The following is a 144,179-nucleotide window of genomic DNA, read 5'->3' on the forward strand; positions in this document are numbered from 1 at the left end:
GATCTTCCTTTCTCCATTTTTCCCATTCTTTCTCTCCCTCCCCTTCTCTCCTTGTCCAGAGACTGTGCCAGCCAGGAGGGTGTCAAAATGACATCCTGAACTCAGAAGGAAATGTGAACTTTAGGGATAAGACTGGTCGGTACAGAAGTCATGGGAGGGAAAGACAATGGAACATTTTGATCACCTATGGCGTGTTTCCACCAATAGACTGTTGTCATATGGGTGTACTACCATTCAGTTTGGGTCATGCATAGGCCTGTGAATCAGGCTTTAGGTTGCTACAGGAAACTAAAATGCCTGGGCTCAAAGCACAGCACTTACTTGGTCTTAGTACCATTGTATAGCTGTAAGAAAAGAGCTTACCCTTTTCAGCCCCAGTCATATCACCTAATACAGAGAAAACGGGTTTTCATAGTGTTGATCTGAGACTTTCAATAGGTGTTATATGAAGCAATAAGGCCACGTCCAATAATAGTGTTCAGCGCATGCCTATTATTGCTCCTTTTCTGCCCAAATGAAACTTTGACTTAATTTCTTTTCTAAGTGTGTGAATGAAACTTACTAAGCAGAATCATATTTTAAGAATTATTACTAGATCTAGTTGTTCTTTTCTGTTTTTTTTCTTTCTCTCCTTTTTAATAATTTTGTCATCCAGCTGTATGAAAGATGACTAATATTGGAGTGGATTTCTCTGATAAAAGAGTGGTTTGGGGAATTTCCGTTCATGCAGTAGGGGGAAGGGAAACTCTTGTACTATACCAATCTATGTTCTGTTCCTTGTTTAAGAATTAAATTAATATATGATAGACTAACAGGAAAAAACAATATTTAGTCCCATTTCACAAAATTATGAAAGTCAAGGAGGTGGCCAGATGATTGAAACATATAACTTAAGCTGTGGAAAGCAAGTTCGAGGCTTCAGCAAAGGGGGTTGAGTGTGGGGAGAAAACAGCTCTAGAAAAGACAAAGAGTAGACATGTATGATCAAATAGGGTTTGCCTTATTGTCTTGGGGAAACAAAAGTCCTCTCTGGCACTTGCTCTCTCTAATATGATAGAAATTTTACTAATCAAAAAATTCATTTATAGGTGTAATTTCTGTTGCAGCTTGGATATTTTTGTAAAACTACTTTTAAAAATACTCCATTTAGCAGGGTGTTGGTGGTGCACGCCTTTGATCCCAGCACTCGGGAGGCAGAGGCAGGCAGATCTCTGAGTTCGAGGCCAGCCTGGTCTACAGAGTGAGTTCCAGGACAGCCTCCAAAACAATACAGAGAAACCCTGTCTTAAAAACCAAACAAACAAAATATTCCATGTAATGAGCATGATCGTTGCCCGTGCATGTGCACCAAGGGCCTGCAGAAGCCAGCAGAGGGCATCAGGTCCTCCTGGAACTGCAGTGCCAGATGGTTTTGAGATACTGGGAATCAAACGAGCAACAAGGGCTCACCACTAAGCCATCTCTCAGCCCCTAAGGCTCCAGTCTTACTTATCTTAGTTGTATCTCAAAGGCTCCTGTGTTAAAGGCTATGTCACCAGCCGATGGTGGTGGTGGTGATGGAAACATTAGGACTTGGGCCTAATGGGAGGTCATTTCTGGATGTGTCCCTCTCTCTCTTCATTCCTTACAGAAAAGTCACCAAGTAAGCAGTAACCACAAGATAGGCAGCCTTTTTCTTTCCTTTTCATTTCTTTTTTAAGATTTTTTAAAATTTAAATTAGAAACAAGCTTGTTTTACATGTCAATCCCAGTTTCCTCTCCTTCCCCTTCTCCCTTGCCCCTCACCAATTCCCTATCCCATCCCTTTCTGCTCCCCAGGAAGGGTGAGGCCTTCCATGGGGGATCTTCAAAGTCTGTCTCATCACTAGGAGCAGGAGATAGGCAGCCTTTTTTAGCCTCTTTCTTCCAGTACAAATATTACCATGATGCATTGTGGCATCACAAGCCACGGGCTATGTCATAGAACTTCTAAAACTGTGAGTTAGCGTATACATTGTCTCCATTTACATTGATCTTCGGGTATATTTTCTTCTTTTTGTTGTTGACAAGCCAGGGTACTCATACTTTCTTTGAGGCAGTTCATTAAGGAGCTGCTATTTCTGCTGGATTTTGATTTGCTATGGTTTAAAATGTCCCAGATGCCACCAACATTCACTGAAGACACCTGCAAACTTGTGTTGTGGCCATAGGTGAGCATTATCACCCACAGCTTCAGGACCCTCAGTTAACACTCATTCTGGGAGGGTGAAACCAAGGCCTCCAGACACTCAGTAGCCTATGTCTTTCCACGCCTTCTGTCATGACCCCTGTGTCTTTCCACAAGGTCCACTGGAACTTCAGGCCAACACTGCCTTGGCTGAGAAGGTGGTAGGGCCCTCCCATCCACATTTTCAAATAAAATTGTTTAACTGAAATATACATACATGTACATGTCAAAGCAGTACCTGTTGCTGTATCATATTCTAATCCTTTCAGGTTACTGGAATAAGAATTATCCAGTATGTATGTGGCCCCTCCCTTTCAAAACCCTTTCTCCTTGGTGGATACTCTGACTCCACCAGTTTTATGTATTTACCACCTTATTCTCATCCCCAGGTGGTTCAAACATAAATATAAATCTAATCTCTTAGAACCGTCTGGATTATAGCAAAAGAAGCTTTAAGTACTATATTTAATCTTTAGTATGGAAATGCAGGTGTGTCACGGGTCTTCTGTGGAGAGCTCCATTTGGAAGTCTCTTGCTTATGTGAGGATGGTCGTAAAGGGCATTGTCAACTTTGAGATCTCGAAATTTCTCTCGGAGGGAAAAGTGCCTAAGTTAAGCGTCAACAGCATTTCATAAAGTGTCATCTCCAAGTCAGACAACAACAGAGAGAGCCAGAGACGTGAATGTTAAAAAAAACAGAAGCATTTCAAGGAAATTGAAAAAGAAAAACAAAAAAACTTTCTCCAGTTTCATTGCTTGAAAGGGACTGACTTTTTAGTTTCAGAAATGCTTTGCAGTATCAGTAAATGTGGAACAACTGGCCCCTTCACTGTAATGCCAAACTTGAAATGCTAAATAAGCTTCTTCAGGCACAGAAAGGACACTTGTGTTTTCTCAGAAAGTATGATTTTAAAAGGAAAGCAGATAGGGTCAGCTCTTAGAAAACATAGGAAGACAAAGAATTGTTCTGAAGAGAAGAGAAACAGGAAAGTATACAGCTGTGACAGCACAAGACAAGACGGGAAAGAGTTTTAAAACCATTTGCTGCATTAAGTGTGTTGAGATGCAACACTTCCTGCAATCTCTTCTGTGGCATCAGGGCTCTCCTCCAGTAAAGCCCAAGATTGTCAAAAAGAGGACCAAAAATTTCATCCAGTGCTCTTCAGGGTGACTATGCCAAAATTAAGCTCAACTGGTTGGAACCCAGAGGTCTCCACACCGGGGTATGGAGAAGATTCAAGGGCCGAATCCTGGTGCCCAGCATCAGTAACAGGAGCGACAAGAAAAAGAGCCCAGCATCCTCTTGAACTTCCTGGTTGGTTCACAAGGTCAAGGAACAGGAAGCACTGATATGCAACAAATCTCACTGTGTTGAGATCTGTCACAACATTTCTTCCAAGAACTGAAAACTCATCCTTGAAAGAGCAGTACAGGTGAACATTAGAGTCGTCAAGCCCAATGCCAGGTTACAAAACAAAGAAAATGAATACATGACTCCTGTGCGTTCTTTATTTGTGTTTAAAAAAACATCAAAGGGAGAAGGTGAGGGAGAGGGTGAGTGAGAGAATGAGGGTAGGTGGGATGGAGGGAGGAAGAGGGTAAGACAGACAGGTGGAGATAAAAAGAAGAGAGAAGAATTAGGAATTTACTGCCATTTGTCTCACAAGCATTTGTGTTAGACCACAGCTACCTATCTCTTTATCCAGGGAGTGGGGTGGAAGTTGGGGGAAGGATAAGAAAAGGATCCCCCTTCACCATAAGTTAATGTGGGGCTGCAGAGATGGCTCAGAGGTTAAGAGCACTGACTGCTCTTCCAGGGGTCCTGAGTCCAATTCCAAGCAACCACATGGTGGCTCACAACCATCTACAATTCAATCTGGTGCCCTCTTCCAGCATGTAGGCAGAACACTGTATATGTAATAAATAAATAGATTGTTGCTTAAAAAACAATAAGCAAATGTATGATTGTAACATACTTATTGAGAATGGCATTGAGTTGTGTCTCATCATCTCAGTAACTCTGTGAACTGGTGGTTTTTCCATCCCATTTTACAGAAGGGCTACAGAGGTTCAGAGTCAGTGAGATCATTAATTAGAAAAGAACTATGCTAAAATACTAATCTATCTTAGTCCTACACTATCATTTTCCATTACATACTGTAAAACCCCTGTGTTTTCTTTACTTTTATGATTTGAAATGTCCTTATTGTCTGTCTGTCTGTCTGTCTGTCTATTTGTCTATCTGTCATCTATCTTTCAGAAGCTGAACAGATTAACATGTTATTGGATGCATTTTCAGAAAGGTATTTGCTATTTTCTCAATAAATATGTTAGAAATATATATTAAATACCTCTTTTAAAATAAAGCGTTGCAAAAGAGCCAGCATATTCACAATCTCAAAATTCAAAAATCAAATGGTCATGATTTTAGATAGCTAAAAAGTTCCCAAAATACATTAAATTATCATGACTCCTTATCTTTAAGTGGCTAGTGCACAATGTTTTCATCCTGTTCCTTCTCTGTTTGCACATTCTACAACAAGGACATGTTGCTCTTGTTAATTGTAACCCCTTCTTACAAGAAATGTAATCCCTGGTTCACATTTTTTTTTTACACAGCAGCGATAAACATCAGATTAAAACAGCATTCCCATTTGAACTGTTGAGACAACTTAGCAAATGAGTTTTCCCCGTGTGTCTTTGATTTATAATTGCCTCAGTGTATTGCTCCTGAGTTCTTCAGCTTGAGTTGCTCTGAGCCCCAGAGGATCACCATCCCTACAGCACAACAAAACAGAACAAAACAAACAAAACACGCAGAGGATCAGAGATCGCTGGATCTTATTTGAGTTACCGGAGAAGAATGAGAAACAAAAAAAGTTGGCAGGCAATGGATTTCTATTGGGTGTAATCAGGGCTTGTGTGAGATCTCTCCAGGAACCCTGGGTTTATCTATGGACGCTCTGGTTGCCTAGTAACCAGAGCCCTCTTCCGTGAGCTCCTCCTCCTTCCTCTAGACCACGCCCACTTCCTCTTTCCGCCCTCTGACAGGGGGCGGGGAGCAAGGAAGTCTTCAGCCGCTTAGAAGGCCGGAACGTAAGTCGTCAGCCTCTGATTGGAGCAGCGCGTTGTAGGCGGTTCCGAGGGCCGGCCTTCCGAGCTGCGGGAACGTCAGCACGTCGACGCGGGGGTTTTCTCCGGAGTCCCGCTAACGCCGCTCCGGTGTTCCTGAGCCTGCGTTCGGGAGGTCCTGGGGCGGCGGGCCGGCGCGGTTAGGGGCGGGACCCGGGGTCGGTCCGGTCGCAGCCCTCCCGGCCTGTCCTCCCGGCAGGTCTGCCCTAGGGGAGCCTGAGGACGTGGGGCCCCCCGAAGCGGGCCGCGGAGCCCGGGGCCCTTCCCCGCCCGCGGCTCGGATGGGAGGTGGCGGGAGAGACCTGGGATGTTCAGTCTGATGGCCAACTGCTGCAACTTGTTCAAGCGGTGGCGAGAGCCTGTCAGGTAGGCTGGGGCGCTGCCCGGAGGGATGGGGACGACCGCGCCCCTGGGCCGGCCCTGGCGTCGCCTCTTCCCTAGGCTTGGGAGGAGTCGGCCAGGTCTGGGGGAATGCCACCCTTTCCCATGGACCATTACAGAAACGGCAGCCTGGACAGGTGCCCCCTGTCTTGTCTGTTTGACTAAAGATGCGCTCTCCAGCCTCTACGTATATTTTAAAACTATTTTACACTTCTTAGAAAGATGCGTGTCTGTGTGGAGACAGAAGGAGGGAGAGAATTGCCTACTGTGGCTGTCTTCAAAACCTTTTGTAATGGAAAAGTTTTTAAAGAGAGTTATGAAGTACATTTTCCCCTAATAAACACATCCCGTTTTTCCTCTTTCCCATCTCATCTCTTTGGCACACATCTGAAAACAAGCACACACTATTTTGTTTGGCTATTTGGTCCTACTACTTACTAATTACGTGATTCAACCACATTTGGCCCATCTTCCTTATTTATTAAATGAGATGATGACATCTGTGCCTAAGAAGTGTTGGATTCAATTAGAGTGGGAGAAGGGTAGTGTTTTCTTTGCTGTAATTTAGCTTCTGTTTTCATGTATACTCTATGATAACCTAATTGAAAGGTCTCTTGCTTCATGATTCATTTTGCAGTAGTACATGTGTTAACGTTCAGTGGGTGTTCCTTGCTGGTTCATCCAATGTGTCAAGAAAGTGGCTTGTACCAGGCACCCTGTTAGGATGGAGTCGGTTAAGCTAATGGTTCTGAAACCTAGAAGCCCGAACTACACAGTGTGTTTCTCTGTATAACTATTGACTTTTTACAGTTCTGCTTTGGAATTAGACCACAAGAAAAATTTAGCAAAGTGTTGTTCTTTTTTTAATTCCTAAATCCACAGATATATATTTGTCATAAAGATGAGTAGCAGATCATTAAAGAATGCACTTGAAAAGCAACACTTTGCATATTTCTAGGACAACACGTGTCTGTATTTGGAAAAGAAATTTGTTTTAAACAAAACAAAACTTTTGTCATTCTTTCCCCCTCATTGACTCTGGGTTTGAATGTTTTGACTGTAAGTTATAGGATCACCTCTCAGAACCGAAGGTGTGCTCTGTGCGATTGACTTTAATCCTACTCCGGTTGATTTCAGAGCTCCTGCCCAGACTAGAAAGTGGGCACATATGCCCCTTCATGCTTGCCTCTGCTTACTTTTAAAGAGTGAACTTTTTAGGAGAGTATTAGAGTGTGAATATAATCAGCGTTTTGCTTTTATGATCTACACTAACTGATAAAATGCTTCCACTATACTTAGGTTTTCTGTTCATTTTTAAAGATTTAGATATGCTGCCTGATGTTGAGATTCTCTGTTTTCTACAAATATATTTGCAACTGTGAGGGGAGGATGTAATGATTATTAATGTTCAGAAAATGCTCGGAGGTTATGTTGGCTTGTCTAGTAGATTCAGAACTCTTCACATGGAAGATCCTTCATCAGGCTCTCTGATTCGTTTGTCTAATGGTAACCCATTGAGTATATTAGATTTGTTTGCTATGTGCCAGGCAGGAGGCATTAAGGCACCAGTCTGGGTTAGTAATGAGGACCAGGAATGCAGCCAGTTTTCAAACCATACTTGCCATACAAGTCAGAACATGAACTAGGCTTTCAAGCCGTGGAAATCAATCTTGAATTGACTATAGTGCTAGCCCCACAGACAAGTGATCTGCCCCAATAGAAGCCATATAGGACAATGCTAGATTTTTTTAAAATTTCCATTTTTAGATATAGTACAATGCTGAAAACTAAAAAAAATTAGTATAATACTGTGAACTAAAATGTGTATTGTATTAGAAGCTCACCTGCTTGTAATGAGTTTTTTTGTTTTGTTTTGTTTTTTTTGTTTTTCGAGACAGGGTTTCTCTGTGGCTTTGGAGGCTGTCCTGGAACTACCTCTTGTAGACCATTGTAATGATTTCTAATTTGGGGTGTGTATGTGCACATGCGAGTGTGTGTGACTAGAGTCCCACACTATATATGCTGTGATTCTCCTTTTCAGTCTGTAAGAGTTGCTGTCTCTGAGGCCACTTTGCACAGTACTGCTTAGGGATTTTAAGGTTGAGGGTATAGTTGTTGGCAGAATACTCCTCAATTTTCTTTTTTAGGGGACAGGTGAGACAGGGTTTCCCTGTGGCTTTGGAGACTGTCCTGGAACTAGCTCTTGTAGACTAGGCTGGTCTTGAACTCAGAGATTCGCCTGCCTCTTCCTCCCTAGTGCTGGGATTAAAGACGTGCGCCACCAAACACAGCCTCATTTTTCTTTTTAATCCCTTGTAATTTGAGTACGGTGGTGCATATGGAGGAAGAATGGTACAGAGACAGTATGTCATTCATCATAGGCATGTGCTCTACAGTAGACATCACAGTAATCATATCAAGGAGTGTGTAGCGCCAGTGTGTTTTATTGAGGGGAGGTTAACCTTGACCACTTGGGTAACATGTTGTGTTGTCCTTCAGGTTTCTTAGTATAGTGCTTGAGTTTAGTAGATTGGAAGCAGAATCTTAGAAATCTTAGCATTTTCCCAAGTCCAAGTAGTTGGTTCTTTCTATCTCATAGCCTTTTAAGAAAGAAAACCTGTGCAAGTATTTGAAGCATGGCTGCTGAAATTACTTTTCTCATTGCTGCCACCAAAACCTGCGGGAGCAAAGTATGACAAAAAGGATTTATGTGGATCTAAGTTTTAAGAAAACACTGTCCATTGCATCAGGAAGGCAATCAAAGTTGATGGTGGGCATCTGCACCCGGAACTCAGTAGTCTGTAAATGGTGAAGTTCAGCTGCTTTTCTCTTTTACCTTTTTAGTCTGCAGGGCTCCATTCATACTCAGGGTGGGGCTTCTCTCTTCTGTTAAATCTCCTTGGACACCCTCACAGACACTCCCAATGGTGTGTCTCCTAGGTGATTCCAAATCCAGTCCAGCAGACAATGAAGAATTACCATCACAATAGCATCGAACTTTCACTCAGCAAACTACCTGCCTCCAACCCTGAGTGATATACATTGTGTAGGAATTTATCCTCTTCCGTTGAAAGCTTGTGTTTATCAGGATATAGCTTTGCCTTTTCTTCCTATTTTCCTGAAAGAAATTTGCCTTTCCAAGGTTAATTCTTAGGTCTGTCTTGGGCCTGTGCTCTGTATTCCATTTCCTTGATTTAGTTGTTCTACATTCAAACAATTCTTACTTAGAATCAGTATATTTTATATATACTACAGAAGGGGCTTGTGGGATATAAGAATAAACTTGTGTTGTTTTTACTATGAAAACCAGAAGTCATTTCACCAGTATTTCATGTTAGCCGATTTATATTGTTTTTCTCTTACCAAAATCAGAAGTGAAGAGTAAGCCTGAATGCTGAATTATGTTTTGTTCTCCTACATCACTAGGTCCTGGTGGGCTCCCTGTTTAATAGAATAATTCTCACATTTTTGTAAGCGGCTTTCAGAGACCCCTAGTGATGCCTAAAACTGAGCAATAACAAGCCCTGTATAAGCTAGATCTATACTTATACTATACTATATTATACTATACTATGCTCACACACACCCCAACGGTAAGCTTTGACTTGTAGATTTGGCACAGTAAGACTTTTAACAGTTATAACTAATAATAAAATTGATTATAGCAATGTACCGTAATAATATGACCAGTATGGATGCCCCCAGTTGGGAGCTTCTGTTAAGTAACATGCGGGTAACTTGAACAAAACCAGTCAGGTAGCTGAAAAGGTTGCCAGATAAGTAATGGATAGATAGCATATACAACATGGCTATGCTGAATAAATGCATGATGTAATTCACATGAGTCGCACCCAGGTATGGCAGAGGAGGTGATACTTTCACTGTACTAGTGGGACCCACAGTAGAGAAGTTAGGGCTCCATTGCAGAACTTTGTGTAACTTCAGAGCACAGTTAGTCATATTCTGCAGTTTGATTGAATGCCCACAGTGATCTACATGTTAAAGGCTTCTTCCCTAACATAGGATTGGGAGGTAGTCAAATTCTAGAGATGGAGCCTAGTGGAAGGAGATTAGGTCACTAGGGATGTGACTTCAAAGGAAGTTGTTGGACCCAAGCCCCTCTCCTTTTTCTGCTCTCATAGCTTATATTTAAGAGATTGACTCTGCATGTGCTCCCACATAATGTGTTGCCTTTCAATAATAAGGACTTAGAGGTTGCTTTTACTTCAAGGTACTGACTATTTGGGGCTGCAAGTACCCTGGGTAAGTAGAAGTGGGAGAAAAGTATGGTGTCTCAGTGTTTTAGTTAGGGTTTCCATTGCTGTGATAAAACACCATAACCAAAGAGCAAAGTTGGGGAGAAAGGGTTTATTGAGCTTACACTTCAGGATTGTTGTTCATCACTGAAGGAAGTCAGGACAGAACTCAAAACAGGGCAGGATGCTGGAAGCAGGAGGGAATGCAGAGGCCATGGAGGGGAGTTGCTTACTGGTTTGTTTCCCCTGGCCCACTCAGCCCACCTTCTTATAGAATGCAGGACCACCTGCTCAGGGATGGCACCACCTACCCTGCATGAGCTAAGCCCTCCCTCAATGGTCAGTAAATGAGAAAATGCCTTACAGCTGGATCTCATTGAGATGTTTCCACAACTGAGGCTCCTTCCTCTCTGATGGACTCTAGCTTGTTTCAGGTTGACACACAAAATCAGCCAGTACACTCTGCCTTCATTTTGTGTTTGTCAGAGTTCATACTTTACGACTGTAGGCTGCTGCTCCTCAGGGCAGGAAAGAGACGGGCGGGTTCAAAAGAAGAGATGCATGCGATTTTATTGGTATCTAAAGACATTTACATACCTTATGCTTTCGTAGATCCCAGTGTCAAGAAATGCCCACTTAAAATCAGAAAAGTAAGACTAATTCAACTGAAAGCATCATGAAAACTAAGTTATATAAAATAACAACTGTTATTTTAAATTAGAAAGTAGGAGTATTTGTGTTAGCCACTCAAGATTTTCAGATATTATCCTTTAGTATCATACATAAATTTTAATCCCAAAGATACAGCAGCCTCATCCTTACATGTCCTGTATCCTAGTCATCTCCCATCACTTCTTGCACAGGTCCTGGCCATTTGAAAATAATTTCTCTCCCACATTGATTTATCATCTCCCTCTATGAAAGCTGTACTTGACAGCTTACTACTAACTAACCCATTCAGCAGAAGAGCTGTAGGTTGCATGCAAATACATTTTAATGCTCTGCACAGCGGTGGGGTGTCTGTAAAGCTGATTGTGACGTGGTTTATCATTTATGCTGTGATTGTTTCTCATAGAGGGAGTAGATCTCTACAACCATGTTTTGAATGTAAATAAATCTAGACCGTTTATAGAAGTTGCTGAGTTCTTAATTTCCTAATTAAGCTTTACATACAGATTAGCAAGGATTATCTAGTGTGCTCTATGCTAAACCGGAATGTCTGACATTCTATTTATCTGTCTACTTCTTCATGCTTAATAAAAATAGTAGGATATTAGAGTTTAAAAAAGTAGTGTTTATGTTCAAATTTAGAACTTGCTTCATGAAGTTTGAAATATTTTCAGTAATGTAGTTTTTGTGTACCCAACTTTGCCCTTCAGTTTCTTGAGTAAAATGTTTTATCCTTGATATGCATCTTTTAAACATTAGAAATAGCTTGTATCTAATTATTTCTATTTAAAATTATCCTTCTAAGTTGACAGTTATTCTTTGAGTTTCAGTTTCACACATATACAACATATCTTAATCACACCCAAAGCGGTTCCCACACGTGTCCCTTCCTTCTTCATCTCTTCCTCCTCTTCTCCTTCTCTGTTTCCTCTTCTTCCTGCTTTTCTTCTCCCGCCAAGTCCAGTCAGTGCTGCCTGCATGAGTGTGGACAACCTACCAGTGGCCATACCCTCAAAGCAAAATGAGTCTTCCTCACTCAGCAGCTGCCAATAGCTCCTCAACTAGGAATGGAAGCTCATGAGACCTGCCACTGACCACCACCCCCACACACCCCATCTATGATGGAATTATTCTCTGGCAGCTTCGGTGAGTTCATGAGAGCAGTGGCCTGTCATGCCCAGAAGACAACATTTCACAGTGATTTTCCTCATCCTGCCACTGTTAGATTCTTTCTGTCCCCTCTTCCAATGCTCCCTTAGCTTTGTGGGGGTTCAAATATCTATACTTAGATCTAATTTAGGGCTGAAATGCAACTATCACTTAATTTCAACACTGATCAGTTATGAGACTGCATTAACTATTGCTCCCTAACATAAGGTTCACTGACTGAAGTTAAAAAAAAAGTTTTTTTCTTTTGTTTTTAAATTTTCTGTGTGTCTTTTTTTCTTTTCAACTTTATTAGTTTTAATTTTGAGTATGAGTGTGAATCTTTGTGAGGGCCTGCTTGTGTATATGTGCATGTGAGTCCTAGTGTCTGAGGCCAGAGACATCAGATACCCCTTGAGTTCAAGTTAAAAGTGGTTGTGAGCCATTTGATTTGGGAATCAAACCTGGGTCCTCTAGAAGAATAGTATGTGCTCTTAAGTGATGAGCTATCTCTCCAGCCCCTCTAGTATTATTCCTTGCGGCTTGCGCCACTTCAAGCAGCTCTTCACAGTCTCCTCAGTTAGAACTTGTCCTCATCAACTGTGAAGTGCCAGATCATCATTAATTCACAGCTCTTACTTTCTGATTTCCCTCTTACTGAGGAAACAGCAAATGAAGCTAATGCAAATGATTTACGTTGAGAAAGTACTATACTGAATTTAATTCACATAAATCCTTTTTTCAATATGAGGAGCTAAGACAAATTGTCTATTTCATGTCTAATTGACAGAAAATTTCTGAAAAATAGGTGTACATGCTTGTTGATTAAAGGTAATAATGAACAGACATATTTAAAACTAACATAATTCTTAGGAATTAGGAAATGAAAGGAAGTGACTGAGATATCAAAGTTCTGATTATATATTGTTCAGCTATTTGCCTCAAGGTGAAGACTTCTGTAGTTCAGATTCTAATACTTGATGCCACTCAGTGTCACTCAGTGTAGTGGCTAATATACTACTCAGTGTAGTGGCTAATATACTACATACACACACACACACACACACACACACACACGCACGCACGCACGCACTCACGCACTCACGCAGGCATGCATGCACGCACTCACCTGAGTTCCAAGTTGGAAGTGTTCTCATCTTCCTTGTCTCCTTGCCTGTAAATTGTACATTTCCTGGACTGCTTCATGTGTTGTGATGGATTAAACTGTTACTTAGATGACACAAATACCTGGTCAAGTCTCTCCTTCAGTTTCAGACTTCAGCCATGAGAGCAAGCATCCTGTCAACATGTGCCCAGGGAACTACTTAACTGTCTTTTAGAATAGGGCCCAGCTGCGGGCTCCCTGGCTGTCATCAGAGTGGCTTGAGGTTGAGCATCTCCTGTGTGCCACACAGTCTTGCACACACTGTTTACATAGTCTAATCTAATTTCATTTTGTCCACTCACGTGGGCATTGCCAGCATTGTATTTATTGGTGAAATTGATCAGTAATGTGACTAGTGTCATACAGTTTAGAGATCACAGAATGAGGACTTGAATGCAGGAGTCTGTAACAGGTTGATGCCTATTTATCTGAGTGCCTTGAGCCTTATTGTTGCCTATTGGTAGTAGATCTATGTATCTAGATCTGATAGTACCACAGAGCCCCTAAGTGTTCACACACACACACACACACACACACACACACACACACACACACACACACATACACACACACCTACCTCATTTGGAAAATGTAACATTGAGACTGGCACAAAATAATCCTCTCTGGTTTTCTATTTTTACTTAAGAGTATGCTTATAATTTTTAAGATTGTTCCATGTACTAGAAAAGATGCTTCTGTGACTAAATATTTGAGGTAATTTAGCATGGTGAATAAATAAGGTATGAATAAAAAAAATCACAGTATGAATTAACTGTAATGTTTGGTAATTTATCATTTCAGAACAAACTGGGTTTAAAAATTAGCACCTATGTAAACTTCCAAGTCTAAGCAACCTTTTAAAATAATAAAGATGCACAACTTCTTGGCACATTAAAAAGTGCACTTACTGTAGCTTTATAGTAAATTGTCACCAGGGACAGTTTGGCTGTGGTGCTATATGACAGTAGTGAAATGAAAGATTGTCTTTTAGCCTCATGATCACTGGTCAAATGCACAGCCCTTCAAACAGGAAAAGATAGCACACAGTACTTTTAGGTCTACAGAGTTGACAAAAACTGGCACAGGCAACACCATCAATCATCCTGTCATTTGTTCAGACAAGAGCTCAATAAAAACATTAGGCACTAAGGGTACAAAACTGCCTAGATTTGATTTCTACCCAAAAGTGTTCCTCCAATGACAATGACTAAAACATAAATATTAACATACTGTGGCACTATGACAGCTTAAATGTCCATCTACTTTTTTTTATAATCCTCTGAATGCTAATATTAATTATGCTCTTGATACATTCCAAGTAATATAGCTTAAATCACAGACTTTATCTCCCTGCCATTTCACTCACTTGGCTCTTTATAACTTAAAAGATGAAATTTGAATCAGGAAATCAAATGCTTAATAAAAAAGAGAGGGCCGGCCAGACTGAGCAAAAGGACCTTGTACAGCTCCTTGACAAGAGCTCAGTGGTAGTACTTGCCCAGCATATGAAAGGCCCTGTGTTCAATTCCCAGCATCACCTCCCCCAAACGAGTACTGTTCATAGGTGTGATGGTTAGTTTAATTGTCTACTTGACAGAATCTAGACTTGCTTGTGAGATGGACATCTGGACCTCCATATGGGGGGTTATCTTGGTTGCATTGATTGAAAACAGTTATATTAGTGAAGCTAGTATTCACTTTTTCATAGCTGTTGCCAAACACCTTACAAAAATGACTTAAGAGGGACATTTATATGGGCTTATGATTTCAGAGAATGTACATATAGTTTCATGGTCCCAAGCATTTGAACATAAAATGACTGTGAGAGTTTGTGATGAAGGACAGATCCTCACATTCCCATGTAGCAGGAAGAAAAGAAAAAAATCAGGTGTATGGTGATGGTTGAGCAGTTAAGCGTACTTGTTGCTCTTAAGAGACTAGGGTTCAGGTCCCCCAGGCAAGTGTCAGCTCGTAACTGTCTGTCAATCCACTTCCAGGGGACCTGGCAACCTCTTCTGGCCTTTAAGAGTACCAGGCATGCACACGGTACGAACACTCATGGAAAATAATTTAATGAATTTGCAAAATCTTAAACATGCACATACACTCAAACATGCACACCATCTCTCAGGAGGTGGCCAGCGAGCGATAGTATACCTTCAAAGACCTGCCCCCCAGAAGCTTGCTTCCTTCAGTTAGGCCCCCAAGTTTCCAGAGTGTCCCTAAATAATTCCACGAGCTAGAAGCTGTGTTCACACCCTGAGCTGTGGGAGAGGGGTGTGGTTATAACGAATTCCATAGTGTTCTTAGAAACTGCTGGCTGGATGGTCTTCATTTGTAAGACAGTCTTAGACTTCTAGGGCAGGTTCTGTTTCTGGCTCTCTTCATGATCCTACTGCTGTTTCCCATTTATGGTAATAATCTCACATTACTGAAATTATCTTCCAGTCTTCCGGCTTCTTTGCTTGGCTCTCTAGTTTATGAGAGCTGAGATTCCTAGGTGTTTATTTACTTCTTTACAATAAATCCATGCTATTTAGAATACAATAGAAACAATCACAAAATGTGGACTTGTTTTCTTATTTTACATGTGTGTTTGGGCTGCAGGTATGTGTATGCTTTCTTAGGAAATAAACTCTTACTATTCACAGTTGACAATGCTTGTATAATTTTATATGCTCAGAAAGAACTTGTGTTAATATGACCTCATTACTTGCTGTGGATCTCCTTGACATTCCTAATGGCCTCCTCAGTGCTGGTTGGGGACAGAGTCTGAGCTTCCTTCTTAATCTTTGCTGAGTCAGGTGTAACTTTGATTTCCATTTATTTGCCATGATAGTCTGAGAAACTTTAAAAAGACTGAAGTTCTCGGGTAGCAAGGGAAACTAACATGCGGAATAAATTCTTTTTACTCATGTAAAAGCCAGAGTCCTTGCTGAAGCACACAGGCCTGATGGAATCTGAGTTCTGATGAGTGAGCTCTTGTCCTTTCCTTCTGTCCTTTTCTCAGTGTAATTTTACACTGTAGTCTTCCCAGTGGTTCCTTACTGACTGCTCTTACACCGCCAGCCAGCTGTGGTCTCCTGCCAGGATGAGTAACTAAGCTTTGCAAGGCCTTCCTTTTGTCTTTCCATCTGAATGAGACCTGCCTTGAACACGCTATGTGAAACTGCTGTTTCCAATCTCGGTTCCCGTTATCTTTGTGTATTTAATTCTTTTTTTTCCCCAAAATACTTAACAGTGTTCTATCATACTACATCATTTATACCTATTCAGTTCTTTTTCTTATTTTCTTTCTTGCCATAAAATGTAAACATAAAAAGGAAGACTTTAATTCAGTGTGTTTGTGTTTTGTTATGGTGATAACTGATAAGTAGGTTTATATTAAATACCTCAACACTGATAACTAATGTATAGAATCATGTCCCTGATCATTTGATAATTGACTCATTTGACTTTGGGAGACTGGATTTTTCTTCCTTAGCCCTGACCTTTGACCTGTTTCTGGAATGTCTGACACATTTACCTCTGTCCTTTATTTTATTTTATGGTTTCTGAATACATTTAGAATTTGAGAGAGGGAGCCGGGCGTTGGTGGCACACGCCTTTAATCCCAGCACTCTGGAGGCAGAGGCAGGTGGATCTCTGTGAATTTGAGGCCAGCCTGGTCTACAGAGCCAGTTCCAGGACAGCCTCCAATAGAAAGAAACAGTCTCAAACCAAAAAAAAAAAAAAAAAAAAAAAAAAAGAATTTGAGAGAGGGGGAAGAAATAAAAGAGAGCCATGCCTAGAGTTTAAAGAACACCCTTGACTGCCATCTTAATTCTGTTTTGAAACATTCTTTAGGATCATTGCCAGTGAGAAATGAATATTACTAATACAAGTGATGCCTGGGTTTCTCTTGGTCTCCTTGGAGTGCCTGAGCCGGTGGCTGTATGAAATGAATGTGAGCTGGGTTGATGGATTCAAAGGCTTATAGCTCCAAGTCCTAAGAATTAGGGGTTAGGACTCCAGAAGCTAGATACTAACAGGCCTGCTTGCTGAGACTGAGGGTATTGCTCTGAGCAGGTACCTTAGCAGCAATTGCACTTAGGGCAATCCTTAGTTCTGACCAGCAGGTGTCAGTAGTAGCTATCAATGCCTGCTACTTAGAGCTCCCAAACTGTGTACCAGGACTCACACCCCTTCCTACCTGGTGACTCTACTGGGACTCCCAGTGTTGAAAACTTTGGTCTGTACAATAATTGGTGTTATAGCTTTTGAGTATTGGTAACTTCAACTCTTAGTAGTCCTTGGCAGATGCTTGAAAGTCTTCTAGAAATGAGGGCCCACAGCCCCCATCTTTGTCTCCATGTCCTCTTTGTCTCCACCTCCCTCTGCCTGTACTACTGCTGTTGCTGCCACTGCTGCAGAGGTGGAGCTTCTGACCTCCCTGCTGGTTACTTTGTATATTATAAGTAGCTTGCTGGACTTTTGATAGAAGAAGACACCATTTGACAGAAGTTTCTGATTGGGCTCTCCAAACAGAAAGCCACATAGTCTGATTATATATGGAGGAGCAAGATGCCACATGAGTGCAGGGTACAATTGAAGGGCTGTATTTATGCCAATCACAGCACAAGCTATCACAGACCGTGTAGAAGGAACTGTCACACGTGCCACCTGGCACCAACCACTGGCTTCTTGCAGAGCTACTGAGGAGCTGCCACCTCCACCCCATGTTTTTGGGAAGAATAGCTTCAGGGTCATCTAAAGTACACTGAGGCATTCTAGCCTGGAATGTCTTCTAAGGCCACTGCAGGTAGTTTGAAGCATGTATATATGTTATATATTCTTATATGCATACATAAAGAGATAAAACTCAAAACTAACATTGCCAGCAGCATTTGTGTTTCGTGGCATTTAACAATGCTTAGTAGTCTCGGTTTCTTTGCCCTCCAGAGTTCTGTCTTCTCATCTGTCTCACTTAGGTTCTGTTGTCTTTGCATGGCAGCCAGGCTATGCTGTAGTTCTCTCTGTGTCCCCCAAACAGTTCCATTCCTAGATCCACAATGATGATCGGCTTTTCCACCCTTTACATTGTGCAGAGATCACCCTGGCCAGGGATGAGCGTTACTAGGGTACTGAATCGCAGGTTAGTAGGACCAGTATATACCTTCCCTCGGTTTATGAAGGTATAGAGGTTACTTTTAGGTACTGGTTGTGACTTGCTAACTGATTCATTGTGTGACCTTTGACAAATTATTTAAATTCATGTATTTCTTCATCTGTAAACCTCAGCTGGACTTTTCTTATTAGTTTTACTCAATGGAGTAAAAATATTTTATGCTTTATAACAATAGAAAGCTTCTTTCTAAATGTGTTACTCGTTCAGCTAGCAATCATATTATTATGTGGTAGTTGATATTTTTATTTGGTATGTTGCTGCATATCTAAATGCAGAGATGAGCCTAACACCTAGCAAGAATTCTGTATGTGCTCTGTAAGATAGATAAATCTCTTGTAATTTCCTGGTTCAACTAACTAGATGGTTGAGTTCTAAATAAAACAATGGTCATCAGCTCAGGGTTAGGTGTTATCTGTTTAGCTCCCTTTTCATCTTATCGGTTAGGTTTTTATTCTATAATGTTTGCTTTGAATACAATAGGATGATAATATCACGGTATATTCTTAAATTCTGCTTTTCAGCCACTGTTTTATCCATTAGCATAGTACCAAGCATCTAGAAGATTGTCTGGTATATGATAGATGTTGCTTGAATGGATAAATTTGCTTGTGTCCTCTCCCACATGCTGAGTAATGTTAAATTTTTATTATTTTAAGAAAAGTGACCCTTGTGATGGTGGGCCTTGATAACGCTGGTAAAACAGCCACAGCAAAGGGAATCCAAGGAGGTAAGTAGAAAATATTTGGTTTTTGAACTATTAATTTTTTTAGAGATTTATTTATTTTGTTTTTATACATAGGAATGTGCTATCTGTATGTATAGTGGCATCAGACTATATGACTGGGAGCCACCATGTGGTTGCTGGGAACTGAACTCAGGATCTCTGGAAGAACAGCCAGTGTTCTTAACTGCTGAGCCATTTCTCCAGCCCCTGTTAATTTTTCAGTGTCATTTGTTTATGTTGTTTCATTACCTGTTAATTGGACAGAGATAGTGTGCTACTTTGTGTTAATATACTTATGCTATGACTAGGCGTTGGCTTCCTGATGTCCCTCTACTGCCATGTTTCAGATTTGAATATGTGTAGTCTCTTTGACATCTTGACATCATTGATCAGCTGGGGAGACAGGGAGTAACCCAAGCTAGCCTAGAACTAGCAATACTCTGCCTTAGCCTCTCAGTTGCTAGGATTACACAATTACTCACCTTTGTCATGTAGTCTCCTGTTTTGTAAACTTTGTTCCCAATTGTGACCATCCTGAAGAATATTAATAGACTCAATTAAATTCTCTTTAGTCTGTTTATCTCCTCCAGGCTGTTAATCCTGAGAGCAGTTTTACTCATTTTGGTGTCCCAGTGGTTTAAACCATGCTTCTTGAGAATAGTAGACAGCCTTCTTCCTCTTCCTCTTCCTCTTCCTTTTTCTCCTCCTCCTCCTCCTCCTCCTCCTCCTCCTCCTCCTCCTCCTCCTCCTCCGCCGCCGCCTCCTCCTCCTCCTGTTTGTTCATGTCAGGGTTTCTCTGTGTAACATTCCTCACAAGTCCCACCCTGCTAAGCCTTCTTAAACCATCCTTTCTATGGCATCTCCCTGTCTACTTATTTCCAGTCCTGCTCTTACTCCTGGCTCATCCCCTTTGCTAGGTTTTTGTTTGTTTGTTTTGAGATATATGTACCTTCTCTTTAACTATATTGCTGTTGCTCAAATCCACACGCCAGTGTCTTTCATCTGTCATGTCACAATAGCTTCTTCTAAAAGTATCTTCCCTGTCGTGAACATTGCTTTTTTTCACTGCACTGCTCATCTCCCTGACCATCAGAATGATTGCGTTAATTGGGCATAGGTCTAACAGGGATCAGAAGTCACAGGGTTTCATTAAGATTGAAGTTTATTTTCTTCTGGTCTTGCAAAAGTAGTCCAGTACTAGGATGTCCTCCCGATGTTAGGGATTACCCCTTTTTCCTATTCACTGTGTCATCCCTACTGTTCCCTTTCTCCTATATAGCCTAAGTTAGCTCTCTGCAGCATGCATTTGAGCTGCAAGGAGGGGGTAAGAGAGAAGAGGAGGGCGTGCTTCTCTGCTGTAGGATCATGAACCAGAAACAGATGTGTCACTGTGGTTCATGTGCCACTGACAAGAAGCAGTGATCTTCTGGACCCCTCTACTGCATCTGTATATTGAGTTAAACTTCCTAGCAAGAGCCAGTGCTGTCTGTTTCTCCCCAAATCTCTTCTTGGGTATCTTACAGTAGCTAGAATTAGTTTGCAATCAGTCATAGTGGGAGTAGTTACACTATGAAAATAGGCATATGCTGCATGTTAGCCTTCTCCCTCTATTTCCAAATAAGTATTTAATAGACCAGCACTTATTAATCTAGACTCTCCTCTCAGTCGCCACCTCTGAGGTTGGGAATTAATGTCTTTTGTAAACATTCATGTTCCCACACTTAAACAAACATTTCTAGCTCCCCGTGTAGAGGAAAATGTAACAGTACACGGGATAAGGATATTGTTGGCTATTTATCGTGAGAAATGACTTACAAGAGAAACCAAAAACCCAGGTTAGTCTCTGTAGCCTTTCGAGACCCAACCGGAACCTGGAAAGAGAGCGAGTCCCCTCCTCTCAGCTCTTTATCCCACACACTTTCTGCATGCCTGTGACCTGTGACCACGCACGGATAGACGTGGTCAGTGCTACAGTACCTAAGAACTCTCCGTACATCCCTGTATAAGCTCCTGTGTGATCCTGTTTCTGAAAGTCAGGCTACTTTTATCAGGTCTAGCCTTACCCTTTTGTCTTTTTAGTGATGAAGGTTAGCAGCAGAAACATGACTTGTGATGGCTCTGCTAAGTGTCTCAGGCAGCGCAGAAGCTGTTCTTGGATGCTTCCTGAGGGGAATGTGGTCCCTTGCAAGCCTGTTTCTCAGCTATAATTAATCTTAGAACACTCCTTCCTTGCAGATTTGTCACACTGAATGTTTTGTTAAATGTAGGAACCAGTCACTATAAACAAGTGTCATTTAGTAGAAATTTCTGAATGATGGGAATAGTTTATGCTGAGTCCATCCAGAGAGCACTAACTACATTTTGATTCTGATAACTGGAGAGATAGCTGGTACAACTGAGGAATTGACTTTTAATCCATTTACTATCACATAAAAAATTCAAAGCCTTTGGTGGTGTCTTTTTACTCTAAACAGAGTCCCGAGGAGAAAGATTTATAGTATATTCTAATGATAAGGGGAGAATGGAAGAGGCTGACATAACACTAAAGCTTTTTCTTACCGGCTGAATCTGCAAGGTCTATTAATGTTTAATAAGCTTTCTCCTCTATCTTTTGTTTTAATTTTTTTAGCTGTCTGAGAAATGGCCTGTCATTCATTTTCAGCCAATAGAGTGCTATTCCAATCACTGAACTGTATAACAGATATCTCAGGGACCCTCAGCAGCTTCCTTATTTCAGGACCCTCCTTGTTCAGTGTGGCTTCCACCTGGCTTCCACCCGTATTCACTGAAGGATTTGCCAGTGCATGCTTGTCCTACAGACACTGGGGAAACTGAAGCAGGAGAAGCACAAGTTGGAGCCCAGCCTAGGCTGCAGATGCGACCTTGTCTCAAAAGCAAACCCAAACCAAATAAATCTGTTGAGAATTTGATCCAGTGAATTTTTACTCCCTTGCTACTTGCTTGATTTCTCACCCTTGCTCTCAGACTTAGCCTAACCCCGCGTGCGGCTTCTATGTCTCTCAGGAATCTTTTTAAACCTCTCATGATCCTTGCTCTCCTTAGCAGGTATGGTAACGTGCCCTCTATACTTGGTGTCTTCAGATACAAAATTCCTCTTCTCAAAAGCCCACCAATTATAAATTTATTGGAACATATATGAAAAATTTTCCTATAGAAGTTCTGAATTTGATTTATCTGCTTGATAAAGAATTTCCTTATTCTTTGCAGCTTCTTCCATTTTGATTCTTTAGATTTCTTTATTTTTCTAATATTCCTGACTTTCCTTATACTTCCACAGAATTTGTAAAAGAGCCCTTGAAAATGGCATAGTGTTCAAAGGTTAAAACTGAGTGAAAAAGAAATTAACCTTAGCACAGAACTCATTCATTCATTATATAATTATTAAATGCCTATTTCATGTTAATTGCTAAGATTATGTTAAAACAAACAGCCAGGTGGAGATGCCCTAAATCTCAGCACTCAGCAGGCAGGAAGATCTCTGAATTCAAGGCCTTCCTGGTCTATAGAACAAGTTCTAGGACAGCCAGTTTACACAAAGAAACCCTGTCTTGAAAAACAACAACAATACAAATGAACAAACCAAAAACAAATTCCTTTATGTGTATAGTGAAAATACTAGTTGGATATGTACATTACTAACCCCTCTTTCATATAAGTGTTTTGAGTTAGTGTCTATTGCATCAGCTAATGACTTTTCCATTTTGTAGTGACATATGCATGATGAGTTTTATGTAGTTAATGTTGTAGAGATACATTAATGTTATTAAAGTATAAAAATTCCTCTTTTTTTATATCATTTGAAACAGAGCATCCTGAAGACGTAGCTCCCACTGTTGGATTCTCTAAAATTGACCTTAGACAAGGAAAGTTTGAAGTCACCATCTTTGACTTGGGAGGTGGAAAAAGAATTCGGGGAATTTGGAAGAATTATTATGCTGAGTCCTATGGGGTAATATTTGTTGTGGATTCCAGTGATGAAGAGAGAATGGAAGAAACAAAAGAGACAATGTCAGAAGTGCTAAGACATCCTAGGATATCAGGAAAACCTATACTGGTGTAAGTAATGGAGCATCCATCGGCCAAGAGATGTTTGTCTCTTACAGAATATTAAGTAACCAAGGTGATCATCTAGTAGTATAATGAACATGTACAATTACCTGACAGTTATAATGTTATACTGCCTTTGGTAGGGACTGAAGAATTTACCTTGTGTTATGAGTGAACTTACTAATTGGATTCCTTGAGGACTCAAATATGACCAGTTTTTAGGAAATCTTTCCTCACTTCCTGCCCCCGCCCCTTTAGGCATGCTAGGCAAAGGCTCTGTGCATTTGCAGCCACTGAGCTGCAGTATCAGCCCTTTTTCAAAACAAGACTTGGCTATGTAGGTTTGGTTGAACTTGAACTCTTGGTTCTCCTGCCTCAGCATTGTGAGTCGTGCAGTCATACCTAGCTTCGTCTCAATAATTTATGTTTTGTCATTGCCATTTTTTTATTCGCTTATTTTTGGGTTTGGTTTTCTTTAAGACATGTTCTCACATAGCTCGGGCTGGTCTTGACGATGATATGTAGCCAAGGATGACCATAGATTTCAGTGATGCACATGCCTTTAATCCCAGCACTCAGAAGGCAGACGCAAATGGATCTCAGTGAGTTCAAGGCCAGCCTGGTTTACAGAGTGAGTTCCAGGACAGCCAAAGCTGTTACAGGGAGAAACCCTGTCCCGGGGGAGAAAAGAAAAGAAGCACAAACAAAACAAATTTCAGATCTATCATCTTTACCTCCCAAGCGCTGGAATTGCGGGTGTGAACCACGTTGGTCAGCAGACCCACAGTCTTGTGCAAGCTAGGCCAGCACTCTTCCAACTGCCTGAGCTAGCAACCCCACTACTGTTCTGTTTTCAGTAGTGCCTTTTTGAAAGTTACTTAAATGGTTCCTTCTCTAATGGCACTTTAATTTCTCACTCTGAGATTTCATATTTTGCTATTGCTCATGTGATCGAGCCTTATTGTCTCAGTCATATGCTTGTAGCATTTTGTCCTCAGGCTGGAACATTTGTAGAAGACATTGAGGACGGGTGTATTCATGGCATTTGTGCACAGTAAACGCCAGATGGCGCTGTAATGTGAGACAAAGCAAAAACGAAAGTCCATTAGTTCAGATTGCTCCTCCCCTCTCAGCCGGAAGTGCTCTTGCCTTTTTGTCGCTTTGCCCTCATTCTTGTAATTCATTATTAAGGTATAAAAACCTGCCATGGTTAGGTTAAGAAAATGTAAGAGGAGATTCTTCTCTGTGCTTCTCAATTGCAGATGAAGATTTTTAAAAAAGACTACGAGAAGCTTGGATTATAAAAGTTGAAACTTTATTGGATCATTTACTGATAGAGCTTATGCTTTTAAACTTTTAAGTGTTTTATTAAAGAAGTTACTACATCTGTAGAATTGAGTCTCCCTTTTATTGTATCCGAAGTAAAATATTGATAGAAGTATATATGAAAGGTGACCTTTGTGAAGCCTACAGGCTAAAGCCATCTTTGAAAATAATTACGCAGGGACTCACTAGTGTCTGGAGTAAAATTAAATTATTAATCACCTTAATCATCAAAGGAGCAGTTCATGTCCTTTTAACCAAATAGTCATTTATTTTTCTTCTTTTTTTGAGCATATATGAATCTATGTGTATATTCAAAAATACTGAGTAACTGCTACAATTTGAATTAATGCATAAGGCACTGTTTGATTTCCTATGAAGTAAACTGAACTGAAAGTTTTATTCCCTAACTTTCATCAGCCCCAGTTGGTAGTAGTGTCCTAAGAAGACAGGCGCCATCTGTAGACTTCTCTCTTGGGTAGTCTTGGCCATTGTCTTTAGAGGGTTAATATCTCACCTTTCTGGAGTCCAGTTGAGTTGTCTAATACTTGCATCCAGAATATCTCTGAAGCCACCAGCTACAATTTCTTCTCAGGATAATAACTTTACTTGTGTTAGTCAGTTTAGCTATTGGAATAGTGACATGTCTTACTATACTGTGCTGGAGACCTGGGGTTGTAGAACTAGGATTTCTTAAGCACAAGTGTGATTGCCTTGACTGGCTTCGTCACTAAGTCCACTGCTCACTGAAGTACTAGGCCCCTTGTCATAAGCGTGCTCCTGACGCTGCCATCTTCATCTACCTACTGCAGTGACGAATGCTGTGGACTCGCACTCCAGCCTCCACCCATGTGCAGCGCTCTTCGTTTGCTACCACACTCTTTAGAATGAACAAAGAGCAAATGATTGACAGTGTTGCTAGGTTGACATCAACATGTCGCCATGGACCTCCTGCTTCTATATTTTCATCTCAGACCTCTAGGATTTTGAGGATGAGACCTTTGGAATCAGTCAGGCTTCAGGAGGTGCCCTTTCCTCTCCTCCGCTCCTCTTCCCTTCCTTTGTTTCCTTTTCTCTTCTTTCCTTTGTTTCCCTGAGACAAGGTCTCATACTGTAGCCTATGCTAACTTGGAACTCCCAGCAACCTGCCAGCCCAAGAATGGGATTGCAGGTATGCAACCACCACACAGTCCAGAAAGTTACTGATTCCTTCTGAGCCTCCAAGGCTCTACGTGTGAATGGGGATTTGGATGCCTGTGCCAACATGTGAATCAGATAATGAAAGTATGGCATTCAGAGTGTTCCTACTGTTCTGCAAATGAGTTTGAATATTATTGCTGATGATACAGTGCTTCAAAGTCTTACATGAATTCAAATCATTTAATCCAATTTAGTGGTGTTAACCTGCACCCAAAAGTCTTTAATCATTTTTAATTAACTTTTGCCTTCTATTTCCAGAGCCATCAGATTCCTAATGTTCCATCTACTCTTTCAAGAATTATTTTTCTCTTCTAGATAGTTATATTAAGCAAAACAATTGCTGCTTTTACTTTTTATTAAGTGTGGAAATAAAATATACGAATATTTAACAACTGATTAAATATGCTGTATTTGTTGTTTAGGTTAGGATAATACTAAGCAACTGAAGACATAGACATAAGATATTATTTCTCATGTTATGGCATAAACATAGGTGCAAATCAACAGAGAAGTCACATAGAAGAATAAAATCAAGTAATTTGTAAGAAAATTGAAACAAGTAGGTGTCACTAGGTTAAGTGAAATTATGCCGAGACAGAAAGGCAAATGTAACATTTTTTTCTCTTTTATGTAGAATTTAGAATCTAAGGGTGCTGGTGGGGAGGCAACTTGAGAATAGAAAGCAACTACCAGAGAAGGGTAGGAGAGACACAAGCAGGTAGATAACGCATGCGTGGAAATGGCACTGTTGAACCCATTATGTATAATTCATATTAATGTGATGAAAAGAAAATGTAGCAATGAAATAGAATATTTACTGCTTTGCAATAAATCTGTGCTTAATTCTTACTCTATAAGCATGATAGAATACTAAAAAAATACTTTTTACAAATCCATCTGGGCATAATTGAACTAATGCATATTAAATAGTACTTAATAGTCTTAGTTTTCATGATTAATTATTTAAGAACAGCTATAACCAAGTATCCATAAATCTCTAAATAAAAATTTAAAAGGAACAGTGGAGGTAATAGCTGCAGTTATCTGGTCAGCTGTTGAGTTTATCATCAGTCTTAAAGGAATCTTTCTATAGAGTTCCTCGAAGAATTTTAAGCTGGACACATGAAACATCTTTTCCACAGTGATGCTTGGTACCTGACACAGTGGAAAAATTCAATGTATATTTCTAAACTAAAATTACTTCATAGTACTTAAAGCATGATCTAACATGACAATTTAATCCTTTCAAGTTCCCCAGCTCCCTCAACACACATTTCATGCATGGCACAAGTGAGGGAAGCCCCCCCCCCCAGCAGACAGGGATGCTCACATACTCTGCCAGCATCCAAGCTGCTGAATTGCTAGGTTAAAGACACAAGTGTACTGGCTGAGACCAAAAGTTATCCCAGTATATTTTGGATGGGCCCCATCTTGCCATTTTTCAAGATGTTTCAATCCTTCCCTCTGGCCTGATTGCTTCTTTTATCCCCTTCTCCCTTAACTCTGTTCTTCCCAACTGATAACTTTATCTTAGGGTTCCTTGAGGAAGTAGAAATTGTGACACCTAAATTCTCTCACCTTTTCCCACCACTCTGACCAAGACTTTAAACAGATAGAGCCCTCTGGTGAGGAGTCAGTCCTGAAGAGATGTGAAGCCAGGGCACCTTAGGACACCTAATGCAGGAAACACAGAACACAGTGACGAAGGTAGTGACCTAGAGGAGGAGCTCACTTCTGATTTGCAGAAAAGAGGAAAACTCTGTTGGAGCAGACATGCAGCCTTCCATACTCTAAGGAGGAGAGGCGACAGGGCATGGAGTCGAAATGGGATTTGGTAGTAGGAAAAAGCGCTCTAACAGACTGTGGATATTGTTGGACTCACACAAGAAATCAATTGTGAATTCACATGCTAACACAGAAGCAAGTGAAACGGATTTCTAAGATGGTGTTTATTAGCTGGGCAGTAGTGGTGCACATCTTTAATCCCAGCACGGGGAAGACAGAGGCAGGCGGATCTCTGTGAGTTCAAGTCCACCCTGGTCCACAAAGCTACACAGAACAACCCTGTCTCAAAAAAAACAAAAGATGGTGTTAATTTCAGCAGATATTTACAGTAAGGATGATGAGATGCCACAGGTCATCAGGATGGCTTTGCTAGGGTGAGTACTCAGGAAAGCACTTTCTCAAAGGCAATTGTTTTTTCTAGAAGAACAATAGTGGCAAATATTTCCTGGACAGAAATATTACCTGTTAGTAGCAATAGAAGCAAAAAAAGAAATATCATGAAGGTAACCATGTTGCTTTCATATGTAGGAAATTGTAAGATTTTACCAATAAGAAAACAAAAATATGCCAGGCGGTGGTGGCGCATGCCTTTAATCCCAGCACTCGGGATGCAGAGGCAGGTGTAGCCCTGTGAGTTCGAGACCAAGCCTGGTCTACAAGAGCTAGTTACAGGACAGGCTCCAAAACAATACAGAGAAACCCTGTCTCGAAAAACCAAAATAAATAAATAAATAAATAAAAGAAAAGAAAACAAAAATATATTCTCCAGTAGGAAGACTAAATATCTTTATGGTGCCTATGCCCCACCCACCAATGGCAACATTCAAGTGAACATAGAGGGCTGGAGACGTAGCTCAGTGGTTAAGAGCACTGGCTGCTCTTCCAGAGGTCCTGAGTTCAAATTCCAGCAACCACATGGTGGCTCCCAGCCATCTGTAATGAGATTTGGTGCCCTCTTCTGACCTGTAGGCATACATGTAGGCAGAATAATGTATACATAATAAAAAATCTTTTTGAAAAAGTGAGCTTATAATTGGTGATAATAAGGACAGGTTTATTTCAGGCATAACAAATGGAGAGAATAGAATCTCCAGAATGACCCAGAATAGAATCTCCAGAATGACCCGCTCCATTACAGAAAGAACAGTGCAGACGGAGCACAGTGCAAAGACAGCCGAGAAGTGAAAGGCAGGGCTTCAAGAAAAAGCAGAATGGGCTCAGTGGTGCATTCCTGTGTCTTCCGAGCACGCTGGAGGCTGTCAGAAGGACCATCACACAGTCCTCTCTGGCCTCTTCATTAATTTATACTTCACCATAAGGTAATGTCACATGTTCAAACACACAGTTGCCTTTTGACTTTATCAAGTCCTCCGATCTGTATGTAATTCAGTTTCTTGTCCGTTTCCACGTTCATAAAAACAGACTTACCTCACCTTAGGTCTTATGCTTGACTGTCATCACGTTTATGATTGTGTTTTCCCAGAGTCCAGCTAGCACCAGGTTTACTCACCTATCTGAGGACAAAGACTTAATAGGCCTTTTAGCTTCATTTTGATGCACTGTGGCATCTTTTGAGACCTTGCTTTATACAACTCTCAGTTACCCAACTATTCTCAAATAAGCCAGAATAATAAAGTATCTGTATCACTTAGTTGAATATTCATCATAAGAATTCAGAAATGCACAGGAGGACTCGATATCTTTCCAGAAACGTAAGTTCTTTCACTGTCATTTTTAATAGTTAACCTGCACATTTAAGTGCCTGTCTTGTGTCACCGGCTTCAGCATTTCTGTTAACTTTAGTGGACAAGTGTTAAAGGGAAAAGTGGCCAGTTAGCAGTGTTAAAATGTATGTAACTGGACTTGTGGAATGCAGACAACCCAAACAAGACTCTGAAATGTGGAAACCTTAGCCCTGAACCCCGAGAAGTTTCTTTATTTGGAACCACAGCATGGGCAGCAGCAACAGCACAGAACGCTGCAGGGGTTTCTTCTTTTGTATTTTACAGCAAGTCCAAATTTCTCTTTGGTATTGATGACATAATCTTTTGTGCTGGTCACCATTGCCTCAATGTTGTTGAGGCTTTCTCCTTGCTCCTCTACCAGAAGAGATATCTGAATGAAGAGGTCCCGCAGGTCCTTCACTTGATTCTCCAGATTCACAAGCTCTTTGTGTCTCTGTTCAATCTCCGAGAGCTGTGCTTTAGTGATGCTGGTCTCGGTGAGTAAGCTTTCATTAAAAACTTCCCATTTCCCATGATGAAGCATGGCATTCACTTCCTCTTCAGACACTTCCTTTCCAGCCACTTCAAGCTGGCGGACAATAAATGTCTTGCACTTCTCTTGCTTTGAGGCTATTGTGTCGTTGTAGAGAAACATGGTTTGCTGAAAGTGGCGGAACATCGCGGCATACTGAGACTTCAGTATCCTTGTGACCACTGATGACGGACCATTGTCAATCTCTGACTTATTTACTTCTTTGACCAAATCACCCAGTGCTCTGTTAATGTGTTCTGCTTGGATTTTTATCTCCTTCGCAATGGTCGAGTCTCGCTTAAGTAGGCTAAACCTTCTCATGGAAGCCATCAAGCTCTTCTGTTGCTGTCCAAACTTTTGAACATCATCAGCAAAGCTGTTAATAGTCTCCTGCAGTTTTTGGATCTCATGTAGATGTCTCTCAGCTACAGGCTCTCTCTCATAAATAACAGCTTGCTGGACAAGCACGCCTTGGTCATCTGCTTCTGCAAACACCTGACTGTCCAGAGAGAGTTCGATTTCCTTGGTTCTCTGTTTTAATTCTTGAAGTCGGTCTTTCATCTTTCCTTCTCTCCTAAGAAACAAAAATAATGAAGTTAAACAAAGAAGTTGCTGTTTTTCCCCATTATCTATGTATTTCTTAGCAAAAATTCTAGTTTTCTAACAGGAAGTATTAAAAAATGAGGAATATGAACACGGCATGATGGCTCTCGCCTGAAATCCCTGTAGGGAGACTAAGGCAAGCGTACGGCAAATTCAAGGCTATCCTAGGCTACATATGGAATTTGAGGCCAACCTGAATTATATAGTAATAGCTAAAAAAGAAAAAGAGAATCAAAACTTAATTTCCTCCTAGAGATGATCAAAATAGAGAAAGTAAGACAAGGTAATTTAGGAATTACTTTGGATGGTTGCTCCTGCCGTACATCTCGTTTATTTGAGTATAGTCGCTGAGAAGGCAATTGGGAGGATATAGTTGCCCACAAGTAAGTTCATCTATGCCATTATACTGTCCACAACACAATTTTCCATTACAAAAGTTGCTTTGACTGTACTTTAACTTTTAGGATTGGACTTAGCCTCCTAAAAATGATTCCTTTCCCATTGAATTTAGTCTATGTCCTGTTTAAAATAGACATTTTTCTGGTACTGGAGAGTTGAGAACACCTAGTATTTTTGCAAAGGTTCAGGGCTCCTTTCCCAGCACACAAAAATGACAGTGTAACAACCATATGTAATTACAGTTTCAGGAGATCTGATGCCCTTTTCTCATTTCTGTGGGGACCACATATGTATGTGATAAACATACATACATCAGGCAAACTTTCATCTGCATAAAAATATGCACATATATAATCATTGTACTGAATATGTACAGAATAAATCCTCTGGATTTTAAGTGACATATAATGAGCTTTTTGAATTAGCATATTTTATATAGCCTTGTTTTCTTCTCTATTGCATATATGAAAATTACTCAATTGATTATGCTGACTTCTCATTCTTGTCAGTTATTTCCAAGGATCTCAACTCCTAGGGGAAAATGTATAGGAACTCATATGATAATCTTTAGACTTGAGAACATGTTTATATATGACCTTCCCTGAGAATGCTGATATTTACATTTTCAACTAGTGCTCTTAATTGTCCATAGCATCAAATCAAATTGAAATAAGTTAAATATGATTATATATAATGATAAGGCAGTGACACACACACACATACATACATACATACAGTGAAATAAATAAAAGCTATTATTGTTGCCGGGTGGTGGTGGCACACACCTTTAATCCCAGCATTCGGGAGACAGAGGCAGGCAGATCTCTGTGAGTTTGAGGCTAGCCTGGTCTACAGAGCGAGTTCCAGGACAGCCTCCAAAACAATACAGAGAAACACTGTCTTGAAAAACCAAAAAAAAAAAAAGCTATTATTGTTAATAAACCACTATTTTCTTAATCCTTGAGTATAGAAAGGCACTTAATGCCTTCATAGTTTTGAAAAGACTGAGTAGGAATATAAATAGCTCATTTATCTCTAGATATTTTCTTAATATTGAACAGAGAGAACTCTGATAGGGTGTAATAATGTGAGACTCAATATTTGATATATTTATACAGATTTTTTAAATTAATGATTTGAACATATAGTTATAAGATATATTCATGGTGCATAGTGTGGAATTATCTTTAGTGTCCTGAAGTTGTATTGAAATTCAGAGATTAAAGATTAAAGTAACATCAATCATATCCTAAATGTAAAAGTAAAAAAAAAAAGAGAGAGACTTAATGGGAAAGGATGTGAAATATCAAGTATTTAGCTATAAAATAGAAAACTTTGTTTCATAGCAGTTATCTATGACAAAGTGTTGGACTTCAATACATGCTTTTGTTCAGCTACCAGAATAATAAGTACCAGTATAATAGGCTAAGAAAGATACTTGTGCCACTTAAATTATGCTATTCATGGCATTTTGAAGGTATGATGCTTTGTGATGGAAACTCATAAATTAGAAATCCACAAAGGAATTTGAAGTAGAGAATCTTTGAAATAAATTTAAATAGTTGTAAGAGATCTCTTTTACAATTGTTTTCTAAAATGTGAAAATCTGTCTATGCAGCATGGTTAGACATAGCATCATTCTAAAGGTCATTGGGTGGGAATTATATGGAAGGAGTGTTAATGTAGTATCACTTTGTAAGCATGCAGAACTGTCGTGAGATGAACTAGTTTATGAAGTTAGAATTGAAGAGATATATACGGTCATCATATTCTCAACAGATAATCAGGCAAGGCTGTTGTGGAATATTACTTTAACTATGTAAAGGTGTGTTGCATTTGTTTAACTAGGCAGAGATATATTGCTGTTTTACCTTGCCTGCTTAGGGTACCTGATTGGTCTAATAAAAAGCTGAACAGCCAGTAGCTTGGCAGGAGAGAGACAGGTAGGGCCAGAAGGCAGAAAGAATAAGTAGGAGGAAGAATTTAGGCCAGAGAGAAGAGAAAAGAGAAAGAGGAAGAAAGGGAAACTCACAGGCTCAGGCAGCCAAAAAGGTTAAAAGCCCCGAGGCAAAACATAGATGAAAAGAAACAGGTTAATTTAAGTTATAAGAGCTTGTCAGACAAGCATTCATAACCAAAAAGTCCATGTCATGATTGGGGTGCTGGTCGGTGGCCCAAAAGAAAGCCTGCTACACAAGGCCTCTTTAAGGAGATATTTGTGTTGTGACTCCGAATATTGAGAAGCCAGACAGGGAAGAGACATGAGAGTGTAGGCTCTATACAGGAGCTAGAATGCCAAAGCAATGAGTGAGACTGATGTACTTTAAAAAATTATTTCTAATTATGTGTATTGTGTGTTTCTGAATGGATACTTGCATGTGAGTAGATATCTGTCAAGACCACAGGTGTTGGATGCTCTGCAACTGGAGTTAAAAGTGGCTGCGAGGCTCCTGCTATAGGTTATAGAACTGGAACTCATGCTGTCTGACGCTGTTGTGATTTAAGAAAAAATGAATGCTTGTGTAGGTAGAAATTAGTAGAAGGAAAACTAACCGAGGAAAGAAATCAGAAAGGTAGATAAGAAGCAGATTATAGACTTGTATGCAGGGTAAGGAATGTGAGTTTACTATAGAAGAGTCCGTGTGGCATTGGCGTGAATTTTGTTTTCAAAAGTTTTTTTTAAACTTATTTTAAATAAAATTGTTTCCTAGTGTAGCAAAAGTGGCTCATGAGTTGAATAATAAAAACAGAATACATGAAAATCATTGGGGAATGTTTTTGAAAGTAGAAGCAATATGACCTAATTTTAACCCATCAGCCACATCTGGCAAAATTAGCTTTTGAGACACTGTCCAAAAAAAGTGTTTGACCTTTTATCCCTTGTTCTTTCATTCCCAACCTCCCCAAGGCCCTGTTTTCTCATCTCCTCTAACTCTGAATATTGAGGTGCTTATAAAGTGAAGGATACCCACCATTATTGTTAGTAATGACACTAAATACGTTGATTCCAAGTTAGATCTCCAGTCTAGATTGCTCTTGAAATACCTTCTTGTTAGGTGTGTATGTCTGGAGTGAGTCAGTCATATCTCAGTGCTTAGATTGTTCTGGCTCACTCACAGCAACTCAACTCTGCTCTTTCAGGACTCCAATTCAAAAGCACCAGTCATCCTTGATTATTTTTTTCAGTATTTTATGTCTTAGTTCATTTCCAAACAACTAATAAAGCTCATCAGCCTTTCTTCCTTAGTATATTTGAAGCTGGCCATCTCTTCCAGTCTGAACCAAGACATTATTCACGTGGATTACTGTCATAGTCTCCTGAGTGCCAGCTTCCTCTTTCACAACCTCATCTTTTCTCATGAGAGATTTCAGTTAAAATGGGCTTCTGTGCCCCAAACTCCCCTTTGGTATCTCTTCGAGAAAAAGCCAGCACCTAGAAGGGAAAGACTACCTAGGCACACAGCAAGTTCTAAATACAAGTAATTGGAATGGTTGGGCATATAGGAAAGACTCCACATCCCAAGGAGTAAAGCCTTTTAACGTCAAAAGTTTTTACATGTTGGCTGTTTGCTCACACTTTCATTATACTTCTATTACTGAAGTCTTGTGTTTCAAGCTTCTGCTGTCTATAGGACATTTGAAGTGTTCTTTTTACTTCACCTATTTTAAATATTTTAACTCCAGTAGTTCATAGATCCTCTCCCCCAAACACACACTCACACACACACACACACACACACACACACACACACACACACACACACACAGATGTAATGTAACATTAAAACCAAATTCAAACCTGGGCCGTGGTGGCCCACACCTTTAATCCCAGCACTCAGGATACAGAGGCAGGCCAGCAGGGTATACAAAGCAAGTTCCAGGACAGCCAGCTACACAGAAACCCTGTCTGGAAAAACAAAACAAAACAACAAAACAAGCAAACAAGAAAAACACAACCAAATTCAAAATAAGGGATTTCTAAGCTGGAAAAGGATTCTTCTTGCCTGTCATCTTCATTCTGTTTTCACCTTTCCTTGCACGGAGTAATTTCTCTACCTTCTGATAAAGACTACTGGGTTAGAAACTACCACAGTAGTGAGTTTCACAACTCAGAGTGAATAACAATATTAAACACTGACATTAAATATAGAAAACTTGCAAAATGAAAATTAGTCACAGAGGAATATAAGACTAGATATTATACTAGGAATGTAATTATGGATCTGTATATTCTGTATATCTTCTTGAAATATTTTGCCTCTTTTCCATAGGTCTAGGATGTAAAACAGAATGAATGTACTGAGTAATATCTACTATTATTATTTATGTCCCCTATTAAAATGTAAACAGTAATTTTGATCAGGAAAGATTTCAATACTAAAGCAAACAATTATATGTAAAAGATTTTATAGCTCATTTTTATAGTTTTTCCTCATTTTGTTATATAATTAGTGGTGTAGTGTTGTATATATGTGTGTGCGTGCGTGCGTGCGTGCGTGCGTGCGTGCGTGCGTGCGTGTGTGTGTGTGTGTGTGTGTGTGTGTGTGTGTGTGTGTGTGTGTGTGTGGCATTGCCAATGTATGGAGGTCAGAAGACAACTTCTGGAGCCGGGAGTTAATTCCCTCCTTCCACCATGTGGATTACAAGGAACTGAACTCAGGTCATCAGGTTTGGCAGCAAGAACTTTAACTTGTGGAGCTATCTTACCATCACTAGTCATTGGATTTTTGAGACAGGTTAGGCTAGACTTGAACTCAAAATCCTTTTGTTTCTTCCTTCTAAGTGCTGAGGTTACAGATATACATCACTCACCTAGCAATTTCCCCTGTTTTAATTATACTAAACAAGTTATGTCATATATTACTTGTAATTGTAGCATGTAATTAACTATAGTTAATTATAATCAATTAATTCAAATTAATTAATTCAATCCTTAATTCAAATTTTAAGAGTCTAAATCCTTAATTCTAAATTTTAAGAATTACAGTAATTCCTTGTAAAAGTTAAATCCTACCTAATTCTATTATATGGCAGTGTAATTCTCAAGCCTTGAGTTAATGTTCGGAATGGTTATTTTTGTCTATATATGTTCACAAGAGTTCTAGTCTCCATCTTGGTTTTTTGGAGACCCCAGTTCCACCTTTCTGGCATGGCCATTTCCATATCTAGTCCAGCCCTGAGCCTTTCACAGGCATTACAACACCTTCTCTAACATGTTTAGGATGGGATGATCCTTTTGTCTTAAAAAAAAAAAAAGCAGCAAATTATTGGTGCCATAGACAAGCTTTTTCCTGATGTGTTAGTTGTTTTAGTAAGTGCAGAGGGGTGTGCAAATGTATTCATATGTACATTCCTGCATATGTCATGTATACACATAAAACCCAAGTAAATATTAGAACATTTCTTTCTTTAGATCACTGTTAGTGATGTGAACATGATGCTTATATGGTTAGTATCATTAGATATCATATAAATATATATGTTGTGCATCAATTTTTGGTTGTGTATCATTTCTTTGGAATAGCTAACATATTTCTGTTAAAGTTTCTTTGTATTATCAGGTTATCTTTCTTGGTAATAAATTCTTTCCTTTCAGGTGACCACTACTGGCTACTCTCTTGAAGGTAGACAAATGTATTATTGTGTCCATTGAGATACATTATGTGGGAATGTCCTCGATGCCTTTCTATGGATTCAATCTAAGGTTGTTTGATTGTTCCTACTAAAGCCATGGAATTTGTCCACTGTTGTCCAGGCAATGGGAGTACAGACCTGGAGGTTGAAAACATCTGCCAGTGCTAGAAAGCTTGCCCAGTAATTCATGGTACCCTGGGTTGTACTTACAGAATCACAGAAAAGACACATAAACATATGTGTTTGTATGTGTGTATAAATAGGTAGGCAGACAGACATACAGACAGACAGCTCAGCTTTCTGTGATTTTGTTAAATCCTGCTCTAATCCTGGACTAGTTAAAATAGGTATTTCTGTGTCTGTACAGACTGTTCTCTTTTCCCTAGTTCATCTAGGAAATTCAGGTTTATTTGCTATAGTATCTAAAGCCCAAGTCCCAGCCTCTAAGATAGACTCTTTTCTTGTAGTAGTCCAAGGTGGTTGTGTTTAATTTCTGTTCATAACTGTGCTTATGTTCCCTCTTCATTTCTAGAACCTGCCAAATTTTGCTATTTTAAAAGCTTTTGGTATGGTTTTAATTGATACCTTTAAAGTTAAGTTTATATCAGACATTCCTCCATATTCCAGACAGAAGGGAACCATTTAGAAAATAGCTGTCTACTGTGATGAAGACATAGGTGATGACCTTTGCAGTGTTACCGTATTTACACGTTTTCTTCAATTCTTGTTTGTCCATTTAGAAACTCAGGTGCACTTATATGCTGTGTGTATGCATTTTTTAGCAGTTGGTGTTCATTACTATTTATGTACAGCTTTTGCCAGTTTAATTTTATGTCCATAGATTAGAATTAATCATATTAGAATTTAAATTTTGGATACAGTTCATGTAAACATAAATATGAAACTCATAAGAAATCATTTAATTGGTTAGGCTAGATGAAATTCATGAGATCATTTTTTTATGCAGTTCTCTTAGAGTGGTAGTATTCTGTCTATAGATGATAGGATCATCAGTACATTTAATTTGCTACTGTAAATTTTTGAATTTGCTGTGTGGTTTGAGTTTCACCCATAATGTTGACTATGTCTGTGAGTGTAAGTGTGGTATTTGAGAAAAGAATAAAATATGATAGTAGCTGATACATGTGGTAAAAACTTATAGTAGTTTCCTGTGGAAAAGAGAAAAAGTAAGTAGGAATAACGCAAAGGGAACTTGTCCACCCTGTTACAGAGAATGCAGATTCCTAGAGACAAACATGAATATGTATTACCCACAGCCTTTAGAAATATACCATGGGGCAGCGGTGGGGAACACCCTTAATCCTAGCACTGGGGGGGAGGGCAGAAGCAGGAGGATCTCTGTGAGTTCGAGGCCAGCCCAGTCTACAGAGTGGGTTCCAGGACAGCTAGGGCTACACAATGAAACCCTGTCTTGAAAACCAAAATAAATCAATAAATTAAAAAATAATAACATTTAAAATATACACCATGGGAAACATGTCTAATATGCTTATGGACGTTCTAAAGTAAACCTTCTGTAGTTACTATGTTGATTAATAGGTACTTCAAGAAATGCATTTTGTTCTTATGTATAAGGGGAATCTTACTCTATATATTTTGTAAGCTTGAATTGGCTGACATTTTCAGTAATGTATCCTTTCAGTATCCTTTCTTTGGATTTGAGGTCCAAGTGTTATTTTCTTTTTGAACTAACTAGTAAGATCATAACTTTATTAACAGTTAGTTGTTTTTTTTTTACTTTTGCTTATCTGATTCAGATATGAGATAGTCTTCATATTAAATTTCAAAGTGCATAGCCTTGAAGAGAGATTGCCTTGCATATATAATGTGGCCAACTTCATATCTCCTTTAAAAACACAAAAGTCATTATGTTGATTTGAAATGAGTATTTATTAAATTCAGATATCGGAACAATTATAACTTAGGAAGTACATTTCATTTAAATGGTGCCAATTTAAATATTAAGTTGATCTAATGGCTTGAAAAAAACTATGCTTGAGTGCTTCGATATTTTATAGTAGCCCTTCCCCAACAAAACTATTTTTCTGTCAAATTTGGGCATAAAGTTCTGTTCAGCACTAAGTGTAAAAGTCCTGTCTAAAATAAACATAGCATTATTTAGTATCAATAAAGAAAGAATTTCAGATTTGTTTTCACAGGATCTGTTTTTCTAAACTGAGAAGTTTTTATAGAATTAAAGTAATGATTTTATCTGAGGTTGGTAATTCCACCTCAGTCCTCTTCAGGTCATCCTAGCCAGGATAGGTCGGCTGCTTGCAGCTCTGTGCAAATCTAAGCAGTAAAATAACTGAAGGACCTGCTGAGCCATTCTTGGCTGTCACAGAGTACCTGCTTTGCAGTTTCTGGGTATTTCACTTTACATAGCATGTGCACATGTGCATACACACACACACACACACACACACACACACACACACACACACACACTAATTCACTTACCTTACTGTCTTGTTCTTGGTTTCCCACCCGTGGTGTTAGAGTCCTTAGTCTGAGAGAAAATCCGAGTGCCATGGAGTGTAATGCTCGATCCAATGCTTAGATCACTTCTAAGCCACAGGCTTTCCTTATGGTTCTCATACAGTTAACTGAAAGCCAAACAATGAAGTCAAATATGTTGGAGATAAAGTTGTACATTTGCTGTTACTATCAAATGAGAATCGTGAATTGCTTACTTCACACCCGGGAAATCTGGTTTTGCCTGTTCCTCACCTGTTCTTAGATTAAAGGGAGATGGCTTTCAGTGGAGCTCCTTGGTAACAGGAAGTCCTTGTTAAATTGTTCACATAGAGTGTGAGTACATTCACTGTACCCAGTCTACACTGCCTGCAGAATGCCTGACTTCCGAAAAATGCTGGTGTGTCTAAACAAAGGTGTCTTTGTAGATTTCAAAACCTGAAAGGACAGAACGAGTTAGGCCTGAATAGGAATGGAAGGAAGCCTAGTGTGCAGAGTTTTAGATTCCGTTTATGATTGAATTCTCTTCTCCTTGGAAATCCCACAGGGTTTAACTCACAGAATTTCAGAGGACCTTTGTCTTCAAACCTTCCACTTCACGTTTCTTTCTATACTGTTATTTTTACTTTAGAGTAAGTTTCTATAATTTCTCAAAGTAGAATAACAGTTATGCAGTATGTTTATTATGTCAATCTAGAAATTCAAAATTAATTTCTACCAGGAAGGAATACTTAACAGAGATGTAGGAATGAAAATTCTTTCATAGTATCAAATTTCTAAACCTTTACTTTTTTTGATGTTCCTACCTCCTACCCCCAGTGGAGATGTGGGATGGACATTGCTGTAATCAAAGTGAAATGTAGATTGAGTCTTTGAATTCCCACTTCCTCAAATCTGTTCTTTCCCCCTTCCCTACCAAATAAAACACTCCTTCACAGTAAGTACTCAGTCAAGATGTCATTTTGTACCTTAGAGTGAAGTACAGATTTCTTTATTCCGCATCAAGATAATTTCAGGATTGAATCTTGCGTTTGAAAAACATATCATGGTAGAAAAGAAACATGTTCTCCACAGTACTCAGTTGCAAATTTTGAAATACCACCCCAATATATATATATTTTTTTTTCAAACAAAATATCCATGTTTATATTTTCAAAAAGAAACAGTGTGAAGTTGAACTAAGAAATAGTGAAAATGATTGTGTATTGAATGATGGGTGGAGTAGGAGAAGCCTCCACAATAATTTCCATACTTGCTTCATCTGGTCACTCTGGTGTGAAATGGGATGGAGCTCACATTCCCACCAGCACTGTTAAGAAGAAAAGGCATGGATTCCTGTCTGCGGGTTGTGGACAGTAGCCTGCTTCCTCTATTGGTAGTTTTTATTATCGTTGGGTGGTTGCTTGTCTTTTTTCACTGGCTGCTTTTGCTTGGGTTTTAGTAGCCAGTTCTTCTACACTGGAATTTAGAGCAGTCGCCATGAAAGGTTATGAAATCTGTGCTACAGTATTCCCTGAGCCAGCTTATTCTATAATGACAGATTTAAATCTTGGGAACAGAGACCGGGGAAGGGACACTTCAGTTGCCATGTGATTATACATTTGCTGTTCAACCAGTTCATTTGTCTTCCTAGATTGGCAAATAAACAAGACAAGGAGGGGGCTTTGGGAGAAGCCGATGTGATTGAATGTCTGTCCCTGGAGAAGCTGGTCAATGAGCACAAGTGCCTGTGCCAGATAGTAAGTATATTATGCTATTAGTATGATTATCATTATTATGTTTTAATTTTGTTCAGAAAACTTAGTTTCTATGGAAGTGGTAGTCAACTGGAAAACAATCTTTTGGGGCAGCTGTACGGTAAGGTAACTCAGCTGAGAAAAGCGCCCAGGCTTGACCATGGGAGTTCTCTCCCTGGGACCCAGTATGGTAGGAGACCACAGACCCCTGCAGGTTGTCTCCTGACCCCATGTGCTGTGCTGTTTGCCGCATACCCCCAGATTAATAAATAAACGTAAGGAGATAAAATAGTAGTGAAATAACCTTTAGGCCATGCACCATTCTGTCATTGTTCAGTTAATACTGTAATATCTCTTCTATTGTTTTTCACTAACTTCTAGAAACTTTCCTACATTCTTTCTAAATTTTTATGTTTGTTCTTGTTGGTAGATATCGCTGATAGAATCAGTAACCTTTCATGTTGCAAATTTTGGAAATTAGAAAACAAAAAATTTTTAGTATAAGAGATTTAATAGGATTTTTAAAAAGTTACAGCATACTGTGAGCTGTCGTACAGTCTTGAGGAACACAGCAGAGGACTTACTCTCGGGAAATGACTGTGAGACTGTAGGTCTCATAGATGTGTCTGTTGCTGTATTTTCACAGGCAGATGATTGTTTTCCTTTGTTCTTTGTTCTTTTTCTGCTTGCTTGGTTTTTGTTGTTTGTTTGTTTGTTTTTGGATTTTTTGTTTTGTTTTGTTTTCCACACAGGGTTTTTCAGTGTAGTAGCCCTAGCTGTCCTGGAGTGTGATTTGTACACCAGGCTGGCCTTTAACTCACAGAGATCCACCTGCTTCTGCCTTCCGAGTGCTGGGATTAAAGGTGTGAGCCACTGTACCTAGCTCAGCCTAAGAGTTTACAACCTCCAATATTTTTTCCCAAACCTCCTGGTTTTTTTTGTTTTTTGTTTTTTTGTTTTGTTTTGAGACTGTCTATGTCACTCTTGTTGGCTTCAAATTCTCAAAAATCTGTCTTCCTGTTTCTGCCTCCAGAGTGCTGTGTAGAGAGGTATGTACTACCATGCCTGGTCTTTCCTGGTGTTCTTAGTGCTTTTCCCAGGGCATTTCAGTTTGTCTTCCAGTAAATTTATGTAAAATGGTATCTGGTCCTCTCATCTTTTTCATGATGTAACATAGATTACATGTATAATTATTTTCAAGCTCTGATGGTACTAAATTTAGTTATTACAAAATTGTGTTTCGCAAGTTATATTATTAAAGGATTAAATTTTACTTTACCGATAAATTTACTTAATGGTTATTTGTGTGGAGAACTTTTAGCTTTAATCATTGGGTCAAATGATTTTCTTTAGGAACCTTGTTCAGCAGTCTTGGGATATGGAAAGAAAATTGACAAGTCCATTAAAAAGGGGCTTTATTGGCTACTGCATATCATTGCAAAAGACTTTGATGCCTTAAGCGAACGCATCCAAAAAGACACAACTGAACAGCGAGCTCTTGAGGAACAAGAGAAGCGAGAGAGGGCTGAGCGAGTTCGAAAATTACGAGAAGAAAGGTAAGTTGATTAAATTTACCACACAGCTCATCTGAAGATTAAAAGAGACAGTTTTAATCTGTTAAGTTTTGCTAATTCAGTCTGTATGTTCAGTTTTCTCTCTTTGTGTATGAAGAAAGATTTTAAATAAGTTTCCCATTTCTGTGAATCTTTGCATACACAAGTGTAGATGGTCCTTTTGTTTTGTTGTGCTAGAGAATGCAGCCCAGGGCTTGGTGTATGGTAGGCAAACACTCCACTGTGGAGCCCTATCTCCAGCCCAAGTGATGAACTTGTAAAACTTTCCTGGGGATGGAATAGTAGTTAAGTATGCTTCTTAAGTAGTAACTGCTTCCCAAAGTTTTAAATTTGTATTAACTGATGCTAAGTAATTTCAGAGTCCTTCTTCTCAAAGTCTCAGGAGATTTCCCTTTAGGAACAGGTAGAGTGTCTGGAGGCATTTTTATTTACTGTGGGTGGGGTGACATAGGTAGAGGTGAGGGTGGCGTTAACCTCCCTGTAATACACAGGGAGCCTCAGCAAAGAAACATCAGATTCAGTGTGTCAAAATGCAACGGAATGAGAAGCTGGTACATATCCTTAGTATAGACTTGTGATGTTAGGATTGATTAACTCAAACCTGAGCTGGAACAGTGATTTCATCATAAAGCTTTGCTGTCCTGAGGTGTTATTTTTAAGGACTTTTCTTTTTTTGGTTTTTCGAGACAGGGTTTCTCTGTGGCTTTGGAGGCTGTCCTAGAACTAGCTCTTGTAGACCAGGCTGGCCTCAAACTCACAGAGATCTGCTGGGATTAAAGGCATGTGCCACCACTGCCCGGCTTAAGGACTTATTTTATTTAACTGTGTGCATACGTGTGTATACGTGTGTATGTGTGGGTGTGCGTGTGGCTGTGTGCACAGGAGTGCAGGCGCCCAGGAAGGACAGGAGTGTGGGATGCCGGGAGCTGGAGTTACAGGCAGCTGTAAACCACCCATCCTGGGTGCTGAGAACTGAACTTGTGTCTTCTGGAAGGGCAGTGCTCAGGTTCTTATCCTCTAGGCCATCTGTCCAGGCCCTAGCTTGAGTTTTAAGATATATTTTTAAATATTCTGTATGAAGGAAAGCATTTAAATTAAATTCACCAAGTTGAAAAATGATCAGTATTTCAGAATCATTTATAAATTAATGCTATAAGAAGATGCTGAGATTTCAATAGAGTTAAATTTAATACTCAGTCTTAAATTCCTCTTTGTAACTTTCGTTACTTGTTGGAATGAAAGAAAATGAGAAAGAAAATCGAAGCAAAGTCTTATAAGGTTTGCAGTTGCTTCCAGCAGCCTCAGTAACATTGGCCTTCTGTACGATTTTCTAAGATCCTCCAAGCTGTCCCCTACTCTGAGGACTTTGTGAGGCCTCTTTTATATTGTGAAGGAAGCCTTCCTGTGGTACTGATCATGTAATTCAGAGATAGGACTTAAAGGAAAGAAATATGTGTGGAATTACTCTACAACCACCAAGCTCCAGGCGATGTCATCATGCCCCTTTTCTACATCTCCTCTGATACCAGAACATGGAATGGGTGGTTTTTTTCCTCATTTTTAAAATTAGTTCTTTGAGAATTTTGTACAATTTATTTTTCTCTTATTCACCCACTTCTCAAATGGGGGAGGACTACCTGGGTTTCCCTGCTACATGCAGGACTGGGGTGACTACCTGGGTTTCCCTGCTTTATGCAAGATGGGGAGGAGGACTCTCTGGGTTTCTCTGCTACATGCAGCATGACCAGCTCCTGATGAAAGAGGTTCATGTGAGAATTCTTTGGTATTTTTGTTTTTAACCCTAGTATACCTTTTCATAATATAAAGAATCGTTATAGCCAATCATGTAAAATACCATATGAGTGTGTGTGTGTGTGTGTGTGTGTGTGTGTGTGTAAAAATAAAACATGGCCACATTTTTTTGGAAAATTCTTTTCCCCAGTTCAGAAATAAAAACTTGGGGTAAAGATAGAGCTGGCTCACTGGTAGAGTGCATGGGAGCTAGCTGCATGGATTCTGGATTGAATTCTCTGTACCGAACAAGGGAAGAGAAAGGAAGAGAGGGAAGCAGGTAGCAATAATAATTGAGTTAGATACAAGAAATATTCTCTGAGTCATCTTAGATAAGTTCCTTCCCTTCCATAGTGATGCTCCAGATGATGTTATAGGAAGTCTGTCCTGTATTCACCTCCTTCTCCCTAAGTCTCCTAGGCAGGGCAGTTAGAGAGGGGAAACTTCAGTATTGACTCCATCATCACTAATGAGTGGGGAACCACAATGGCTGTCCTATATGTATGTTCATTTACAGAGTATTCTCGCATGACCTGCCTTCGCTTGTGTTGAAGTAGCCTTATGACTGTTGTAATCTCATCTGCAGGGAAGCTGAGACTCAGAATTCTAGGTAAAAGTCATAAGAGGTGGTAAAGCAAAATTTCCATATCTTGGCTTTCTAGGTTCAGAATGGAAAGGTAGATTTTTTTTTTCATCATGGAACATATCGACAGGGCAATGGACTATATTCTTCCTACTAACCTCTTTCCCCGCTCATCTCTTTCCTGTTCTTCAGTAACCACTCTTTGACTTTCAGATCGTTGTTTGTATAGGCAAAACCTCTATTCTATACAATAATACATTATTGTGTCCATGTACTATATGTATAGAATCCATTTATTTTCTATATATTCCATTTATGTGGTGATGAGCTCTAGGCTGATTCTGCACTTGATGAATATGAACAGCATTGCAGTGAATTTGGGTTTGCAAGTGTATATTTTTGTTTGCTTCATTTTCCATAGGTGTACACCCAGAAGTGGTATAACCAGATAACATGACTATTTTGATTTTTAGGGTTTTTTATTGGTTTTCATTGTGGCTATACAGATTTGTATTTCTACCAGCAAGGACTGTTCCTTTTTCTCCTACATCCTTGCCAGTCAGCATTTTGTTTGTCTTATAATGGTAACCATCCCAACTGTAGTGAGATAGAATTTCAATGTAGTTTTCATAGTATTGGTTTATATTTCTATGATGACTAAAAATGTCAACACCTTATATGGGTATTGATCTTTTGAGAAGTGACTGTTTTGAGAATTTGCCTGTTTTTTTGTTTGTTTAATATATTATTTACGTTGTTGTTAATTTTTTTGTTAATTATTTTGGATACCAAACCTCTGTGATTAATAGCTGACAAGAACACTGATTTTCTTCCATTCTTCACAGTTTCCTTTCAATTTGTTTACTGTTTTCTTTCCCTGCAAAGCTTTTAAATTTTAATGTAATCATATTTGCAAATTCTTGCTTTCATTTTCCAAAACACTAAGTTTCAACTTTTCCAGTAAGGTTTCAAATTCTGTTGATGTGTTTTGTTTTGGTTTGGGTTTGTTTGTTTGTTTTTTCTTGTTTTTTTTTTTTGTTTTTTTTGTTTTTTTTGTTTTTTGTTTTTTGTTTTGGTTTTTCGAGACAGGGTTTCTCTGTGTAGTTTTGGAGGCTGTCCTAGCACTCGCTCTGTAGACCAGGCTGGCCTCGAACTCACAGAGATCCGCCTGCCTCTGCCTCCCGAGTGCTGGGATTAAAGGCGTGCGCCACCAACGCCCGGCTGTTTTTTCTTGTTTTAACAAACTGGGAGTTAGGTAATCACAATCATATAGCTGTAGATTCGTGAACTTATTTTTGTGTTCTCTATACTATCCATTGGTTCACATGTTTGTTTACTGTGCTGTGTTGTTTGTTTTTTCTATGTCACTCTAGTTTATTTTGAAATTGGGTACTGGGTATTATAATTGACCTAGCATTATTCTTCTTGACCTTGGTTTCTTTAGCTATTCTTTGCCTTTATGTTTCTGTATTAATTTAAGGCTTTTTCCATTTCTATGTTTGAGTATATTGATGAGGACTATACTGACTCAGTACACTGCTCCTCATGGTAGTCTGCTAATCTGTGAATGTGGAAGCTCCTTCTACCTCTGGTTGCCCTTTGTAGTGTCCTTCTTCAGTGTAATTCTTATTGAAGCACTTTTCCTGCTGCTGACTTTGTTGTTGTTGTTGTTTTTGCTTTCCTTGGACCTTGAGTTGCATTGTCAAATTAGTTAGGGACTTCACCCCATTGAAAAAAATGGAAATTCATAGTCATGAATTTCCTTCTTAGTATTAATTCCCCTGTATCCCACAGGTACTGTTATGTTATTTGACTTCCAGTTTATTTGATCCTAGGAATGTTAAAATTTCTCCTGATTCTTTTGTGATCTACTGCTTATTCAAAAAGTCCGTTTTTCAGTTTCTATGTTTCTGGAGCTTCTTTAGTTTTTCGTACTGTTTATTTCTTGTTCCATTGTTATCTTTTCCCATGCATACAAGTGGCAGAACATTTATTCAGCCTTAAATGAAAGGAATTATGTCCCTTTTGTAAAACTAATGGATGATCATCATGTTAAGAGAAGTAAGCCAACTAAGATCACTTAAGGACTGTGTATTTCCTTTCATATGTGGGTCTTAAAAAAGAAAGGTGATCATCTGAAAGTCAAAGAGGGACAGATAAGTAACAGGGACAAAAGAGGGTAGTGGGAAGGTGGATATTACCAAAGCACATTGCACATGTGTTTGGAAATGTCACAGCAAAACTCATTAATGCCTGTTATAATAAAGGAAATGGCTCTTCAAGTTGACATGTAAGTGGAGTGTGGGAATGCAGTGTTCTTTACTGTGGCAGTCATTAAATGTTCTATGGTAAGCATTACTTTGTGGGGGAAATGTACCCTGCTGTGTGCTGATGGGAAGAATGATTCTTGAACCCAGTGATCTTCCTGTGCTGTCTCTGAGCACTGGACTTACAGGCATGCTCTGCCATTTGCAGTCTGAATCACTAACAGGAGTCTTTTGACCTTGTTTTTCATAATTACACTTCTTTGTCGAAATTGCTTTATCTGCTGTCATGGAAATATATTAACCAATTAAAAGATGCAACTACCCAAATTCTAAGAACACCGGAAGAGAAAGGTGAAAGTAACATACAGTAAACTAAAAAGGTTAAACATTAATGAAAGTAAAAAAGACCTGAAAAGAAAAAAAAAGGAATAACATAGTAGAAGAGAAAAAGAAAAAAGACCCAATTAAAAAGTAAAAAAGTAAGTTAATATGTTAGAAGGATAACAACAGCCCTGCCCTCCTTGCCAGAATACTTGGATTGGAAATAATTCCCTGTGGGCCTTCTAATACACCAGTCTACCAGGTGTGAAAGGCCAGTGAGTTTTGCTGAAACCAGTTGTCATTCCTCTCTGCTTCTGCCCTAACAATTTAGGTCAGTATCCAGGCTGCTCCCTGGCTGTTTCCTGCCACACAGGTTAATTAGTGGTGACTCTGAAGGTTTTTATATGTATATCAGAGGTGTGGCAAAAGTCTGCCTGCCAAGAGCCCTTATTGCATATGGAGCCTCACTGTGTGTGGAATGGCCAAACAAATACTCAGGCTGTGGTGTTTAGGAATGCTCCTTGACAGTGAAGGAAACAGTTGAAACAGTGAATTCTGTGAAACAGACTTGGCAGCCGGTCTCTGTGCTTTCAGACCCAGACCCTGGGGCATCTCCTTTCACTCCTCACAGAATGGGACTATCCACCACTGGGTCCCCCTTTCCCCTCTAAACCTCCCCACCCTCCCCACCTAAACCTCACAGTGTGCTTGTCATTGATATTCTATTAGCAACTGTGTTGTTCAGTGGTATCCCACCTTGTCACTGTTACATAAACCTTCTTAGGTCCCTGAGCTGTGATCAATCTCTGTTTTTGTTTGTTTGTTTGTTTTTGTTTTTTGTTTTTCCTTTAGAAGCAGTTTAGTTCCTAGAAATGGAACCTTTCTCAAAAACTGACTCCTAGTTGCAGTGTTTGCTGAGCTGAGCAGTCCGCATGATTTCCCTGGCCGTAGTAGGTTTTTAGGTATGTGTTAGGTACAAGTACTACACTGAGACCAGACTCTTGTTCTGCAGAAGCTTAGGTTTCTTAGGTAGTTAGGACTTCCAGTCTGCTGCTATCCCATGTGTTGCTGGGACTTTCACACTCACCTTCTTTTTTTTTTTTTTTTTGGTTTTTTGAGACAGGGTTTCTCTGTGGCTTTGGAGGCTGTCCTGGAACTCGCTTGGTAGTCCAGGCTGGTCTCGAACTCACAGATCCGCCTGCCTCTGCCTCCCCAGTGCTGGGATTAAAGGCGTGCGCCACCAACGCCCGGCCACACTCACCTTCTGATTGCAGCTTGCCGCATGGTGTTTTCCTCCCCGAAGAGGCTAGCTGAGGTTGAAATCCAGAACTGTTTTGTGCTTGTCTGAGGCCTTTCTGATTCCTGTTATTTTGCTTTATCTTCACTTTTGGTTGGTTCCCAGCATTCTTCTGGCTTTCAGTCCTGAATATCATTGCCCTGACTCTTCCTACTCAGACACTGGGAGGTAGGCCCCTCCATTCTGCCAGGGTTCTTCCTCTTCTTAGGATTTCTTTTAAAATTCAAATGATTCATTTTTATAGAAGCATAGCATCCTATTATCAGCATGTTTTCATGAAATTCTGCTCTAACTAAATGCCACGACGAGGTTAAGTAATGGTTCAGCACCCTTTCTAAAGGAATGTTTATTGCTTCCTCTCACAAACAGAGAACGAGAGCAAACTGAACTGGATGGGACCAGTGGTGTGGCTGAGATGGACCCAGGACCAGTTCTTGCTAATCCTTTCCAGCCCATAGCAGCAGTAGTCATGGAGGTATGGTGATGGGGAATGGTCTTCTGTGTATGTTTATCTTATTGGTTGTTGAATAAAACACTGTTGGCCAATAGGGAAGCAAGATAGATGGGACTAGGAGTCGAGGAGGATTCTGGGAAATGTAGTAAAGCGAAGTCACCAAGTGATCTAGGCAGGAAGTGACATAGCAGTTTACTTTGGGGCCTAGGGATATAGCATAGTGATAGAACAAATGCTCGTCTAATGTATCACAATCACTTTTTAAAAAATCATGTTTAATACAGTATAAAAAGAAAAATATGACTTCAAAATATACAGGAGTAAAAGTTGAATATTTCATAGTTACTGTTTTTGATAAAATCTGTTTTTACCATATTTTTGTAGTACTAACATTTGATTTTTTTGTATCAGGATTGATATTATTTTCTCATTGTGATAATGAAAAATATAATTTAATATTTATATTTTAAATTATATTATACTCATGCATATTACATATTGACATAAAGACTTAATGCAAAACATTCAAGCTATAAAACATAAAGAAAAAAACAGAATTTTTACATTTGAATTTAGAAGAATTACTATACAGAATTAAAGTATCCAATGAAAACTACAAACAAGGGACCTACCAGGAACGTTTTCTGCACACACTGTCAACATTTGCTTTTGGACTCCTAGGGAGGCTTTGCCATCCCTTTGAACCTTATCTTGGGCATGGGGATGGGGATGGAGTGGCTGGGATGGTTCTTTGTCACTCTCATAGTCTGAGATATTGCAGTCGTGATGATAGGGCTATGCCCAAGTCAACAACAGACATTCACTCAGGACTTCTCTCTCCCTAAAATGATACAGCCATTTAAAAAGTCTAATGTAACTGGGGGACTAGGGAGGGAGCTAATTCCCTTATCCACAAGCATGAGGACCTGAGTTCAGATCCCTAGAGGACTGGTTCCCTGCAGGTGTCAGACAGGAAATAGAACTGCTCTGCTCGGAGAGACGAGAGTGAAAACCTGGTGCAGATTGACATCATCAACCCGGATCAGACTTCTTTGGGGAGTCTAGTGTCAGGCAGTCCATTGTCAGCATATTTAAAATACAATACAATTTGGGGAAAGGTTTCCAGGCAACAATCAGTCCAATCCCAGGTGCACAAGGAAGCTTAAGGTGTGACTAGATAGAAACTTCTGTACAAAGTACATGTGATCAAGAGGGTGGGTTCCATAGTTAAAAGACTAGAATTTAGTGTAATCTCTGACCAAGATAGCATAGCGGTAGACAGGATAAAGTGCATGAGACATCTCCTCTAAGGGTGGGTAATGGTCTGGGGAGGGAAGAATCTGGTATAATCCTTCCGGGAAATTTGGGTGAGGTCTGCCTCCACTGATAGCCGAAAGGTCACCAGGTGTTAACAATATCCACCCCCACCTTCTGGGTGGGAAAACAGATATTTTATCTCCTCCACTGAGAAGAGGTCCCTGTGTGTTTAACAGTCCTGGTTTTCCTAGTGATCTGTGGGTACAAGGACCTTTGTGCCCCCAATACCTAGAACTATGTAAAAGGTGGGCATGGAGCAATGTGACTGTAATACAGGTTCTGGGAGACACAGACAGGTGATCTCTGTAGCTCGTCAGCCAGCCTGTCTAGCCATATTTTAAGCTTCAGATTTACTTAGAGACCCTATCTCAAGCCCCATACTGCCAGCCTCTATACTAACAAGTGTTTATACATGCATGTATGCATACATACATACCATAAACACAAATGGAAATTAGAGAGAATTACATTCATGTATGTTTGGTGGCGATGTGTGTCTACATGAGTGTGGGAGAGGCTGAGAAAACATACCATGGTTATAAATGGAAAAGTGGTCATCTCTAGATTATGAAACTAGTGGTGTTCTTTATTTTCCTTTAGACATCTGTCTGTAGTTAATATTTAGCAGTTCTTATGTTTTAATGATACATTCACAATTCATTGTGCAGCTTACAGTGATATTGATTCACTAAGGTGCTTACTTAGTATCTTCCTTGAAATGATCTTTAATGCCACCATTGTGATACAGATAAATATATTTCATTTTCATTAGAATGAAAAAAAGCAAGAAAAGGAGAAAAAGAAGCAGACTGCGGAGAAAGAGAGTGAGGGTTGCCTCCCAGAACAGAAAGCGGAGCAGGGCCAAGTAGAGTCACAGAGCCAGCCTAGTGGCTGCCACAAAAACGGTGACAGTGGAGTGGTAGAGAGTTCCAAGGAGGCCCCGTCACAGCAACTGGACAATGAAGATGAGCTAGAGCAGCGGTCCTCAGAATCAGGTGCTAAGTGTCATCGTTTCATACTTGCCATGCGCTTGATTTCATTTTCATCATGTTCACAAAGATGCTTCTGCAGTATCATACTTTTCATTTCTGTTTTGATTCTACCTGAAGTGAGATGATTCGTATTACATTTGCTCACTTTAAAATAATTGTTTTCTAGATATATTTGTATTCCTATAGCTTTGTAGGTTTCACAGATGTTGTTTATTGCTTACGTTACAGATAATTTTTGATTTAGAAAATGTATTGTTATATAATTGATATATTGCATGTATATTAGATACTTAAGAGTTCAGAATTTTTAGTTAAAATATTTTATAACTTTGTTCTAAATTCATTAAACATACTGTTCAATTTTGGTTTTATGTTATTAAAATGTATGCATTAATATAGAGATCCTTAATATGGTCTTGTGTGATTCTTTGAGAGCCTGTGTGGTTTCTGTTTTTGCTTTTTTAAGAATAGTAGATTCTGCTAGGTCTACCAATGTGATATTGGACATACGTTGTTTAAAGATTAACGGGTAATGTTTAGATTTGTTGGGCTCTTAGCCAAACTTTAGATGTTTATTTTTTAGAGTACGTGCCCTTAGAATCAACCATACTACATATCTCTCTTGAAGAGTATCACCATCTCTCCTCTTTTTGTAGACCTTCCAGAATTTTATGGAAAGTCCTACACTTAGACAATTATAATTGCTAACAATAACCTTGAGTTTGGAAGAAATGCTAGTTAATTTTGGAAATGAAGGCCTCACTTAGAAATTGGTTGTATATGTTTTATTCATTAATCATATACTTATTCCGTCAACCATTTAGAATATAGTCTTAGTATGTAAGTTCATACTTGGTTGTTGATAGTATATTCTCAAGTTGAGTATGGTCAGTGATTATGATAATAATACCAATAGTCTCATTTTATTCTTTGTTTTTTCATTATATAGAAGGTCACTTTTTCATGAATTAAAGTTCCATATGTATATTCTTACAGATAACAGTAAAAAGAAAACTAAGAAGCTAAGAATGAAAAGGAGTCATCGGGTAGAGCCAGTCAATACGGATGAGTCTGCTCCCAAGAGTCCCACACCTCCCCCGCCTCCTCCTCCAGGTGAGTGAGTCAAGTGAAAGAGACCCTGGGTATGGAAACCCTGCTGTCAGCTCGTAGCAGAAAAAGGAGAAGAAATTAGGAAGTTTGTAGTATTTTTTCATTATTTTGCCAGTTTGTGAGAAAGAACCCTTTACTGTCTGTGTGATGCAGCGTTTAACTTCTGTGTTAATAATTGTTAATTTCTGTGTTTTAAGAATGAAATGGTAAAGTGTATAAATATAACTTTACATAATAATCCCTAGAGCGTGATCATATTCTGTTTGAAATATCTATACCACACATTGCTGAAGGGAATTGAAGTTAATGGATTGGCAACTAGATTGGGATTTCAAATGCTAGATTGTTAATCTTTTATCCTAAAAGTTATGTAAATGTGTGTGCGAGTTTTCTTAATCTTAATGCAACATGAATATCCACCTCCTAAGAAGTTGCAGAAGTCAATGCATGTAATGCTGTGGGACACTACTACACCAGGCTGTAAGAACCGTCAGCACTGAGCATAGTGTCCCACTTCTCACAGGTGCTGGTAAATATTTGAGTGAAAGAAAAGGTGCGTTCACAATTCCCTTCTAGCCTTGGTGACAAAGCTTTAAATGGTAAAGTTCTTCATTATAAATTTTGTAAAAGATTCATTTCTAGTATTATCTTTTAACAAAATAGTTCTCTTAGCCTCTGCTAGGTGTTATAATGGTAGCCAGTAGTTTATTTGTGATGATACTAAGAGGTGTGAAGTTTTAGTTAAATGTGTGTTAAGAGCTAAATATAACTAACATGTAATATAGTATAGTATAATATGCTAAATAATAACATAGTGAATAGAAGCTAGTTAAAAATGTATCTGTTCAGAATTGTGTCACTATATATTCCAACTGACAAAGAATGTTAAGTACATTTCCTGTCAAGGGAGGAAAGTACCTTAACAAGTATTCATTTAACAGAGCTTCTAAATCTTTTTCTTTTCCTTTAGTTGGCTGGGGAACCCCCAAAGTCACTAGACTTCCAAAACTTGAGCCTCTTGGTGAAACACGTCATAATGGTAATGCAAAAGGATGAGTTTTCAAATACCATCTGTGCATGCTACATCCGCTTTTCTTCATCTTATAACTTCACATTTTCAGTATTTTATTTTTGGTAGCTTTCAGATCCACTACCATCATTTTCATTATGCTTTTAACTTTCATTTTGCTGTATTTTTATATTTTAAATGCACCTTGCAATTATATAATTTGAGTTTTTAAATCTTAATACAAATATATGAAGACTCATTCTTGTGTTTATTCATGATAAACCTTAGAGAAACTATTATGAGATGAGAAAAATTTCCCAGCAACTGAAATATGAGCTATTACAGTATCAGTTACTGTGCTAGGAAACTGTCATGCCCTGCCTGTGTTCAGGGCACTGTGTGATAATGAACATAATTGCTCTCTCTACTCATAGTAAGATTTCTAGTTACTATACATTAAAATGAATTCAAGATCAACACAATGCATAAAATGAGAGATCAGATTAATAAACCAAATACAGAAAGTATCTTGAAGGCTTTATTGAATCAAGAAAACAATTTTCCTTGATGAAATGGTAATAGCTGTAATCCAGCCAGTGCATTGCCTTAAAACTCCAAGAAGTAAAGCCTAGGAAAAGACAGTTAGGCCTCAGAGGCAGAAGTCATTCCTTACCAGAAGACTAGGTTTTCATATTGACCTCAGAATGCAAAAGAGTAAGTCTAAGTGGAGCTCCATATACTTGTTCTTTTAAGAGCATCCAATGTACATTTTGTATGAACCCAATAGAACTATGTTTCCTGAAAGGATCACTTCAGAGGAAAAGACATTGAATCTTTAGTAAAAGCAATACCTTAAAGTCTGCATCTGTCAAACAGAAACATACTATTAGTCAACCCTGCTTCTTGCTTTTGTTTTCAGGATACTGTATAGGTCCCTAATGGTTTCTATTTAATCATTAGGGAAAATTAGAAAATCATATTGATAGGTGAGTTTACTTTTAGACTTCCTGACAAGGTAGTTCCAGTAGAATTACATATTTCTATTTTATTTACTGATTTTTACACTGTAATATTTTTATTGATAATAATAGGTTAAATCCTGTTTTATTATTAACCTGAGTTTACTCATAAAAGGATGTTATCAATTTAAATACTCAGTTTTATAAAATAGTGCTTGTTAATTTATATATACATATACATACATAGAAAAATAATTTCTCACAAGAGCAGAGAGCTTGCATTGGCAACTTAATGACATGCCATCAGACAGGAAGCAGAGAGGGCTCTCTCTAGGATAGATCAGGGGTGGACTGCAGAAGCTGCCCCTATGGTGCTAAAACAGTGTCATTAGCTGGGGTCCAAGTACTCACACGCGTGCACATGTAGTAACGGTTTAGAATCAACACATAACCTGTCTTCTTCTAGACCCTAGTATTTCATGTCCACCTCATAGTGCAGATACAGTCAGTCTGATTTGAGCAGTCTCTGTAGTCTGCCCAGTCCCAACACTATTCAGAATTCCAAAGTTCAAAGTTTCTTCTGAAATAAAAGTCTCTCAGTTGTGAGCTCTCTAAAATAAAAGACAGTTATGTACTTCCACTAGAGAATAGCAGAGAATAAACATTCCCTTCCCCTAAGGGAGGAACAGAATGGCTAGGGAAGGATGGGTCTGCAGCAAGATTGAGGCCTAGTGGGGAAAACATTAAATCCTGTGTTCCGTGTACAGCATAGAGGCCATGGTGGCATCTTAAGCTCCCTTGGTCTTGTCTGTCCTGCACCTGTGACTTTGTCATTTGCAGCACACATGGCCTTTCTCTTGAGGAAGCTTCCCAGGGCCTGTGGTTTTGACAGACACGCATGTTGTGGTGATCCCAGTGTAGCAGCCTAAGGCTTCACCTTCACGACTTCATGGCTCCCACTGTCAGAGATTCTCCTCAGAGAATCCAGTCTCCTCAGAGAATCTGTTATTGCCAAACATGCCCTTGCCTCAGGCTGCTCTCTGTACCTCCTGCAGACGTCTCCACGATCCTGTAACTCTTGCATTGTGTATGCCCCCCAAACCATCACCACATGGACAGCTACTAGTTCTGTTCCCAGCTGAAGATAAAGCGAAACTCCCATGGCCTGTGGCTGCAACACTCTGCCTCCCCATGGCTACAAGATGTTTCTCTGGGTGTCTTTTTCCTAGTAGCTCACCTTTTCTGCTCTCTGTAAAAGCAATTCCTCCAAGTGAGTTTGTACTTTTATATTCTAGGAGCTTCTCTGGAGCTATAGCCTCCAACTTACCTTTTCTGTTGTTGTAGTGCAGTGTTAGAAGTATGTAGCATCTCTTTCCTGGTCCTAATCCCTTGAGCAAGCAGGCCTATAGTATCTGCACGTGGAAATGTGCTCTTTTCCTTTTCCAGGCCAAACTGCTGCTTTCTGTTCCACTCTTAGCTCTCTGTTCTCAAATACAGTGGCTGAAAGCATCTAGCAATAACTATGCCACAGCCTGAATGTTAAACAGCACATAAAATAGTCTGTTACTGTTGGATTCAGAATGACTATGTGGCTACATTCTTTGTGTAATGGCCTCTTACCCACTCCCAGTAGAGTACTTGTTCCCATGTGGACCCTCATGTACACAGCCTTCACTGCATGTATCTCTGTTGGTCTGATCTTCTAGACTTCTAGAAGAATTTCCATTGCTCTTTACATATAGCATCCTAGGGCTTCTCTAGACAATAAGTTCTCCTACATTCATCCTGAAAACTGCCTATAAAAGACTTAAGAACTACGTAACAATATTCATCACAGGAAGGACTCTATTCTGTTATTAATTTATTGTAGCTTTCACAGCCTTCAAAACAGCAGCTCTACCATTTCAGGACTACTGTGCTGAAACACATGAGCTGGGAAGGGGGAGGGCGATCATGTCAGACCCAAACAATAACAGTTCATATTTTTTATTTGACACTAAATATATGTTATATCACGATGAAAAAGACATGTACTTTACCTGATTTAATGGAAAAATAGTCCTCCAATCTGCTCTAGTATCTGACAATAGTTCTTTAGTGGAGAATTGGAGTGCTATTCAGAAACTCCATAGGCAGTTATTAGAAAGTGGTATGAGAACTAGGTGGTCAAATAAGAAAAACCAGTAAACAGGATCCAAAAGTAAGTATACCTGCAATCGTAGCACCACTGAAGGCTGAAGCAAGAGGATTGGTAGTTCAGGCCAGCCCAGGCTATATAAGTCTATCTGAAAAAGAAAAGTCAGACAGCAGCAACAAAACCTGTACTCTGAAGGCATGAACTTACATGGTGGTTAAGAGAGGACATTTTAAATTATAGAAAATAAAATTCTGGCCTTGGGCTAAATGGTGAAGACCCTATATATTAAAATATAAAGGCTTACTAGTAATTTTTCAAGAGGCAATGTTCATCTTAATGCATGGGCGTTTTGGTAGATTTAATGTTCAAAGAAATAATAAAAATTACTTAATGTGTATGAGTTTTTTTTTTTTTTTTTTTTTTTTGGTTTTACGAGACAGGGTTTCTCTGTTTTTGGAGGCTGTCGGTCCAGCCTGGCCTCGAACTCACAGAGATCCACCTGTCTCTGCCTCCCGAGTGCTGGGATTAAAGGTGCGCCACCAACGCCCGGCGTGTATGAGTGTTTTACCTGACTGTATGTCTGTGTGTCCTATGTGTGCCTGGTACCTGCAGAGGCCGGAAGAGGGCATCAGATCCTGTGGAACTGGCATTACAGATGTATGTCGGCCATCTTTTGGGTGCTGGGAACTAAACCCAGATCCTCCGGAAGAGCAGCCAGTGCTCTTAACCTCAGAGCCATCTCCCCAGACCCTCTTCTTTTTTATTAGTTTTGAACACATTTCTTTCCCATTATATACAAAAACTGGACAAAAGACTAATGATAAATACATAATAGACATAGAATGAGCTAGTGGATAATAAAAAAAACCACCTGTGCATGGTTTGTGATTTTAAACTTTACTGACTTGAACCAAAATGGCCATTATCAGGTAGACAGCAGCTTATAGGAGATTCTTACTCTGATTATGGGCATTTGCTTTGGTAACAGCTTGATTGTTTCTATAATCAATTTTATTGCCTACAAAACTTTCTCTGTGTAACAGGTAGGACAGAAGCATTCAGAGAGACATAAAATGAGACTCTGTTTTTATTGTGTGAACACCTTTCAATCTGTATTTCTTCAATGTGTTATATATTCTACATTATGAAAAATGAATCAAAGTTTCTGGTAGTCAAAAATACCAGCTATAGAAATTAAAGAGTATTGTAAAGGCTTAAAATTATGAACAAAGTTAAACATGTTTGTATCCTTTTATTGCTTTCCAAATTTCATCTTTAAAATGTATGAAAAGCACTATGAAAATGGTTAGGGAATTAAAATAGTGTATCTTACAGAATGATTCAGTTTCTTGTAAGGAAGTGGCACAGAACCCACTACAGTAGTATATTAATTTCTTGGAAGACAAAAAAGACATTCTACATACATGCATTTGGTCTTTTAATAAAAATATTAAATAAAAAAAATTCATCAAAGTAATTGGCTATCTCTCATAATTTTTATCATAACAATAATAGCAGGTAATAGGTATCTACCATTGTGTTTGGCAATTTCAGTCCTTCCAGATTGCCTAGTAAAAGGGGCAGGAAAACCACCTTAGGCAAGAGCCAAAGCTTTTATGCCACTGGCCTACAGAATCAAGATTTGAACTTAGGTCTGCCTGTCTTTGAAACCCATACTTAAGTCTTTATGTTTATGCTATTACATTAATATTTGTAAGACATCTTTGAAGCTTAATTTTTGGTTTTGATTTTCAGTTGCTTTGAAAATATTTCCCCTCGTACATTGCCAATATATTTATTTTGAGCACTCCCCTGTGCTTCTAAAATAATTTTAAGGTAAAAGACTTGAAAATAATTTATGATTACTTAAATGTGGCATTAGGTTTATAATTTAATTTGTGGCAAAGTGAGAAATAGAAATTTGAGATGGTGAGTCAGCTTTATTGGTAAAGGTACTTTATGCTGCCAAGCCAAAAGACCCGAGTTCGATCTCCAGGACCAACATACTTGATGGAGAGACCCAACTCCCACACGTTGTTCATACACAAACATCAGAATAAATAAATGTAATATTTTTAAAAAGAATGGAAATGAGCTGGATACTAGTGCACAGCCAGGGCTACACAGTGAAACCCTGTCTTGGAAAAAAACAAGCAAACAAAGAATATAATTGTACTATAAATGGAAAGGTTGAGGGCCTGGAAATATGGCTCAATAATAGAATGCTTACCAAGCATGCACGAGGCTCTGGATTCAGTTCCCAGTAATTCACTCAAAAAGAAAGACCATTTTGTACTATATAGTTACCAAACCACAGAATTATAGTAGTATCAGGTAAAGGAGGCTAGTTTGCTTCTAAAATGCCTAGACATCATGATCATTAGAAAGAAACATAGTGAATACAAATAGTGACTGACCAGGGGCTTAGAAGAAGATGGTGTAGATTCTCAGTATTTTGTTTTGTTTTCTAATGTGAATTGTAATTTAAAAAAAAAAAGTCTATTCGGTACATTTTACCAGTCATTTAGAAGTTACCCAGGTTATATTTTGAATTCATTCAAACATTTTCTTGGATTTTTGTTTGTTTCTGTTTTCTGTCTTGCCCACCTATCTATCCACTCACTTGAAAATTTCCTACATCTGAATCTTTTAAAGATGTTGGCTGGAAAACAATTAGCTGTGACAAACTTGGTTACCATACTGTTTCATGTTTCCCATTTCCCTTCTTTATGCAGATTTCTATGGGAAGCCATTGCCTCCCCTGGCAGTGCGACAGAGACCTAACGGCGATGCTCCAGACATGATCTCATAACCAAGTCAGATGGGTTGGTCCTTTTAATATCAGCAAAGTGAACTGAGACCTGTCCCAAAAGTAGAAAAGTCCTGGACACATTTACTTCTCCATGTTCTGTGGCTAAAGCAGAAAGGAAACAAAAGGACCAGTAGCTGACAAGAGCATTTGGTCACGGTAGCAAGATGATTCTTTGGTTTACACGTGCCTACTTTGGACATTCTCCCTAAGGAAAACCTCCTCAGAAATGGAGCCAATGGACTCTACATACCTGATTATTTAATAGTCTGTATTTCTATGCATTAAACATGTTTTATAAGGTACATGTACATGAAAAGGGAATCCTGGAAATTTATAACCTAAATTTTAACTATTTTTATATTTTTTTCTAAAGCTTTTGATTGAGTTTGCTATTATATTGATTGTGCACTTTTCTACAGATGCTTGCTTTAAACTGTCTGGATAGAAAGTTGATTTACATGAAGTGTACAAGCAGGATGTGTTTAAATGGCTTGAGGTATGTTTTGTGATAAACATAAACATTGTGCTTTAAAATGTACACCCTATTTTGACATAATTTTAAAATAGCAGCTATTTTAATAAGCAAGTTTTCAGATCTTTAGTTGTACCCAGTTACATGATTTCCAAGTATTAACGGAGGGGAGAATTCAGTTCTGTTGTCGCTGTTTGTTTTCTTTGGTGATGATCCCAATAAATGTCAAGAAACATGAAATAACTTTAAAAATCATAAGCTTGTTTAAATTAGTAAAAAATGTATCCTATGAGACATTATTCAAAGCCCTACAAGTCCCAACTGAAGGATGGGACACTTTTAGAGCTCAGGTGCCCTCTGTATGCCTTTCACCTGTGAGGAGCTGCACTAACTGGGTTGTTTCCATTCTTCCATGCCTTGAACTTGAAGGTAAGAAGACTGCAAAGGCTGCTGCATGTCTAGAGACTTCAGTTTTACAGCAAAACAGCCATTCAAATGAAAATGGTGGCTCAGATCCCATGATAAATTCTAATTGTAACATGACTTCTTAATTTGAAATGATAGCCCTTGTGTTGCTCTTGAATGTCCTTCATAAGGCTCTCTGCTCATCTGTCCTTTACCAGAACTACTAGAGATATATTTAGTAATAGATTAATAATGTAGTATTCAATTGAAACCATGTCTTTAAGTCAAGGTGAAGATTACAAAGAACAAGTCCCATGTCACTTTGTTAAGATTGGTATCTTGTATGGCCATAGACATATACTGGTTTCTGAATGTAAGTCCAGCTAAGGTAGACTGATATGATTATTTGTCTGTTAATTGTTTATAATGGTTTATAATGCATTGTGTTCACATTTTAGCTTACTGAACCTGGATCGATCAGGTCATGTTGTTCTATTGAGCACTAGTGGTGTTTCTGTGAGTTTGTGCATCTACCTTGCACACTGAGGGAAAAGCATGTTAATTCTATGCAAACCTATATGCAGAATTAGTAGGTGTCTCAGATATGACAGATCACAGGAGCATAGGAGGCAAAATCTGAACTGATTCTAGAGGGAAAAGGCTCATCCTTTTGATTAATTTTGTAATATTTAAATTCCCTTTTAAAATTAGACACAATTTGCTATCTTTTAACATTCATCTGCTTTGAGAATAAAGATTTTTTAGAAAAAATTATTGCTTTCTACCACTGTTTACTGTAGAGTACAGTAATTACTATTTCATAAAACAATTTTGAAATTGAATGTAACATAATCTGGAATATGTTTTCTTAAAGCAGTGTAAAAATCCTTTAAAAGATGTTTTGTAAATCCTATCGGATTTTAACACTTTTATGCTTATTTTGTTATATTATACATTATCATTCTTATTCATCATGGATTATAACACATCACAATAAAAAATTATTTAAACAGTCTCTTTTCCTTTCTGGTTTTAAATGATTTTATTTAGCTAAACTTTTTTTTTAAACATCATCACTGGGGAAAGAGTTAAATTGGTGGATTAAAGTAACTTTTTATATGAAAACTAAAGATCTGAGAAACAACATTGTGTGTGTATGTGTGAGAGAGAGAGAGAGAGAGAGAGAGAGAGAGAGAGAGAGAGAGAGAGAGAGAGACTGGTACCTGCAGAGACCAGAAGAAGGTGCTGAATCCCGTGGAACTGGAGTTACAGATGATGGTGAGCTGCCATGTTAGCACTGGGACTCAAACCCAGGAGCTCTAGAAGAGCAACCAATGTTCTTAACTGCAGGTTGATGCTGCCTCTGCGGCCCCATGCCATGTTTTCTTCAAGCAGAAAATTAAACACTATTTGAATTAATGTTTAGAATTTACCAAAACTCTTGAGTAGCTTAGAAAAGTTCACCTATAAAAAACACAATTGAATGTTTTACTTTACTAAGTGTTCTCCAGCTGAAAATGTTTTGGGATCTGGAGTGATCGCTACGAGGCTCAGAGCACCTGCTGTCTGGCCAAAGACCCTGTATTCTGTTCTCAGCATCCACACTGGTAGTTCATCCCTTTGAACTGCAGCTGTAACTTTTACTGCAGTACATCTAAAGGCCTCTGTGCTTCCTAGGGCCTTTGCATTGCCATGCACGCTTCCCCTCAACCCATAATAAAAATCTTCAAACATTATTGAGGTTATTCATTTCCCCATCCCAAGTAAAGAAATCCATGCTTCTGGTAAAGGTTTTCAAAAGTTGAAACTGCTTAGATACATATACAGTAGCTTATAGGTCTTATAACCGCTTGTTAGTATTCAGGCATCTGTACTGGCCTGTTCTTGGGGTTCTGACAGGATACACCCTCAGCTGCAGCCACTAAGAGCACCGCCTGTGCACATTCACTACTGCCTGTAGAGAGAAGCCTTTTTCTTGTCTGCTGCTTTAGGTTTTTTCCCTACCAGTCGCCCGTTGTAGTCCCCAAATAACACACAAGACACTGTATTAATTATGAAGCTGTTGACCATTTGCTTGTTTCTTACTGGCTAGCTCTGACTTAAGTATTTATCCCATAATTGTTAATCTAAGTATTTCTCTTACTGGAGAAAAGTTTCCGGGCTTCTTACCCCTATGGCGGTTACATCTTGACTCCCAGTGTTTGTCCTACCCAGAGTCCTCCACACCTGCCCACCTCCCATCCTGTCTTTCTCTGCCTCTATCTATCTGTTCCTCCCCCACTCTTCCTCCCTCCCTTTATCTCCCCCCTCCTCAAGACCCCCTTCCTCTTCCTTCCCTCCTTCCCTCCCTCTTACCTCTCTTTTCCCCAGAGGCTGGCTTCCCCCTCCCCTTTTGTTATCCTCTTTTTCTAATTAATGAAAAAGAAAAAAAAAACTTCTGCTTCAACCCTGTCAAATAGTGTCTTTCTCTCTTGATGGCTGCTTTTTAAAATTACAATCCTGCTGGCTTTTAATACCTGCTTTTGTCTGAATATAGGATACTTTATAAGTGATGTTCTGCAGATACTCATTTATTGGGAAGTATGTATCATCGGATCCAGAGAATAAATTCAGACAGTGCAGGTCTTAAAGTGTGGCAGAGATGATGAAAATAGTAATAATCCTTTGTTTTGTAGAAATAGAAATGAAGCTTGTTCCTTTCCAGAAACAACAGGGAAAAAAGTAGGAAAGGAGAAATGGATTTCCTTTAATTAGTGGGTCAACTTTATAACTAAAGGGCAAACAGGATATAAGTCATCAGTTGTCAAGTTCCACTTATGTACTAATGACAAACAGTGTACAACAGCGAATTAACCAGTGGTTCCCCAAATTTTTATTTCATATTTTATCAAAGAACATTTGTATATTTTTCTATGCCTGTTGTTACTGTTTGGCCAGGGTTAATGTAACTAAGCACCACCATCTTAGTGAGTTAAACATTCCTGAAGGCTGAAAGTGTAAGGCCTAAGAGCCAGCAAGACTGGCTTTTCCAAAGGCTTCTTACCTCAGTATCAGGTTATTGTTTCCCCACTCCGTTGTCCCTAGTGTGTCGCAGTGTACCCATTTCAAAAACTGTCACTTATGCTGGATTAGGGCTCATCCTCACAACACCATTTTAACCCTATCACCCCTTTTTAAAGGCAGTCCCAACCTAAGATACTGAGGACTAAAAGTGAGCCAAGCCAGGCGTAGTGGTGCATGCCTTTAGTCCCAGCACTCAGGTAGGTGGATCTCTGAGTTCATAGCCAGCCTGGTCTATGGAGTGAGTTCCAAGACAGCTAGGGCTATCCGGAGAGACCCTGTCTTCAAAAACCAAACAAAAGGAAAAAAAAAAAAGAAACTTCAGTATCAAAGTATTAGAACAACAAATTTAATCCCTCATACATATATATATATACTTACCTGTACAACATATATCTTACGCCTCCCACAAAAACAAAAACCAAAACAAAAACCCTAAAAAGGGATAAAAATAGAGGTTATATTTGCCTGATCACACAGTGGATTGTGTGCTTGGGTTTCTATCCAGTACTTGGATCTCCAGAGTAATAGAGTCGCACCTGAAAGTCTATGGCTACATGGACTATGTCTCTAGTATTGATTGCAGGTACTTCTATGTTTTTCGCCAGTTTGCTTTAAGCAACAAAAAGCTCTCACAACGTCTGACTAGTTTTACTACCCAGTGGATCTTTACCTTTTTGGCAACATAAACAAGAAGAGTTTGAGATATGGTTTGTATAAATACAATTCATAAAATTGTTAGAAATAGACTATAAAGTGTATCCAAAAGCTCTCCTTACATCAAATGATTGAATGATAAAAATGCTTAGATTAAAAAAAATTCTTACATAGAGGTGTTACTAATCTTTTAATTTGTTAACCAACCAAGTCTGAAACTATATAGAAAGAAAAAAAAAAAACTAATGGGGCTGGGATGTAGTTCATTTTAGCATTCACGAAACTATGAGTTCAGTCCCCAGAAACCATATAAACTAGGCATAAAAGCATACCACACATAGCCTCAGAACCTTCGAGTTGGAAGCAGGGGGATCAATTGAGGTCATCCTTCTGTACTTGGTGATTTCAAGGTCAGTTTGAGCCAGATGAGGCATTACCATAAAACAATATTAACAAAGAAGCACAAGTAAACTCTCATCTATGTTTTCAGTAGTTCAAAGGAAGTCTAATAGATCTGACCTTTCCAAGTTTAACTGCCTAGTATGAGTCTATTTTCTAGGTCTACTTTATAAATATGATGTTAGTATATTAATTCAGTGGCTGACACATTTTATAATGAACATAGAAAATACACCAAATCTCTCTACATATAGCAGCCAAAAGGCAGATGAATTACTTGTCCCCAAATATACAACAGGTGGGAGCTGTACTCGGGATTTCAATGCACTATTTAACACTTCCCATTCTAGGGATGCTTTGTCTCCAGCAATCCTAAGGAAAAGCACGACCTCATCCTTTTACCGACCGCTTTCCTCCAAGTGGAGCTCAGACTTGTAAATGAGTATGCCTCAGGTGATAAAACACTGGCAGCCCAATAACGACAAAGGTCTTTTCTCGACCCCACAGACACAGACTGTAAACCAGACAGCCTGGTTCGCTCCTGAGCTCTGCGCAAGCGCCATCGCCTTTCGGGCAGGTAGAGCGCTTGGCCCCGGGTCTCGCGGGACCTGTGCCTCCTGCGAGATTTTGGTCCTTGAAAGCGCCATCTCGCGACAACGGAAACAGGAACTGAGACCACCCGTGACCTCGTGGCGGATCCCGGAAGTGTGGCGTCTCTCCTTGTTTTCCGACGGCGGCAGTCGGCTGGCCCAGGCGCGACCATGCTGACTCGGGTGAGGCCCCGGGCGGTGCAGCGCCTGGGACTGACGCCGCGGAGAGCCGGGGCGGACTGGGATGGATGGGGGTCGCTCCGCCCGGGGCCCGGGGCCCTAACCCTGCCGGCTTGCTCGGCCCTCGGTGCTCTGGGGTGAATAAGCGGAGCCGGGGAGTTAGGGCGACGTTTGTTCCCGTAAATGAACCCTATCGTGGAGTGATGTTATGTTTACGGAGACGTAGCCGCGGCTAGAGATCTCCAGTGTTAGGACTTGTGAGCCTTCTGAGATGCCCTCAGCATAGATCCACTGACCCGGGCCTCACCCTGGGGAGAAACGTCGTTTTCATGCATCGGTAGCATAGCAGTAATATCGCGTGACAAGTGAGGTGTTGCTTCCGTGGTGTTTTAAACCGTTCTCTAACAGCAGGAAGCCTCCCTCTTAGCCAAGGAGCTTTTGGCAGTAGCTGGCCTTTGCTGCCGTGGGGTTCCACATATCCACGTATGTAATGACAGGGACAGTAGGTTTCCAGTGAAACTTATTTACAGGGGAGTCTTGGAGAAGTGTCTGGGCGTGGTTATTATCAAAATACATTGTATACATGTATGAAATGCTCAGCGAATAAATACAGATGTGAAGAAAAAAAATGAACGTCACGTTAATGGCAAATTTCAATAAACTTGTAAAATCACAATGTGTCGTTTGCAACTTTTTCTTGTCGTCGTAGCTGAAAGCAAATTCAGAGGGGAAGCTTGCAAAACAGATATGCAGAGTTGTGTTGGACCACTTTGACAAACAGTATTCCAAAGAGCTTGGGGAGTCCTGGAATACAGTAAGGTTAGTGTAACTGATCTCTTGGTATTTTGTGACAAAACAGTGAAGGTATGTAGTGTAACTCTTCGGTGACAGTGGCACCGTAAAGATGAAAGTTTGGTACATTTTGGGAGGAAGGGTACAGTAAGAACACAGGTGAAAGCCGGGCAGTGGTGGCGCACGCCTTTAATCCCAGCACTCTGGAGTCAGAGGCAGGCGGATCTCTGTGAGTTTGAGACCAGCCTGGACTACCAAGTGAGTTCCAAGACAGCCTCCAAAGCCACAGAGAAACCCTGTCTCGAAAAACCAAAAAAAAAAAAAAAAAAAGAACACAGGCGAAGGAGTCACCTAGCTGCCCTCTCCTTGAGCTGTAGAAATGTGGCACAAATGGTTTAAAAACAAAAAAAAGGTGGGGGGGGGGACATAGTGATAGTAAAAATGAACAAAATAGAGAAATGCACTGCATCTTAAAACGACGCTATAACAGAAATCCTAACTTTGAAGACATTTAACTTTGAAATTCGGGAAATAACAAATCCTTAAAGTCAGTGAACCTTTCTCTTAGCTAAAGTCATACTTTATTTGGCAGTCATAGTCTCCGTTGTTTCTGTATTTGGAATACATGGACACATGGACAAATCTAAATGTGTTTTTAAAAAATAAGCATATAATGCAGAAAAGTAACCAGTGGGCCTATGTGATGCCATTTTTCAATTGGTGGGTACAGAGGGCACTTGACATCAAGGCTGTCAACCAGAGTGGGAACTACATTGTAATTTGTCCTCTGACCTTCATGCTCAGTCGTATTCCATGTCAGTGAAATAAATTCAGTAATTTTTTTTAAAGAGACAAATACGGTTTGTGTGTTTAGTGAGTTTGTGCTCTTGATCAGAATGGTAGTGGATGGGGTTTTGTATGGTGTGCCTGAGATAGATATATATATATATATATATATATATATATATATATATATGTATATATATATGTATATATCATGTATATATATGATACCCCCTGGAATACAAAGAACAGTTTCGTCTTGTCTAGTTTACATGCAATCCATTCATGGGAGAAGTAAATGGGAGAGGCATGATAAACATTCCAGAAACATGGAACAAGAATGGTATACTTGATTTATTGAATGTGTGGGTGCCAGTAAAAGCCACTGGGGACTTTGGGACTAACTTGGTAAAAGGCACCAGACAATAAGGGCTGAGCGGAGATTGCATAGTCTTTTTTTTTTTTTTTTTGCGAAGTAAAGAGGAAAAAGTGGTATGACTGTAGATATTCTGAAACTTAGCTCAGACAGCAATTTCTCAATGTTTTGTATCATTTTTTCTTAGATTAACTTAATTCAGGTAGCAATTTTTCATGATTGTTTTATATCATCCCTTCTTAGATTAACTTAATATTTCTCCTTTTCACAGAACTGCATTTAGATATTTTGAGACAAAGATTAAGTCTTATGAATAAAGATGATAAAATATGAAGTGGTTTAAAGATGATTTTAGGATGTTAAGATATTTAGGAAACTTATAAATATGGAAATGCAGAAATGCAGCAGTTATTTCAATAATGCTACAGTTCATAATGAGTCTTCAATCAAAACGGAGTAGTGAAGTATATAATGAATTCATGAGGTTTTTAGTATGTAAAGGTATTCATATAGACTACCTAAAGAACCACCTTGCATGAATATTGTATGGAAACAATACCTACTTAAATACTCCTGAGAACAAACTTGAGGTTCGTTTGCAGTGTTTCTGAGGCTATAGCATGGAATTAAAGAAATATGCCTAAATTCATTCAGCTGGTTGGTAAGTAGCGGTGGGTCTTTTGCCCAGTCTGTCTCCACCCAAAAGCTCCCATGACTGACAGTTCTGTCTCAAACCTGGGATACAATTAGCATTCTTGGATGATTTAAAACAAAAGATTGTGAGAAGTATTTTGTCTAGAGACTTTTTAGTAACTGGCTATTCATAATCTGTAATGAGTTGATTTTCTACTTCGTCTAGCCAGAAAGACTTATAAATTACTATTTGACCCTGAACAAAATGAGCGGTGAACCTCAAAGCCATTTAATTAGTGGTGCCTTCTGCTCCATCCACCCTTTTGGTAGGATTTCATGGTAACTTAAGTTTTGCATAAACATGTACTAAATTTGCCATAGGCGAAATGAAAGCTTTTTTAGAAAGGCTGACCGTGGAAGATAGCACAGGGAAGTAACAGAATTGCATGTTTGCTTTGTGACTATCTGCAACATAATGGACTGTATGCAAGCATTCTTACTTTCAGTACTGTCCTCTCCCTCCCTCACTTGTCAAGTGTCTGTAGCAATGGGGAAGGCTTTTTTTCCAGGTTTCCATAGTTCAGTGTTTGCTGTACTTGCTTCCAGCTTGTTGCCTTCAAGAAGTTCATTCAGAACAGAGCAGAACTTCTCACACTGGGAAGTTCTTTTTCAGATTCAGTGTGTTACGTGTGTTTCCTGGCAATTCCTCTTAGTTACCCTGGTCAGCATGGTCACATGGATGTCATCGTTCTCTTGTATGTTGCTTTGAGGATTTATGTAGATTTACTCCTTTGGAGGCCTTGCTGTCAATCTTGTCTTACTGCATTAAACCCTTTGTATCTTTGTAATAAAGAAGTTGATTGGGAAGTGAGTGTTGTTTTCTCTCAGCTCCAGAGAGGTGACCTCTAAGTCCTTGAAATGTACTCATACTGCCCTGTGAAGAGTGAGATGTTTGCCTGGGGGCTTGTACCGCACCTGCTAGTCTAACAATGTGATTTACAGAGAGGGTTGTAGACCATAGATAAGGAAACAACATCCAGGGGGTTTGGTGTCTAAAGTTGGGTGTGAAGACTGTCAGTTAAGTTTCCATGACAGAATCTCCAAAAGAAGCTGAGTACCTAAGTTTTTGTGAGCATCCTTGGTTGGCAGTGTTACCCCACATTGCTGTCTGGAAAAGCTAGACCTCTGTGGCAGGTTGCAACCGCCATTATCTCACAACTTCTGTATTTGTTTTTGCTTACTTTAGTCTGCATTGTAATGGTGCTGTGTTCCATTGTGGCACTCTCATCATTTTAAACTAACACCAGTTCTCTGAGAGAGGTCAAATAACATGGGAAGGCAGACATGCCATGTATTTGGAGAGGGCTTGTGGATTGTTATTTATATTAATTTATTTGGTTTTTCAAGACAGACTTTTTCTGTGTAAACCAGGCTGGCCTTGAACTCACAGAGATACGCCGGCCTCTGCCTCCTGAGTGCTGGAATTAAAGGCGGGCACCACCACAGTCCAGTCACTCTGTCATGCTGCTTCCAGTGCTGCCATACTCCATTGTGTCACCCTGCCCTCAGACCCTCTTTATGCCTTCACTGTGTGCAGGGTTACATTTGAACCAAAACTAGTAGTGACGAGGCTCTTCTGGGCATTTGGTACTGGATATGCTGCCCTTCCCTCTGCAGGAATACCCTTCCTTCCTTCTAGTGATTAGGAGTATGGGTTCAAAGCTCTCAGCGTTTTAAACGTACAATTTGATGAGTTATTGAAAATCTGTGCCACAAGGTCCAGATCTGTAAGACAAGCAAAATAATACCCATTCCATGTAGTTATTTCAGAAGAGAAAATGAATTCTCCTAAATAAAAACACAGTTGGTTCTCAACCTTCCTAATGTTGTGACTCCTTAATACTGAATACAGTTCCCTGTGTTGTGGTGATCCCCAACCGTAGAGTTATTTTCGTTGCTCCTTCATAAGTGTAATTTTGCTACTGTTATGAATCGTGACGTAAATATATGTGTTTTGCGACAGTCTCAGGCGGCCCCTGGGAATCATTACCAGGAAAAGGTGACAAGTATTCTTCAGCCCCTGTTAATATCTGAAGAGTGAAGAGGAAATGCCTTGGAAACAACTTCAAATGTTTCCATGAGTCCTGCATGAGTCCTGTATTTCTGAGGCCACTCCTCCAAGTAATCTAGTGAACACCCTCTAGTGGACAGTGAGGACATTTTTCAACCCTTGAAATTTAAATTGTAATGACCACTGTGCTTAGAAAGAGAATGTCACAGAAAAGCTAAATGAAGATTGTATTACCAAATATGTAATTTTTCAGTATTTTCATTTTTTTAAGTGCCTGATGTATAATAATTATAGGGCTCAAGATATATCTCAATGGTAGAGTGCATAGTCAGCATCCATGAGACCCTGGGTTTTATCACAGGTGCCACATATAAAGTAAGAGTAGTGGGTAAGAAATGTGAGTAAAACTGATTCTTTTACCCAGTAGTTAGAGAGAATTGAGTTATGGCCCCCATTCTAACCAACTGAAGGAAAATAGCCAAGCAGACAGCGTGACTATTGCTAGTGTGACTTCCCTGACTTAATCAAAGGTTAGTCATTCCTGTGTACAAGTTTAATTTTTTTCTATCTTTTTAAGTCACTTTGCATAAAATTTAAACATAATTAATAGGTGATAGCATATGGGCAGAGCACAGCGTTTAGGGAATGAATGAATAAATCTTAGCAAGAAGACATAATTATTTGGCATGTTTAGTAAGAATAAGAAACATTGCTGGGTGTGGTGGTATATGTATACCTTTAGTCCCAGCACTTGGGAGGCAGAGGCAGGCAGATCTCAGTGAGTTCGAGGCCACCATGGTCTACAATGCTAGTTCCAGGACAGCCAGAGCTGTTAAACAGAGAAACCCTATCTCCAAGAAAACAAAACAAAACAAAAGAAAAAGAAGGAAAAGGAAAACAACAACAAAAACAAACACACACACAAAAAAAACCCATGAGTCACAAAGACTTTCCCAGGCTTTGACAGTCATATCAAGCTTCAGCAGTCTCTAAGCCATTTCAGAAGAGTCCCTGCCCACCTACCTAAGCCAGTACATAGTCCTCTTTTCCCAACTTGCCTTTCTCTGGTTCTCCTATTGTTAGTATTCAGCCATCTGTACTGGCCTGCCCTTGGGGTTCTGACAGGATATGCCCTCAGCTGTAGCCACTACTACTTTCCCTTTTAAAAGGGCCCTGCCCACCTCCCATCTTTCTGTTTCTCTGTCTCTCTTTCTCTCTCCCATCTCTCTCTCTGCCTCTTTCTCTTTTCCTGCCACTCTCCAGAGGCCAGTCAGTGTGTATCCTCATGTGGTGGGTCACACACCCCTACCCCCCACCCCCCACCCCCCCGTTTCCCTTTCAATCCCTCCATTAAAAACTAAAAAATCCCTCCACCCAAGCTCTGTTGCATGGCATCTTTCTCTGGAGCAGTGATTTTTTTAAAAAATTATAACACCTATAACCAGAAAAATCCCCAAACTGCAAAAAAAAAAAAAAAAAAAAAAATAGAACCCAAATTACACCATATACACTTACAAAGAAAGCTGTAGTTTCTCTATCCTGACTTCCATACAGCATTTTTTTTTTTAAATTATGTTCTGGATTTACTTACTTTGTTTTTTGTGTATGAGTATTTTGCTTGCATGAGTGTATGTATGTACCATGTGAGTGCTTGGTACTTGAGGAGGTCAGAAAGCATCAGATCCCTGGAACTGGACTTAGAGGTGGTTGTGAGTCACCGAGTGGATTCAAGAAACCTAACCATAATCTCTGAGCCATTTGCCCAGTTTCTACAGAGCATTTCCCTAGGACATTAAAATCCACACATGCTCAAGATGTGGAATGTCAACATCAGGGCTTAGAAAGTAAATGGAAAATTGTTTGACAGCTGAGATGTTTTCCAGGGCTTGTTGTCACCAAAACTTAAGCTGCAATTGACAGCTTATTAAAATATTTTTGATGGTGGATCAGTAACAGTTTTAGAGACAAAACTTAGTGTATTTAATTTTACAAAACGTAATTTTAGCTGATTTAAGTAGGAATTTGCTTTATAAAAATCCAAAATAGGCATAAAATTGGCGTTGAACACTGGATTGTTCTAGCAAAATGTAATAATCATCCATGGATATGTGAAAACAAAACTTATTTGCGATACCAGTTTCCTATTAGATTTTACTTATCTTTAATAAATATCAAATTTTAAGTACATTTGCAGTATGGTTATTGATAATAAAATCTAGAAATTACCTTTTTTGTACTTTTAGATTTAAGAACACAAGGAAAGTAATCATTGTAGTACATGTAAAGTGTGTATGTGGGTGGGCATGCCACAGAATTGTGAATAAAATAATAAATAAGAATGGTTACAAAATGGGCATGGTGGCATGAGCCTTTACTCCCAAGATACAGGAGGCAGAGGCAGGTGGATTTCTGTGAGTTTGAAGCCAGCCTAATCTACATAGTGAATTCCAGACAGCCAGGCCAGGGCTACACAGAGAAATTCTCTCAAAAAACCTTTTAAAAATTCCAGGCTTAAAAATATAATGGAATAAGTTAAAGAAAGGAAGAATATATGTCTACTTATTGAAGAATCATCAGCATTTGAGCTTTAAGTGAACAGTGACTGGTGTCATTGTCACTCCAATATTCATGTTTCACTTTGTGCATTTACTTATATTTATGTTTTGGTTTTTGAGACAGGGTTTTACATATACTATTTGTACTCAGTAGATTTCATTATGGCATTTCCATACATGTGCATGAAGTATATGTTGATCATATTCATCCCCATTGTTACCTTCTCCTGTTCCCCTTCCACTCCTGATAGTATTATTTGTCTTCCCAGCTACCCTCACTTCTACTTTCATGTCCTCTGTGTGTGTGTGTGTGTGTGTGTGTGTGTGTGTGTATGTATGTACTTATTTGTGTGTGTAAGTGCCTGAGTGTGTGACCTAAATAGTATCATTAAGGTTATCAGTTGGGACATGGGTTTCTTCTGCTTCTTCCAAAACGTCTCTTGAGCCTTGGGGAGAGTATGATCCAGATATGCCATTTATAGCTAGATATTCACCAGTTGTTTAGTCTCAGTACTGGCCAGGTATGAGTTTCTATTTTCACTGTCTATGACCACTGAAAAAACTAAGCTTCCCTGACCAAAGCTGATAGAAGCTGTACTCTGTGTGTATAAACAGTTGTATCTAGGACATTGACATTGAAGGTGCCAGTCAAGCTGTCTTCAGATATGCATGGTTTTCTCCTGACGGTGGAGACCAGTAGCTGGAGTAGCTTCAGATTTCGTAGTTGTGAATCTCAGGTGGGGGCCTGGAGTCTGGAACCCAGCTCATCTATCTCCTTGAATTTTCTAACCCTATTTGTCCATCCATTATAGCTGTGCTCTAGAAATAATAAGTGTTCTTGCAGAGAGAGAGACAGAGACAGAGACAGAGACAGAGAGATCTGACTCCATGTCTGTTGTGTAGAGGAAACATTGTTACCATGTGCAGAGGTGACAAGCTGGTACACAGGGGAGGCATGAATTCTATACTGATATATGGCAGTACTTTCCAGGGCTCAGATGCATTGGCCCCAGCAGCTCCTAGCAGTGCTTCATTGGGTTGTTCCAATGGGGCAAGCTATTCCTACTGTTGACGCAGTAGGCCTGCCTGAGTACACTAGGATTGTACTCTCTAGCCCTCTCCCATGTATGCCTCTAATGTAGCAGCAGCGTTCAGGGGCAACCCTTTATGTTGGGCACTCAGAAAGTGAACCTAGAGTTCAGTCTGGACTTTATGGTGACATTCTGTCTCAAAGATTCTTTTTCTTGGGAAGTCACACAGTTCTGTAGGTCTGGGTATAGATCACAAGTGGCCCCATCACACAGTTCTGTAGGTCTAGATATAGATCACAAGGAGCCCCGATTTTACTTGTTTAATAAGACTTTATTTTGACTAGTTCATAAATAAAGGAGAATAATTTCTGAAGATTGCTCTTTTGCCACCACAGTGCCTATTTTCAGACCTTAAGTCTGTGAAGAGCTTCATATCGCTAACCCAATGTTTTAATGTCCCCTGTGTCCCTATCACGAGCCAACACCACTGGGCTCTCCTAATGCCGGTTCTTCCTCACACATGTGGTGCCTGCGCATGTGCTGCTGCCTTCCTTCTGGAACTTCGTTTGTTTTAATTAGCATGTTAGATAATAGACAAATAACAGGGGTGTTCCTAAACTAACAGTGTTCTTAGACAACATGCTTCAAAGAAAATTAATAACACTAAGAAAACTCAAAATCTTAAAAGGAAACACTGGGCTTGGGTTGGAAAGACTGAATGCCATGAAGATGTTAATTGTCTCCAAGTTTAGTGCTTTTAATACAATCTTTATTGAGCTTTCTGTATACATAATTCTCTTGCTTCTTTTTTTTTAATTTTGAGAAGGTTCTCACTCTAGCACAGTCTAGTCTGGAACCCATTACAGATCCCAGTCAACAATTTTTTAAAGATATATCTATTTATTATATATACAGTGTTTTGTATATATAATAAATGTATCCCTGCACGCCAGAAGAGGGCACCAGAGCTCATTACAGATGGTTGTGAGCCACCATGTGGTTGCTGGGAACTGAACTGTGGACCTCTGGAAGACCAACTAGTGTTCTTAACCACTGAGCCATCTCTCCATCCCCAACAATTTATTTATTTATTTATTTATTTATTTTAACCTGAGCACTGAGCAATCCATTGCTAAAATTTCTTTGAAAGAATAAAAATTCAAGAATAGCTTTGGGGGTTCTTAAAATAGTGCTACTGCATCCTAGCCGAACAGTAGAGAGCACCCCTTGTTTCTTAAGAGAAGTGAGGTGATGTAAGCTGAGCTACGCCGGACCCCACGCAGACGCCTGCACATGGCTCAGCACTGAGCAAGTGTCCATCTAGTTTGTGGGATATGAGTGAGACACACATTCAGAAAGTCGGTAGTGGCTTCCCTGATTTCACTCCAGTGTCCGTGTTAAGGCCGTAGTTCTCAAAGTGCGGTCTCAGAAAGCAGCCATCATCGTACTACCTGGAAATGACACTGTTTGCGCTGGGTGGGGAGATAACTCAGGGTAAAAGTGCTTGTTAAGTAAGCCTGACGTTAGCTCAGATCCACTGAGTGTTACTGCACACGTCTGTAGTTTCAGTAGTGCTAAAGCAAGATAGGAGGTGGACGAAGGAGAATTGCTTGGAAACTGGAGTGGCAGAAATGAGGGAGACCCTGCCTCGGGTAAGGTGGGAAGTGAGTGAGTACTGACTCTCAGAAGTTGTCCCGTGGCCTCCACCTGGGCACTGAGGCAGGTCTGCGCCAGCACTTTTGCGCATGCGCACCATACACTCTGCACATGCGCACCCACTCACAAATACGTCACCCGTTTTTCTAAAAAGAAGAAACTGTCCTGTTGAATAAGTAACTAAAAGTAGGCCCCTGTGCCAAAGTAAATCCAATAAATGCACTGTGCATGGTAAGCGAGAGGCAGTGAAAGGTGAGAGCAGACCACATTTCAGGTGTAATTGGCATTCACGTGGCATGCAGGAGTCACAGGTGTTCTATTTCAATCCAGCCATTTCTCACATAAGCAACTTCAGGGTGAGAAGGAGCAGGAATTTATTTAATTGACCATGGTTAATGAGGCTCCCAAATAACTCAACCAGAAAGGTCAGCTAGTAAATAAATTAAATGTTTCCTGCTGCGTCATCTGTCGCTTGAAGTGAACTTGTGGTTGTCAGGAAATCTAATTGCTGGACAGACTACAGATCTAGGAAGGGAAAGCTGCTGGGAATTCTGTATATCAGTCCATGGGTGGTTTTCACATCATCCTTGGCTCCGTGTCATCCGAGCCCTGTGTCACCTCATTAATTCCATTACTGAGTTTTACTTTATTTTTAAGTATTATTTTAGTTTATGTGTATGAGTGGGAGCCTGCACATTTTTATGTGCACCCTTTGTGTTTGGGAGCCTGCAGGGCTAGAAAGAGGCACTGGATCCCAAGAATGGAGCTATAGACAGTTGTGAGATACTGTGTGGGTGCTGAGAACTGAATGTGGGCCCCTTTAGTGATGGGATTAATGAGGTATTAATGCCATACAGCTCAGATGATACGGAGCCAGGAATGATTTAAATACCACTCATGGACTGATATGCAGACTTCCCCCAGCAGCTTTGCCTCCCGAGAGCTGTATTTCATGCAGCAATTAGGTCCCCTGACAACCACTGGTCCTCTCCAGTAGCCACTCTTAACCATTACCCAGCCATCTTTCCATCCCCAACAAAAATGCTTTTTGGCAGGTACAAAGTTTTGTAAATTCTAGGCGGGCTGCTTTTGAAGGACAAGACTTCAGTGGGTATGGAACCAAAGGTAAGTGAGGCATTCCTCTGTGCTCTGCAGTTTGAGAAACCAGAGAACACTTGTTTAGCGTGCGTGCGTGCATGCGTGCGTGTGTGTGTGTGTGTGTGTGTGTGTGTGTGTGTGTGTGTGTGTGTGTGATCTTTGTGTTCTGCATGCATGTAAGTATGTGTTTGCACATTGCCTGTATGGATATGTGTATCTGAGCACATGCATGCAGAGGTCAGAGCAAAATATCAAGTGTCTTCCTCTATGCCTTTCTGCCCTACAGCCTTCAATAAAGTCTGTCACTGAAACTAGAAACACTGTCTGCCCTGACTTAGTACCTGGCTTCTGTGTATCCTCATGTTTGTAAAGGGAGTTCTCTCATCTACCGCTTTCTTCCCAGACTCCAATCCTAATACATGAATGACAATCTTTTTTTTTTTTTTTTGGTTTTTCGAGACAGGGTTTCTCTGTATTGTTTTGGAGGCTGTCGGTCCAGCCTGGCCTTGAACTCACAGAGATCCGCCTGCCTCTGCCTCCCGAGTGCTGGGATTAAAGGCGTGCGCCACCACCGCCCGGCCATGAATGACAATCTTAAGATAAGGTAAAATAAAATTGCACTTGTAAGTAAAGTCAGAGTGGATTATATCTCAGCCTTCTGAGGCAAAAGGAAAAGCTGGGAGACCAATCCTGTATTAGTCAGATGCTTGTGTTTCTGTGACAGACTAAGTTATGGAAATGATTGAAAGCAATAGATTTACTTTGCTCATAGATTGAGAAGTATCAGTTCATGATGGGTGGTAAGAGCCAAGTGTAAAAAGTTACCCACATTGTCAAGGCCTGGATACAGATAAGGGGGTAGGAGGGGCTGAGGCAGAGTTTGCCTCTCCAGGACATAGCTCCAGTGATTACCATCTCCCAACGAAGCCCCACATTCAACTGTTCATCATCCACAATTATAGCGTAATATATGAACCCACCAGGGATTAATCTATTGATTAGGTAAGAGCCTCATGAACTAATCATCTCATAGACAAATCCAGAAGTGTGCATTACTAAATCTAGAGTTTTCTCAGCCATGGAACAGTGGCAGTCCAGATTAACCATTACAGATCCTGTCTGAAAAGCCACAGGAAAATGGAGTGTAAACGTAGGACCACGTTCACTCTACTAATCGTATAAGATTGCACTAGGTCGTGATACTTATACTCATTCATTGCTCTTTTCCTGCCATAGGGATGTTCTAATATCTCCATCACTGTGGCAATATGCCATCCTCTTCAACCGATTCAGTTATCCCCTTGAGCTGGAAAAGGACTTACATTTGAGGGGTTATCACCCAATCCTTCAAGGGTCCTTCCCATATTACCCTAAATCAATGAAGTGTTACCTCAGCCGAACTCCAGACAGAATGCCTTCGGATCGACACCAGACTGGATACTTGAAAAGGTACTACCTCCTCAACGCTGCCTCTCTTCTCCCAGTCCTGGCTCTGGAACTAAGAGATGGGGAGACTGTTTTGGACTTGTGTGCTGCTCCTGGAGGCAAATCGATAGCTCTGCTGCAGTGTGCGTATCCAGGTACTGTCCGTGCTCTCCACACCTCACATTTGCTCCCATCGGAGGGTTTCACGTACTTTGAAAATACATGAAGAGAAATGTGAGCATGAGTCTCTAGAGTTAGGAAGTCCGAGTATGAGTTAGGTTAAGGTGAATAAGAATGAAAAATGTAGCTGAGGAAGTAAGTGTAAAGAGCATAATAGTTCCCCAGGTTTCTGGAAGCACAGACCTTTCAGAGAGTATGAGAGTATGCTCGTAAGCTAACTGTGTAGGGTTTGAGATTTTCATTTGGTTTTTGTGCTTAGTTTCACTAGCGATGGAACTCAGGGCTTCTCCCATGATAAGTAAGTCCTCTGCCACTGAGCTCCTTATACTTGAGACGTTTGTCTGGATGCCATTGCCAGAGCTCTTGGTCAAACACACAGAAATCTATTTAAAACTATTTTGTTGTGTGACTCGTTAGACCATGTGGTTCTAACACACTTGGTTCAGTAGATATATACTATAAAGCATATATAAAATCTAAAAGTTTTGAGTGTTCTCATTTGAAAAAGTAGTAAGGGTGAAATTAATTTGACATTTTTCAGAGGACTAAGATAGTGTCCCTTGAGCACGTAGTCACAATAAAGGTGTTTGAAGAGGTATTTTTACGCTTTCAATTTTCTTAGACATCTTTGAAATTAGCTATTTTAATCTTTGAACACAGGTCAGGTCCTCATAACCACATGTGACAAGAGAAGATAGTATTAAACAATGGAATACGTTCTCATAACAACATGTGACAAGAGAAGATAGTATTAAATAATGGAGTAAGTTCTTTTATAGTGACTTTATTGTTGTTGCTAATATTGGTGTAAGTCCAGGGGCTGGGGATCTGTCTCAGTCAGTATAGTATTTGCCATGGAAAATGCTGTGCATGCTGGTTTGTGCCTGTAATCTTAGCACTGAGGGGATCCAGGAAGTTTCCTGGATCTGTGGTGGAGAACTATGGACAGCAACAGATACCCAAAGTCAACCTCTGCCCCCTCTACATGCTTGCTCAGCCACACATGCGTGCACACACATGAACATGTATACACACATGTACACACAAAAACTATCTCAATGGATGATCATCTTGCTAAACTTTTAAAATCCTAATTGATTTTTCTTTGAATGTTAATTATTGCTGGATGAGGCAGAGTTAAGTTCTAGTTCAGTTTGGTTAGGTTTTATGATCTTTTATTTATTGTTCACACAGATTAAAAAACTCAGAAATACTGAGAGCTATGCTCTACTGGTTAAATTCCTTCTGAGTTATGGTTGCAAACTCCTAGGTGCAGCAGGCATTATTCAACGATTTGTTAGCTGAGCACTCTTTAAAATGCGTTCAGCTTTTCAGAAGTAAATTTGAAGCCCATTCATTTACTTGCTTAGTTGTTAACACATCACTCTTTCAGCAAAGTCACTGATTTCTTTTTTCTTTCTTTCTTTAAAAAAAAATTTGGTGTGTGCATGTGCCTGCGCCTGTGTATGTGTCTGTATACATGTAAAATCACACACACACACACACACACACACACACACACACACACACACACACACACACACACACACAGAGACACACACAGGTACCCAAAGAGGTCAGAAGGGAGCTTTGCATAGCCTGGAACTGGAGATGGAGTGTTGTGGAATATTATTTTAAGATGTGTTACAGTTACATTTGTTTATGCTGTGGAACATTTGTTTTAATGATGCAAAGATGTTTTGCATTCTTTTATGTTGCATTCGCTTAACTCTGTTAACCTGTGATACTTTGCCTGTCTAAAATATCTGACTGGTCTAATAAAAAGTTAAACAGTCAATAACAAGGCAGGAGGAAGAACAGGTGAAGCTGGCAGGCAGAGAGAATAAATGGGAGAAAAAAATCTGGGAGGAGAGGACTGAGAAAAGGGGGAAAAGCGGAGGACTCCAGGGACCAGCCACCAGGCTACACAGCCAGCCATGGAGTAAGTGCAAGTCAGATATACAGAAATAAGAGAAAGACAAAGCCCAGAAGCAAAGGTACACAGGGTAATGTAAGTTAAGAAAAGCTGCCTAGACATAAGTCAAGCTAAGGCTGGACTTTTATAAGTAATAATACGCCTCTGTGTGATTCATTTGGGAGCTGGGTAAAAGGCTTCTCAAAAAGCCAAAGAGTAAAAATAACCAACTACAACGGAAGCAGCTGTGGACTACCAGATGAGCACACTCGAACTCTTAGACCTTTGAAAGAGCAGCAAGAGCTCTTACCCCCTGAGCCTTGTCTCCAGCCTCTTAGCGTTTCAAACGGTACTTTGTTGATGTACTGGAGGCTTCTGAACCCTAGCACATTTCCTTAAGATTACATATGAGTGAGAAGCTTGCTTTTGTTTGTAAAGTTGGTAAATTGCCATGTGGAAGGAGACACCCTCGGGAAGCGGATGATCTAAAAGTAATTTGTTCAGATCCTCCAAGCTTGCCTGTCTCTCAGAAAGGTATTATTTTTCCCCAGGTCATGCATCTTCCAGCTCATAGACTGCTAATTTATTTCTTCCTTTGAGAAAATTTGCTGTTGGAAGAAAAAATTTTGGAAACATATTCAAAATGTGAAGCCAGGTGTATTTGGCTGTGGTACAAATATATTGTTGTTTAAGAGGAAAAAAGAAAAAAACACTGTATGTTTTAGATTTCTGACAAAACTCTGTGGCAGAAGCTTTCTATATTTTGGTTTAAAAATAAAGATAAATACTAAGGCTGTATTTTAGTAAGGCTACATTATTAGTTTTATAGTTTGTACTTTTGTGAAATCATTTATTATAAGGAGATTTGTTTTACACCTACTCTTTCGGTGTTCCTTGATGGTATTCCTATATTGAGTCTTACAAGCTTATTAATTTCACCATAGAATGTTTAATATTGTAAAAGATGGGAGAGAAATATCTAAACCTAGTTCCATTTTAACAAGTTGCATTTTAATCTTAAACCACCTAATATGTAGGCTATTTTACACATTTGTAGTGAGGATGATAATGGCTCGGGAACCCAAAGGTTATAAACCTGATAATATTATAGGACTCTGAAGATAGGAAAAGTCTTCATCAAGTGCAGTGAACTACCAGTAGTGTTCCAAATGAAGTAGCTTTTCATGAAGTAGACTAATGATAATGGTGATAATGGTTTCCTCCAAGGCACTGATGTCTTCATGGTGATGTTTAAAGCACACATTAAGTTATCCACACTATTCTAGTGTGGAATGCAGAAGGAATACTAGTCACTGCTTCTTTAAGCAAAACTTAAAACGAAGGCCACACTAAATGTGCAGTTTATGCACTGAATTTTTTTTTTTTTTTGGTTTTTACGAGACAGGATTTCTATGTATTGTTTTGGAGGCTGTCGGTCCAGCCTGGCCTCGAACTCACAGAGATCCTCCTGCCTCTGCCTCCCGAGTGCTGGGATTAAAGGCGTGTGCCACCACCGACCGGCTGCACTGAATTTTTTTACATCTGCATTGGACATTATTCTAGGCAATGTGGCTCGTGGCTTTGGAATACAAAGTGGTTTAATGTCATTAAAGAATTAGTATGCTTTTCTGTCTGCTGATCCAGACAGATGTGGCATTGCTCTCACCTGTACCACAGTGATGAACTGACTGTTTAAAATGTTCAATGTTATCCTTAACACAGGTTTTGCAGTGTGCTGGTTTTTACTGGAAAAAAACCAAATAGTTATGATTATAAATAGTAAAACATGAACTGTCAGCCAGGGATGACGCAGCTTAATGGAGTGGCGTGATCAGGCTTCTCCAGGAGGGCTGTAGCCTTTCTAGAGTGACATTATCCTTGCTGCCAGCAGTAAGGTCTAGACATCTGGTTGACCTTTGGTAGTAAGAAATATTAGAGTGAACTCTTCATCTAGTTGTATTTGCCCTGTTAGCTACTCCCTCATTTCTATTGTTTTTAGTATTATCTCTTTATTCAACCTTTGATTGCTCAGTCATAATGCACCTCAATGTGAATCATTGGCTATGATGGGACCAGAGACATCCCTGCATCTGGATTCCTGTATCCTTTTCTAGATTTGGGGAGATTTCTCGTGAAGTCTGTTCTACCCCATTGGCATTCTCACTTCCGTCATGAACCCCTGTAACTCATAAATTTGCTCTTTCAATGGTAACCCCCAATTTGCACAGGCTTACTTCTTCTCTCTCCCTTTGGATTTACGTCTTTTTTCTCCAACAGTGTATTTCCAAATAATCTGATTTCAAGGCAGCTGGCATTTTGTTGTTGTTGTTTGTTCTGTTCTGCTGTTGCTGCCTTACATTGCTTTTACATATTTGATGTTTTTGAGAGTCACTTTAATTTGTCATTTCTCTGCTTAGGTATTAAGTTGCTTCTCTGGGTTTTTGAAGCTTACCAAGTTTCCCGAAAAGTGCCGCTTTTAGCTCTTTCTGTTAGTCAGGGATGCTTGTTTTACAGTCAGTTTATTGTCTTATTTTATCCATCAGTCTTGGTCACTATTCTGTGTATTCTGATACTTGACCTATGACATAGTCTGCGCATAAACAGGAGGTTTTGGTCATCTAACTGTGTTTGTGCCAGCTCTCTCAGATCTGCTTTCATCTGTGGACCTTTCTGGTACTTAGCACTAGATGGCACCCTGAGTCTAGGTTTACCACAGTTCCAATATTGGTTTTTTTTTTTTTTTCTTGTTGTAGCTGCTGGTTCTGCTCCCTGATTCCCCAAGCCTCGTTTTGTCACATATCTTCAGTAGGCATATAGTTCAGAATGAACTAGAGCAGTGCCCAAATGAAGTAGTTTGTCATTACAAACCTTACTCTAAGACTGGAGTAGGCCCATGTGCCCCAGCTGCAGTCACTGGCCTGTGGTCAGACAATATATCTGGTACTGTGCCACACTTACTTGGTGGCTTGTTGTATACCTCCCTTCTCTTTCCTTAAAAAAAAATCACCCCCCAATCAATCTACCTACCTACCTACCTACCTACCTACCTACCCACTCACCCACCTACCTACCCTACCTACCTTTGTGTCTTTCCATAGATTTATGTGTATGTGTGTGTTGAGGACACACACGTATGTACTCTTGTCAGGGCGCACTTGTAGAGGTCAAATTGCAACTTGCAGGAGTCAATTGTCTCCTCCCAGCGTGTGTTCCTGGGGCTCAACTTTGCTGAGTTCCTCGTCTCCTTCCTCTGTGCCTGAATGGCTCGCGCTCAGGTTTCCAGGCTTAGTGGCAGACTCCTTTACTCACTGACCATCTCACTAGCCCAGTACCTCCCTTTACTGACCTTGTCATAGTCAGCTACTCCCTCTGATTCATCTGGAGTCAGGGAGGAGATGGAGTTGATAGTTCCACAGTTAAAAACACTGCAACCCTAGATTATACAGAGTGTACAGCCTACCAAGACCCTGTAACACAGGGACACTAAGACCTGCATTGCTATGCGCTACCTGTTCCTTAGGTGGATTTATGTACACACAGTCCAGAACATCTGTGTCCAGCCACAAGAGATGCTGGCTAGGTTACTAGTTCAGTTGAAGGTGGCATTAGGGCAGGTTTAGGAGCTCTGTCTGTAGGCATTGGCCTGTAGACGAGGATTGCTAGAATCTGCCCCATATTAGTTGTACAAGCCTGGCACTGGGTTCTTGCATGAATTTTAACACATTAGTAACAATCTCAGCATACTTCATATGCATCTGTGTGGCATTAAGGAGAAGAAATCAAAATACTGCCCTTGGAGTAGTTTTACCAAGAGCAAGCCCAGATCTGAATTCTCTACTTCTCTCTTACTATGGCATCTCTCCTGTCTGTAATCTGTATGTTATGTGTGTCTGAATCTGTGCTTGCCTGACTGCTGTCCTTGTGTCTGTGTTTGGGCCTGTATCCCTAAGAAGGAGCTTTGCTCTGTATTTATCTGAACAGCACAGAAAACATCACATAGGAAGGAATGAGAGACACTGAATTTTTTTTAACAGGGTTTTACTGACTCCAGCAGATGCCAGCTAACTTGGGTAACAACAATACTACAAGCATCATTGCAAACAGACTTATCAACCTATATTCACAACACTTTCAGTATTTGTTGTGAATATTCACTTTACAAGGTTTCCTTCCACCTATTTGCTTTTTTTTTCAGCATTTAGTACCTACCATAACATATATACACATACGCATTACTTGTGGGCTGTGTGTATTTGTTTTAAGATTAAAGCTAGATTATAAAAGATGATGACATAGGAGGTCCACCACTGCCCAATAAGTATAGCCATCGTAAGTAACCTCAAAGTGTATTATTCACTTTGCCTGTGAGGTTCAGCTGAAGAAAGTCTCTTTCAATGTAAGGGATATGTCATAATATTGTTAACACTAGAAGTTCTAAGGGAAAGCCCTATGCTGACTTCTCTGTTATACCTACCATGAGGATGGCTAAGTCCTGTTTTTGCCGGCGTCCTCCATAGTTGTGGAAGGAGTAGTAGAGTTAGTCCCTGGTCTCCCAGGCTTGATGTTCAGCTAGGTTATGTCTGAGTTTCACAACAACAGGTTCCCAAATAGTCTCAAGCGTGTATTTAGTGATGCTGTACACACAGGTGTGTCCCACAGGTCAAAGTCTTCACCTGACACCACGCAGGTCTGAGCTCTGGCCTGTGGCTAGGGTACTTGGATCTACATGTGACAGTCTACGTTCAGTTTTCTGCCTGACTTCCAAGTGCTGGGAGTCTCGCTTCTTGTTCTGCTTCCTGAGGTTGGTGGTGGAGTGGTGGTGGCAGGGTCTAACTGCCTAGCTAAGGAGAAAATACAGTCGCAGCCTGCAAGAACTAGCCTGGGTGTAAGAGTTGTAAGACTGTGTGGCAGCTCCATTGTGAACTGTTATGTAAGACTGTCTGGCACAGGGTTCCATTGCGGCAGGTTATGCTACTCATTTCGAGTCAAAGTCTGCACCTCATTCCTTTTCCGTCTCCAAACTAGGGGGAATCTCTCATCACACAGCCTGGAAGTGGAGAGTGTAGACAAGCATGCCACTTTCTTTTCTGCTCTCTTCAGTCCATCTCTTCTTACTCTGCGAAGACCAGACACTGCCTCTCACCTGACTCCCCATGCCTTTAAACCAATGTCTCTGTGGGGAGGCCACCACTTCTTCAGCCACCATCTTGCTCTGCGAAGACCAGACACTACCTCTCACCTGACTCCCCATGCCCTTAAACCAATGTCTCTGTGGGGAGGCCACCACTTCTTCAGCCACCATCTTGCTCCCTGTTTCTGTCACAACAACCACTGTGCAAGTATGATCCCCATTTTACCAGTCACCACAAGGTAACACAGCTGTCACAGAGTTAAACGACTTCCCTAGGCTCTCAGCTCACAGTTCAAACTCGTGTTTTCCTTACTGGTAGCTTATATACGTGCCCATTTTTATTTGGCACTGTTGTTACTTTCCTTCATTTAAAATGAAGACGCCGTACCAGCAAGGAACTTTCCACACCTATCAGAATACATTGCCTACTCTCAACAGCTGGTACGTCAGGGTGAAAATTATACATGAGGTATTGTTTGTACAGCATCTCTAGGAATCTCTTAAGTTTTCACATCCCAAATTAAACTCGATTGAATAAATGTTTAAAGTTATCATAATGCTTACCTGTGAGCCCATCTCTATATTTAACTCCAAAGGACGGTGTTTCTGAAGTGTGTGTGCTACAAAGTAAAAATTTCCCAATTATATTTCTACCTTGGGACTTTTTAACCCTTTATATTTAGGTTATCTTCTTTGTAACGAATATGATAGTCTGAGAGTGAGATGGCTGAGACAGACGTTGGAATCTTTCATCCCACCGACTTTGACAAATGCAATTAAAGTGTCGGAGTTGGACGGCCGAGAAATGGGAGATGCCCAGCCTGAAGCGTTTGACAAGGTACTTTTATTGTACTGTGAAAGGCTGACAGACTCCCGGTGATACGGTCTTGTGTTCTCTGTTGTTCTTTGCCTTCTGCTTCCAGACGGTATACTTTCTCAGTGTTCGGGGATCGTGATAGAGTGGGTGTGGAGGCATTTTTCATTTGATGGTTAGTATGGTTCAGTGGAAACAGCGACACTGGGTTTAGGGATTATAGAATGTTTTCTATTTTCTGCTACCTCAAAGTTAACTCTGGAAATGACGTTATCGTTTGAGCCAGTAAAAAACATTTGTACATTTTACTTTAATTCAGTAACATTTCATATCAGAGTATGATAGATGAAGAAAATCCATTTCAGTAAATTAAAATTGAATTTCTAATAGGTAAAAATAAACACTGGACCCTGGGTTCAGCCTCCAACAATGTAAAATTTTAGTAGGGTAAAAATAATACTGTGAGTTCAGAAATACAGTTATGTTTTCTGAAGATTAGTAACTTTTATAAGTCTTAGTTGTAATCATCAAGAATATTAAATTCAGCCAGGCGAGACAGTACATGCCTTTGAAAGTAGAGGCAGGGGGATCTCTGGGTTAGAGGCCAGTGTGGTGTACAGAGTGAGTTCCAGGACAGCCAGGGCTACATAGAGAAACCCTGACCTGAAAACCCAAAAGAGAAAAGAATATTAAATTCAAAAAATAGACATTAATAGACAGCTTGTGATGTTCCCTCTCTCCATTGAAACAAACATTAACACTGCATAGGAAAACTTTCTGTAAATTATCAGAGCCAAATATATCAAAGGATTTAGCATGCTATATGTTTGGGTCCCTAAGGCAGTGGTTTTTATTTATGTGCTGTTTGTCGTGTAGCTGCTCCATGTACCTCATCCTAAGTGTTTTTGCATTGTTTGTTTTCTCTAGGTGCTAGTTGATGCTCCATGTTCAAACGATCGAAGCTGGCTGTTCTCGTCTGATTCTGAGAAGGCTGCCTGTAGGATCCATCAAAGGAACAGTCTGCCTGTCCTACAGCTAGAACTCTTAAGGTGAGGACTGTTTATTCAAAGCTTATTTGGGTTCCTGATGTCATTTAAATAGCTGCAGTCAAGCATGGCAGGCAGGCAAGTGGAAAGCGGCTTCGACCTTAATGCTGTTCTGATTAATTCTCTGGAAGGTTGCAAGCAAAAAATTCCCAGGCCCTCTTTCATGAAGTAAGCAGGCACTGAGGCTTCTGGAGAACTTTTCCTTTGACACCCCACATGAAACATCCTTTACTGTTTGTTATTTCTGCCACCGAATTACCAGTTTCTTTGATTTTCTATTTTATTTAATGCCTTTCTCCCCATTTCATCTCCATGTATTGTTTTTGTCTTGCTTCATTTTTACAAACCTTTTCTTACTAAAGCTGTTAAGTGTCTACTAATTGTTAAATGAATATTTTTCTATCTTAATTTTACTCAGTCTATTATTAAAATAATTTTGACAGGTTTTTGAATTTTTATTTCTTCTATTTATTATAATAATTGTGTGTGTGTGCGTGTGCGTGTGCGTGTGCGTGTGTGTGCGTGTGCGTGTGCGTGTGTGTGTGTGTGTGTGTGTGTGTGTGTGTGTGTGTGTGTGTGTGTGTGTGCAGACATGCACACCATGGTGCACAGTGCTTGTATGGAGATCACTGAACAATATTTAGAAGTCAGTTACTTCCTTTCTCCATAATTTCAGGTATTAATCCTAAAGCATCAGGTTTGCATGGCAAATGCCTTTACCTGCTGACACATCTCACCTGCCCAGATTTGATAGGGTTTTAAGATTCCTTTCTTTGTTTCTTCTTTCTTCCCTTTCTCATTCTTAGGGATTTTTGTTTGCTTTTGTCACAGTATTTTGCTCTATAATCGAGCCTGGCTACCAACACTTTTCAGTCCTCCTGCCTCAGTCTTTGTAGTGCTCTAATTACTGGCATGAGCCACCATGCCCATTCAAATGTATTCTTAAATATGCTTATAATATCTGGAAATACTGATAGTGTAAAAACTATCCAGTGATGTAAGCCTCTTGACCACACACTCAACCACATACCAGCTGTCTTTACACAGCTAACCATTGGACTTAAGTTTGGTTTATATGCCTGTCAACCTTGTGCATCAAGTATACAAGTAAGTATGGATAAAAAATACATTAAAAATAGCAGGTGTTATTATGTGCATATGTTCTTGTACTTTTTATTTGTAGTATTTCAGATTCTCTGTATAGATCTGCTTCATTCTCAGCTTCTGTGAACTACTCAAGAGGAATAGTCTCTTGTATTAGGTTTTCTTCCTCTTCGAAAAACATTTTTGTATACTGTCCCTTGTCTCAGTGGACAGGCATTATAGCATTTTTCTTGATTACCTTTAATATTGCCTTCCAGAATATATGATGCCATCCCATAGTCTGTTACAGTTTCCATTGTTGACTACTTGCTCTCTCTTTGAATATTCTCTGCTGTTGACGTGTGTGACTATGTTTTCTTGATTTTTCTCCTTACTCGCGGTTGTAGCTTCTCTGTATTTTTCTTAATTTTAGCTCAACTCACAAAAATTTGTGTTTCTTTAAGTTGTTAATATCATTATTCTTCGTAATGGGTTCAAATGATGTAAAGTGCTGTATTTCAAATACATATCTAAATTGAGATTTCTCCCTAGCCTTGGACTTATGCACTCTGTAGCCTACCAGAGATCTCTAGACATGAAAGTCTCAATTAGTTAAAACTCACAATTTCTAATGCTTTATTAGACCCACTGCCCAAATCAACAAAATAAAAAACAAAAACAAGGCCTTATCCATCTACCTGTTTTCTGTCTTAGTAAATAACATGTCTCTGTCTTTGCCTGTGTCAGAAAGCCGTTCGCAGTACCCCCTTTCTCCCACATCCAATCAATCACTATGATGTTCCTGTTGTAACTGTTAGGTATCTGTCAGCTCCATCCAGTTCTCTCAGTTCTTCCCAGCCCAACCTAGATGCCAACAGTGTCTGTCACTGAAATGATTTCAGCTGGCCTCTTGATAGGTCTGCAGCTGTGAGCTCTACCGCCTCCTTCTTCAGAGTGAAGCCAAAACAATACCTCTGAAATGCATATCTGAACCCTCGTTATCCTGGAAGGTGTTAGTGCTTCCTCCTTAGCAGAAGGCTTTCCAGCTCTTTAGCCTAATAGTCAAGGGCATTCTTCAGCCTGACTCTCTTCCTTCATTATCCTTCTCTGTCCTGAGACTCTCCATGTCCCTGCACTTCAAGGGAGCGGCACCTCGCACAGTCTCAGTAGTTTTCAGATCCGAGGCCAATGCATTTCCTGTTTATTTTGTTTTAGAGTTCTAAATCATTCTGACCTTCCCTTCTGGCTAACTAGTGGTTCTTCAGGAATCAGCTTTGTTAACCCTTTATTGAAGCCTTAATTGTGATATTTTAATGACATCTCTACCTTTATTAAAAGGGTGAGCCAGGCAGTGAGGAACACATGCTTTTAATCCCAGTACTTGGGAAGCAGGGCCCGGTGAATCTGAGTTCAAGACCAGCCTGTTCTACAGAGTAACTTCCAGGACTGAAAGAGCTACACAGAGAAACCTTGTCTCTTAAACCAAAATAAATAAGTAAATAAAAGGTGTATGCGTGGCTAGACATTGACCTGTTTCTACCTTTCTTTCTCAAGACTGGAAGCATCCTGGAGAATAGATGCTTATGCTTATTCCTTATTCTTTATGTAAATCACCTCCCAACCACAGTTTCCCTTACCTATACTCCATTCCTCCCAGCCCCTCCACACACATATCCCCTGTCTTTCAGATTGTCTCCTCTGTTTTCCTTAAAAAACAAAACAAAACAACAACAAAAAACAACAGACTTTCCAGGGATACCAACTTAACATGACATAACAAATTATAATAATGCTAGGTACAAACCCTCATATCAAAGCTGAATGAGGCAACCCAGTAAGAGGAAAAGGGTCCCAAACACAGAAAAAAGAACAGCAGAGATACCCCCACTCTCACTATTAGGAGTCCCACCATAATACTAAGCTGTATAACTGTAGTGTATATGCAGAGGACCTATCTTAGACCCACACATGACCTGTGATTTCTCGTCAGTCTCTGTGAGCACCTGTGTGCCCTGCTAGTTGATTCTGTGGGTCTGAGAATAATTTTAGTCTCAATGTGGTGCCAGACAAATAAAGGACTCAGTAACTAATTGTTTTAAAGCAGTAAATTCCAAAGCCTAATATTTGGAATACAGAGTTATAATTATTCTGGCCGAAGTTAATCTGATCAGAATAATCTTGTAATTATTATTGTGCTGCAAGATAATTAGGCATAAATGTAAAGCAGTTTGCATAATATAGTTTGATGATTTTAGCTTTTATATAGACAAAGCATGCATTTTTTCCCTATACTAAATTTTCTTTAAGATCCAATAGGATTTCAGTCATTATGACTATCATCACATACTTCTGCACCTTATGACTGAAGAGCTGAAGCTCTTCCTTAGTAGGCACCCCAGCCTTCTATCTCCTTAACTCGCTGAAAAAGATGACTTATGTTTAAGTAGATTGACAGGGCACCCGACTGACTGTCAGTCACAACTGGTGTCTGTTTCCACGTCATCATGTGTAACTGGGAAAGGCCATCACTGCAGCTGTCATCCATCCTCTCCCCTGAGCAGTGAGCCTGCAAGCCTTGCCTCTGACTCCCAGGCTGCTCTGACGAGAAGCAGCTGAAATTGGTATCTGGCTAAGTGATAATGATGAAAAGGGCAGAGAGTCAAATACATAAGCTGTAGACGCATGGGGTAATAAAGATCCGACTTCCTGATACACACAAGTCATGGAGTTAAAAAGATAAAGCATACCAAACAATCTTTCCTTATCTCCCTTTCTCCACTTCAGGAAAGAAAAGAACTATGGTAATTTTCAAAATCAGAGATACCACTATCATTTACAAAGACGTTTCTTTGGCCAGTGTTCTTAATGTTCTTTGCATACTTATTTTTTCAGGAAAAGGTATAATCATTTTATTCTATAATGTGAGATAAGTGGACCTATATGCAATTCACGAGAGAGTAAATTCATATGTGTAAGTATTAGCCAGACTACAAAGAATTGATAGATCCTTGCAAAGAACAGTTAGGAAAAAGCACGTTGCCTGGCCTGATACTTGACAAAGGATGGAACTAAGAAAGGAGAGAAGCAGTGAGCTCAGACACGTGCCTCAGGCTGTGAGTACAGTACGTTTAGGGGCTGAAGCAGGATGATCTTTCTAATTCAGGCCATCCATGACATTTCCTTTTTCTAGTGATTCCTTAGATAGGTAATCTTCATAGGGCTTAAAGATTTAGCTTTTGCACTGAGCCATACTCCTGGAACCCAGTTGTAGAGAGGGAGGAAGGATGAGCAAAGGAGTCAAGACCATGCTGGAGGAACCCACATAACCAGCTGTCCTGACCTAGTGAGAGCACAGGGACCTGTTATGAGAAGTCTTTTCCTTGAGAGAAGCCTTTCTGCCAGCCTGGTTCTAGAGCCGCTTTCCCACCAGCCTGGTTCTAGAGTTGCATGAGTCCCAAATAAACACACAGGAGACTATATTAATTATGAAGCTGTTGGCCTTGCTTCTTACTGGCTAGCTCTAACTTAAGTAATTACCCCATAATTGTTAATCTAAGTATGTCTCTTACCGGAGAATGGTTCCAGGCTTCCTACCCCCATGGCATTACATCTTGACTCTCTTGTGTTTCTCCTTCCCAGAATCCTCCTCGACTCCTAGTTCCTCCTATCTAGGTTTCCTATTGGCTCAACAGTACTTTATTGACAAACGCACAGGACTTCCCCCAACAGGGACCCCAGTCGTAAAGCTGGGGAAGCAGCACTGGACCAAACCAAACCCTCTGAATGTGGATGCCAGTTAGGAGGCCTGGGCAGTCTATGGGACCTATAACAGTGGAACCAGTATTTATTCCTAGTGCACAAATGGACTTTGGGAGTCCATTCCCTATGGAGTGATACTACTGCAGCCCAGATACACATAGGATGGCCTGGCCCCTCCCCCAAATGATGTGACAGAATTTGCTGATGCTCCATGGAAGGCCTCACTGTCCTTGGGGAGTGGGTGGAAGGTGGGTGGGTTGGGGGTCTGGTAGGTGGCATGGGAGGATGGGAGGGAGAGGGAATGGGGGATTGATATGTAAAACGATTGTTTCCAAATAAAGGAGAAAAATTTAGCTTTCGAAAGGTAAACATCTATAGTCATGTTAATATTGCATGTTTTATGTGGTTCGTAAATGAAAAGCAGTGCTTTGTTTAATGGAAGGTTTTTATGCTCATTTCTAGAAAGAACTATTAGATGATGTGCAAGGTGTTTGGTTTTTTGTCAGTGGAGATGTTCTGTGGTGCTGAAGATCAAACTCAGAGTCATTCACAGGCTAGGCAAACACTCAACTAAACTGAGCTCTGACTTCAGCACTTACATTTTCTTACAAAATCATTTAAAAGCAAATCTATGTGTAGTATTGTATGTAATCATGACAATTAGTATTTTAGCCTACGTTTTTACTATTGATGGCTAAAAACATGAGTAGCACTATGATGACAGAGGACCGATCCCCAAAGCATACGAGTTGATTGCAAACTTAGAAGGAACTCTGGTTTATGTGAAAATCTCTGTTGAGTTATTTAAGGATGAACATACACAATTTATGTAAAATTCTATCACACAAATAGCCCCTAAGCAAGTCTTGTCTCAACCTGTGGGTTGTGACCCCTTGGCAAACCTGTCTCCAAAACTGTTTACATTATGATTCATAACAGCAGCAAAATCATAGTTATGAAGCAGAGCAATAAAACTAATTTTATTGTTGCAGTCACCACAGCATGAGGAACTATATTAAAGGGTTGAAGCATTAGGAAGGTTGAGAACCACTGCCCTAAGCTATTCTTAGAATACAAGAGTGAAGAGGAAGAATTAAAGGAATAATTGAGCATAACCCAATTTTATTCATAGAACACTGTTCAAATTATTCCTTTATTGTTGCTTCTCAAGATAATTTCTGAACCAGTCACTGCTAGTGAGTGTCGTGCATATAGACATTGCACAGTAGAATTCTGTCATTCCATTTACATCTCAGTGTGTTTAGAAGAATATAGAGTGAGAAATATGCTGGAAGTGATAAACACGGCATCTTTCTAGAAAGTGGTTTTGATATTTGTGCAGGAGAAGCTTACACGATTTGGGCTTGGGAAAGTGCTAACTGAAGAGTATGATTTATCACAAAAATATAGGTATCTTATTGCAGTAATGTATCATGTCATCCATTTCCTGCAAGAAAATCAATCACACATAAAATAGTGACCTCTTCCGGTTTTCTTTTCTTACTCCTTGACAAGTAAAATTGAATTTGAGAAGTCATTGAAAGAGGAAGCTTAGATTATTGGGTAATGGTTTGAAAATTTGTATAAATCACCCAGATAACAAGTCTTAAAAAGTGGTACACTGACAGCAAGAATTGTGTTTTAAAAGAAGCAATAAAAAAATCACCAACGTTTATTTGCTGGTGCTCCGGAGCTGAGCTGAGAGACTCCTAGTGACTTGGAGTATGGGCCTTTACCATTTATCAATATGGTAACGAAAGAAGTCCATCCCATGTCCAAAGAATAATCATAGGCAGCATGCTTACGTCAGTGTGGGAGGTTTCTTCCCTGTTTCTGTTGTGAAGTATTCTTTCCTCTGAGGTCCTATCAGTCTGCCTTGTCCATTGTCATCACATGCTCTGTCATACATGTTTGGAATGTGGAAAACAAAAGCAAACTGTTCCTGCAAATAATAGTAATACTGAATTTCTCCTTCCTCCTGTATTTTCTCCTCCTTTTTCTTTTTTAAAAGTTAGGATTAAAAACCAGGGCTTCTGCAGTTAATCATAATTTGGCAGAATGAACTTTGATTTTTATGCTTTGGTTTGGTTTTTTTTTTTTTTTTTTTTTTTGGTACTGAGAATCAGGCTCAGAGACTTATGCCTGCTAGGTCCATGCACCGTTCCTGATCTCTATCCCCAGCCTTTACATTTGTCTTTTTCAATGATAGTTGTCCGAATTTCTACACTAAATGAAATTATAGGAAGTGAGTTCAGGAGACATCAAATCCTACAGTTTGTAGCTATTGTGGTCACTCATAAATGAAAAGGGACTATGGTTTTTGGTTTGGAAAAGTGTCTAGTACTGTGAAATATAATCTTAGTATAGGATTTTATCAGTATTTATTTGTCAAGCATTTGTTAATTATAAACTTTGTATGGTACTGTGCCAAGCACTGTAAATCATAAGGTATGTAGTTTTAATGTCCTCAGGAAAACATCAGAATGTGTAATGAAGATTGTACTAGAGAAAATAGCTAGAGAGCAGGTAAGACAAGAAAAGCAGTACCATACACACACGTGAAAATGAATAGGTGTACTTTCCAAAAGAAAAACGGGACTGTACTATCAGTATTCACTATTAATTTATTCTTTCCTCCCTTTACTTATTTTGAGCCACATATGCATGTGTGGGGGCCAGAGGACAAACCTTTTGTGTTCTAGGTTTGAACTGCGGTTATCAGGCTTGGTGGCGAGTACCTTGCCTAGAAAGCCGTCTTACTGGCCTAACACTTGATTTATTCTTGGGCCAAACTATTTGTTCTTGACTCAGACTGAATACCACCTCTTTTCTTTTCTTTTCTTTGCTGAGTATCAAATCTAGGACCTTGCCTATACGTGGTAACTGTTCTATTACTGGCTCTTAGCCTCAGGCTTCTACTTAAAAGTTTAACTGCACCTTTGACTAATATTTAATTTAAAAACCATATTATGTAACTGAAAATAGCTCATCATTGGGGAACTGTTGTAGTAATCTTTTCATTATTGTGATTTCATTTTGTAAAAATATTGTCTTAATTGTTTGAGTATTTCATTCACTCTATTTTGACCATTTTCTCGCCCTTAACTCCTCCCAGACCCTCCCCCACCTCCCTCCACCTAACAACTTCTTGTCTGATTTTTTTGTTTTCAATGACATTGACTTCAGTTTGGGTTCATTTGCTTCTGGGCATGGGGCCATCCACTGGAGCTTATGTGACCTACCTGGAGCCATAGCCATATTAAAACTGACTCTCTCTCTCTCCACAGAAACCATTAACAGTCTGTAGGCCTACCTGTGCCTCTCAAGAGTTGGCATAAGTGTGCTCCACAGTGCCAGGCTTTGATTGTTCTCAAGTGCTGCTTGGTGCCTCATGTTCTTCCTTGAACTATTCCTTCACCTGACAGATTTGATTAGAATCTACGAAGCTTCTTCCATCAGAGTCATGCTATGGCACTTGACCCCATTCCACCATTCACCACAGGAATCTGAGTTTGCCAACTAGCGTGCCATCACTAAACTTTACAGGCTTTTGATTATCTTAATCTGGCCACTGCAGGAGTCAAATGACTTTTTTCTTTAAGAGGAGATCATTGTTTTTCTCTAAAGAATTATTCAGGTCAATGTGACTCTATTTTGTAAAGACATAGAGATTCTAATAGCATTGATTCAGGGAATGTCTTATAAAGACACAGGGATCTACAGCACTGGTTCAGGGAACGTCTACAAAGAATTCTCTACAGCATTCGTTTAGGGAACATCTACAATGACATAGGGATTCTACAGGATTGATTCAGGGAACATCTGCAATGACAGAGAATCTACAGCCTCAATTAGAGAACATCTATAAAGACAGTGTTCTAGGGCACAGATTCAGGGAACATCCATAAAGACAGGGTTCTAGAGTACTGATTCAGAGAACAACTATAAAGATGGGGTTCTAGAGTACTGATTCAGGGAACATCTATAAACTCTGTTTCTAGAGCACTGATTCAGGGAACATGTATAACACTGATTTAGGAAACATCTTGAGGGAGTATATAAGAGGATCTTTAGAGTCCCTTAATTTGTATCCAAAATATAGCTAGATGTCATATCTTTAAGTAAAAGCATAGAATTTCATTTAAAGGCCATTTCTTATTTAAAAATAAGATTTTAAGTTAAAGACCATTTCTTAATAGAAAACAGTATTTCAAAATTGTTACTCAATAGTTCTGTGTTGGCAAATGTGTTTGCCATGAGCCCAAATTGTATCAGCTCTGATGGGTTTCTTTTCTGTCTATGCATCTTTAAGAAGTGCTTTGATTAAACCCACACCTCAGTCACCCCATCCATTTCTTCCCAGAACTTCTCCGTCACAAACACAACAGATACACACAGACGCCAGTTCTGTTGATTTGCTTAAAGACTTTTACATTTTCCCCACTTTGTGTAAGATTTTGTTTGGAAGATAGAAGACCCTGTCTAGAAGTTAGGCAGCTAATCACAAATTTATTAAATTCAGTTTTAAGCAGGGAACTTTTAATAGTTAACTCCTGTCCTATACACATATTAATGAGATAAATTTACAGAATATACAAGAACCTTGAGATAGTTTAGTGGAAACTGGGAACAAGTGTGTTAGAGCTTGTCCTTTATAATATGCTTCAGGAGTTCTGGTGCCATTTCTTTATTCTTTTAGTACAGTGTAAGAAATATCCCTTCTTCAAGGTAAAAACTTACTGCCAGAAGAGAAATGTTTAATTATCAGTATGGCTTCATTTCTTATACTGACAAAAGTCTGGCCACTGGGCATGGTGCCTCTGAAAATAGCAAGCTTGGTCATGTTTATTTATCTTGAATGTACAGAACTTCCTTGATAATAAACAGTTTGCTATCTAGAAATTTGATTACTCACTGTGAGCACAGGAAAGGGTACCCTCAAGGCTTGTAAAATAATACTTTTAAAACTGATGATAGCACTGGATAGCTATCAACCTAGAAATATCTGTGTTTAGATGTTGATAGTACCTGAAACTTAATTTCAGATCTGCATTTATTTGATAGATTGCCCATGAGCTCCAACTTTTCACCTTAATGCTTCTGTGGTCGTAGTGCATAATCACGCAGGGAGATTTGATTTGCTTTCTTGCCCAGGCTGCTGTTTTCCAGCAGCAACAGTCAACGGATGGGGAGGGGGGGGTGATGAGAAACAGGCAGTGGGCAAGGAAAGAAATGAGAGCCAGCGAAAAGGAACGGAAGCAGGAAAATTGGAAAGGAATACTAGAAGCTGCGACTGTACCATGAAAAAGACAGACCCAGGATGGAAAGGTAAAAGACAGAGCTCCTCCCCTAGTACCAGGGAAACACAGGATGGATGCACAGGAATTGGACATTTGGACTGCAGATTTAAAGGAACCTTGAGAATCCATTCAGGAATTCTTTTACAGTTTGTCAAACTGTAGAATAGTAATTGAATTGGTTCTGTTATCCATCAAATTAGGCTAATACCTTCTTTTAAAATTTGAATCTATTTTAGATGAAGTTGCCCTCCCCATCATTTAAAAATATATTCTGTTAGATTTCTCTTTTCTTAATAAAAAGGCAAAATCTGAGATAATTACTATTTAAGATGATGTAATTGTCTTTTTTGGTACCACATACCTCATTTTTATAACAATAACCATTTTTATGGAGTCCAGTTTCTTACTAACAGTTATGAAATAGGAGCTGGAGAGATGGCTCAGAGATTAAGAATGAGTGTTGCTCTTGCAGGGGATTAAAGTTTGGTTCCTAGCACCCATGAGAAAAGGCTTCCAGTTCCTGATAACTCCAGGTCCAGAGGATCTAACATCCTCCCCTGTCCTCCACAGGTACTGACTGCACTTACATGTATAAACCCACAGAAAGATCCCCACTTAAATACATTAAAAAAATTAAAAATAGAATCTTTAAAAACAGCAACAACACTACTTTACCAGAAGTGAAGCCACATTGCTTTAAGTACTAGTCCTCCTTAACTGACTGCTTTGCTTACTGCGGGGCTTATCTGAAACTTATGCTGGCATGAAGAAAAACCTTTTTCATTCAATTGTTAGGGAAAAACTTTATTTTGTTTTCCCAAGTGAAGCTTACAGTCTCTATTATATTCACCCCATCACAACATTAAAAGTTAGAGGACACTTGAGTTATTGCTTACATAGAATCTTTGAATGTAAATTAAATACATTCTTATGTTTAATGTTGAATATTTTTTCCCTTATTGATTTTTTTTCTACAGTGGGACTTATCTGAAACTTATGTTGGCGTGAAGAAAAACTTTTTTCTTTTAATAATTAGAAAAATCTTTTTCATTCAATTGATAGGAAAAACCTTTATTTTTTTCCCCAAGTGAAATGTATGGCCTCTATTACATTCACCTTTCCTACAACATGAAAGTTAGAAACCACTTGAGCTATTGTTTACTCAGAACTTTTGAATGTTTGCTGAAATTAAATACATTATTATGTTTAATGTTGAATGTTTTTTTCATGGCCTCCCTCTTAAGATAGCATTCATTCATTTAGTGCGTTATATTTTAAAATCACAAGCTAAGTGTAGTGGTTCATGCTTGTAATTCCATTATTCAGGGGGCTTGCAAGAATTCTATAGCAGCCTGGCTTCATAGCAAATACCAAGCCTCCAGAGTTTCATAGCAAGACCCTGCCTCAAAAAGGAAACAATAAACACATGGGCACATGCAGCGTGATTATAACAAAGCCATTGTTTGCAGAAAGCTGAAAATATATTGCCTGTGGGAAATGTACTAGGGAATTTCGGAGACTGTGCAGTGGGTTTTGACAGATGAGTCAGTGTTCACCTGCTTTAACAAAAACATGATTTTGTGGGGGAAACGTACATAACTCTTAAAAGTAAGCATAAGTGTAATTCCATGACTAGGTCTTCAATTACACAGTTTTGGCTAGAGAGAAATCTCCCCAGATGCTGCGGGATTGTAGTCTGAGAATTAGATCTCATCCACTTATGAGAGTTGGTTACATAAACCAGACTTGAGCTAGGAAGTCTGACTGCACACAAGATGGGAGAACCCATCAGAATGAAAAGAAATTCATCTCTGTTTCCAAAACCTATGTAGATCTCTTGTTGCTCTTAAGCTCTAACTTTAGTGGTGTTATGGATCTGTAGAGGAATTGTTGGATTCCTCTCTAATCTGAATGTCCAGAATTAGAGCTCAGCTTCTCAGAATTAGAACTTGAAAGATACCCTGTGATTCCAAAAGGAAGTGTGCACAGCTGCTAATGTCTACAAAAGTTGGAAGTATTGGGCCTGCAGTTGTCTGTGCACTTTACAGAGTCAGGCTGATCAGATAACTCTATCAAGAGAAAAAAATGTGAATTAAAAAAAATTGTGATGGTATAGTAAAGGTCATTGTCCATATTAGCTAGGGTTCTCCAGAGAAACTGTATGAAATTAGGGAGGTTAGTAAGTCCATAATTCACAGGGTAGACTAACAGGCTGGAGACCTAGGGAAAAGTCCATACTGCTCTTGGAGTCCATCACAATCTGCTACAGAGTTCCTCTGAGGTCAATATTTCGTTCCACTCTGTTTTTCAACTAATTGTTCAAGCCCCACCCATATTATGAAGTGCAACCCGCTTTATTAGTCTCTCAATTCAAATGCTAATCTTATTTAACCTTTTCACCCTCACAGATATGCTCAGAATACTACTTAACCACATATCTGAGCACAGTAGTCCAATGAATTTAAAGAAGGGTATGAGTTTTCATTCTAGCATTGTAACTTGTAGTTTGTAATTTGTTCCCAGTTACCTGCTTATTATATCATTATTATAGTCCAGATTCTGGTACAGCAACTACAGCATGATGCCAAATTCAGTAGTACTGAAGGTACTTTTGAAGATGGAGGTTTCTGTTCCAGCAGGTCCCGCCACCTTTCAGCTCCAAATAGGCACACAGAGATATATTAACTATTCAACTGTTGGCCGATGGCTAGGGCTTCTTATTGGCTAGTTCTGTCTTAATTATTAACCCATTTTAATTAATCTGTGCATTTTCACGTGGTCTTGGCTTAGCGGAGAATGTCCGGACTTGTTACTCCTTTGGTGGATACATGCCATCTATCTGCGGCAGCCTTCCTCTGCTTTCCCTTCCCCAGCCTTCTCCTGGTCTGGTCACCCAGCCTATGCTTCTTGCCTGGCTATTGGCCAAACAGTGTTTTATTCATCAACTAGTAAGAGAAACATACATGCAGAAGACCATCCCCCATCATATATTTTCTTCCTGATATAACAGAAAAGATCTTGATGTAATAATGACTTAAATAAATAATAACATAAGTAGATTTCCTAAAGTAGTACTGGCAATCAGGAGACAGCCAGGTTCTACAAGATGTGGGAGCCTGAGCCCACCAGGGCAGCCAGTCTGGTTCTTACCATTTAATTAGAATTGAACTTGTAGGAAGGAGTAAACAAGCATCACTAACATCACTGCACTCAGGTTCTCGGGTCATTGCCTCAGCAGTGCCAGCTTCTGATTTCTTTGTGTTAAAGTGCCTGGAGGCATGTCGCTTTCCCTTTGCTTCCTTAAGGACTTGGTACAGCTGGGGTGATCAAATGAATGCGTGTGGCATCCTAGGTGTTGTTGCCCTAGATTCCATACTTATTTTAGCACTTTTAGTGTTTGCTTTAGGAGGAAGCAGTGGTAAAGCTTGTAGCCCCATTCTGATGTTAGCTTAGGTCAGCACTCTGTGCTTCCTTAATTAGCAGTGTAACTTAGTCAGAGTTTGTGACCCTTAGGTTGATAAATAGAGTCAGACCACTTACCTTGTACACTTTGTAAGGTCTCATTAAGATTGTGTGTACAATGCTCTTTAGGTGTCAAACAAGTGTTAATATGAAGACAGATCACATGTTCTTCACACAGTTTACCTTGTTATTGGTAGTTGGCAGCTGGGATTAGGTTACGTGTTACCACGTTCCTTGGCATCTTAAGAATGAAATGAAAGTGCATACAGACTACAGAATAGCAAAAAGAGTTTATTGAGAAAAAGCAATAACTCACATTGCTGCAAGAAAGCCGAGGGCCACTTGAATGAAGATTCTCCAAAGCCCTGATTATTCATTAGGGCTTCCTTGTATGGGGTTCAAGTATAGGAGAGTTTTGCTTGCCTGCTCCAAGTTAATTGGAGCCATTTCTACATTCCCTTTTATGCAGGAATATTATATTTTTGTTTCAAACACAGAGTGATGTTGTCGTCACGAGATGATATATGTCAAGTGTATAATGTCCTTTGGAAGGCGGTGTTTTATCTTTGCAGTTTAACTGTTATTGGGCAGTGGGATTAGGAGGCTTGCTGTTTTCATGTCATTGTGACCCATTTTCTTTTCAGTATAGAAGACCTGTCTTATAAAGCACTGTGTTGTGATTCAGGGTCTCTGTGGTGTTGCTTGAGTCAGTTACTCAGTAATCACATTGGCTTCTGACTTTTACTTTAAATGTCTAAAATTAGGAAACTTTGACTATATTTTTTAAAAGGCTTTATTCTTATACATAAATAAATGTGTGTATCTATATACCACATGTACCCGAGAGGCCAAAGGAAGGCATGGCCATGTACCCTCTAGCTGAAGCTGGAGAGGGTTGGGAGCTGTCCAATGTGTGAGTGCTTGGAATAAAGCTCAGCTCTTCTGGAAGCAGCAAGTATTCTTAACCACCGAATCCTCCGTACTTGATTTTTTTTTCTGAAGTGTAATGTTAAAGTCTAAGCTGGATAAGCTTGGTAAGATTGTGTCCTGTCCACTTAAAGCAATATGTGAATCTTATTTTATTGTTTCTCCTTGTTTGTACTTATATCCAATGATATGGTACAGTTACCTTAATTCTACAGTGTCAATATAATGACACAAATAAAGATGAGATATAAACATATTAGTTACAGTATTTTCCAGTCATCACCTATATTTTCAAGAGTAGAGTCACCTATGATTCCATTACCTTTGCATCAGATATTGGAGGTGAGGCCAGTTCCACATCTCAAAACACATTACAGTGATGACATAAAATAAAGTCACTTACCTCCTGGCAGGGATTCAGTGATTGAGAGAGGAAAACTGAAACCGTTTTCTTTATCTTCTCTAGTCAAAAGATGGCACTGTTGCTGTGCTCGTAGGTTTTTGTCTTTTGTTTTTCTCCTATAATGTGAGTTTGGTCCTTTTTACATTCAGAAAACAGTTAAATGTACTGATCTAATTAACAGTGACCCTTCCCACAGAATGCCAGGTTTTGTAATCAGACAGTGGAAGAATAGATGAGAAAGGGGAATTTACAGCCTTTACATGTCAGGTGATCTCAATAGTATGCCCACAAAGAACATTCTGAGTCTGAGGTTTGCCGTATGGAAGACAGGACAGGACATCCTGTGTCACATGCTAAGTCTGGGCTGTGACTTGGAACTTGCTTCCGTAACTTTTCCTTTGGAACTTGGATAGCTGTCAGGGTTCTAAGTATTTTTGCTTCTCTTGTTCATTTTAGCTTTCCAAGTTCAGGAAACACCTTATGAAAGTGCTGTGTTTTTCCTTAGAGGATTTCAATTCAGGTAGCCTTTTGCCTTTCCCTTTGTTCTCTGTAGATCACATGCTGGTAGCTGGGACCCGTGAGCCCATCTAGAGACCTAAAGACGAGCGAGCGAGCTCTCTTGTGCTAAGGAGCACAATCCTACCTGGTTATTGAGCCGGTATCACAGAGGGTTCTTAGTGGTTGAGCTGCTCTCCTGGAAGTAGACCCTTGAAGGGTGATAAGCTTCAATGAAAAGCAGAGGATTTAATTTTCCCGAAGATAAAAGGAATGCCTTGACAGTTGGCTTTAGTTAGTACCCATAAACAAAGACCTGGGGTTTTCTGTTCATTTGTTTTTTGTTTTTAATGCAAACACACAAATCAAAGCACTTTGAAGTCAAGGGGATGGAACCCTTGATGTCTTGCAAAAGCAGAAGAATCTAGTTTCCCTTCTTCTGCTAGGATGACAAGGCACTGGTGTGCACAGAGATTGCTTAGTAGTAAATCTGCCTGTCTGATGATTCTCTAATTTGCCCTTGTTGATTGGGGATCATGCTGGGCAGTGGTCTGCTGCTGTGCTACACACAGCAACCCTTTCTGATGCCTTTTAAAATAAACATTTCAATTGTCTCTTTGTACAAAGTGTTGCAGAGAATGTTCAGTGGATAACCATGTGGCTATTTGTAGATATATCACAGATCCTATTTTACATAGCTTTTCAATGATGCTTATTTGAATATAAGACAGAAGCTTAAAATCTGATTCAGAACTCTTGAGGTGTATAGTGTTGGTGTTTTCAGAGCTGAGACATTTGATGGGGTTGAGAAAGAGCATAGCACATTCTTAGTATATGGGATAACCTGCTTTTCCCTGCAGAGTTCAGAGGGATATTCACTCTGTAATCAAACATTACCACTTACTCAGCAAAACAGAAATAGTTAAACCATATGCCATAGTTCTTGATCATAAGTAGATTGTGTGAGTTTAGTGCTTTTAGACTAAAGAAAACTTAAAAAAAAACCCTCTAGGATTCAGAGCTTTTGGCTTTTATGGTAGACTATAAGAAAGAGTAGGCCTGAAGTCCCATTCGCATATATTCTGTAAACTTGCAAAGATGTAGTAAGGATTTTGTTTCATTTATGAACTCCAGATGATCTTGTGTTAATGGTTTCCACAGTAGGAATAGGTCTGCTTTGTTTTCAGATGCTTCATTAACTAGATGCTTAAGCACAAGATGCATTTCCACCTTGTCCATACAGCAGTCACTGCAAAGCTACTGGAGATTTGGGAAGAGCTAGATAGCTTAGATCTGCTGTAAAGCACAGGGCGACTGGAATGCATTCTGTGGCCAAGTCACCATTCTTTCTGTTAGTAGTCCTTCTTATCAGGCGTTCCCCACTGCATTTTATTCTAACCAACATTGGCTCTGTTTATTACAGCACTGCTCTGAAATAGAATTTTACTTTGTATTTCAAATATGGTTTAAGTCTAATGAACACTTATGTAGGGAGGTCATGGGAAGTACGTAGATGCTCTAGTGAAATGAGAGGGATTGAACTGTGTGACATTCTACTTCCTTGTGAAGGTCTTCCCCAAATTTTACATTATACTTGGACATTTTATATTGAATAATATACATAGCCCAAGATACTGCTTATCAGGTCTCCTTTTAGAAATGGAGACTCATAACAGCTGTGAGTATTTGGATGAGCACCTCTGATTCTGTGTAGTTAGCGTGACACCATGCTATCTGTTTTTTTCTGATTTCTGCCTATAAGTAAACCCTGCTCTGTTGCTTCTCAGTGGTGAATAGTGCATCTTAATACATCATTTGGTGTGGTTAGTGGTTATCGTACAGGGAAATAATGTCACATTTGCTAAGATCTTGTTCACCTAGGAAACTTGGGGTCGTCGAGAAGGCCATTGCTCTCTTGGAGAAGGTTAGCATGATAGTCTAATTTTCCTCTCAATAAAACAGAAAGAATAGCTGCACTGCACCGAAGCTCATGCTGGAGGAAGAAGCCCTTTAACTTCTCAGCACCTGGTTTTCTTGTTTGTTCTTCCTTTGTCTTTTTATGTGGCCTACATCATACTAATTTTCCAGAATGTATTATTCAACTCTCTGGTCTTTAATACCTTTCCATACCAAATTTTAGCCTTCTATTGAGTGTGTTAAGGTCTGCCAAACTTCCTTGCTTGAAAACATACCTGGGATTGCCTGTCATGAGTGCTTACTTATGCATGCTGTGAGTCCCTAAAAGGTGTTTATCCATATTTTCTTCTCACTCTTTACAATATACACAGATAGTGTGGGGGAAGGTCTTTATATCTAAATATCAGAGATGGGAACTGTTAGTAAGACAGCACCCAGTGGTAAGAACAATAATGAGCAGAGTCACTAGAATAGGGCAAGAACTTTTTAAATTTGACCGAATTATGATCCTGGAATGAGGATATTGTCCTGGATATCTCAGTGGACCAGTGTCATCACAAAGATCCTTGCAGATGAGAAGAAGCATAGAGGTAGACAAGGAGCTGTGATGACAACGTTCTGGTTGCAGTGGCAGCATTGTCTGGTCAAGGTACATGACTGCTAAAAAACAAAGCAAAATAAAAATAAGGATTCCTCACCCCGAGCTTTTGGGGTGATCCAGCATAGAACTACCTTGATTTGATTCATGAAATCCATTATAAACTGTGGGCTTCAGAGACCCAAAGGAGATAAGACTCCAATACTTTAAGCCACTAAATATGTAGTCATTGTTACTAAAATTGTACTAGAACTGCACTCATTTCAGATAATTTTCTATGGACTATGGCAATAGGTATACAATTTTAAAAAGCCCATTAGATAGTCACTGTGCACAGGATATATGCAGTTTTGAATACAGACATCTTTAAACTCCTACTAAAAGGACTATTTTCATTTTAATCCCACAGGTAACAAAACTAGCATTTAAGTAAGCAAGAGTAAGGGTTTCTTTGTTTTGTTTTCCCTGCTCACTAAAGTTGTGCAGAAGGACACACAAGCCTCACCATTTACAAATGATATGTTCCTGACTCAATGCAAATTTCAGTTAATTTCCATGAGGTTGCAGTATTGGCTGATTCTTCTGTTTTGTTTTCATTCCAGCATTTTTAATTTATCTTCTAAACTTAAGTTGGCATAACTTAGCAGGCCACATTAATTTCTGAGCAAAGAAACCATGTGTAATAACACAAAGCCTTTCTTTTTAATACAAATTGGATTAATCTCAAAACCTTAGGCAAAACAGTGGAGCTTCCTATTAAGTGTTTCTTGTCGTTTGCTACTGCTGTCTGTCATTTAAATGCCCCAAATATGCATATGCATACCTTTAATTTAGCAAAGGGATACATGGAAAGTCTGTGAAGTTCAGGTACCTGAAAATGTTAGCTGTCTGTTGTAGTGGTATTTTGTTAGTGCTTTAACAAATAAAACTTACCTGAACATCTGAGTAAGGACCTAAGCCATTAGTTAACCATAGAGGCCAGGCAGTGGTGGCACACACCTTTAATCCCAGAACTTGGGAGGCAGAGTTCAAGGCTACCTAGGGCTGCAGGAGATTGATCCAACCTAAAAGAAAAGTAGAGCCAGGCAGTGGTGACTCATAACTTCAATCCCAATACTTGGGAGTCACACACCTTTAATACCAGCACTAGGGAGTGGAGACAAAGGGATGTGGCTGGACAGAGAGAGGAATATAAGGTGGGGGTCATAGAAGCTCAGAGCATCAGGCTGAGGACTCCTAGAGAGAGAAAACTGCATATATCCTGTGCACAGTGACTATCTAATGGACTTTTTAAAATTGTATACCTATTGCCATAGTCCATAGAATTTGGTCTAAGGATTGTTAGGGACAGAGTAGCCCCTTTGGTCTGACGGTTCAGTAGAGGTAAGGACCAGTGACTGCTCTGCTTTTGTGATCTTTCAGCATTACCCCTATCTCTGACTTGGGGTTTTTATTATTAAGACCAATTAGAATTTGCTCTACAGTCTGTGCTTCAGGGCATGGGCTGCCTGGATATTAAGTTTTGCCCTCACAATCAAAATTTATTCAAAAAGTATACAGAACCGATGGCTGTGGAAAAAAGTAAATATTACTCTACTGTTATATCTCCCGTATCATTTGTATAATCATAAAAATTAACCACATAGGTGAAAATATAGAAATAGAACTGAGTGTCTAAATTGTTGCTTTCTTTTCCTTCCACTCTTCCTCCTGGGTTTCCATAGGCAGTGACTTTTGCATATTTCTGTTGTTAATTTATTCTCTAGGTCACTGCCAGATCTCTAAAGAGCATCCCCAGATCCCTAAATAATTTGGTTTTCTTTTCTCACTTGTAGGCACTAGCTACTAGCCTCACGTACATGACCCTACACCCTGTGTCCTGGTCATCTGTGACCCTCCCTAGTCAGCTCTGAGACCTCCATTTCTTAGTCTACTACACACACCCCCTTCTCTGAAATAACTAAGGGCAGTGCCTCCTCTCTTTTTCTAAAATAAGTACATTTGTGTGCTGACCCTGCTACGCATATCTCCCTCTATTTATTTATTTCTCAGTACCCTTCGATGGTGTTTTCATTTTCATGGCTGTCAGCCTTCATACTGTTCCTCCTGAGTTTTCATCTACTATCTGCAGGTTTTCTTAACTATCAGTCATTCTTTCTGGAGAACTCCCTGTCCTTGTGGCCTGAAGAGGCTTCCCTCCAACCTTCACACACTGCTGCTGCTCTGGGGCTTCCCTTCCTTCGCTGTTCTAAGCTGTATTTACTCTTGTATGGGCTCTGGTTCTCCTCCTTGACTTACCTCTTCAGTTTGCTAAAGAACTACTTTCAGAGTCTTCTGATGTCTATGAGTTTCTAAATTCTTCTTGCATATTTATTTGATGGGTCTGCTGCAAATAGAATTCATTTGACAGCCACTATTGCCAGCCCGATTTCTGAATGTTGAAATGCCCCATTTATTGATGTTCATTTTCCTTTCTGGAGGCATTTAGTATCTTCTCTTGTTTCTCAGCATTTTAAACTTTAGCAGCGTTGTATTTCAGTGCAAGTGTATATGGTGACGTTTGCGAAGCATTCACAGACCCCTCTGCACCTAGAGTCTGATCTCGCCTCATGAAAGTCTTCCTCTGCACCTAGAGTCTGATCTCCCCTCATGAAAGTCTTCCTCTCCTCCCTGCCTAACTTTAGCCACAAATCTGCCCTCTTCCATTGGCCATGCCTGGTGGGGGTGGAGGATGGGGGGTGTTTAATCGGCTACTCCTGCAGTGTAGATTGTGTATCCTTCACACCTCTGCTTGACCCAGTCCTTAGTCTTACTTAAAGTTACAGTTCCCCACTGTGTAGCCACTCCTAATCTTTCTATCTTGATTTAATTTTCTCCATGGTTACCTGCCGCTAATTTACACATGAAATAGAAATACATGCCAACTCACATATTCTTACATATATTTGTGTGTAGGTTTATATGTGTTTGTGCATGTACATATACTTTCTGTGAGTTTGCTTTGACCACCATGGCAAGGTGCACCTAGTAACTGATGCATTAGTGACAGGCTGCAAGTCTGAGACACTGCTGGGACTGGCTTCTCCTAAGGCCTCCTCCATGGTTGCAGACCTTCTTTCCCTTTGGCTTACATGTTCCTTTGGTCTCTGTGTCTAAGTTTCCTCCTGTAATGATATTAGCTAAATTGGATTAGTGCATCCTGTCCAATGATTGGGTTTTAACTGAATTACCTCATTAAAGAGCCTATTTCCAAACTCAGTTCTATGCAGAGACTGTGTGTTTACACACTGTTGTGTAAGTCTAAGGCATGGTTCAGTCACTGGCATACTCATCTTTCCATAATTAGTGTTCCTGAGATAATTGTGAGAATATTTGTGAAAATAAAGGTTCCCCCCACCAGGTCTCTGGACTTATTATTTTTGATAATTTTCAGTTTTTAAAAAAATGTATTCTTCTCTCATACATTGCATCCTGGCTGTAGTTTCTCCTCCTTCCACTAGGAGAGTGGTGGGGGGGGATAATTTTTAAGTTACTTTGAGACCAATATAATTGCGTCATTTCCTCCTTCCCTTTCCTTCCTCTCATTGCCCTGCACAGCTCTCTCTCAGATTCACAGCTTTTTCTTTAGTTGTTCTTACCGGGTGTGTTCCTAAATTTAAGAATGCAGCCTGCTCAGTCTATATACTTTACTTGATGTGTCTTTGGGGCTGAACATTTGTTATTGGCTATAGTGTGCTTTTCCCTGGGGCCTTCAGAGACAAGGTAACCTGTCTGTGTAACCCTGGCTAGCTTAGTATTCACTGTGTAACCAAGTCTGGCATCAGACTCAACTCATAACAGTCCTCCTTCCTCAGACTTTGGGGTGCTAGGGCCAGAGGTTAAGATATCACACCACGTATTAAATTGTTAGTATTTACATAGTTTTGTTTTATTCATTGATACATATACCATATCTAGATAATACTCAGTATATAATAGATGATACAGGAATAGTAATGAATATGGTAGTCTCTTGGTAAGTTCCTTCCATCTGAAGCATCATCCTGTCCCATTTCTGGAAGGTTATCTTATTACATTGATTCAATTGCCATTGTCAAAAACTTCCGTGTATTATTTTTCTAATTTTGTTAATTGAATTTTGGACAAGCTTGCTTTGAATCCGCCTGTTGTCCTACTTTGAAGATGGGGGAGCGGGGGATTTGTTTCCATTGCCATCCAAGTGCTTCTACAGATACTCCTTATTTTGGCAACCGATGCTCAATTGCTATGAGCTGTCTTCTTGCTATTTTCTTATGATGTTGCTGTTTTATGAGTGATCCATCTTTGCTCATCTTTCTGTGTTTATTGTGTCATATTTTGTTCCCTGAATTGAATTGTCAGTTTTTTTCTAGGCCACAGTTTTGCTGTGTTCTTTTTCTTATGTATTGATTAATCATTTCCTGGGAATCCTCGGCCATACCTTTTTAGTCTATAATGAAACAACAATGTACAGGAGGTTTATTGTAAGGGTGGGAGCTTTTGCTACTAGTATCACACTGTGGGAAGCTGCTCTCACTCTAGAAGAGTCTTTTAAGGTCGAAGGCAAAGGTCTTTGGTTTCACAGCCCACAGCAGCTGCTTATGTCTCTACAAATTCTTTATCCCTTATTCTTGAGTAAATACCCTTTGATTTTTACCTGATAGCCCAACTTAGAGTATACAGAGTATGATCAATGATGTATTACGTCTGTTTTCAGTTAGTGTCTTTGCTTTCTCTTTCACTTCCGTGACTTAAAAACATTATCTGTGTTCTGCCCCTTCTTCCTACCCTTAGAAGAACAAACCCTCAACCAAATTCACTTTCTCTGACTTTCCCATCTTGGTTTATCTGGTAACTGTTTCTCACTCATCAGTGATAAACTATGTATAGGGTGCAGACAACCTCTGCATAGGGTCAGAAAACCAGCAGAATTACTGAGGCAGAGCAAGGCTGGCTTTTAATCTCCGTGACTCAGGTCCCTACTTTCCTTTTGTACCTAACTCACCTCTGCACTCTGCCATCACATATAGGTCTGCGATGAAAGCCTTGCGCCCTGGAGGACTACTCGTGTACTCCACATGCACACTATCCAGGGCTGAAAATCAGGATGTGATCAGTGAGCTCCTAACCTCCAGCAGTACCATGGTGCCCGTGGATATTAGTGCCATAGCAAGGACTTGCTCCCAAGATTTCACCTTTGCCCCGACTGGCCAGAAATGCAGTCTCTTGGTGATTCCTGAAAAGGGCAAAGCTTGGGGCCCAATGTTTGTAGCCAAACTGAAGAAAAGCTGTGAGTACAGGAAAATGGCCACCTGGATTTTGTAAACCTTGCTCATATGTTGTTATATATGTATTATTCGAACTGCCTACATATTAGTACTTAAATAGTTACAGAGCCACTGTCCCTAGGATCATTTGGAATCCTGTTTAGTGAGCACTTCAGCCTCCTAAAGCACAGGCTTAAGAATTTTTCAGGTACAATTTTATTCCTCAAAATATATCTATAATGATGCTTTAAATTGGGACAGATGGTGTTGGTTCTGTATAACCAATGTCTGGTTTTTTACTTGGTAAATTAATTGGGATGCATGCGTCTGTACATCAAATGCTTAGGACTGTATTCTATGGAATATTCTATGGTATTTAAACCTTTCTTTTAAAACTGGATCTGCCAACACTTACCATTTTCCCCATCAAATGTGCAGATTCTTTTTGTAAGAACAATTGGTATTCCAAGACTAACTTCTTAAGCAGCAGAAATTCTAGTTCTAGCAAAATAGGTTTCTTATTTGCAAAGTTGTTTTGTGTTAAGGACTCACTTCTGTTTACTGCAAAGGTCAGTGACTCTATTGACACCAGCTTTATTTCCCCCCATTTTCTCTTATTCACAAATAGAAATTGAAAGGGTAAATTATGTTGAAAGGCCTTTAGAACAACAGATTCACATGCACGAGTTTGACTTTCGACATTCAGCTTGTAAAATACTGCAGTCTATCCAGCAGGCTATAAAGCAAGCACTTGAAACAAAACCAGAATGATTAATAACGGCAATAACCGAACTATATTTGGAGTGTTTTGTTACATAATTGCAGTCATAATGAGTACTACAGAATCTGATTATCTTACAGTTGCAATCTGGAGGGGCTTTTTATTTCTCTTGATTATAAAATGTTATATGAGAGTGTGATGTCACATATTAATGCATGAGAGTGACATGCCTAATGAGAGTCAATTATCTGTTACCAAGACCCCAAACCATTCACTGAGTGGCTCTCTCTATTTATATGTATCCCAAGAGTTTTGTGCATGCTTCTATATATGCTTGGGATTTTAGAATCAATTTTCAAGCATGGATTTTACTTTAGAAATTGTTTCATTTGGATCCAAACAGATTTTTTTCAACTATTAAGAAAATCATGCAGGTAGACATGGCAGTGCATTTGGGAGCCTGAGGCAGAAGTATCCCAAGTTCAAATCCAGCCTAGGCTGCATAGCAAGACCCTCTTAGCAAGGGGTAGGGAGGACAGAGGGAGGGATTAAAGGAGGGTAGCCTAGAGCATGAGAGAAAATTACCAAGCATACGTGAAATTAGAAATTAGCTTTTTACATTTTTTAAGATTTATTTACTTTTAGTTTTCATGTATGAATGTCTTGCCTGCACGTGTGTTTATGTACCACATGAATGCCTGATGCCTGAAGAAGTCAAAACAGGGCTTCGGTTACCCTAGAACTGGACATATGGATGGCTGTGAACCACCATGTGTGTACTGGGAATCCAACTCTGATCTTCTGCAAGAGTAACAAGTACTCTTAGTTGCTAAGCCTTCTCTCAAGCCAAACATGCCCTTTTAAAAAAAATCAGCTATGGAGCTATGGAACACAAAATTTCCTGGAAGCAGAATGGTATTGTTTGTCCCTTCTGTTCATTAAGCTATTCAGTATATACATTTTGTTTTGCAAGCCTGTGTATGTGGATTCAAATAAGTGGAAAAATCTAGGAGCAATTATGCCGCTGCCTTTGTTTTCTACAATATTTTAAAGTCTATCTGACCAGTGTGTTTAAGGTAATAATTTATTTCTTGGGCCCATCAAATGTATTCAGTTAATATCAAAGATTAATGACAGAAAGTGCTTTGTTTATTTTGGTTTGAGTTAGTGGTTTGTCTTTCTGATTGAAATTCTGTCTTTGGATTCCGTAGTTTTCCAAGTGCATTTCTTTTGTGTAAGTTAACCACTATGTAAATTTTCACAGTACAAGGTGTTGAATGTCATTATTTTTCCTGTATAATGTCAAGAAGCTTCAATTGAACACAAAGCGTGGTACTGAACTCAACTTTCCCGGGACTAATGAAAAATACCTATGTATTTATTACATATATTTATATTATTATTAAGATGACTGTAACAAAACAGGCCAACATTGATTGAGGATTAAATGGTTAATTGGAGTCTTTATGTTGTTTATTTTGATCTTATAGCCATGGGCTAGGAAGGGTGGTGGTGTGTGTCAGTAATCAGCCCTTGGGATGCAGAGACCTCCCAATGTCTGGCCACAGATGGAGACACTGTCACAAAACAAGCAATGGAATAAGCAGCAGCTGGCGGTGAGTTTGTGTTTGTGTTCCTCTGTGTGGATGAGGAAAGCAAAGCTCAGTGTCACTTGTTTGTCAAGGACAATGGCAACTTAAGAAGGGGACCCAAATGAGAGCTGGCTCCATTGCCAGCCCCTCCTCTGTCACAGTGCTGTCCCACCCCATATGGATTATAGAACTTTCAAGATTATCAGCTGCCTTATGCCTATTCTCCACTATTCAGTTTCCTGTTTATGCACAATTCCCTATTCCCAGAGTATCAAAGGCTTTGTCAATACTTGGGGGAAGAAAAGCCTTGAGATATTTCAATCCTTTTCTGAGGAAGTGTGTATTGTGGTTGTAATACTAAAGAATCTCCCATGGAGGTATATTTTGCCTCCCTCTCTGTAAAAGATGGTGAGCTGAAAATTGGAAATTTGGACAGCCTTTCCATTTCCATTGAGAATTGAGGAATAATTGGTGCCACTTTCTGTGGCACATGGTCACTTTGAAAACAGTTTCATGAAAATTTAAGTTACCTAACAACACATTAACTTCTCCCTGCCATCAGCACCCTGGGCAGCCAGTAGTTTCACAAATAGATTACGAATACATGCCATGCATTTAAATGGTTTGTACTGAATTTTTAAAGAAAAAGATACGATTTGTGATTTGAAGTCAAGGTGGCCTACTATTCCTTACACTATTACATATATCCATTTAGCTTTATACTTAAATTACATATTATTCCCTTAGTGGTACTGTGAAAAATACGCTTTCATATAATGTGGGTAGGTATAAAATAATGGCTACCTGAATACATGGTGCATGAATAAATAATGAAGGCCTAATAGACCTTTATTCAAGAAGGTATGCCTGGTCAGAAGCATCAGGTCATCTGTATAGGCTAATGCAACTCATCTGAAATACAAGAGAGAAACCGAACAAATAATGACAATTGCATTACATGCCACAGTCCTTTGATGCAATTGAATGGGACTACTGGTATTATGTGTTAGGTAAATTTGACTTTAGGGACAAATAGAGCAGATAGCACAATTTGTTTTCAACTTGTCTGTATGGTTGAAATCAATGGTTTACAATCTCCCTTTCCTTGCTTATTGCTGCTCTGGGGTTGGAGGCAAGGATGAGACCCATGCCTGATGTTCCTCTCCAGACTGACAGTGGGACTGTAATATCTCTTGATCCCTGGGGCACCTACAGAAGACTCAGATGGAGGCTCACAAGTTAAATACTGTATACTATCAGCTACTGCTAGTCTGCTAGTGCTGAGAGCTCCAGCACAATCTGTACTAAAAATATTAACTGGGATGTCATGATTTGGAATGGCTTCAGGCTGTAGAGTCATTGGGAGAGAGAACTCCTATCATGACAGAATGGTTTCTATTAACATGACAAGTGACATTTTATAATAAAATTTAAACTTAAAAAGGGTTGATTTGGAATTCTCTTAAGAGACTCACTAAACAACTAAGCAAACATACACTTAAAAAGGGGCCTGTAATCCAATGCTAATTAAAAAAAATGTGTTTCCTCACATCTAAGGAAGATTAGCTTGGTAGAACATGTACCTCTTTAAAATTTAATTCAGTAACTCTAATATTAGCTCCATACCTCTGTAACTTTTTGTAAGTGAAGAAATTCACTTCCTTAGGCATATAAGACCACACAGTCACGAAGAAACCCTAGGATAGCATTTGCTACCTCAGGGAAAGGACTGTTTGCCTCATTGGAAGCCATTTAATAGGATACGTCATGACTCAATTAAGCTTGCTATGGCTTGTCAAAAGGAATTTTCCACCTCATAGTGCTATGTAAGAGCCTATTACATATGAATAACTACCACACCACAGGATAAACAGGCTGAAAATGTACATTTCACTAAGGAATAAGAAACAGGACCATAGATCCCAACTTCAGTCTAGGTTTTTAAAATAAATTTGTTTCTTTATTTTATACCACAGCCATAATTTCCCCTCCTTCCTCTCTCAGTCTCTCCCCTACAATCCGTCTCTGTTACCAACCCCCAATCCACTCCTCCTTCATTTCTGTTTAGGAAAGGACAGGTCTCCCCTTAGTATCAATAAAGCATGGTTGCAGTAAGACTAAGCACCTCCCCATGGATTAAGGCTGGTCAACGTGACCCAATCTAGCATAGGCAAAAGCCAGGGGGATTAGTGATGGTGGGAGAGGAAAATAAGATGATTAGCCTGTGATTATTTTTGTATAAAACTTCTTCACTTACTCATCCAAAGGTATTATATTAGCCACCTTTCCAAAATGATCCATGAGGATGAGGGCCAGGGAAACGAGATGACTGGAGGCTGTGGGCTGACTCATGACATGATGCTCATAGGGAGGACTACAGAGTTCACCACTACCGACACTCAGGAGAAGGGTGTGGGGGTGACAATTATCTCTAATGTCACTAGAACCTACTCTGTGGCATTTTTAGTCACGGATATCCAGTATAATTACCTTCATCATATGGCCCAAGATAGCTAATCCTCTTAAACTAATCTGTATTTGGCATTTTCTCCGAGCCACCAACCAGCCCCCAAACAAAGACATGGAGATTTTTATAAATGCTTGGCCCTAGCGTAGGCCTGTCCTACCAGCTCTTCTAACTAAATTGAACCTGCTTCTATTCATCTACGTTTTGCCTCGGGCCTTTTTATTTTTCTTCCATTCTCTGTGTACTATTTTCCTGCTTCCTCCATGTCTGGTTGGCCAGCTCCAGGCATCTCTTTTTCTTTCTATATTTTTGAGCCTAAATTCCTCCTCCTACTTAATCTCCCTGCCTGAAAGTCCTGCCTATATCTCTTCCCTCACTATTCACTGTTCAGCTTTTTATTAGACCAATCAGGCACCTTAGGCAGACAAAGTAAAACAGCAACACATCTTTACATAATTAAACAAATGTAACACATCTGTACATAGTTAAACAGATATTCTGCAACATTAAAAAAAAGCAGGTCAGGCCCCCCGGGCTTGGGGTGCCCACCTTCACCATGGCTGGACACCTGGCCTCAGACTTTGACTTCTCACCCCACCTGGTGGGGGTGATGGGTCAGGAGGGCTGGAGTCGGGCTGGGAGAACCCTCGGACCTGGCTAAGCTTCCAAGGGCCACCAGGTGGGCCTGGAATCGGGCCAGGGGTTGGACCAGGCTCAGAAGTGCTGGGAATTTCCCCTTGTCCCCCACCATACGAGTTTTGTGGAGGGATGGCATACTGTGGACCTCAGGTTGGACTGGGTCTAGTGCAGCCTGGGGGCCAGGCAGGAGCAGGAGTGGAGGAGAGGTCCTCCCCTGGGCCCTGTAAAACCAGGCCCAGGGTCCCCGTGAAGTTGGTGAAGGTGGAACCGAGTCCCGAGGAATTCTAGGATGTGAGAGCTTTGCAGAAAGTAGTAGAACAGTTTGCCAAGCTTCTGAAGCAGAAGAGGATCACATTGGGGTACACCCAGGCCGATGTGGGGCACACCCTGGGCGTTCTCTCCAGAAAGGTGTTCAACCAGACCACCACCTGCAGCTTCGAGGCCCTGCAGTTCAGCTTCAAGAACTTGCGCAAGCTGCGCCCCCTGCTGGAGAAGTGGGTGGAGGAAGCTGACAACAATGAGAACCTTCGGGAGATATGCAAAGCAGAGACCCTGGTGCAGGCTCGAAAGAGAAAACGGATGAGCATTGGGAACCGTGTGAAGGGGAACCTGGAGAACATATTTTTACAGTGCCCAAAGTCCAGTCTGCAGCAGATCAGCGCCATCGCCGATCAGCTTGGGCAGGAGAAGGATGTGGCCCGAGTGTTGTTCTGTAACTGGCACCAGAAGGGCTAAGGATCAAGCACCGACTATGCCGGCTCTCCTTTCCCAGGGGGGCCTGTATCCTTCCCTCTGCTGCCAGAGCCCCATTTTGGTGCCCCAAGCTCCCGGAGCCCCCACTTCACCAAATTCTACTCTTCAGTCCCTTTTCCTGAGGTTGAGGCCTTAACCTCTGTTCCCATCACTGCTCTGGGCTCTCCCATGCATCCCTGCCTGGGGATGAGGTGAGCTGTGGCAAGGGAAGAGGTAGAGAACCTGGAGCCACCACAGCGTTGGGATTATGTTCCTTTACCGAGGAGGGATCGGAAGCACAGAATGGGGGGGGGGGGAGATAGGCATTCAGTCATCCTTAAGCCCGGGGCACATTAGATCACTTAAAAAAAAAAAGCTTGATTACAGCCCTAGACTATAGCAAATGTGTTTAAAAAATAAAGGAGTCTAACCACCTATCTTCTTCAGTAGAAGGTTTCTCTGTCAGCAAGGCACAGTAATCTGTAACTGCAGTCCCAGCCACACAAGAGACTGACATAGGAAGATCATTTGTGCTCAGAGTAAAAAAGACCACCCTAAGCGACATAGACACTGTTTAAAAAGCACATCTCTTTATATGCTTTTTATCTGTCCAGGAGACATAATATTAATTATCTCCTCCATATGAGGCTGTAGCTAGCTCATGCATTTTGTCTTAGGGTTTCTACTGCTATGAAGAGACACTATGACCATGGCAACTCTTATAAAGGAAAAACATTTAATTGGGGTGGCTTATATTTTCAGAGGTTTAGTACATATCATTATGGGTAGTGTACAGGCAGGCATGGTGATTAAGAAGTAGCTGAGAGTCCTACATACTGACTTGCAGACAACAGGAAGTAGTCTGAGACACTGGGCATAGCTTGAGCATATATGAGACCTCAAAACCAACCTCTACAGTGACATACTTCCTCCAACAAGGCCACAACCCCTAATTGTGCCACTCCCTTTGGGGGTCATTTTCTTTCAAACCACCACACATTTTTATTATTTAATTATAAGTATGTATATATGTGTCTAAGTATGTGTATATATGTGCAGGTGCCCATGGAGGTCAGAGCCGTGGGTTCCCCTAGAACTATAATTACAGACAGTTGTCAGCCACTGGATGTAGGCGCTGGGAACTAAACTTGGATTCTACGGAAGAGCAGTGAGTACACTTCACAACAGAACCGTCTCTCCAGACACACATGTACTCTCTTGTGCGACCTGGCTAACCTGATAGCTCCTTGTCCATCCATGTTATTGAGTTGGCAGGAGCAATTACATATAATTTGTGAAAAGGTGATTACTGTAATAGGTTGGGAATCTGGCCATCACTCTGGAGCACAGCCTGTCTTGAGTTGATGAAGGTTCAACAGCAAAGAAAGCTACAATTAAATAGGGCTGATACACAGAGCATGTTATAGTTTCCAGCATGCATTGGGTGTGGACTGTCTGTCCTGTCACCTGTATTCACGGAGGACTTTATTGACAATCTAGTCTTCTGAGAGATCTTGTCTTCCCCCAAGCTGGATTCAACATCTCTGTGGACAGCCTTTTTAATATTCTACCTTTCTCATGGATTTTGTCTCCTGTGTGGCTTCTGCCTCCATTATGTTCAGTGAATCATACGTATCCCCAGAACTTGTCATTATCTAAGCTATACTATCCAGTGACCCTCTCCATATTCTTAACCCCTCCTCTTCCTATATGATGCCTCATACTTCACAACATAACGTCTTCTATTGCTGTGATCAGCATGTCTTTTCTACAACAAAATCCTGTTGGCTTCCTTCTATGATGGACCACAACCAGGATGAGTATGCCAAATGAACCCTTTCCTCCCTAAGTTGTTTTGAGCAGTGTTTTATCACAACAATAGAAAACAAATGAGGCCACCCAACACACACACACACACACACACACACACACACACACACACACACACGCAGAGTATTCTGTTACTTTCTCCATCAAAATGTGAATAATTCTACTGAAGACTTGTAATTATAAGAATGTTTACTGTCCCTGCTCATAATAAGATGAATAAAAAGCTTTCATATTGAAGTTGCACATGGTGACCCATCTGGAGAAAAGGAGTCCCAACAGCAGGCATAAGAGTCAGAGACCCACTTATTCTCACAGTCAGTTGTCCCATAAAAATAAGCTAATAGTTATAGCATATACAGAAGACCTGGCACGGACCCATGTAGGCCCAGCACTGGCTGCTTCAGTCTCCATGAGCTCCTATGTGCCTCCCTTAGTTAATTCAGGGGACCATGTTCTCCTGGTGTCCTCCATCTCCTCTGACTCTTAGAATCTTTCTCCCTCCTCTTCTGCAGGATTCCCTGAGGTGATATATTGTTTATGATTTATTAAAGTCACTGGAGATCAAAATAGCAAAGCAGCCACACTAGTTGACTATAGAAGCTACGTGGTGGTGGTACACACTTTTAATCCCAGGAGTCAGGATTACATGGTAGACAGATCTCTGAGTTCAAAGCCACCCTGGGCTACATGAGATTGAATCCCTCTAAAAGAGTAGTAGAGCTTATACCTTTAATCCCAGGACTCATGAGAGGTATTAAGACAGGAGCAGGGTCTCAGAGCTGGCACTCGGAGATTGAATCTCCAGCCATGCTGAGGAAAGGCAGCAGTCTGAGACTTAGCAAGAGGTCCTGGAGACGGGACCGGCCCTTTCAGCCTGAGGTAGAGGTAAGAGCTAGGAGCTTGGCTGCTTTGCTTTTCTGATCTTCAGCTTGAAGCTTGAACAATAATATCAGTCTCTGGGTTTTTCATTTTTTGTGCTACAATTCCCTGAGCTCTGAGTGGAGGGATTTTAGGGAGACCTCCAGTTTAGACTCTGCCCCTCATAGTGCCTGACTGTGGGTCTCTGAAGGTCTAGATATTTTTCAATACAAGGTTTTTTTTTCTTATCCTAATGTTTCCATATGCCAATGATACAGGTATCAATACTTAATTTCCCCAAAGTGAGTTAAAAGAATAGACTCCCATCTTACTCCTGTCAGAATGGCTAGGATCAAAAACACCGAAGACAATTTATGCTGGAGAGGATGTGGAGAGAGAGGAACACTCCTCCACTGCTGGTGGGAATGCCGACTCATACAGCCTCTTTGGAAATCAGTATGGAGATTCCTCAGGAAAATGGGAATTAATCTACCACTAGACCCAACAATTCCACTCTTAGGCATTTATCCAAATTCGGCAGGTTCATACAACAAGGGCATCTGCTCCACTATGTTCATAGCAGCATTGTTTGTAATAGCCAGAACCTGGAAGCAACCTAGATGCCCCTCAACTGAAGAGTGGATAGAGAAAATGTGGTACATTTACACAATGGAGTATTACTCACCAGAAAAAAACAATGGAATCTTGAAATTCGCAGGGAAATGGATAGCACTGGAAGAAACCATCCTGAGTGAGGTAACCCAGTCGCAAAAAGACAAACACGGTATGTACTCACTCATATATGGATTCTAGATATGGATCAGGATAGTGCCAGTCTGCACTTCCACAGATAGAGAGTCTGGGAAACAGGAAAGAACCTAAAAGATATGCATATATGCATAGTACCCAAGAGAAGAGGATGGAGACAAGATCCTCTGAATGGATGGGGAACACGGCGAGGGGTGGGGGGAGTGGGACCTGGGAAGAATAGAGGGGGTAAAGAGGAAAGGAGTTGGTCATGGGGGAACAGGAAGTTGAGGGGGTGGGGGTAGAATAGGGGGAAGAGGGAATCATAGGATCGAAGGCAGATCAGGCACCAGAGTGACCTCGAGTGATCTAAAGGTATAACATCAATTGGCAAGCTAAGCAATAGTGGAGGGACCACCTCGAATGCCCATTCCTGATAATGAACTTGATGTCTATAACCATCCGGGAGCCTTCATCCTGTGACTGATGGAAGCAGAGGCAAACACACAACTAAGCACTGAACTGAACCCAAGGAACCCAGTGACAGAGAGAGAGGAGTGATGAGCAAATTGGCAAAGAATGGGCTGGCAAAACCAGCAGAGACAGCTGATCTGAACAGGGGAGTGCTCTTGGACCCCAGACCGACAGTGGGGAGGCCAGCATGGGACTGATCTGGACCCCCCAAATGTGAGTGTCAGTGAGAAGGCCTGGGCAACCTATGGGGCCCTGAGCTGTGGATCAGTGTCTATCCCTGGTATACAAACTGTCTTCATGTGCCTATAGCACAAAGAGAGATGCTCTCTCAGCCTGGACTCTTAGGGGAGTGCCTTGACCCTACCAAGAGTAAAATGACAGACTCTAGATATCCCCTATGTGGAAGGATTTGGCAATAGGGTGGGAGGGAGGGGGGGAAGGGGAGTGCGGGAGGAGGGGAGGGAGAGGGAACTGGGATTGACATGTAAAACAAGCTATTTAAAATTAAAATAAAAAATGATAAAAAAAAATAGACTCCTTTCAAAATGGTATTCACTGATCAGAGAAATGCAGATTCAATAGAAAATCCACTCTATTAAGGGCAAGCTTAGGGATGCATGCTATGTGGAAAAATTTCAAAATGAAATGTGTTCAGTAATAAAGATGGGACACCAGTGGATAAATCCATAATTGTCTTCTGGAGGATGCTTCAAACCTAGGAGGACTATCCAAGGGCAGAGAGGCAGATGGGGCTTTCTCAAAATAGAAAAGGAAACCACTCCCAGGCACACCAAGGACGTCATAACACAAATCTTAAAGAACACTTGCGGAAACTGTAGGAATCCTACTTTTTTTTTGTAAACAAATGTTAACCTAGAACTGTCTTTTCATGAAAATTACTATGATCATGAACCGCGTTTGCCTTTAAGTTGACTGGCAACATTACATTGTCTTCAAACCTACTGCACCCCAGTTGTCTTAATCTTTAAAACAGATTAGCTACGAGAAAACGGAATGTACGTTGAGCTTTTCCTAGGTTCCAGGCCGTTCGCTAGGTATCCGTGTATGCTAGTTTATTTGATCTAGTGTCTTCTCCTTGGAAATGTTCTCGGAACCGTACCTGAGGCTGAGGCAGATGGCTAGTGCCCACAAGTCGGGAGATGGGGAGGAGGGACAGTGGGGGGGGGGAATGGAAGTAGCCCTGGGAGGAGTTGATAAGTCCTTGCAGTCCGAGCAGCCAGTGGGGGCGGCAAGGGCCAGTACAGGACTAGTGGGAAGACAACCGGCTATGCCAGGAAGGTGACCTTCCTGTCACCTTCCTGGCAAGTATGGTCCTTTGGATTGAAAGACCCCGGCCCAGCGCAGGCAGCTGAGGCTTATGGAAAACTCCTTTCCCCCACAGCTCAGCCATTTTTTTATCAGGAGGGAGCTCGGCTCAAGGTCTTCGCAGCTGAATAGTCACTACTATCTCTGTCCAGATAGGGGCACAGGTGTCTATGGTCTGCATAGCCAGCCCAGAAAGATTGGGCAGGCACAGAAACCTTTTGTTCTTCAGATAGGGCCAAGGCCGAGAATTGAGTTCTGAGAGAAACCTTAATTGCCTCTCTGTCCAGATAGGGGCACAGGTGTCTATGGTCTGCACAACCAGCCCAGAAAGATTGGGCAGGCACAGAAACCTTTTGTTCTTCAGATAGGGCCAAGGCCGAGAATTGAGTTCTGAGAGAAACCTTAATTGCCCTCGTTCTGAGCCCCAGCCTCATTTAAATTACCCAATCAGGGTCCCGTAACTAGGCTTCTCGCTTCTGTACTGCGCTTTTTGCTATAAAAGAACCCCTGAGTCCCCAGCTCGGGGCTCTCAGTTCCCGAGACTGAGATGCCCCGGGTACCCGTGTATTATCAATAAAGCCTCTTGCTGTTGCATCCAAGCTCGTGGTCTTGGTGTTCCTTGGGTTCGGGTCTCCCTCCCGTGAAAGTCCCCCGCTTGGGGTCTTTCAGGATGAAAGGACATTCCGTTACCTCATCGAGCCAGAAAGCATGGTTGGCTTTGTGTTTGCTTTTCTCAGCAGCAGCAAACCAGACTTTGTTTCCAAGCAGGGGCTTTTTCACTCTTTTATAGCTAAATCTCTGGTCATGTAAATCTATCCCATTTCCAAAGCAAAACATTCTCCAGCCCCTCCTCCATATTTGCTTACATTATTTTTTTTTACAATGAACAAACAACTGTGTGTAAAATTCCACATACATTGTCATTTTGTGTGACACTAAAGTATGCAAACATCTTTAGAAAATTTTAAAGCTTAAAAAATAAAGTAGAAATTGGTAACATGAATTCGTCCTGTTGTTCTATGGAAAAGATGTGGCCACGTGAAGTCTGAGCATGTTTTCTGTTTTGTAATTGACTTTTTAAAAATTCATGTAGCATATTTTGATCATATTCCTTCCCCTTCCCCAGGTCCTCCTTTATCTTCTCTCTGCCTTCCCACCCAACTAGGTTTTCTTTCTCTCAAAAAAGAACCCCCCCCCACACACACACAGCAAAGCAATAAAACCATGGAGTCCATTTTGCATTGGCCAAAGACTTCTGAGCAAGGGACCAGCCCTGGAGTGTGGTTGATATACTTAGTGTCCCTCCATCAATGAAAGCTAATTTTTCCTGACCCTGCTTCCCCTAACAGATGTCAACTGCAAAAAGCTTCTTGGTTAGTTCTGACTTTGTGCTGTGCTGTGCCTGCTGTGCAGCCTGGGTCTGAGAATGTGCGGAGGGTGTTGGGATTGATGACACAGAGACCCGTTGGTGGTGCAAAGAAAACTTCAAGATGGCTTCCAGAAAGCTCTTCAAGAAGGCTCTACTTTATTCCTACCCTGGCTGGTTATATATACCCTGACACCAGAGACGGTGGTGGGTGGGTCAGAAAGTGGTGGTTAGTCTTTGGAAAAGGTCTAGGTCAGGGCGTTCCAGTGGGGGAGCCCTTATCAGGAACTTACTGCTCCGGCCACAGTATTGTTTTTAGTAAACATGTTTTTAGTAAACATGTTTTTAGTAAACATTGCCTTACAGCTGCCTGCTTCCAGGCTGATGGGAAAGTGGGCCTCCAGCCAAGGTCTGTTGTTCCCACAGTGCCGAGTATGTGTGACTCCTCCCCCTACCCCCACAGGATCAGAAGGCACCAATGTTTATTTTTTTATATTTTATATTTTTAAACTTATTTTATATACCGACCACAGTTTCCCCTTCCTCCTGCTCCCTCCCCTCTACCTCCCTCTCAACCCCCTATCCACTCACACATGTTTTTAAAGGAGAGATAGAACTTTGTAGATGAGCTGCCTCATCTGTTCATCTGTTTGTCCTATTGTCCTATGATTTCTTGGCTCTTTCATTAGTGGTTTTGTTGCTTGTTTGTCAGGGGAGGGGGTGGGAGGATGGGGAGCACTTTCATTGGTGGTTTTGTTGCTTGTTTGTTGAGAGAGAGAAACAGCTCTTTTTAAAAATTAGCTTGTTTCACATGTCAATCCCAGCTCCCTTTCCCTCCCTTCTTCCCCCACCCAGTCCCCACTCTGTTCCCCAGGGAGGGTGAGGTTTTCCATGGGGGATCTTCAGAGTCTGTCATTTTGTTCATGGCAGGGCCTGGACCCTCCCCCAAGAGTCCAGGTTGAGAGAACATCCCTCATTGTGGGATGGACACCCAAAGTCCATTTGTATGTCAAGAATAAATACTATCCAAGGCCCCATAGATTGCCTAGGCCTCTTCACTGACACCCACATTCAGGGGGTCTGGATCAGTCCCATGCTGGCCTCTCAGCCATCAGTCTGGGGTCCAAGCTCTCCCACTGGTTCAGGTCATCTTTTTCTGTGGGCTAAACCAGTCCAGTCTTGACCCCTTTGCTCATCAGTCCTCCCTCTCTGTCACTGGGTTCCAGTAGTTCAGTTCAGTGTGTAGCTGTGGGTTCCTGCCTCTGCTTCCATCAGTCACTGGATGAAGGTTGTTTCCTAGACTCTCTGGCACTGAGATTGTAGCCTGACACTCCCCTGATGCATATCTAAAATCCATATATGAGTAAGTACATACCATGTTTGTCTTTTTGTGACTGGGTTACCTCACTCAGGATGGTTTCTTCTAGTGCCATCCATTTGCCTGCAAAGAGAAACAGCTCTGATGGGGGAAGTCCTTCTGTATGTGTATACATATATATATATATACATATGTAAATAAAGCACTGTTGGCCAATAGGGAAGCAAGATAGGTGGGACTAGGAGTCTAGGAGGATCCTGGGAAATGTAGTGAAGAGAGTTATTGTCATGTGATCACAGGGAGAGGATGCATGAGGCTACATCCTTGGAAAGATAAGTCCTTATAAAAATATATATTAGTAATTATGGGTTAATAATTAAGTCAGAGTTAGCCAATTAGAAACCATAGCGCATGCACGGCCAACAGCTTCATAATTAATATATAGTGTCTTGTGTGTTATTTGGGGGCTAAAGCAGCAACGAGACCCAGGCGGGATCCCACAACACAGCTATTTCATTAGTGGTTTTGTTGCAGAGAGAGAGAGAGAGAGAGAGAGAGAGAGAGAGAGAGAGGGAGGGAGGGAGGGAGGGAGGGAGGGAGGGAGGGAGGGAGGGAGGGAGGGAGGGAGGGAGGGAGAGAGAGAGAGAATATTTGAATCACAGGAAAACCTTAATTTTTCTGGTACCTATTATACTGTTTTGTTTCCAAGTTCATATGAATACAGGATTTTTTTTTCAAGTCCTTTCACAAACATTAAAAGTATGACTCAGTTTTACTCAATGATAGCAGAAATCCTTGAGTCTCTTGCGGTCACTCAAATGATCCAGATTATACCTGCAGTGTATACTTTAAGATGTGAAATAAGTACAGAGATCAACTGTGCAGTACATAAGTGCACACTGGAAGCTCAGTTAGCTGAAAATCCTTGGATAATTTCTGAGTCCTTGAATTCATCTTACAAACACTGCACTAGACTTTTCTCACACTCTTGAATAGACAAACACATCATTTCTTTTAGTAAGTGTCTCGCAGGGGACTCCCAGCAGAAACCAAAGCACTTAGGGATTAATTTGGAAAGGATAAACATAGATCCTTGGTGCCCAGCCCTTCCCTACAAATATTTCTTCCCTTTTCTTCACCTAAGTCCATGAATCAGTAATGCAAATATGGGAGCAATTGTTTATCCTATGAACAAGCATAGCTTATATTAAATGGAGAGTTCAAAAGTGTGGGCTGCTGGGCCAAGAATCCTGGGGGCCATCTTAGACTTCTTAGAAATCTTAGACTTCTGTTGAACACTGATAGTTGTCTTAGGACACCAATGGACAATAGTTTAACTTTTGGGAAGTATGGTTAAAGTTAGCAAGAATCACATTTGATACCCCAGTCCACATGTGGTGAGTCTGTGTGCAGTGAGTGCCGTGGGTGATCTGTGACTGACGCTCCCTTATTGCACGTGTAACTCTGAACCCCTTGCCACTCTTTGACCCTGCTATTCACATATACATTATCCTAATTTGATTTCCTCTTGCTGTGATACAGTTCAGACCAAAAACAATTTGGGGAGGACTCTCATCCAAAGCCCCGTGTACAGAACCAAAATTGGGTCATATCATAGCACTGGGACTCCAGAGACAGGAATTGACAGAAATGAATCACTAGGATATGAATTCTGGAGGAAAGAAAATAAAAAGACTCAAAATTCCAGAGTGGGAAATGTTTTAAAAGTCATGATAGCACTTTTTAATTTTCTTATATATAAAGTGAGGGAAATAAGTAAGATCCGGAGAGGCACACATTCTATTACCATTTTTATATACACAGATGTAATTATCAGTTTTCAGTGAATCATTTGGATCTCAACAATGTTTTCATCATTAATATTTGTTTTATCATAAATATTTTAATACATAATTTCAGATCTATACAGCTCCAAAAAAAGAATTGTTTGCTTTGTTTTATTTTTATAACACACCCAGCCATCTAACCGGTAGTATTTTAGCGAATCCTTACCTAAACCAACTGAGAAGTTATTTGTGTTTGAATTTACTCAGTAAATAACTGAGCTCTGCTCCCTAATACTAATGCATTTATGGTGAGGAGAGATGGCTAGTTCAACCTTCTAGCACAAGCTGGTGAAAGTCTCTGGCTCAACTCTTTAGCACATTTGCAGATACACTGGTAACCCTCAAAGGTAATCAGAAAGACAAAGCTGGATATAAATGGAGATGATTTTGAGACAGTTAGCAATGTGTGACACACATTCATAACATGACACTCTTCCAATAATTGAAAAACATCTTGTTTCAGTTCCAAGTCCAGGGGTCTGGAGATAAGGGAGTAAAAATGTTGATGGGGAAAGGAAATGAACAATTGGTTTTGAAGATGCTGAGTTTCACCAGTAAGGGGTCTGTGCAGGGAAACCGCTTGCCAGTCAATTGCAGACATTGCACCAGAATTTCAGGAAAATGGTTGCAGGGCAGTATCTAACTGAAACTGGATCATAAGTAGGAATGAGCCCATAAATGAAGAAAGGGGAGTGTAGTGACTGCTAATACTTGAGGCATACAAGACTAAAAAGCCCGGCATAGCTCTCATGGAGCTTAGGGCTGCAAATAAGCCTGCCAGAATTAGCCTGAGATGGGAAAGAAGCAGGCAAATACAGTGCTTGGCCAGGACAGAGGTAATTTTAAGACAGAGCAGTTGATTATTAGAATAGAATGCTCCACAGAGGTCGGGGGAAATACACTAGGAATGGCAGAAATTGGGCTGAGTAATTGTAGCAGTGAAGAGATGCTGACTGACTGCTAAGCTGATCTCAGGGAGGTGGAGAAGCCTCGGAGGTTTAAAGGGGATGCCTGCCACTTATTGGCATGTCATTATTTCTGGACTTCACTCATTTCCATTTGATTCAAAGAAGTCAAAGAGCTTAGAACATTGCAGCTAATCTGATCGTGCGCTCTATCCATTTTGATTTGCTATTCAGAAAAGTGGTGCCTCCAAAGTGGTTGAGATTCTATAGTGGTCACAGAGTCAAGATGACATCATGAGTATGGGACTCACTATTTAGTGCTGTCTCAGCTCTGAATGCGCAAAAGGCCCCTCAAGGTCCTGTTGGAATGGTGACTGCTGGCATTCTGCTATCTCTCTCTTGGCAGAAGACAATCCCCGACCAGCTCAAGTATAAAAGTGCAGTGTGTGTGTGTGTGTAAGTAAATGCTTTCATTAGAATACCGTTTCCATAGTGCTAGCTTTCCTCTCACACAATTGATATTCTATAGAATCTAGCTCATTTATATATTGTATGTGCACCCAATGAAATATGTCCTTGTATCAACACCTATGACTCTATCCATAAGCTTTCAGTAGTTTCATTTCTCATAGGCTTACTTCACTGTAACACAGAATTTCAGTAGCTCAGAGAAAGCACTATGGCATAGTGGATTCTTTAAAGATGGGGATTAAAACAAAAACAAAACTTTGTTCCTTTAAATGACGTCAGATAACATGTGTTCATGAGTGCTCATTTATCTGTTTATAATTTCATTGTTTTAGCTGTATGCAGTAAACCCCACTTCTATGTTGTGTATGTAACAAACATGCTGAGCTTCCTGGGTGCTTTCTCCATCCAAGAGCCCAGGCCAGCCAATCCCAGCTTTTCTGTGTGCCTACATGCCTGACATTTGTTCATTTCCTTGCTGCCGCAGTCAGGCCAAATCCCTGGAGCCATGTGAGGATGTTGTAGGAACTTGAAGGGAGAACATGAAGGTAGTGACAGTTATCTTTAAAAGATAATGGTTTGCTTAAACTGTCAACTCAGGGACAAAGGTCTATACAGAAATGTCTTGATTGGTTCCAAAAATCTCCATAGAAGATGATAAATCAGTCCATAGCATGGTGCTAAATGTAATACAGAAATATGCCTTATTTCAAGACACACGTGCAAAGGGCTATCATGGAATTCACCCTGCATTATGAGAATCTTTCTTTCCTGAGGGTGGTGTGTACTCAGCTCATAGCATGTAATGCCATAAACTCCAGTACTGCCAGATGGAAGCACTCTACATGTCTTCCCTCAAGCCTGACATGGCTGTACAAACCCAGGTCCGTTGCTTAAGGAACCACACGCAAAGCTGGCTTAGACAGCTGTGTCACTGCTTTACCTCCACACAAAAGGTTGTCAACAGTGGACACTTCCTTCCCTCAAATCCATTTTTCTCTGCTCTCCTTCCCTCTATACCTATGTGAGTACACATTTCTAGAGCAGCAATCATGGAATCCAGCTGTTTGCTCAAGGTATCCAGCTGAAGTAGCTTATACACTTTCCTAAGTGGAAACGCCTTTCCCTGGCTTTCCTGGCAGCCTGCCCTGAGAACACTCCGGCTCTGTTCTGTCCTTCGCACACCAAGAAGCCAGTCTTCTTATCTCCCTGTGGAAGTGTTTACACACTCAGAAGTCAGCCTGGCAAAGCAGAGCTGAGTGAGTGGAGAATAAACACTATCTCCTCCTGACCTAGTAAGATCACAGAGACCCTAGTCATAAAGCTGGGGAACCAGCATTGGACCAAACCAAGCCCTCTGAATGTGGATGCCAGTTAGGAGGCCTGGGCAGTCTATGGGACCTCTAACAGTGGGGCCAGTGTTTATCCCTACAGCTCAAATGGACTTTGGGAGTCCATTCCCTATGGAGGGATACTATTGCAGCCCAGATATGGGAAGGAGGGCCTGGGTCCTCCCCCAAATGAAGTCACAGACTTTGATGATCCCCTGTAGAGGGCCTCACTGTCCCTGTGGAGTGAGTGGAGAGTATGGGAGGATGGGAGAACTAGGGAATTGGGGGATGGATATGTAAATAAGAGTGCTCCTAAAATTTTTTTAAAAATATTAAAATAAACACTGTCTCCTTTCTTCCTTCTCTTCTATCGATAACCTTAAAAGGCCAGCTTTTTTTAGAGTTTTTGCTCAGGGTTCAAAAAAAGGAACTACAAATAAGCGAAGAAACTAAAATATGAGGGAAAAAGGAATTAACTCACACAGAATTGCTCATCTACATGTTCTTTATTCTTCTTCTTTTCTCTGTTTCTTCCTTTCTCTTTTTCTTTCTCTTTCTCTGTGTGTTTCTTTTTTTCTCCCCAGTTCTTGGGTGTACAGGAATATATACATTTGCAGCAGTAATTCTTTTTACAATACAGTGTGAGGCTTGAGTTTCTCAGGGTCAGCAAGGCAGATAAGATTTATACACAGCAATAAACTAAAACCACTAGGAGAAACCTTCAGTGTTGATTACTTAGGGCTGTAAGTCAAAGAGAGGGTCTAAATTAATTTGCATAAGGAGCAAAACCTGGCACCTTCCAGTGCTCTGTCCTCAGTGGTGGCACAGGTATTCAGGAAAGTTTACTTTCCCTGAGGTTGAGCAAATGGGCTGATTACCTTTGTCTTTATCTTCTCGGGGGAAGCAGGAGGGAACAGTAAACCTCTGAGCTCAAATCTTGACTTATTAAAACAAGAAGTTTGAGAATCTTTTAGTGCGTGGTTAGTTTAGGTTATCATTTCTCTATCTGCCAGTGAGGTAAAACCAGGGCATGCTTATATTGCCTATACATTTAGGCAGCTATGAATCAACAACTTTGGATATCTATGTCCTTGGATATCTGGGAATTTCTTAGATGGGATGTTTTTGCCAGGGCTCAACCAAATGTCTGTCAATAAAGGTAATTGTAGGAAGGCAGATCTCTGCAATTGCAATGGTTAAGGGAACAAGGACCTGATATTTGGAAACAGGTCTCACATATATCTAAGGAATGCAATCAGTAAAATAGGACCTGTTAACGGAGAACAGGTATTTACACATAGCTAGGGAGTGTAATCAGTAAAACTCCAAATGCATGGGAGAAATTTGATTAGATAGTGCTAACCTGTGGGAAATAAATCCCAAGTTTGTTACAGAAAGGAATAAGCTACAGGGAGAGTCTACAGCAGAAACAACCAATTCATTCATGAGATTGTAACACCAAGTACAGCTTTTGTACTGGTTCAATCCATCAGGAGAATTCTTAGTTCTTCTGACTTATCTCATGATACAATAGCTGTATAATTACTGTGTGATCTTGTGACTTGTAGCACTCTTCAAAGTGAAGAAGCGACAAAAGTAAAGACCTTGGCCAATGAGACAGGACAACAAAGGAATGGCATCTGTCAACAGTGTGCTGAGGGGTAACGCCTCAGCTTGCCTTGTGTGACTTGGGACTTAGACTCTGGAGAAATGCTTCTGCTTTGCCCTTTTTGTTACATGGGCTGCCCTAGGCCTGATGGAGCAGAGATGATGACCTGATTATAAACACATAGTGTACAGAAATTAAAATGAAGATGCATTTTTTGTTTAAGCAAAAATGTCACCATTCTCCCTTAAGGATAACTGAGTATCTGGATAGAAAAGACTGGTGTCAGGTTGTGAGAATGCACTTAGTAGGTGGTCTGCCTACATTAGTATGGCTTTCTAGGGCAGCAATCATGGAGTACCTGTGTAAACACACACACACACACACACACACACACACACACGAACAACATGAGTCAAAATTCCAAATTTATTTGGAAATATCACATGCTCATTCCTTACACCAAAGTTCTTGATTCTGTTGACATGACATGTTACCCATTTGTTCATTTGTTGGAAGCATACTTGGTCATTCGCCACTTTCTATCTTCCCTGTCTGTATTATCAAAGAAGCTTCACAATGGCAGACAGCGCGTTTTGTCCTTTGATGTGGCAAATAGAAGCACTCTCAGCACATACCAAATATCTGTTGAATTAATGGACAATATGCTATGTTTTAGGAACATGGAACCAGTAAACTATTCTGTTCTTCCAGAGAACAGTTTACTTAGGAACTTCCTTGGTATTCTTTGAGCTCTGAAGAGTTCGGAAAGACTTCACATTGAATATCAAGCTTCTACTGGGTTGTAGATACATTCTCTGTCTCCCCATTCTGTGTCTCATCGTCATCTTGGTAAGTAGTATCTAAGAGGACTCCTAATGGTCCTTGCTTTCCAGCATTCAAACACTGTGCAACCAGTGGGACACTCTGAATACAACTGTATGATGCTTCTGGTATTGAGGTAACTCGTTTTGCAGCAGTAGATGCTAACACAATCATCAGCACTCTTCTTGAGCGCCTCTCATGTACCAACAAGTATATGGTTGCAATGTCATGACAGACCTCTGAAGGGACAGTCACATCTTCATTATTTAAAAGAGAAAGTAGCACTTAAGGAAGTTGGTTTAAATGTCTAGGGAATGGACGAGCTAGAATCCGAACACTTTCTTTTAATTTGATTTTACTCTTTTTTTTTTTTTTTACAGAGACAGGGTTTCTCTGTATTGTTTCGGAGGCTATCGGTCCAGCCCGGCCTCGAACTCACAGAGATCCGCCTGCCTCTGCCTCCCGAGTGCTGGGATTAAAGGCGTGCACCACCACCGCCCGGCTATTTGATTTTACTCTTAAGAATATTGTTTTTTTAATTGTTTAGAATTCATACATGTGCATTATGCATTTTGATCACATTCCTTCCAGTGCACTCCCTCCAACTCCCTCCCATCTCTTCCACTACTTGTCCCAACCTCTTCCTCCTCTTCCTCTTCTTCCTTCCTCCTCTCCTCCTCTTCCTCTTCTTCCTCCTCTCCTCCTCCTCCTCTTCCTCCTCTTCCTCTTCCCCTTCTTCTTCTTCTTCTTCTTCTTCTTCTTCTTCTTCTTCTTCTTCTTCTTCTTCTTCTTCTTCTTCTTCTTCTTCTTCTTCTTCTTCTTCTTCTCCTCCTCCTCCTCCTCCTCCTCCTCCCCTCCTCCTCCTCCTCCTCCTCCTCCTCCTCCTCCTCCTCCTCCTCCTCCTCCTCTTCTTCTTCTTCTTCTTCTTCTTCTTCTTCTTCTTCTTCTTCTTCTTCTTCTTCTTCTTCTTCTTCTTCTTCTCCTCCTCCTCCTCCTCCTCCTCCTCCTCCTCCTCTTCTTCTTCTTCTTCTTCTTCTTCTTCTTCTTCTTCTTCTTCTTCTTCTTCTTCTTCTTCTTCTTCTTCTTCTTCTTCTCCTTCTCCTTCTCCTTCTCCTTCTCCTTCTCCTTCTCCTTCTCCTTCTCCTTCTCCTTCTTCATCTTCTGTTCATCGAATCCACTCGCTGCATGGGCACAGGACAGCAATCTGCTAGGTGTGGACAGCATCTTAGGGGACATATCCCTGAAGAAAACTACTCTCCCTCCCCCAAAAACTACCAAGTGCTAATGGCATCTTTTCTCAGGGTGAGCTTCATGACCCTCACCCCCATCTGTGCCTGGATTTGGCTCTCTTGATCCTGTGTGGTTCTTGTGCGTGTGTTCACATTCTCTGTGAGTTCATGTGAACACTTGATTTTTAATGGCTGCAGTACTAATGGTACTTTTAGCAGCATCTGAACATTACCTGGGGAAACTTGACAACCATGAACCACTTTGGGGGAAATTTTTTTGCCTGTTAGTTTGTTTTTTTCGAGACAGGGTTTCATTGTATTGTTTTGGAGGCTGTCCTGGGACTTGCTCTGTAGACCAGGCTGGCCTCAAACTCACAGAGATCCACCTGCCTCTGCCTCCCAAGTGCTGGGATTAAAGGCATGCATCACCAATGCCCGGCTTTGGGGAAATTTTTAAGATAAATGCAGTCCTTAATATAAAATAGCAATACTTAATTCATGATAAGTTTTAAATGATCTAATTAATAAATTAGCTGATTCCTGGTTAAACACAAGAAAATTTACACAGAAAAACATTGAGAATGATGCTGGTAAGAGAAATGCAAAGAAATCATGATTAAAAATTGCAAAAACATAATCAGGCCTTGCCTACAAAGGGAGGAATACTTCCTCAAAACTAGGTGACTAACAGATATCTGTTTTTCAAATCAGCGTCGGTGGTATTCTGTCCTAAAAATGACTGTATACAGCAGCACAGGACAGAATGTAATAAACACACAAGAATGCAAGAAACGCCTGGCCTGAGTGCTACCCACATGCACTTTTCTGCCATATCAGGATGCCTGCCTAATTGGACTGAATATAATTAAAGTATTCTCCGAGCAGCACCCTACTGGTGACATAGACATATACTCTGATTGCTTAAAGTGCGTACAGGAGACTCAGACACTTTCCTGTGAAATGTCTGTGAGAATAGATGTTTCTCTGGGAAACAGGTGCAAGATTAAAATCTAACTGATGAGTGCTTAATGATGACAGTCTCATTTCCCCAAATTTATAAACCACCTTATTTGCTGTGGGTTTTTTTTTGTGCTCAATACTCCCACTGTCTTTTGTGTATTAAATCCTTTTGCTGACTTCCTTCCTGTGTCAGTTTTCCACAGTCAGCAGCCTTTGAAATTGGCTTATGATTCTGCTAGAGAAAATGCTGAAAAATCCCTTGCTGGTTGTATATGGCATGGACCCACATCCCATTTTCTTTTTGAACAGTGTTTCTTATAAGCATGAAATTACAATGGACTTGGGAAAACTATCTGGAAAGGAACAAATCGTTGTTTGGGGGTGTGTAATAGATTCTTTTCTATGGTACTAAGACTATGTAAGACCTTGAACCTGACTCTAGAAAAGCAGGACCCAAATGTAGGAAAGAGGAGGATGGATGTCAGCACAAATGGCCAAATGGGACATGCGTTCAGCAGGAAACTTAATGAACCAAACAGGGGGCTGTGACAGCCAATAAGAGTAATGGGCATTAACAGAAGAGTGCTGTCTAGCTGTCTAGAATGAGGAAGATGACAGCCATCCTCCACTGAGACATTTGATAGGAAACTGTATTATAGTCTACATAGAACATTGTTAAAGCAATAGAAGCAAATGGAGATATATTCACATAAGAAAGATTATAACAGAGTATTTTAAATCTATGTCTAGAAATATATTCACAAGCCGGGCATTGATGGTGCACTCCTTTAATCCCAGCACTGGGGAGGCAGAGGCAGGTGGATCTCTGTGAGTTCGAGGTCAGCCTGGTCAACAGAGCGAGTTCCAGGACAGCCTCCAAAACAATACAGAGAAACCCTGTCTCGAAAAAAAACAAAAAAAAGAAAGAAAGAAAGAAAGAAAGAAAGAAATATATTCACATACTTAGTCAGGTGTGACAACCCAAGGTTCACATTTTTAACTAAATTTTTAAAATGTGGAGATGGCTTGATGGGTAAAAGCACTTGCTAAGCGAGCCTAAGATCCTGGGTTCAAAATTTCAGCACCTATATAAAAATCTGACCATTGTTTATGACTATAGTCCTACATTGTGGGGGACTGCAACACAGTGACCAAGTCACTGCAGCTTGCTGACTACCAGCCTAGCTGCAGGTTCAGTGAGAGACCTCGAGGGCATAAGCAGAGAGGGGTAGAAGAGAGACAACCAACATCCCCTTCTACGTGCATATGTGTATGCACTACACCCACCCCCCACACACAAACAAGTAAATAAATACATCCAAAGAAAACAAAGTTTTCAGACTATGGGTTTGGAAACCTACACACAGAAAAAATAGGACCAAAAGAAGAACTGAGATGTGCTGCTGCAGAGGTGAGTATCTGGTATAGGAATGTGCACCTGTGCCTGCTGCAGGGGTGTGGGTCTGCTGCAGGGTGTATCTGGGGCAGGGATTTTGCAACGGTTGCGAGGGTGCGAAGCTGCTGTTAAGGTGTGCAGCTTTTGCAGAGGGTGAGTGGCTAATGCAGCGATATGTAGCTCCTTCAGGTTGGTGTGCCATGTGGTCACTGGCGTCTTCAAATGATGGAGAGGGGATGTAAAGCGATGCTTGATGTTTTTAGTGTCCAGTACCCTTTCACTGGTATGTTTTGCTAAATCAGTATTTGGATTGACAAGGCCCCAGTCCTTAGGGAAGAGGTTATCTCGGTGTTACGCGGACGAGCGGAACTGTGAAGCAGGGTCAGCCCTTCTCACTGCACAGTTGGACGGATTTGTCTCAGAGACCTGAATAACTCATTAAATATTAAGAACGTCAAAACTGCTATCAACATTTGACCCAATAGTTTCACTCTCAACAGTGTGAATGAATGAGAATTTAAATTACAGAAATCACAGGTGCAAAATTATTTGCAATAATAAGAATAGAAGGAATGCCTTTCCATTTAGCTGATGTTCCTACAGCAATTGCTCTGAAACATGTATTCTTCTGAGGTTTGGAGGGATCAATGAACAAAACACTTTCCTGCTCTCATGCAATTACAGTCCAGGGGGAAGTATAAAATAATGTAAATATCATAAATGGCTAATTACACAGTGCAGTTTGTTAGGAGGTGATGTGTGCCCTGAAGGAAAATTGAAAAGTAGGAGAAAAGGATGAGAACTGGAGTTCACAGCTGCATAGCGGCTAAGGGAAGGTTCACCGTGAAGACTTTGGTAAGGATCTTAGTAATGCTAAGAAACTAAGAGGAAATTAGCACGTGAACTGATGACTCAATTAGTAGAGAGTGAACAAATGATGTAGTAATTATTTTGTTAATGTACAAAACTTTCAACAACACAATATTCAGTGAAACAAAGCATAAAGATGGATGTTTTATGGTTTATGCTTATGAACACATACATTCATCCCATAATATTTTTAAATACATTGTTTGCTGACATTTTACAAATTTTTCTGTAGAATTTTCCAGCACCATTATTCTAGGCATTTCCAAATATTATCATGACTTAGCCCTCATAATTATATGTTAATATTTAAAGTACTTTGTTTATGTGCATGTGTCTGAATTAGTGAGTGTATGCCTTGTGTGCGAATGCCCAGGGAGGTCATGAGAGAGCATTGGATCTCCTGAAGTTACAGGGACTTGTTCTTGACATGGATGCTTGGAACCAGACTCAGTTTCTCTGCAGGAGCAGTAAGAGCTCTTAACCACTAAGCCATCACTCCAGTTTCAAGTCCTCATAACTTTGTTAAAAAGTGCTTCTGACTGTATGAGTGGGAGTATTACTAATTAATCATCCAAAGTCGCATAAGCATTATAGCACAGCATGAGGTTTTCTTGGTGCTATTTAACCTACATTAGTTCTGTCTATTTGAGAAATAATATTTAGGTAAGGGAAAGAAAACAGACACATAAATTTATATCTACACATTTCTGGAAAGAAGTTTGCCAAATGTCCATCTTGATTTTTCTGTTTGATTAGGATTATAGATAACACCAATTGTTTAGCATGCATTTCAAGGTCATGTATATTTTCTATAATAAGACCATCCTTGAAAAGACTTGAATTGCATGGTACCTTTAACAGTGCTTATTAAAATAAGAACATAAATAAGAGATGCAACAAGATTTACTTCACTTCTTTAAGTACTGTCACTTTTTGACATTTGTGTTCTCCTTCTCACTGATCCTGGGAACTTAATATTCAGTATAATTTGGAAGAAGGAAAACTCTTCTAGCTCTAGTCCTCTCAAGGATTTGCTTAATCAATCCAGCCTTTGGTTGATGCTTTTCTAAACCTGGGCAGTTGACTTAGCTGACATCTAATTCTTCTGCTTCTAGTATTCCATGATTCTTTGGAGATTTTATTGTCTTACTCTTTTAAAAGATAGATGGGTCAGAAATAGATATTGGACTATCAGTTTACTATTAACTTACAGGGAAACTTTTGACATCTGTTATTAATTCACAGTCTTAATGTAGTCACAGTAGGGATGCCTTGTTTTACACAAGTAAATATAGTCAACTATTAGTAAATTTATAAGGTTTGACTTGATAGAAAGACAGTATCCAAGTTAGTTTTATTGTTACCTTGCAAGAGGGAATATCAACTGAGGAATATCAACTTGCCCTATAGCCAGGCCCATGGAGATTGACTTGATTGTTGTTTTTTATAGGGAGGCCCAGCCCACTGTGGGTGGTGCCATCCCCATGTAGATGGTCCTGGTATATAAGAAAGCTGGCTGACATGAGCCAGAAACAGAGACAGTAAAAAGCATTCCTCCAGGGTTGCTGTCTCCAGGGTGCCTTGAGTTCCTTCCTGCTTGACTTCCTTCAAAGATGGACGGTAAACACCTGGAAACCTAAAATGAAACAAACCCATTTTCTTAGTTAGGTTTTTTGCTGCTGTAAAGAGACACCATAACCATGGGAACTCTTATAAAGGAAAACATTTAATTGAGGTGACAGCTTACAGTTTCAGAGGTTCAGTTCATTGTTATCACGATGGGACATGGTGGTGTGCAGGCAGATATGGTGATGGAGAGGTAGTTGAGATTTCTGCATTTTGCAGGCAATGAGAAATGGACTGTGTGTCATACTGAGGGAAGAAGTTTGAGCAAAAGGGACCTCAAAACTCATCCCCATAGTAACACGCTTCCTCCAACAAGACCACACCTACTTCAACAAAGCCATACTTCCTAATAGTGCCTCTCCCTTTGAGACTATGGGGCCCAACTACATTTAAAGTACCACAGCCATTACTCTAAATTTCTTTGGGTCATGGTGTTTATCATAGAAACAAAACAAGCTAGGACAGACAGTAATAATCTATCATGACTTTTCTGATTAAGTTTGAAGTTACCTTTACAAGCACAGAGATTTGCTTAGGAGTTCTTGACCATTTCCCCATCTTTGGGGGGACCATGTATTTTTTTCTTGGGATCCTCCTTGTTTCCTAGTTTCTCTGGTGGTGTGGATTGTAGGCTGGTAATCCTTTGCTCTATGTCTAATATCCATGTATGAGTGAGTACATATCATGCTTGTCTTTCTGTGACTCGGTTACCTCACTCAGGATGGTTTCTTCCAGTTTCATCCATTTGCCTTCAAATTTCAAGATTTCATTTTTTTTCCTTTGAGTAATACTTCATTGTGCAAATGTACCACATTTTCTCCATCCATTCTTCAGTTAGGAGACATCTAGGTTGCTTCCAGGTTCTGGCTATTACAAACAACACTGCTATGAACATAGTTGAACAGATGTCCTTGTTGTATGAATGTGCACGCGTTGGGTATATGCCCAAGAGCTAATTGGGAGCACGGAGGGGGGAGGTATGAAAAAGAGAAGGGGAGAAGAGGAGGTGGTAGGAGAACAAGATGGATCAGGAAGACTAAGACAGGAGAGGAATAGAGGAGAGCAAGAAAAGAGATACCTTTATAGAGGGAGCCAGTATAGGTTTAAAGAGAAATCTGGAACTAGGGAGATCTTCAGAGGTCCACAGTGATGACCCCAACTAAGAATCTAGGCAGTGGTGGAGAGGCCACCTTTGATGCCCTTCCCTATAATGAAATTGATGACTACCTTAATTGCAATCCTAGAGCCTTCATCCAGTAGATAATGGAGGCAGAAGCAGGCACCCACAGCTAAGCACTGAGCCATACTCCTGGAATCCAGTTGTAGAGAGGGAGGAGGGAGGAGCAAAGGAGTCAAGACTATGATGGAGAAACCTACAGAACCACCTGACCTGACCTAGCGACAGCATTGGACTGAACCAAACCCTCTGAATGTGAGTGCCAGTTAGGAGGCCTGGACAGTCTATCAGACCTCTAACAGTGGAACCAGTATTTATCCCTAGTGCACAAATGGGCTTTGAGAGCTCATTCCCTATGGAGTGATACATGGAGGAGGGTCACACACTTTGATGATCCCCCATGGAAGGCCTCACCATCCTTGGGGAGCAGCTGAGGGATGGGTTGGTAGGGGGCATGGGAGGAGGAGGGAAAGGGAAAGAGGGAGGGTGGATTGATATGTAAAATGATTGCTTCTAAATTAAAAAACAAGTACAGAGATCAAATGATGAGAAAATTCCATAGTATAGAATGAACAAGCTTGAGATTGAGTATGAAATCAGAATAACTGACATCAAACCATTCAAGATATCAGAATAACATACTTGTTACATACATCTGTATACCTATATGGATAATCAAATTTTGTTGTCCAAACCCTCTACATGATTCTTTAGTCAAGACATGACCTTATTAGGGACTAAGGATCCTTGTGATATCTCGAGGTCATGAGGGTTCCTGAGGATTACTGAGGGTTCCTGCTGTTTGCTTATTGCCACTCATGTTGCCAAGAGGAACCCTCTCTCCTTTCTCTTTAGTTTCTGTTTAGACCCAAGCACCATCTTCTTTTGAAGATTGGTTCTGGCCAGTTACTTTGCTTATTGTATTTACAGTTTAACACTATGAAGCTTCTCTATCAGTTGTCTGATTTTTTTAAAGAAGGGTGAAAATTGGGGCTGCAAAGATGACTCAGAAGTTAAAAGCACTAACTGTTCTTCCAGAGGATCTGGGTTTAGTTCCCAGAACATACATGATGGCTAGCAACTATTTGTAACTCCAGGTCCAGAGGATTTGACTTATCTTCTGGCTTCCTTGAGAACCAAGAATGCTCCTGTTGCACAGACATGCATGCAGACAAAACACCCATACACATAAAATAAAAATAACATGGTTAGGAATGAGAAAAAACCAGCTATTGTGGACGGCCATGTCTAGGTCCATGTCTCTACAACAGCTAGAGTTGATGTCGTGGCCTTGTTACCATTGAGGACCATGTGAATACCCAGTGTCTGGTCAGCCACCTGAGATCATGTTGGTGTTGGTAATCCCTGTGCTGCTGCTAGGGCCATACTGATCTGGGAAGCTGGTGTACCACTGGGGGCCAAGGGCCATGTCTGTGTCCATGGTCCCGATGCAGCTGGGTCTGTGTTGATGTTCATGTTACCACAGGGGCCAAAGGAAACATGTGTGTTGAAATCTGAGGACCATGCTGAGCCTTGCCCTTGGCTGGCTATGAGAGAGTTGACCCTGCACCTTGCTGGCCACTGCAGCAGAGGAGATGACCTCACACTCAGGAGAGATGATCCTACCCTCACCAGCCCCAGTGGCATGGGCATAGAAGAGCTGGCTCTGCCCCTTTCCTGGGGTGGGCAGTCCCAGCAGCCCAGACTGACCAAATCAGCTAACACCCAAACCCACATATAGGGCTCATGTACCCCATCTATGACCTTCAGGAACACTTGAAGGGAGTGGCCCTGCAGAACCATGGCCAAAGCATCTCCATGACTCAAGGCAACAATGGGATATCCAAGAAGCATCTCTGTGAGGGTTCAGCAGTGATGGTGTACCAGAACCTGACAAACCATACTTTACACAATGAACATTTCCAAGAAAAACTAAATAGACCGAAGGGTATACACACCACCGCTACCAGTGCCATTAAGATGAAGGAAGAGGTGTTAGAGAGGCAGGAGGGAAATGGCTTTTGTTTATTTGTGTTTGCTTTGTTGTTCTAATTAGTATGCTTTAATTCTTCTGTTGCAGAGGATGGAAAGGTGGGTATAGAGGGACTGGGAAATGAGCAGGATTGGGGTGCATGATGTAAAATTCCCAAAGAATCAATAAAAAATTGTGGTAGAAGAAAGAGGAGTAATTCACAGTAACCCCAGTAACTCTTTTGGAGCAGCACAGATCTATTGAGTCCAGACTGAGCAAGTTTTCATCAAAATCTAATGCTGAGAACAAATAAAATTTACCTGCAAAACCAGTCAGGGTTTGTGCTGGGTTTCTTCACAGAGATGTTATTTGCTGTTTTGCTTCACCCCAAAAAGTAGAACCAAATACAATCGCAAATCAGCTCCATAATTCACAGATGGGCATTATTAACAACATGCACCATCTGGCAGTTTCGCTCCTTTTGACTAATTTGTCTTGCTAACTAGGAGCAGTTATGGTCCATGCTGCTGAGGAGATGTTCTGTGCTGTCAACATGTACATACACTGCATCTTAACACCACACAGCCTGCCTCACCATCATTATCTGAAAAGTTTCTTCCTCTGAGTTTCAGTGGCCCAGCCCCAGGTATTGCTTTGCTTTCACTCATGTGACCTCCATCTTCATAAATAGGATGTTGTCAGGGACTTGGGTTCTTTTGTTTCTAAATTAATGTACTGAGTGGTTGTTGGTGTCGACTTAACACAAGCTAGAGTCATTAGAGGAAGGAGCCTCAATTGAGGAAATCCAGCCGTAAGGCATTTTCTCATTAAGTGATCAATGGGGGAAGCCACAGTCCATGGTGGGTGATACCATCCCTGGGCTGCTGGACCTGGGTTCTATAAGAAGATGGTCTGATCAAGTCATGGGAAGCAAACCAGTAAGCACCTCCCCTCCATAGCCTCTGCATCAGCTCCTGCCTCCAGGATCCTGTCCTGTTTGAGGTCCTGATCTGACTTCCTTTAAGCCAAATAAACCCTTTCCTCCCCAACTTTCCTTTGGTCATGGTGTTTTGTCACAATAGAAACCCTAAGACAATTAGCACAGAGAAATATCTAAGGAATGCTAGCATAAAATACTGGAAAGATGCAAGAGGCCCTGAATTCCAAATAGCCAACTAATTCTACAATTCTACAAGCTGTCATAAGAAGAGAGTGAGAGATTTCAGAGACATATGGCCACACACCCATCTTACTTCTCCAATCAGATTATCTTATATGAGTTTGAAAGACCCGCTAAAGTGGCCTGGACATTACTCTATGGACTACCTATTCTGAAGATATACCTATGCCATCCGTCACCCCTTACTTGCTGTTCAATATCTTCTTCAGTTTAACCAGGAAGGGAAAATTATATCATCCTCCAGCATTCGGCTATGGTAGAATTGAAAGTGTGCTCAATAACTTTCTCATTATAGCCAGCCCTCTCACTCTTTATGAGACTTTCTTGCCTATTGACAGACTGTCAGATCTTTTTAAGTAATAAGAAATAGACATCCATCGCCAAGCAGCCTAAAGGAAACAGTGGTCTATTGATCCAAACAACATCAGATATGACCAGATCCTGGACTCAAATTGTGTTTTCATATCTGGACTCTTGTCGGCTCATCTCTCCCTGTCTTTGCCTGTAAGTCTCACTCATTCCTTTTGGTTGTTTGTATTCTTTGGCTAGAATGAAAATTAGCCAATAAGCACCTGTCCATGCTATAACACGCCAGTTTAGCATCTCCAAAGACAAATGAATATTTCCTCCTCCAATGTTCGTGTTGCAATGCAAAGAAGTGACTCTATTGGTTCTGGTTTAGTCATGTAATTACCCTTGTAGCAATGACAGTGTCCTCATTGCTATGGTAATTTCCCTTAATTAATTCCCAACTATTCTTACAGGAATGGGCCTGCATTTCTCAAGGAAAAAATGAATGTTTGCATGTTATGTATACATACACATGGTTTGACACACAAAGTAAGAGCTTTGATATGTATAATAGACAAATGTCTTTTCTGGAGTAGTCAGGATTTGAAATGTGTTCCATTGAATGACAGACTATCCCTGAGCCCATCATTTTTTACAGGAAGTAAAGTCCTTCTACTCTGAGGCATGAATTATTGACTCATAAATGGAAATTTTAATAGTTCTTATGTGATTTCATCTGCACACCTTTTAGTTAAAATGCACTAGAGTACAAATTTGAGAGGACCATGATCCATGATAAGTGATAAGAATTTTAAGATACTATTTATGAAGAAAGCATAGTTGGAAATTTTTGGTAAGCCTTCAGACCTGGCTAGCAAATATCCCTTGCCATATATAAACTTGCAAAGTTTCAGAACTGACATTCAGGCTACTGTTTTCCTGGCATTCTTCAGAGATTCATTAATTATGCTTTGAAATTTTACTTTAAAGACTATTACTTTATAGTGAGGGAGCTCATTATTTCTCATTGGAAGCAGTTCATTGCCAAATGCTGCCATTTCGTAGGAGGCAAGCAGACTTTAATTTAAATGGCAGCTCAAGGCTCCATTACGCCTGTCTGTTCCTATTGGCCCCAAGCTGCTGTCCTTTCCCCTCCCCAAAATAAACATTTCTCCCCACCAGGCATACACTCTCAATCCTTGGAACTTGTTGCAGCTATGGGAGGCCACACACATTAATCTGTTCCGCCTTTGAGACAGATGCCACACAGACTCTGGGTATACAGGCTGATCCCTAAGGGATTTTCAGGGTTCAGAGTAAGCGCAAAAACTACAAGCTCTCAAAAGACACTCCGTTTATTAGACTCACAGTTCTTGGCATGTTAGCAACACATAGATGCACACACCCTTTTCTCTTGTTCCTCATCTGCTAAAATACAGCGCTTTTCCAATAAACTCCAAGCAAACACAACACCCAGATGCGACCAGGAGGCAATCATGAGAAATTACCACAAAATGCCACCTGAAGCTTCTTGTCCTAAGCAACTGTTCTTGAGGTCGATGCCTACTGGCCTGATACAACACATGAATTATAGAAGACGGTGTAACAATGGGCAGATAAGAATAGAGACTGTTGAGAACACTGCTGGTGGAGATATTTCAAAGGGACATGTTTTAGAATTACATTTAATGGAGCCGGGTGTTGGTGGCGCACGCCTTTAATCCCAGCACTCGGGAGGCAGAGGCAGGCGGATCTCTGTGAGTTCGAGACCAGCCTGGACTACCAAGCGAGTTCCAGGACAGCCTCCAAAGCCACAGAGAAACCCTGTCTCGAAAAACCAAAAAAAAAATTACATTTAATGTTTGACATCATCATGCCACAAAATGGTAACAATATATCCTAGGCTTTTCATAAGCCATGAGAGAATATGGGAACACAGTCTACTGATTTAAAATCCCTTTCAACACTGCCTGATTTTTCCTTACTGTTTTTCATTTTCTGAGACTGGAACAGGAAGGTACTCCTAGGTAGGCAAGTGACTCAGCATCTTATGCATCCAAGTCCTTTATTCACTTAACCAGCTTTTCCCCCCAACAATTTAAATAAATCAAAGAGATGGAATTAGATTTTCCTGAAGAGCTAAAGGAAGGCAGCAAGAGGCTGAGTCATAGTTACTTTCTACAAGCTGATAGGAATTTCTCTCCCTCCATTTAGGTGATACTTGTAGAGTATGGAAACTAATGTCTGGCATCTTATCAGCCTGCTATAAAGGCTGCTTAAGCTCCTTACTAATGAGTCTCTGAAATGCCTTTAATGAATGATGGGGGCGGGGAGAGAGTATGCAATGCCCTCATGTTTATTCATTTCCTCCTACTTCTGGCTGATAGACGGACTAAAAGATTGAGCACTTAAATAATTAACTCGTTTAAAGTGTGAATTATGTGCATGATTTGCCTGACATGCGAGTGACTCGTGAAGTGGAACACACAGCGAAACCCCTCAGTAAGTCAGTTGAGGTAGGGAGAGAAGAAAGTTATTTTAGGTTTGCTTCATCGGGGAAGGAACACTTAGTACCAAGTGTCGCTATTACAGGCAGCATTAGATGCTCAGTTTTCCAAAAGCTCTGGCAACCCTTTTCCGTACAAGGGTAGATGTTAAGGAGTTTGCAATATGGGATCTATCCCAGGTACTCTACTGTGACAAAGTAGCCACAGACAGTATTTAAGGGAGAGGACATGACTGTACTGAGATCAAGCACTGTCTACAAATGTCCATATTATATAGTTTGGTGTGTCGCAAAGTATTATTTTTCCATTGACTTGTTTAGCTACTTGAAATATAACAGCATCCATAGCTTGAAGACAGGACAAAAACAGATCATGAACCTGCAGGGGGCAGTTTCCTTTTTTTCTATGGAAGGCTGGATGTAACTTTTTCCATTTAGTTATGACATAACTGT

At 40.3% G+C, this 144,179-nt stretch overlaps 3 protein-coding genes and 2 pseudogenes across 5 annotated transcripts; 4 read left to right on the forward strand and 1 right to left on the reverse strand.

The window, feature by feature from the left end:
- The first annotated feature begins 3,269 nt into the window (after positions 1–3,269).
- Positions 3,270–5,482, forward strand: LOC101838673 (annotated as a pseudogene).
- Arl13b (ADP ribosylation factor like GTPase 13B) lies at positions 5,367–59,681 on the forward strand. Of its 3 annotated transcripts, XM_005076759.4 has the most exons (10): positions 5,369–5,704; positions 18,779–18,849; positions 22,674–22,923; positions 40,244–40,349; positions 41,700–41,902; positions 48,549–48,654; positions 50,723–50,945; positions 51,939–52,055; positions 53,023–53,091; positions 58,893–59,681. In XM_005076759.4, exons 1-10 carry the CDS (start codon positions 5,646–5,648, stop codon positions 58,967–58,969), a joined length of 1,281 nt encoding a protein of 426 aa, XP_005076816.1. In that variant the 5' UTR covers positions 5,369–5,645; the 3' UTR covers positions 58,970–59,681. The 3 variants fall into 3 exon arrangements, with proteins under 3 accessions (XP_040606542.1, XP_012973605.1, XP_005076816.1); XM_013118151.3 differs by lacking the exon at positions 53,023–53,091 and having other exon boundaries at positions 5,368–5,704; XM_040750608.1 differs by lacking the exons at positions 18,779–18,849; positions 22,674–22,923 and having other exon boundaries at positions 5,367–5,704.
- Stx19 (syntaxin 19) lies at positions 28,256–38,863 on the reverse strand. Its single transcript, XM_013118152.3, has 2 exons — positions 38,596–38,863; positions 28,256–30,052 (listed from the first exon to the last, which is right to left on the reverse strand). The coding sequence occupies exon 2, from the start codon at positions 30,037–30,039 to the stop codon at positions 29,158–29,160; it is 882 nt and encodes a 293-aa protein (XP_012973606.1). The 5' UTR covers positions 30,040–30,052; positions 38,596–38,863; the 3' UTR covers positions 28,256–29,157.
- A 4,908-nt stretch (positions 59,682–64,589) lies between the features above and the next one.
- On the forward strand, positions 64,590–111,648 carry Nsun3 (NOP2/Sun RNA methyltransferase 3). The gene is made up of 6 exons (XM_013118166.3): positions 64,590–64,735; positions 65,442–65,551; positions 76,964–77,307; positions 85,062–85,216; positions 86,120–86,241; positions 109,231–111,648. Exons 1-6 carry the CDS (start codon positions 64,724–64,726, stop codon positions 109,523–109,525), a joined length of 1,038 nt encoding a protein of 345 aa, XP_012973620.2. The 5' UTR covers positions 64,590–64,723; the 3' UTR covers positions 109,526–111,648.
- A 3,155-nt stretch (positions 111,649–114,803) lies between these two features.
- Positions 114,804–115,834, forward strand: LOC101838146 (annotated as a pseudogene).
- The last annotated feature ends 28,345 nt before the right edge of the window (positions 115,835–144,179 follow it).

Source organism: Mesocricetus auratus, unplaced genomic scaffold (genome assembly GCF_017639785.1).
Source record: "Mesocricetus auratus isolate SY011 unplaced genomic scaffold, BCM_Maur_2.0 Super-Scaffold_100008, whole genome shotgun sequence".
NCBI lineage: Eukaryota > Metazoa > Chordata > Mammalia > Rodentia > Cricetidae > Mesocricetus > Mesocricetus auratus.

Bases quoted from the DNA above. Each gene is read 5' to 3' on its own strand.
- Arl13b (XM_005076759.4), top strand. From the start codon at position 5,646: ATGTTCAGTCTGATGGCCAACTGCTGCAACTTGTTCAAGCGGTGGCGA. The intron at 40,350-41,699 runs GTAAGTATATTA...GATTTTCTTTAG, and splicing joins ACAAGTGCCTGTGCCAGATA to GAACCTTGTTCAGCAGTCTT. The intron at 52,056-53,022 runs GTGAGTGAGTCA...CTTTTCCTTTAG, and splicing joins TCCCCCGCCTCCTCCTCCAG to TTGGCTGGGGAACCCCCAAA.
- Stx19 (XM_013118152.3), bottom strand. From the start codon at position 30,039: ATGAAAGACCGACTTCAAGAATTAAAACAGAGAACCAAGGAAATCGAA.
- Nsun3 (XM_013118166.3), top strand. The intron at 65,552-76,963 runs GTTAGTGTAACT...TTCCTGCCATAG, and splicing joins GAGTCCTGGAATACAGTAAG to GGATGTTCTAATATCTCCAT. The intron at 77,308-85,061 runs GTACTGTCCGTG...CTTTATATTTAG, and splicing joins GCTGCAGTGTGCGTATCCAG to GTTATCTTCTTTGTAACGAA.